Raw genomic sequence first — 124,330 nt, forward strand, 5'->3', positions numbered from 1 at the left:
AGGTCAAACAAGGGTGAGCAAATTTTCGTCAAGTGTCAAGCTCTCTTTCTTCACAGTTACTAGTATCCCCTTTGCAAGTTGCCGCATCAGCATGGACAGAAAAGTCGAAGTCACTCAGTGACTGGCAAACAGTGTTCCCAACCAGAGTTGGTTGCTTTCAGTCATGCATGGTGTTCATGATCGTTGTAACTTTTGTTTGCGTAATTCGCTTAAAATCACTGTGATCAACGGTCTGGCGTTCAAGAAAAGGAGAACACAGCAGTATGCCCTCAAAAGACCCTGAAATCGCTTTTAAAGATAGAGTCTGTCGATATGAGCCTAGAAAAAGGTTGGCATTCATAAAGTAATTAAAACCAGATGCAGAATTAGTGCTCTCAATGAAAAGAAAGCAATACGGCTGTCAGCTGAAACATGCGTACCATGATACAGTGGCTGAGGCGTCCTCTGTATTGATAGCAATCAGTGTTCCATATTCACGGTTGGGATATGTTGCGATTTGAATAAATTTTGTAATCCTAAGATTTGATACACAAGAAGTAGAAAAAAAAAAACTGCTGATGTATAATTGAATAGCATCAGGGGAAAAGAAACATATATAAGGTACATACAGGCGGGAAACACACACAGGCACATTGTCATTCATACTGGCACAAATCAACATTAAACAACTCAAAAAACAAGCTGATGCACATAACAGAGTGTCGGTAGAAACCCAATGGTCTTCCTCAGAAGAATTGAAAATATTATTGCTTCTGTACTTCGCCTATTTCTCTACTGATTTCGCTGTAACAACAACTCTATTCCACCGAAGAGCTCAAGCGTTCCATAATGTGCTAATAGTTGAAGCTTTTAAGATCAGAATACATTATCATGTTTGAGAACACGTTAATGCGTTGTTTTCATTACCGCCTCCTGCTTTTGCCTCGATATCTGTCCTCCCCCCAACTTTCTTTGACATTCTCACCCTCTTTCAGCCTCATGTTTCTCTCTATCTTAATATCTTCTTTGATATGTAACCTCTAAGAAATATGCGACAGGAAATGATGATCTTCTGCCAAATACTTGCGCTCGAATTCCTCCATTAGTTGCCATCTGCTGGCATTGTACGCTACCATACTACCGTGTGTTCAACTGGCACCAAGAAAGACCATGAAAGCGTTTCCATTGAAAACATGTTGTCAGGATTCCGTGAACAAAATAATGGTGGACACCGCGGAATTTGTGTGACATTTAGCCAAATGCCACTTCAGAATGTCAAGAATCCCAGCTAAATAGCACCTGAGTGACCACTAATCAAGGCACATGTGGTGCAAATTGACTAAGACAGTGATAGAGAGCATCAGGAAACTTTTTTTTTTTTGCTTCTCTTCCACAAACACAAAACTGGTGAAAACGAACTATGTTCTAGTCTAGCTTCAATATTTTGAGCAACTGAACTCTCTATGAAAAGTCAATATTTATTCATACAAATCAAATCCCCTGGCCTGTTTTGCCTACATCTTAAGCGATACTGTAAATCCCTGAACAGATCTGCCTATACTCTAAAGCGATACTCCCAGAATTTGAATTGATCTAATCAATGTCCTTTCAAAGAGAAGTTTTAAAGATCAGGCAGTTAACTAACTTACCCTAATAATGCGCCTACTATTACCAATCTAAGCATTTGAGAAATATGTTCCGTCCTATACCGTCAAACCGTGAATTCGACAGACTCATAGGTTTATCTTCTATCAGCACGTGCATTCAACAGAATCATGACGTGTTTTCAATACGTAGTCAACTAACAAAATTTGAAATAGACTTGTTCTTAGTCATTAATAGCCAGCGTATTTCACAGAGCTGTATATTGATGTGTTGCCATCTTGAGCGTTTAACAGACTTGTAGTGACGTGTCATTACTACGCATGGCATTCAACAGTACTTTGACGATTTTTGCGTTCGATGAGCGACGAAATGTAACGTTAGTTTTTAATTTAAACACTGTCTTGTTGAACAAGTATAAAGAGTCGTCATAATAAACCTTTTACGAAAATGAGACTTGAACGTAGAGGGGCACATGTGTCCGATAAAGATGTATTGTAAGATTAAAAGATTGATGAAATTTATATATGCAATAAATGAATATATCACAATCAGCGTCATTATCATCATAAAAATCAACTTAATCTATATAATATATGTATTCTAATTTCAGTATTTGTTCACATATTCAGATTATAACCTTTGACCTGTTTCAGTGACCCTTAAAAGAAGATAAGAATTCCAACCACTGTCGCAAAAGATTCTTTTTAAGCTTATTCTTAAACTCAAAATAAGCTCATTATCATTTTCTTTCGTTATATTTGACAATAAGCGAGTCACAGAATGATAAAAAAGTTACTAAATTGTTCCTGACGTCACAGCAGCCCGATTCCGACTTTGTCAAGATAAACAAAATATTTGATTTTACTGAACAAACCTTAATGTACTATACCATAATGAAATAATCATGATACAAATTATTCTATGAATCAAAAGAAAATTGTTGAACAAAACCTTGAACCATTTCAAAGCCAATTAAATGCTATGAAATCTATATAGGAGCAAATTTTCACAACTTGAAAAAGAAATAGAATTGGCACCGTCATCCGCACGTGTGCTCACATGAAAGTCACGTGAATGTCAGTGTAATGTCACTTCATATGATTCTGAATTTAGGAGTGAAAGGCTAGTCATTGACCTGAAAGTCAAGAACCAATGCATTATTTCATTTAGGTACAGTAAATTGTGAACAAGTACACTGCAGGACATGTATACCCTGGTAGTGAAAACCAACATACCAACTGTCTACGAGTGAGGTCATGCGGCTGAACTTAAGCACTGAACTAGTACATCATTCAACAAACAGCATGAAACAGCGGTAAAATCCAATAACGCCATCATTTGCATGATGGTGATGGCATTCGCCTTTTCCTCTTGAATGAGAATTAAACCTTCACATTTACTCTCCCTTCCAAAAAGCACAAAGAAATTTGCCACGGTGACCTTTGAAAACTGTGAATGCCTCACTCGACAACTGCTGCATGAGACCTCCGTATAATTCAATGTGATTCGATGTTAGATCAGATCATATAAAATGACAAAAATCCATATGGACTTTCTTTCTTTCTTCTTTTTTTTTGTTAAATTGTGTGTGTGTTTGTTTTTTATTCTTTTGCTTTGCTTTGCTTTGTTTTGCAGTCATTAGTAACGCCATAGCATACGAGAAATTACGCCTACTTGACATTCGACAGCAAACAAATCAACACAAAAATGTTCGTATATGTATACATTCATTATACATCGAAACTTTAATTCAACAACATGAAAAGTCGTTTTGACTCTCCATTCATGTGCCAAAGTATAAACCTTACGATAAAAAAAACATTAAAAAAATTTCTAGTAGATTTTCTAGATTTTTGTATTTTCTTCAACCCTCGTGTTTGAATGGTCCACAATCTTTTACAAATCACGACTGCCGTCGTAAGAAATTGTACAAGTTCTGCCTTGTTCGTCAAACATTTCGCGAATGAAAAAAAAAATGATAGCGCACTTATGTAAACTATAGGTTCTGCAACAGCATTATACTGTAGAAGTCAAACATGCTCTCGCACAATGCTGAAAGAGATCTTGTTCGACAGCGAACATTGTGCAGCTTCAAGCATTCTTAGCCTTTTTTCTTCTCTCCTTTTCCCTCTCTGTCTTTAACACTTCTTCTGCTGTACCTCTCCTCTCTCTTTTCCTCCTTCCGAGGCGCTCTCTCCGTCTTTTCCTCTCTCTATTTCTTTCATTCTCCCATTTTTGTCATGCCCTTTTCTTTCTTTCCCTTTTCATCAGGTTCCTTTCTTCTGTACATGTGCCTCTGTGCATTCCTTTCTAAGACATGATCCAAGGAGAACGTCATTCCAAAGAGGACGTTCACTCTGTAAACTGCCGACGGTAGACATAAATAAACATTGCCTTTTTTGCTGGGGATGCGGATAGACTTATCAGTTCATGGTCGTGAACACCGCATTTGACAGGGAATAACGGGGATACCACTACGATGACATATATACCTAATCTGCTCTGGTCTATTTGCAGTGTTCACCACTGACCCAGTATGTAGGGTACCATCTGTGTGAAAACGATGCAAGTCATAGTATAACCAGACGTCTCCAATGCTTTGGTCTGCGGAACATAGCCATGACATTATTTGTCCTCTCAAAACAAAGTTGCTGCATCATAAAGTACATATTAAAACTGCGATCGCCATGGGTAACAGAGTCCTGCGTACAGGAAGTATGAACCAGTTCGGAGTTACAATCTACCTCATCCGCACATCGGTACAATTGACCTTTCTTTTTTCTTAGTTGGTTAGGCACTTCACACGTTTTCAAAGCGATTTTATGCGTAACCTTTATGGATTTATGGAATTAATGTTGAAACAAAGGATGAACTTTAATGGGCCAAGTAGACCAGATGAACAGAATGGTCAACAAGTAGAAAGCGGTTTGCGTAAAATGCATTAGAAGGCTCCTTTTATCATTATTCATAAATACCAGGCTCGCTGTCAGGTGGAAGAACCGGCAAGCACTATAATACAAAATTGTTATATCAAATCATCATATCACAGATGTTGACCTAAGTGAATTTGACAGTAAGACCAATTACGTTTGACAAGAAAACGCCCCCTCCCCTAAAAAAACAAACAAACAAAACAAAACAAAACAAAACAAAACAAAACAATCCTTTTGTCAATTGGCTTCGTTCATGTTAAGGGAGACAATCGTACTAGTTTGCCATACTCACAGTCTTGCTGGTTTAAGCGGAGCTCCTCAAGCCCCGAGATGCTTTACAGTACATAGGGATAAGCAGGTTCAGATTCCCCGCATCATTAGCGTCTCTCTCAGCCACTACGTCCTAGTTTTGTCTTTTTCCGAATTTGAAGTAAATATCAGTGATCACAGGTGAAGATTGATGAACACTGATAGAGAGTGATTGGCGTTGATTTTGGGCAAAACAGATATGTAAACCCGATTAAATTATCATGACTAATTTGTTGCTTTTTTGATGCTATTGTTTCGTTCTTATGGTTATGGCAGTCCTTAGCGACTTTTCGTAGAAGACAGGAAGGAGATTTTAACTAGATCATCACCACAAGCAAGTGACAAGGAAAGAGGAATGGTGATGGCTTAGGGTGCTGGACATATCAATTAGATTAATTGTGTTTGATTAAAATCGCTCACAAAGACGAAGAGAGAGAGAGAAAAAAAAAGAGAAGCTTGTCACCTGCAATACTTAACCTCATAGGAGCACTCGGTATTCTCCCACAATGAAAACCAAGGTGGTGCATTTGATCTTGTCCGATGAAGCTTTTTTTTCCCCCCTAGCAAAACAGACTGTTAGCAATGTTTAGCCTGTGTTTGAAGTAAGTTCTAATTGCACAGTCATAAGAGTCGTGATCTAGCCATACTTCTGGCAAGATTTGGTTTACATCAGTACACGGTAACAACATAATTATACTGTTTGATATTGTAGTGGCTTAACTTTAAAAAGTGACAATGTCAAATGCCAAACATGCAACAAACTTAAGTTTTGAGAATAAAGCTGTCGGTTTCAACAGATCAATGAACAGAGTCATGCTCGCAAGTCGTATATTGGATGAAATATTCTCTGCCTAAATGACTCTTGAAATGTAGGGTATTGCATATGTTGTCATACCCATGTACAGGTGTATGTTGTTGGTGGGTTTGTTTTTTTTTTTGACAGCTGTTTGAAGCATTCGATGTTTGCACTCAGGTCTACATTTCCATAGCTTCAAATCTACACAATATCGAGTTTCTGGAAACATGTACACTTGTATTACACGACAATGCAACGCAGATTTGTCAAACTGAAAACCATTGTTAAGCAGTTTCTTCCGGAGCATCGTCAATTCAATTCAATTCAATTCAATTCAATTCAATTCAATTCAATACAATTCAATCCAATTCAATTCAATTCAGTTTATACAGAATTGTCTGTATTGAACAGATATTGCAAACAAAGTACAGTCATTTTTCTAACACAATAAGGCATACAATCTATACATTTAAGCATAACTAACATTTACGTGTACAATGGACTGTTAACAGATTGAAGAAAAAAAAAAGCAAAACAAAACGTCGATTTAGACTATTCAGGATAGCAGAATGACTACAACTTAACAAGCCTTTATAGCATATCTTGCGTCTAATATATGATTCAAAACAAAAACAAAATATCTATACGAGAAAAGAAAAAAATATTATATATATATATATATATATATATATATATATATATATATATTATAATATATACAGTATATATTGGGGGTGGTTGGGTGTCCTTTTGAAATTGCTTGTGTGAATTCTGTCCTACTGTAGTGGACAACGATCCGCCTGGGATGTAATTGCCCTGGTGACTTTGGGTCTGTACTTGAACCCATCGTCCCTCGATCGATAAATCGTCACCACACCAATGTTGTTGCTTTCCGGAATGGGCACATGTGCGTTTAGGTTTTTAATTAGATCAATCCGTCTATCTTCTCCGGGTTCTCTGTCCCCATCCCATCTCTCCATCTCTTTCGCTCTGTCTGTCTGTCTGTCTGTCTATCTTCCTCTCTCTCTCCTTCTCTGCTTCTGTGTCTCTCCTTATTACTATTATTGTTTATTTCGCCTTGATTTTCCTCATCTTATCAGCAGTCTTAAATCTTCTCCCCGTCACTTTGCCCATTAAAGTGGAAGGACAAAAAAAAAAAAAAAAATTGGGTGAACGTGCTCAGAATGATACGGAGCAAAAATCGATATTCGCCGCTGTGCACATGGAAAATGATGAATTGAGTTAATTTCCCTTTCCACACCTTTGGCCCTCCTCGCATCACTTGACTTGTCAGCACGGCTGGGTGCGTATGTGACTCGATCGTATGTCCGCACGTGAGGGGATCATTAGTCAAAATCATTTCCCTCTTTTTCTCACTTTCTTTTTTTATTTCCAGGACCCAATCCTTTGGACACGTCCTTTGTTCCTCCTGCTATTCCACCGCTTTGCTGCCAATTCTCCTATAGCATGAACTGTGGACTCTAATAGCACGCAACTAATATAGGGCGACTGTCGAGCCATGCAAGCAATTGGATGAGACGACATGGTAATAGGAGAAAATAAAATCACTCAGAATGACGTGGCAGATCCACGTCTCTCTGTCATTACGGGTAGGAACCACTCATTTCAGTTCGACGTACAATATCTCGAAACCTTTAATCTTAAGTAGCACCAGAAACAACAGAAAACTATGCACCATTTAACCTTAATTTTAGTTTAGGAGGATCTACACATTATACGTTTGATTTGTGGTCTCCTTGCAAGGAGGAGCTAAGATGATCATAGGTCATGTCATTAAATGGCGTCAACCTCCTAGGGTGGTATTCTGAAATCCTTCCTAGGAAGCAATTTTTTTCCTAAGTCAGGATTTTTTCCTATGTGGTATTCTGAAAATCTTCCTACGTTTCTTCCTAAGTGACTTCCTAACTTTTTTCCTAAACTTAGGAAGAAACTTAGGAAGATATGGAAATGAGGATGAGATATGCAAATTTCTGACTTAGGAAGAAATTGGTATTCTAGAATGTACTTAGGAAAGAATTTTAAGGAGATATTTAGGAAAGCCCCATCCCTGACCTAAGTACACATTGGACGTTGTTAAGATATAGCAACCTGCAAACATCGTGATATAGGCGCATGTCATTCATTGCGCGCAACATAAACTCTGATGCGTGAAATGGGCATGACAAAGGGGACATGCCGCGCACACGTCTATTCAACCCTACGTCATAAGAAATATGTGATTTTCATTGGTTGGTTCCCTTATGATAAGGCATTCCGTATTGGCTCAAAGAGATTATACATTGACTTAAGAAAGGACGTGGGCGGGGATAAGGGTAGCCTAATTTGCATTTTTAGTTCCTAGGAAGAAATTTCAGAATACCAATTCTGTCTTTCCTAGGCACTTCCTAATTAACTTTCTGACATAGGAAGAAACTTAGGAAAATTTTCAGAATACCACCCTAGTCTCTTTCTCAGTCACCCTAGACTATACCTTCCTACAATGATGAACTTCTGTATATCTTCCTTTATATAAAGAAGTCAAATCTATTCTATACCTAACATTGATTTTGTCTGAATAGCTTTGCTTCGTTTGTTTTAAGGCTAATTTCAAATGGGCCAATTACACTCGGAAGTAAGAGTCAAGAATTTCAGAATAGCATCAAAGAAGGGAATCAAAACGGCCATCATGTACTAGTATCTAGCGTTGAACGTGAACACTTGTGCAGACTTAGCATTTGGAAATTGCCAAAATGCACTGCACGTTGCTCGAAGTTTCGTCTAAAGCAATACATATAGCCTACTTACCTAAATTCCTAAGTTCATGATTGGACACATGGATTGTAACCCCCTCTATTCAAATCTGACGACCCCTCGCCCCGCACCCCGATCACCCAGCCTTCCCTCGCCTTCCCGTAATGTAGTGCTTGCAAGAGTAGCAAGCAGAAAGTCAATATGACAGACTAGTCAAGCTACCAGCGATAGCCAAGACCCAGCAAAAGGGTCTTTGGAGATTCGTCTGTTTTTTGTTTGTTTCTTTGTTTGTTTTGTTTGTTTGTTAGTTTGTTTTACTAAAGAAAGTTGAACATACCAAATCTTGCCATCAGCGTTTGGTAGCAAAAATCACAGAGCGCCATCCGAAGCAGCGCATGCATATACGACCTACACCTTTTGCACTAAAGGCCGAAGGCCAATCGAACAATTTGCTTGGTCGCAGTGACTAACTAAATTACTCAGTATGAGTGGTGCGCGGGTGATAAGCTTTCTATTGGTCATTGAAATGTAATCACAAGCATAGATCTCTCAAGGCTTCACGTTCTTCGCTCAATGCTAACAACTGCATGAGCGCCTGTGGAAAAAAAGTCTAAACCTGCATGTCCTCGGTATAAGAGCGCATGTGACGCCACTAATCGTACTTCCCTGTTCTGCAGCGAACACAAAAGGTCTAGTTACATTCGAAATCCCCTCCCCTCCCCCCCCCCCACACACACACACACCTCGACATATTCACTGACCAACAAAGTGGCGCCACGACAGTTTAAGAGGTGGTGGGGGAAACGGAGAAATATGTCCAGCTTTATATGTCGTAAATGTAATGTCAGGTCATAAAATCACAAAATTTGCACATGAAGTTGGCCCAGAAAACAATGAGAAATCGTCGTGAGAAATCTATCAGCGACGATCTCTGTATCCTACAATAAAAGAAGTGAGATATTAGAACTACTGCCGTAGTGCAATACCCTTGTCATAAAATGAGCTATAATGTTCTAGAAAGATAAACTGAACCTCATTTCCAGATGCGCCATTAAAAAAAAAAAAAAAGAAAGAAACTGACGGGCACTCGTTGTGTGCGTGTCATAGAGCCTGTTGTGGATATGGGCTATCAAGGTACGTCCTAAATAATCTAATGGCATATGGCTCATAATAATATTCAGTTTTGGGTCACAATTGACGTGGAGTACGACTGGAACAGTGAAGGGATAATGCTACTACTGTGGGAGTATGTGAAGTGTATTCTTTCCAAATAATTGAAACAAAATTATCGATACTGTCAAATACTTTCAAGTAGGAATATTACACTACAATGTATACATGCCCCTTGTGGTTTATCAACGGCAAAACGTTTCAAATTTGGCAATAAATGCTAATAATAATCGATGTACAGTACGTGCATGCATAAAGGTGTGCATGGTATTTATAGTCATATGTATGTGAGAGGTTGTGTTGAGTATTCATGTTTGTTTAGACGTCATTACGAGATGGCAAGTTGTCCACTCAAAAACGGACTAACGGATACATAGACAGATTGCTAGAAGAGAGTGACAGACAAAGAGAGACAGACAGACAGACAGACAGACAGACAGACAGACGGACAGATATATAGAGAGATCGAGATAGAGGGAGAGGGAGAGAAAGAAAGGGGAAAAAAGAATGCTCTTCGCAAGTGTCTCCAGAGTGAAGCCCTAATACCATCAATTCATGCCCATTCTCCCCTGTAGATGTTGGGCGTGACTCTTTAAATGAAAGCTGTCGCAAGTTGAGAGTGTTCGTGCTCAGGAAGAGCTCTGGGCACGCGGGCTTACCAGAATCAAGGTCCCTGCTCTTTAAATTCTCGTCGTGTACTTTCTTTTGTTTACTTTCAGTCTATTATTTTCTACTGCATCACTTCCACTTTATTTCTTCTTCTCATCTCCCTTTCCTGCTTTATCTGATTGTCGCTTATTCTTAATTCCCGGATGACGAAGGCACTAAGCAATGTGAATTTTTAAACTAAAATACAGAAGCACACTTCATATATAGAGAAAAAGACAGGAACAAATAGATACCTTTAAAGTAAGCACGTAGAATAGTCACAGAAGTGGAGGTAATTTCCACTGACATCATAGGTTTGTTTTATAATTGAATGAAATACTTCACTTTAATCAGTTTGGAGAAATTTAAGCGTTGCAAGGAAACCAAATAGACACTATCACGTCATGACGGAAATTACTTTTCCTTTCACAAATGTCAGACACAAAGATGCTTTCAACAGACGTATCATCATTACTTACCAAGGTTGCCATTTTGATAGAATGATCTGTATAGATTATAATGAAAGCCATTGTTGGTGATTCTCCTAAAACACTTTAATAGCACATCATAGTCCTTGAAGTACTTGAGAACAAACTAATGACTACACATGCCCTTCCTTATTGTCAAATCCTAAATTCACAGCGATATGTGGGATATGAAAGAGATATTCTACTTCCCAAGAGTCTTTCATGTGACTGAACATTTTCTTTCCTTCTCTATTTCCCAGGAATTACGAAAAGAAAAGTCACCTGACAGTTTAAAGGTGGAATTCCTTTAAGAATCCTCCTCTATGGAGTTTTTTTTTTCCGATTTCTTCTCTGGAGTTTTGAATGCAAATCGTAAGTCAATTATCAGTGAGGTTTTGAGCAAAGCTGCAATTCCATTTTGAAAGCAAAGTTATATAAACTGTTTTTTTGGCACGTTTTTTTAATCATATTCGTAAGAGTGTTTATTTTGAAAAAAGGGTCGTTTCTGCCTTTAAGAATCGCAATAGACATCGTAACATCTTCCAGGGCAGACTCCATACGGAATCGGTGAGTGAGGGAAAGAAATTAGTGAGGGAAAATGTTTGCCAAATATGATTGATGTGTTTTCAGGGATATGGTGGAATCGGTTCTCAAGAAGGATCACGCTCCCTTTGGAGAAATATGTACACACTTCATCGCCAAGATTCTTTAGTACGCTCGATGAAATATAGGTTCTCCTAGTCGACGGAGGCATTTTAAGTACGGAAAGTATCCAAAGGTGCTAAATTACGTAGATAAGGTAGATTGCATTCAAGCCACTCCGTAACAAAAATGAGATAGAGGAAAAAGAAATAAAAATCATCAAACAATCTTGAAACAGATGTTTCATTCTCAGAAGATAACAGTTCGGAATGCAGTCAGCTCGTTATTAACCAATGATCACCAATGCTGGAATGCCATATTCCATCAACGCCTAAACAAAGGAAAGGAGAGAATATTTGTATAATGATATAAATCAATGACATTTCCAAACTCATCATCTAAGATATTCGTGTTCAGACTAATTCTTTTACCTGAAGGAGAAAAACAAACAACAACAAAATAATGTGTCGACGAAATATTACCAAATGGGTTGATATACACAACCTTCAACTCCGTCAGCTATCCAATAAATCAAAATTTAGTTAGGAGGAGCTTCACAGTTACTCTATCAAAGCTGTGGAATGATATTCCCTTGAATGTTGTTCAGATAGTCTGCATACCCACAAACTCCTTTCAAAAAAACCCCCAAAAACATAGTTTATTTGAAATCCAATCTCAATGTCTGTACAAACATGTGTGTGTCAATGCGTCTTCGAGCATATGTATTTATGCGTTTGCGAATGTCTGATGTGTGTATGTATATCATTGCCTGGGTGGACCTGTATTGTGTGATGTCCACATGCTTCCATTTATCATTCTGAATTGTGTCTATAAATGTTCCATTTCTGTAATTCTGTAAGCGCTCTGAGCCCGATGGGAATCTTGAGCCCACTGGTATTGAACATTAGCTATTGTATTGTATTGTATTGTATTGTATTGTATTGTATTGTATTGTATTGTATTGTATTGTATTGCATCATATTGTTTTGTCGTATAATGTATTATCATTGTATTCTATTTTTCTGTATTTTATTATGATTTATTGTATTGTATTGTATTGCATACTTTTGGCAATATGGGCACCCCCTTGCTAAAAAGAAAAATATAAAAAAAGATGAAAACACATTAAGGAAATAATGAATAAGAATAAGAATAGAATACTGCACATTCTTCTTTGTTTTGTGTACATGCCGTTGCTGGTTCAGTACATAGCAACACAACCATTTTACTTTTGGCAAGACAGCGAGCCTATTGACAATTGCTAATTGTTTTTTTTTATCTTTTCCCTAATGTGTTATCATTGTCGCAAGTTAGATCTTATTCATAAGGGTCATAAAGCCTGAAAACATTCGTATAGCAAAGAGTGGTAAAGAGGACAAAAAACAACAATCAAATCACGAATTTAGTAGGACTTAAGCAGCAATGTAATAATAAAAATTAATTCAGCAGTAAAAGTTATCTCAATAATAATGATTTGAAAAGCTGCTAAAATTAGTGAAATCTGATATACAGCTATCCGAAAGATAATGGGAGGGAATAATCTTACTGTCAGCTCTCATTGTTATTTTGATATCGATTCATTTTCTTCAAGGTTCTAAAATCCCCATACACTTTGCACACTACTGTATCCTTTAATGCTCTGGAGAGCAAAAAAAAAAAAAAAAAAATTACTTGTCAAGGAGCAGCAAATTTGTGTGTAGCTAATTTCATCAATGCATTTTTTCTTCTTAATCATCTTCTTATCGGTATTTCTTCTTTAAAATCAAATGTCTTCAGAGGAATCAGGGTCTATTTTTTTTTTTTCTCAGTTGTTGTATGAATGTAAATATAAAGTTTCAAAGTTCTAATTAGAACATGCATCGTATATGTACAAGCCTTTTTATATAGGATACTTAAATTTTTTATGTGTTTTTTTTTCTCGAGATTTCTTAGATTTTTTTTTTCACCGGCAAGTATTATTTTGACGCTGTAAACACATTATAATGCACTTACCTCGTCTTTGTATCTTTATTCCATTCTTGACTCAATTAGACAACAGCAAACAAACAAACAAACCGCGCAAAGTTCATTTTGAAACTGAGTGCTCTGATAAAGACCCATGGCGTTATCTTTAAGAACATCGCGTAATTGGAACAACAATGCCGTCTAAATGTAACCTTGTTTTGTTGTTATTGTTGTTGTTGTTTCATTTTCCCGCGGAATGGCCTTTTCAGTTGCATATTATAACAAAGCCTGCCTGCGTGTTTGCATATTGATGACGTAGACATCGAAAGTCACTAATTAGACGTGTAGATATTGCTTTCTGCCATGCGAGCATTATAACAAACAGGGCGACGTGTGCTTAGGCAGTCTGTATCAGAGGGTGATATTTGTTGCGTTACATATTTTATATTCCGAAGTTTCGTTGATTAAATAAGGCTCATTATTTCGAATCACAAAAATCTCCTATACCTAGGTGTTCATTGATCCGAAAATAAAAAAAGGGGTTCGTTCATCCTGACATTAATTGTAGTGTTATTCCTAAGGTGCGTTTTTCCGAAGGTTCAACAATCCGAAAATAATAAGAATGTAGGAACTAAACTATCCTTCGGAATTACGAACCTCTTTTCGTGTTCGGAATAACGAACCTTCGGAACAACGAAGTGTAACCTTATCAGCTTGTGAAACACGATGTAACTTATATTCGCGTCTAAAAGTGATGGCTATACGTTATCATCAGCTATTGTTTTCATAATCATTATCATTATTAATCTAATCATCATTTTCAAGATAATCATCATTATCATTATCATCATCATTATCATCATCATCATTAATATTATCATCATGAGCATTATCATCGTCATTATCATTATCATTATCATTGTTAGCAATGGATGGGTATCAGTAGTATCGTTTCCCGTACCATTTCTTTGCCGTTAGATATGAGGTGGTAGAAATATGATCAATGCTCTACACTATTTTTTTAATGCATTTCTTAATTCGATGATTTATGGCATCGCAAATTGCCGAATTTGTGATCTTCTTATTCACAACATCCGAGTATCGATATCGTAAAAACAGACTCAGACGTGTCAAGATTTGGGGAAAGAAAATATCCTTGTCATTAAACGGCCAATCATTCATTCAGACTGACCCACTGACGACTCGGTAATATCTAGGAGTAGAAACTTTGCGACTTTTATTATCTTCGCACATGATGGCTACACAACTAACAATCTGTATCGTGATATACCGAACCTGCTTATTGAATCACTTATACCACACTTGCAAGATTCCTTATACTTTATGACCCGTTCAACAGCCAGTGGAGAGTAACAACAAAAGCTTTGATTGTATTTTCAACCTATTTCAACTCACTTATACAACTGATTTTTTTTTCTTTTTAAGGCGAGACTATTTTTCAAGCAAACATAAAAGAAAACAAAATAAACAAAAACTTTTGTGGCTGTAACTAATGATTAACTAGCATTTCATCCTATTATTTACTAATGTAATCATTGGTTTTTTTTTTTGTTACATGACGTCATTGAGTAGCAATGTAGTGCAGAGTGTGGTCGACATGGGTGTATGTCAGTATAAATAATTATGTCTCTACTTGCAGGAACCTCAATTCTTAAACCACGTGACCGGAAGCCAAACACATAATATTGATCTTTGCTCGACTTCCGCTGTATGTCTCGTAAATCGGCTTCCCGCCAATATTGGCACTGATGGTTAGTCGATCATGCTCTGGCTCGTTCGAAAATGATAATAATGAAGCGACCATGAAACGACCGCGAAGGCCTGATTTTCTACATGTATCGTCTGGAGTTGGATTAAGAAAATCATATCGCAACAGCCGGATCCATCAAAAATGACCAGAAGAAAAAGATAGAGTGAGAGAGAAACAATATAAACGAAAGAAAATCACACTCGAATCATGAGAATCATAGACAAATCATCAGAATGGTGACAAAGAAGGTATTGTCTGTGATATTAATTAAAATGAAAGGTAACCACAGTGGTTCATTACCATTTTCTGCGCCGAAACCAAAACATAAAATCACAGGCGTGATTGCTGTTTTGGTCTCTTTGCGAAATAAAGATGAGTAGGGCCTACATGGAAACTTAGGATTGTTTTTTTTTGGGTGTGTTTTTTTTGTGTGTTTTGATAAGGCTGTACATTTTTTAAATTCAATTCAGTTTATTACAACATAGGTTCATATTACATTAAGAAGTTACAAAGTTATGTTTGATTATATGCAGGGTTTCCGGTCACCTGATTAGAAATTAACGTTCTGCAATAGAGGCAGATGCGTAGTTATGCTTTCGCGTTGTTTTTTGTTTGTTTGTTTGTTTGTTTGTTTTTACGATGGTTGAATTGACAAATAGTAATGAAGTATAGGCCTATAGCTTATTGTACCTTGGGTCTATCTTTTGTGAAATTCCTTCTTGTTTTGAAAATGAGTTGAGCGACATTTCGTAAGACATTTAAGTAAGTCCATCATCAGAGAGACAAGAAAAAATAATACAAACCATTTCAAGTGTTAAACCTCGATCACTTGTTCCATAACACGGAATCGGTTGAGAATTAGAGAAAGGCGTTAAGTTGTCCAGACCACTATGGCTTTAGTGATAACTTGACGCCCTTCTAACTATACTTATTAGAATATTCTTTTAGCAGCTTTAATCGCAAATATCTCAAATTACCAAGAAAATGGAGTCACACAGTTTGGGGGGATGAATATTATCTGGCTGTCAGTTACTCTACTCTTTCGCATACTTTCTTTTCAACAAAATGGAACAATTTAAACCTTGTGAAGCTTGTAGATTCAGGAGTATTAAGGAGATTTTTCGTGGTAATAATACCGATTGTCATAGTTCTATGTAGATGATGTACATACGCATGCATACATTCCTACTTAGTCATACAATAAACTTAGGTCTGCATCATATTATCATGACATTGCATACAATGATTTTATTTTGCAATTATGATTTTTCCTTTGTGAATTTGTATTTATTTAGGTCTCTGCAAGAGCCCGAAACAGAGATATCAATGGGATAAACCGGTGAAGGAGCGGGAAGGAAAAAAGAAGAAGAATGTAGCCTATAATTCAATCCAATTAAAAGCTAACATCCCCGACCTCCATCAATCAATCGCGACGGGACGCAAATTGCGAATTCAGGAGCAGAAGGAGGGGTGGCAAAATATGAGATGCGGTGGCATAGGGCAGACTCCCTACCAGGGAGAACGGGTCAGTTGAATGTCTCTGGGTTTACATCAGCTGCTTCTCCAACCTCCTCCTCTGACAGTCTGCCTGTCTCTCTCCCTCTCTCCCTCTCTCACACATACTCTCCCTCTCTATCTTTCCTTCTCTCCTTTCCTGGGCCAGGGGGTTTTGTTGATACCAGTAAAAATAGTAACGCCAGAAAGCGGCTACGTACGTTTATGATGTCATTCTCCTTGGAAGCCAGATTTTTTATTTTTGTTTTTAAATAGATGTGTAAGATTGAGTGACAATAAACAGTTATCGAGAAATCGGGCAAACAATTAGCAAGTGATAAATAAAGAAAGAGAAATGGTGATAAACATGATAGAGAGGGTATTAGATAAAGATGAATGGAAGAATGCAAATGCGTGGTTGTTACTCACCAGCAAGACTCGGCCTACAAATCGCTGCCCTCGGAAAAAGAAGGGAAACTATGGATCCTAGGGAGGAAAAGAATGATCCCAATTATCCGGTGCTGCCGGCAACTCGCCGCTAGAGGATGACGAAAACACGCCTACACCTTCCGAGCTCCATCGCACTTACTGGAAGAAGACCGCGTCTATTCTATGAGCGATCGTTTGCGGCGACGTTTGACAATGCGCCAGTTTTCCCTCGCAGCCCGGGAGCATCCAATAGTTTTCTCCCCTCCCCCCCCCCCCCCTTCTTTTCTCCGGCTCTCCCTCTCTCACTCCCAATATCTCTCCCCCTCTGTCTACATTTTGTTGTCTTCTGCTTTGCCGAGACAAATCTGGAATCTCTTGCGCGTCTCCAAAGCTTTACACATTATTCCATTACAGCTTAACTCTCTCCCTCTCTTCCCCTCTATCGCTTTTCTTCCTTTCTCTCTCCTTCTCTCTGCTTTATTCTCTCTGCCAGTTTACCAGTTTGTCTTTCTGTCCCTCTCTCCTTAAACTTCGTCGTTTTAAGTTGTTTAGTAATTAGCTCCATCCCACTCTTACATTTTCTTCAGTGACAGTTCATATGTGACTCACATTGTAAATGAAGAGTTGCATTTCTTATTTAATGTTCTGCGGCTAGTCATTTTTACTTATACCCGATTACAAGTATTCGAATAGGCAGTGATATTTATGTGCGAATTTTTGGACATAGGTTCAAGTCAGAGTTCGATGCATCGAATATTGTAAAACCTATATAAAAGCAAGCGTTATTTGCAAGGGCAAACAATTTATCAAATTATCCCCCAAAAAGGGCAAAAGATATAGTTGATTGTTTCTTCCTCTCTCTCTCTCTCTCTCTCACTCTCTTTCTTTCTTGTTTCATCTGCATGTTCATCAAGCCGCATAATCCATCCACCTTACGTGAGTTCTATGCGTTTGTTGCAAACTCACCTTTCACACGAAAGCAATTCATTGATAAAATAAAGTATACCTTCAAACACTACGCAGGTCATGGCGCATGTGCACTTTTTTTGCCAGACTTGGCAACTACAGACTGTACAATGCATGTTTTGTGTATTTGGTGGTCCGCGACGGGAGAAATCAAATGAAGCAAGATTCACGGATGCATCCTTACACAATCAAAAACAACAAACAGACATACAAACAAACAAACAAAGGATGATGCTGACATAAAGCGCTCCTCTCTGGGTCATCTCCAGTGGCAGTTGGCACTATAGTCTTCGTTGCCATGGTAACGAAATGCTGTAAGATATGCTTGTAATTTTGCTTTTGTACGAAATCCTAAGGTCTCCAGGAAATTAGATTCTCGATGGATTTGATGGAGTGGAATATCTCTGAGCTAATGATGATTATGTTTGTTACGTCCTTTGCTTTTTCCCACTTTCTTGCCATCTGGACATGATTGTAAATCAACTTTCAGAGTATTTGTCTTGGAATGCTCACATCAAATAATGTACCGAAAGCAATGAATAGAGTGCAACACTTGTTCAGTCATAAAATTACCAAAGCAAATGTAAAAATTCAAGAAACCTATTTTGGGGAAATTTTTTGATCAAGATTCTCAGTTGACTCCCCTCGTTTCAAACCAAGCTTATATAACAAATGAATGAAGGAATTATCAGGAATTACCAGAGATGTCGAAAGGGGGGTCATTCTACCGTTATTTTAATTCCCAGAATGTGAGAGATTTTACAAACACTTAAGTATCATTATGACAGGCTTAAAAAAATCGAAGTTCTTAGATTCTTATCATAAATATCTTATTATGTAAAATGATATCTTGAGATGATTAAAGAATAATGAAGAAATATTCTCTTCAAAACAAAAGGTTATTGTTAAAGGTAGGGAATCCCATTTGCATGCCTCAAATGAAGAGTTGTATAAATACAGTGGTATGTTGAAGAGAGTATCATTTTAGAAACTCCCATAAAGTATTGAAAGCGGAAGGTAATATTAAGTAAATTTTTATTGACCGTTAGATTTTGAATTGAATATTTTTCGGGGCTCACCGTAAATTCCAGTACATTACTAGGCTACCTTTGCAGACCCATGCACTGCATGTGTGTCCATCATGTATATTATGTGAAGAAAGTTCATCAAAACTTACAAACATTTCTATATACATTCTTGCCACACACTCTATATGTTATTACATCAGCTCTTATACTTTTAGATTTGTGTTTATAGATAAAAAATACAGAAGACTGCAACAAAAAGGCTTAAGTGTGGCTGACACACAGAACTACTGAGTAGTTGAGTTTTGTGCATTATTCAAATTGTAGATAACTGTTGACTTCCAAATTTCTAAGCAGTGGCTTAAACAAGTCCCTGAGGTTCATATCTAATGTTTTGCTGCATTTTGGGAGTTCTGTAAAAGGTATCCTCTACCTTTAAGAAATAAGGTAAAACATAATCAGCAGAAGAATGAACAAAAAGCACAAAGCGTATTAACAAAGGTTTATATTTGATATGACTGATTATTTACTATTTATTTTCATTACTAATAATATGATTTACACAAAAGAATCACAATCATGAAATTATGACTTGCGAAACAAGTTCATAAGGATGGTTGTAGATGAATACGTAGTTCTCTTATGAGACACATACAAAAATTGTATTTACCTGATTGCAATTTCGACGACGGGCTGTCATCTTTCTCAAACGATGGCTAATTGGCAACTGATGATTTGGCGCCAATCAGCAGTCACCCAGGTGTGACATCCGAATGATAGTGCCATCGTGAATGTCAGACAGTTGGTATGCCCCCCCCCCCCCCCATCCCGGTTGTTTGGGTTCTCTTAATCCAGATAGCCTCCCTGATACGTCTGTTCAGGTCCTGGCTCTCTGTCGCTATCATGGAGCCGTAGCTCTATGGTACTCCATGGTATTAAAGGGATGGTACAGTATCGGTGGAGATGAGAATTGGGCTTGTAACTTTTTGCAAGATACCGAGAAAACACTTATGATACAAGGACAGAGCATAGCATACCATTTTAAGAGGAATTCAAAGTTTATTTGATGAAAATTGGGTTTGGAATGACTGAAACATCCAAAATCGAAGTAAGACAAAGCGATTGTAATAAAGTGTGGGTCCCACACTTTATTACGATCGATCTTTTTTTTTTTTTTTTTTTTTTGGTTATCTCAGCCATTTTCAAAACCAATTTTTATCAAATAAACGGTGAATTCCTCATAGAATTACATGCTCTTTCATATTTCATAAGAGGTTTCTCATTATCACACCAAAAAATGTTAGAAACCTGAAATTAGGTCTCAACCAAAACTATATGATCCCTTTAACCGCAACCCCTCCAAGTTGATGACGTGATTTTCCCTCCCAGCATGGTCTCTTATGTCAGTCTTGTTGTATGTTTGGCTCGTGGATGCCCTCTGTGATCGTGTGTATGATTGTCCATCCAATTTTTGGCAATCCTTTTTGTGTTCGTCATTTCGGGTACTCAATTTGCGACTGGTTTTTCCAATATATTTGGCTTGGTAAGAACGCCATAGAACTATGTACACTCCCTGTGCTTTGTCTATTTCTTTGATTTTGTCCTTTGGGTGGACGTATGTCGGATCTCTAACCTTGTTGCATGGTCTCATTGCTGTAGAGATACCACGTTTCTTGAAAATCCTGCTAATTGCGTCTGATTAGCCTTTGATGTAGGGGATGACTACAGGATACTTCTTGCGAGTGGTTCCGTCTTTCTTTTGTTGTTTGGAAGTTGTACTATTGTTCTTGCCTTTCCGTTTAAACGTCCATCGGAGATAGCCACATTGCGACAGAGCAGTAGAAATGGTCGTAGCCTCTTCCTCATCGTCTTTGGGGTCAGATATTACTGTTTCACAGCGGTGGAAGAGAGTGTGAACCACATCTAACTTTTGATGAAGGGGTGGGGAAACTTGAAATTGAGATATTGGTTGGTGTGCGTTGGCTTCGACCTGTGTAGGACCTAATGTGAACTTTATGTGTCCATCTGGCTTTCTGATGAATTGTGCATCAAGAAAGGGGATTGATCCTTCAGTGTCAAGTTCAAGAGTGAACTTTATACTGTCTGTAGAGTCCACTTGATCCAGGTGATCTGTGAGGAGAGACACCGAGTCTTTGTTTACAATCTTTAGGGTGTCATAACAGACCATGATGGGAGGAAAAAAAATCACGTCAACTGGGAGGGGTCGCGATTAGTAGCGAGAGAGAGACAGGACCTGAACAGACGTATCAGGGTGACCATCTGGATTATTAAGAGAAACCCTCACAACATGAACCGGATGAGGGGGATGGGAGGCATACCAACTTTTTGGCATATAAAATGGCGCTATCACTCGGATGTCTCACCTGGGTGATTGCTGATTGGTACCAAATCATCAGTTGCTGATTAGCCATCGTTTGAGAAAGATGACAGCCCGTGGTCGAAACTGTCACAGGTAAATACAACTTTTGGATGTGTCTCATAGTATAGAGAACTCTTCATTTATAGGAAATTATGACACTCAAATTCGTCTAATCAAATTGACGAAGTACAATGAAGTTCTAGTGGAGAAATGCTGTCCATCATAAACAGCATCGCAGGTTTAAACATTTAAAAAAAAACACCTTGCCAACAGAACTGCACTGCCAGGAAACTGTTTGTACACTCTAGCAAGTTCCACCAGCAAGTTTGAAGGTGGGGAATCCCATTTGCATGCCTTAAATGAAGAGCTGTATAAATACAGTGGTATGTTGAAGAGAGTATCATTTTAGAAACTCCCATTAAGTACTGAAAGTGGAAGGTAACATTTAGTACATTTTTTTTGACCGTTAGATTTTGAATTGAATTTTTTTCGGGGCTCACCGTAAATTCCAGTACATTACTGGAATCGTTTCTGTATACTGGTATAGTAGACGTGCTAAAACCGGAAACGGTGAAAAGATGAAGATGATAGTTCATTGAATTGCAACGATGTCTGTCTGTGTGTTTGCAGGTGTGATAAGTGATTCTGCATTTAGTATGTAAGTCGACGAGCAGCCGGAGAAGAATAATAAAAAGTAGTAGAGGTCTAAATATTCTTAAATATATAAGAATAGCAATCGCAAGAATGATAGTAAGGGTGGTAAAATAGAAAGGTCATGGGTTTAAAATAATTCAGATAACTCCAAGAAACAACGCCGTTTAAATTCATGCTTATCGTTGTGTTTGATTGACGCGAAGACTCGCACAAAATTGATTCCTACTCTACATGGCCTCGTTAGATTACATATCCAGCTGGGAACTCTATGTCGCAGCGCGTGTTCGTTAACGAAAACCATGATTACAGAATGTACAGCACGGCATATGTCACATAATTCCTGGCCAATGCATGTTGTCATAATATGTATGATGATCCTTTCGTCAGGTATACCGTTGATGGTTCAGCGCAGGATGATGGGCGTGTATGGCGTGAGTTCGCTGTGCTCGATCCGCAATATCTACACCTGCAATACAGCGCTTAAAGAGCTAGCTGGTCTCGACTGTGAGGCGAACCCATCTCGTCATATGCATGTAAATATTGGCTGTCATTTCTTCTCATCTTTTCTGTCCCCCCCCCCCCTTTTTTTTTCTCTTCCTCCTCCTCCTCGTCCTCCTCTTTCTCTAGTCTCCTCCCCTCGTCCTTTCTCTCCCTTCTCCATCTTCTTCTTCTTCTCCTCCATCCTCCTGCTTTTATTCCTGTTCTTCCTCCTGTTTTCCTCCTCCTCCTCCTCCTCCTCCATCCTCTTCCATTCTCTTCCTCCTCCTCCTCTTCCTCCTCCTCCTCCTCCTCTTCCTCCTCCTCCTCCTCCTCTTCCTCCTCCTCCTCTTCCTCCTCCTCCTCCTCTTCCTCCTCCTCCTCCTCCTCCTCCTCTTCCTCCACCTCCTCTTCCTCCTCCTCTTCCTCCTCCTCCTCCTCCTCCTCTTCCTCCTCCTCCTCCTCTTCCTCCCGCCATCCTCCTCCTCCATCCTCTTCCTTCCCTCCTCCTCCTTGCGACAGCCATCCTTCTCTCCCCTCTGTTCATATTCTTCTTTCGAGGCAATAATGTTCTTCTCAAAATGAGGCGGAGGAAGAGTGTGCATGGAGACAATGAATGCTTCTGGTAGAGCCAGGCCGACCGCTGTTCATTGATCTTTACATCGGAGAAACAAAACCGTGTGTGTATTCTACCCTGAATACGGATATGGGGAAGGGAAAGCCTGCTGTGGTGGAAAAAAGAGGAAGATAGAGAAAATGTGCAGACTGTTCAAAAGTGGGGTTCGTTGGGAAGTGGAGAAGTAAGAGTGAGGGTACACAGCAACAGATATAACTGATAAAGTTTGATATCATTCTTAGCGGGAGAAGTACAGCAAAAGGTAAATGATGAGGATGATATGATTGAATGAATGAATAGATAAATAAATAAATGAATGAATGAAATAATTAATTAATTAATTAATTAATTAATCAATTAATCAATTAATAATGAATTGTAGATGTTCTGATTGGTAGAGAAATCAATAAATGTAAAACGTGGCTAAGTACGCGTGCCTTTGACTAATGCTGCCAATGCATTGTTTGTGATTTTCCCGTTTATTTAATTGAAATGAAAATAAAGTTGAATTGAATCGAATTAATTGAACGATGCAATGACTGAATGAGTGAATGAATGAATGAATGAATGAATGAATGAACAAGAGAATGAATATACGACTGAATGAACTGACAGACTGAGGCATTCTGAGTTAGTGGAATAAGTGACGCAGAAGGTGAAAAACAGCAAGGTATGAATACACTGATTTGCGATCGAGTATATTGTATCATATAAATGTATTGCTCCATTTCAATGTCAACTCAAGAAACTAGGATTCGCGATCCTATCCAGGTAAATTTGACTTACAAGTAGGAAACGAATGATCTGACTATTCAAGAAAAAAAAAATAAGATTCCTCTTTTATTTTTCAAGTAGATTGATTATGACTGAATCACGATGTTTGGAAGTAATAAAAATATAGCATGTCTAATGTAATGTTGAGTGGTTCACAATTTACAAGCTTGCTTTTTAGTGGACCTCTCAATTCTTTTTTTTTTCTCAACTGAAACATAACTTTGTATTTTTTGCAAGTATGCATCCATATACATCTTTATTTGTATCATTTGATATCCTTTGCAAAGTTGAATGTATACGTTTGTGATATAATTCCTGATTTATTCTGTGTTGTGTTCTGTTAGGGAAAAAGAAGACTGAAAATAAATGAATTGAATTGAATCTGCGTGATCTCATAAAATGTGAAGGTGGAGCATTGCATTGTATTGTATTTACACATTTCTGCACGGGGATACAAAAGGAAAAACATCTTTCAGCTAAAAACTGTTGTTAGCAAGTCCTCACAAGTTCCGAATAGATTGTTAAAACGTACCTGAAGAAACAGATAGTATACGAAGAGAAAAATAATTCAGTTCATACAACAAAGTAAAACTAAATAACGGTTGAATATAGAGAAAAAGCAAAGAGGATTAGGTAATGACATTACGTGGGAAAAAAAACATCAATATTACATCATAACGACAATGAGGCCGAAAAAGCAAGAGTAAATCTGTGGTAATTATGATACACGTAGCTTAATCATGATCCATTATTCTTTTTTAATTGTTTTTTTTTCCACTCCCCTAAAATGTCATACACATCATCACATCATCATCATTAGCAAGAATTATACAGCAATAAACAATCATTCCCGAACCTGTTTCTTTCCATGTTTCCCTTCTATAGCTCGATTTTTTTTTTTTACGACTTTCATGTCTACGGTAGACGATCAGACAGGAACATACAGCCTTAAGAAAGAATTCACGCATTATTATAGTTCTCTGTGAAATTGACAATCTAGAGCACTTCAAAGCTTCACACAAGACTCGCGTTCTTATTTTCTCACAGACATTCAATAATTTACTCTCTTGAGGAAGTCTACACGTTATATATTTTTTTAAGGGGGTGGCTTTTGTAACAGATTATGGTGTCATACAAAAATGCTATGAATCACTATCATTAATTTCGGAAATGATCTTAATCAGTATATTATTTCACTACCAACAGCCAAACACGCTAAATTCCGTTATATTTTTCTTATTATGATAGAAGTTGCCAAACTTGTGCATAAAGCACACCTCAACTATGTCAACAACATCATCGGAGGAAGTCTCTCAACAAACCCCAAATCGTTCTGGTCATACATCAGATGCTGCCGCTCAGAGTATGCGGGAATTCCATCAATACGCACAGCAACTAAGCTTTGTGCTACAGCTGAAGACAAGGCTGAGAGCTTGAAGGACTTCTTCCAATCTACGTTCACTCATGAAAACCTGCACCAAGTTCCACAGAAAGGTCCATCACCATACCCATCAATAGGACACCTACATATCCACAGGACTGGAGTAGCAAAGCAACTACTCCAACTTGACCCTTCCAAGGCAAGTGGTCCAGACCAGATTCCTCCCCAGCTCCTAAAGATCATTGCTCATGAGATCGCCCCTGCTCTCTCCTTTGTCTTCCAGCAGAGCTACAACTGTGGCATAGTCCCACCCAAGTGGAAAGAGGCATTAGTTACCCCAGTCTACAAATCAGGTAACCGGAGCAATCCTGTAAAGTCATGGAGCACATTATACTCAGTCATGTGTCGAAGCATCTAGCAAGAAATGACATCCTCACTGATGCTCAACATGGCTTTCGCCAAGGGCTTTCTACAACCACCCAACTCTCGTCAGCAGGACATGATTGGTCGTCTACCTTACAAAAACGCAGCCAGATTGATGTAGTCTTCTTGGACTTCCAGAAGGCATTCGATCGTGTGCCACACCAACGCCTGCGTACGAAACTCCAGTACTATGGAATTTCAGGAGACTCTCTTAACTGGATCATGTCCTTTCTCAGTGAAAGGAAGCAAGCCGTAGTAATTGATGGTACACAATCCACATGGAGAGCTGGACCATCAGGAGTACCCCAGGGATCTGTAATTGGCTCGACTCTCTTTTTATTGTACATAAACGACATACAAGATGATATTCAATCCTCCATCCGGTTGTTTGCGGATGACTGTGTTGTCTATCGTGAGATTGTGACTGATGATGACTTTTACTTACTACAGCAAGACCTTCAACTACTATCGGCCTGGTCCCAAAACTGGCCCATGAACTTCAACGTGAAGAAATGCGGCATCCTCTCAATAACTCGCAAACGCACTCCCAGTATTTACCAGTACATCCTTTCCAATCAAGTAATTCCCAGAGTCAACGAGTACAAGTACCTAGGTGTGACGGTTACGGCGGCCTTCGGTGGAACAAGCACTGCCAGACCAACAGGCACTAGGCAAGCCAAACCCTGGGACTCATCCGCAGAACCTTGTCTCCATGTACTAAAGATGTAAAGGCCAGAGCCTACACTGCATTAGTCCGTCCACAACTAGAATACGCCTCTGCAGTGTGGAGTCCTTATACTTTTATTAATATCAACTTACTCGAGCAAGTACAAAAGTCTGCAGCCCGCTTTGTCCTATGTGATTACAGCCCAACATCATCTTCCACAGCCCTAGTAACAGCACTCGGATGGGATAGCCTTCACTCTCGCCGCCTTCTTGCACAATGCACACTTTTTCACAAAATCCAACATCACCTGGTTGCCATGCCCTTCCCACCTGATATCACCCCAGCTAACTACATTGGAAGACAAGATCACCAACTCAAATACACAATCCCTAGATCCACCATTGACTCCCACAAGTATTCATTCTACCAAAGAGCCATAAGACTATGGAACCGCCTGCCGGGACCCGTAATAAGCACCGCCAACCCAACATTATTCCAAGGAGCTGCTTTGCCCATCCTCGGGGCAATGCAGCTTCCTGCTGGATCTGCCACTGTGTAAGAGGATCGACGCTGTTTTTACTCGCACTGAGCACCTATACTCACATTTTATTGTATGATAGTGAGACATCTGTACATACACTGAATGACACCCCCTCATGACACACAGCTCGAGTTCATCCCAGTATAGCTTCATTAACAAGCTGCTTCAAGGGATTACTACATCAAGGTATCAAGGTAACATGCACACAGTCACACACACACACGCGCGCGCGCGCACACACACACATATTCTCTGAGTATGAAGCGTAAAGTTAAAAATGTGGACGCGCTGTGGCAAAATGGATACGACTCCCGACTCCCAATCGGAGGACCCGAGTTCGATTCCCTCCCAGTGCTTACGTCCTTGGACAAGTTGTTTTTACCCACCATGTCCCTCTCGATCTAGGTGTACAAATGGGGTAACACTGGGGTAAAAATAATGACAGCTAGGGCCCTCTGATAGAGCAGTGGCAACGCTGAAGAGGCTACTCTGGATTAATGATATAAGACGTAATATCAATTATAAAAGTTTTTTGACGTATAAAAATAAACAACCCGATGTGCGACCCAAAAAGGTAACGTTACGTTTTTATGTGGTTTTAATGATATTTTAATAATATACTGAAGTAGTCAGTTTGCATATCATTCGTATCCTTTGTAGATATAAGTGGTTAGGTGTACAAAACAAATACAAAAGATATATGAAAAGATGAATCACATGATAAAAATAAAATGTTAAGTTTATAATTCTTTTTATGGTATATCCGTTCGAGCCGGATAAATAAGAGCCTTCTGTTTTCATTTGCACTACATCAATATTGTTCCGCAACAACCGCCATATACAGCAGGATTGATTTGCGCGCGAAGGGGAGGGATAGGGAAAACCAGCGCTACTTATTTCAGGCTCTTTCCATTCCAATTTCTCTATCGGCACTTCCAATCTCCCTGTACCTGTACATCCTCCTTAAAAGCACTCGAACGACTCATCAAGTACGCTTTGTAGGCCTACTACCCATTCACCCTCCCCCCCCCCATATACCCCCCCCCCCCCGTAAGCCTTCATTCACCAGACTCCCTCGAAAAGGAAAATGATAAGAGAATCGTCATTTTCTTCTCCCTTCTCCTTGTATTCTATCCAAATCGTGCTGCCTCAGTTCGGAATTACAGAACATGATTATTAACACTGGCACGTCCGTTGATAACCTGTTCGTATACATTAACCATGATGGTCAGAGGATGGCGGTTAGGAATGGGTTAATTACGAAGATTTCTCGTACAAAATCGGGGAGCTTCGATCGTCATCAGAGTATCAAAGCCCGTTTCTGGAAGAGGGAGAGAGAGTGTGTGTGTATGTCTGTGAGAGTAGAGGGGGGGGGGTCGAGACTTACGGGGTAGAGGGAGAAGGAAGAGCGAAGGAGTTAGGAGAGGGAGAGGGGGGAGTTACGTATAGAAAGACAGACGGAGACAACGAGAGACAGATATATAAATTTATATATATATATATATATAATATATGTATATATATAATATATATATATATATATATATATATATATATATATATATATATATATATTGTATATATGAAGAGTTTGTTTGCAAAAACCGATAAGTCCATATTCGTCAAATGGAGGTATTTGCGATTAAAGGTCAAGAAAAATAAAGAGAATAATAAGAAAATTTTTGCTTCTTTTGACCATAACTTCAAAAATATACCTTTCTACGTAGTGACCAATATATCACTTAAAAGGTATTATTGTGTACTTTACGACAGGGACCGTACTTCAAAATCTTCAAAAATGGACTTATCGGTTTTTGCAAACAAACTCTTCATATATATATATATATATATATATATATATATAAATTTATATATATATACGTGAGAGACAAGAGAGAGGGAGAGGGGGAGAGGTATATAGAAGGAACAGAAAGAAGAGAAGAAGAGAAATACTTCAGGTGGATATTCAAAGGGATTGTACACTTTTTATTGAGACCTAACTTCAGGTTTCTAACACTTTATTTTTAGTGAGATAATGAGAAACTTCAAATGAAATATGACAGAGTATGCAATTATGTAATTTCAAAAGGGATCCAACGTTTATTTGATGGAAACTGGTTTTGAAGTGGCTGAGAGATGATATCCAAAAACAGAACAATCTTAATATAAGGTACGACAAAGTTTTTAACTAGGATTTCTTTGTTTTACTTTGTTTGTGGATGTCTCAGGCATTCCAAAACTTTTTTTTTTCATCTCATAAACTTTGAATTCCTCGTAGAATGGTATGCTCTCTATTATTTCATGAGTGGTTTCTTGGTATCTCGCGAAAAGTTAAAAGTCAAAATCTCATCTCCACTTTATACAATCCCTTTATGATTGTGCCTGTCTAGGTCTGTGACCATTTACGATATTTCTTGCAATCTATTTGACAAAGACAGATAGAGGGAGAGAGAGAGTATGTCTATGTGTGCTGAAGAGACATATAAAATGTTAGCAGTCATAAAGTAATGTCTGTGTATGAGAAAGAATGAAGTGATGACGTTTTGAACAAAGTATGTTGTACCAGAATTTTTTCGGTAATTATCACTTGGATACATCGTCTTTCAAGATACTTCACAAATTAAAAAAAAGAAAATAGAAAGGTTAACGTGGAAGATGAGGAAAGCAAAACACGTACGAGTAGATTCATTAGATTCTATTTCATCTCCCTTTCATTCTCTAGTGGTTTGCTTGAAGTTCGGTTTAAGATGAACCTGTTAGATGCTGGCGGAGTTTTTTTTTTTTTTTTTTTTTTTTTTTTTCCCAGTTCAAGTGGTTGCTACATAACTACTGTGATATTAGACGACCTTTCTGATCAAAGGAACAATAGAAGGTAAAAGTGGAGAAAGAGAGGATAGTGGCGTTCAAGGCACTCAAGACCTGATGTCCTCTCTTCTTTAGAATTTTCAGGATGGGAGGAAAAGGATAAAGGGTTTTTGAGCCTCGTCTTCCACCGGGCAATATCGGGCATCCGCTTGTACGATCAAAGGCAAAATCTCCGTATCAACGGCAGCACGTGCACCGCTCTTACCGGTTTCGCTGTCTGTACAAGGAGAACAGACTGTCACAGGAACAATGCAGCAAGAACAACAGGAATCCAGGCAAGAGACGGGTAATATCTTTTTTGCTTTCTACAGGAAGCGATGCTGTTATCACTGCATTTGACATGCAGTCTTATAGGGAAAGTCAAGAATCTCTTGCTATGATAGAACGCGAATGTCTGAAGATATTCCTGGATATGCACGGGGTTTCAGAGATCAGAAGTGATCGCCGAGAAAGTGACCCTAATAATCTGTGAAGCCGTTTCGTTAAAAAAAAAAAAGAAGTTGTCATGAATTCCAAGAAACAATGACATTTCTTCAAAAAGAGTGATGTCTGTTCATGCTGCAAACATCACTGTCTGTGACTTTCGAGTTGAAAATGAAAATAAATGCTATTGCATAAATTCATGGTCAAGAAATCTTTATTTCGGGTCTTGGTAAGAGATGGTATCATTTCGTTGGTTGATTCGTTCTACTCTTGTGTTGACTGTGAGAGCTTGGCATAAATTAACATGAGTACAATAATGCGTATGCTTATGCAATTTCATTTATCTTTGTTATTATCATTGTTTCATTATCATTATTATTATCACTATCATTATAATAATCATACTCGATACTGTCGTCGTTATTAAACTCAAAGATATACAGAATGCATGTTTTTGCGATCAAAATCTTAATCATTTTAGAAACATACTGTATCCTAGTCCCTCAATCATCTACATAGTTTCTACTTAGGCTGTCCTCTCACTTTATGGTAACGAATCATATTATACAAAGAAAGGGAGAGACAGAGAGAAAAAAAAAGAGGCAGAGAGTCGATGATTAAAGGATAGTTGTAAACTGTGATGTTAGCAGAACAGAAGGTAGAAGTTGGTCCTAAAAAGTATAGAATGCTTTTTGAAAATATCCAATCAATAACAACACGAACAAGGGCAGGTAAAGGCCACAAGACGCCAAGCAAACGTGTGGCCTTTTATGATTGCAATGTGTTTTATGCTAGACCACTCATCACTCTGTGTCAGTCATCTGCTATCACGGCGCTGGTAGTAGTGTTGATGAGTACGGAACCAGCAGAGGGAAGAATCTCCACTCCTGATGATGTGCTGTTTGTTTGTTTGTTTGCTTACTTTTTAATGAACAATTATCTGAGCGTTCCACTGGCAGCTGCACTTATATTGGATTATTCGTCATGCGGAACTAAAAACAAAACAAAACAAAACAAAATCAAAAACAAAAACAGACAGCAACACAACGCTACAGCCAGCAGGACAGTAATACGCTGGTATGATGCGCGCAATGCACACACACACACACACACACACACACACACACACACACACACACACACACAATATTAATATATATTATATATATATATATATATATATATATATATATATATATATATATATATATATATATATATATATAATGTACATTCGGTGCCTTTACCTCTAGTGGACTGATGCCTTTTTGGTTACGGTTTGTTATTCCGAAGATTGTCAGTCCAATTATAAATTGAGGTTTATTATAATTCTGAAGGCTCGTTAGTAAACATGGTAAACACCGTCTTTTCATTTTCGAATAAATGAGCCTTATTTCAATTTCGGACTATCGAACCTTCAGAAGAACGTCACAAAATTTGGATTAACGAGCAATCAATTTGTGTGTTCTCCGGAAATTTGTGAGTTTCTGGAAAAACAAAACCTTCGGAACAACAAACCATATTTTATTTTCGGATCAACGAACCATCGGAATAGCAAACATCACCCCAGCGTTGGTGATGCTTGTTATGCTCTGAAGGATTTGATGCATATAGAATGGTCATTGCCAAAAATATGTACCAAAACAACAACAACAACAACAACATCAAAAACAGAACTCTCTCTCTCTCACACACACACACACACACACACACACACACACAGGAAGGGAAGAAAAATAAAAACAATCAGGATAAAGGCACACCATAAACACCAGAATCGAGTTTAATGTCACATCAATTGTCACGCTTTTGTTCAATGTCCTTGAGTTTTTTTAATACAGCTCAGAAATACTTGATAGGTCTAATTCTGTGCGACAAATTGGGAGCCTTCGAGCCGATAGTCCTCGTGGACCGAGTAATTTAAAACCGAAGTATATCTTTGCAAAGCGAATCGGCAATTCATCACTTAAAACACCATCTCCTTAGCGAGTGATAAAGAACGTGTCTAGATTTGTTTATGGACTGAAAGGCTACCTCGTGATCATACTATACCAATGCATCTACCAAACTGCAAAGCCAAGGCCTATGAAAACTAGCTGGATCCAGGTATGTCATGTAATAAATTTTTTTCGGAATTACCAGTCCTCATAAAAAGCCAACCGATAAATCCATGGCGTCATTGAAGCACGTGTGCCTCAGGTGTGCCGTCACCGTTTTGGCCTAGTGCTATACATTTTTATGAAAGGAAAAAAACATCTTTGTGTATCCACTGAGAGGGCTTTGGAATGACTCCTGTGGTGAAAGGTCAAAGGTTAATGGGTATGGATGAGAAACTCATCATGCAAAACTGTACAGTATGTCCCCCCCCCCCAAAAAAAAAAAAAAAAAAAATACGATCGGATTTTTGCAATGATAACACCCAATAGAACCGTCTAAATGCTACTTCAGAGTCTTAAAATATAACATCTTAGCTCTATTTTGCAGAAAACCCGATTCAATTTGGTTAAGCGGTCACAGAAAAATGTGGATTGTTGTAAAGCAAGTCATGAGTCTGATTCTTCCAAGTTTAGCACTTGGATGCTCTTGGATCTGCATATCATAAATGTGTAAACACAATAGACAGAACTTGGAGGGAAGGGATTCCTCACATGCACTACAAAAATCCTCGTTTCTCTTTGACCACTGAAGCAAATTGAATGGGGTTTTCTGTAAGACGTGGGCAATGAGTTATAGTTTCATACCCTGAAATTGTGTTTGGATTGAATAGTTATACTTTTACAGTTATCGTTGCAAAGGGTACCGTTGTAATTTTTGGGGGGACATACGATAGTGATAAAAAAGGAACATACTCAGTTAAAAGTTGAGGGGGAAAACTAAACAAATGCTTATGATAGACTGTGAAAAAAAAAGCAAAAATGTTACGATCTACTGCGGCATGTGGCAAGTCACCTTCCCCCATTAGGCGCACCAATATGACCAGTGAGTCACTTATAATTCTATTTTACACAACTGCGATGCTATTTGGGTCAAAGTTTAGTCATGACATCGTTGGTCACATAATGTTAGATGTATTACGTCCAAAGCCTTAAAAAAGCTACATAAAAAAGTATGTTATAGGCACGATACGGAAGATTGCCATCTATGTCATACTAAGGGGAGGGGGGGGGGATTTCCAGCATTTCAATGTAATTCAAACCAAATAATTGTAGGTTACCCTCCTGAATTATCCACGGGAAATGCATATCTTTTAATGAAATACGTTATTTCAATTACATTCAATATCAGCTTCATTTTCACAATGACACGAGTATATAAGCCTGTATGTATTAGACAAAAACTAAGCAGCTATATTGTTTTCACTTGTGCTGCTATAAAATAATTATTGTTAATATATCTATGTATTGTTTATATATACATGTATATTGTTTTTGGAATAACATAGTTTTATGCAAATCATACAATGTATACAAAAGTGATACACACACACACACACACACACATACCACCCATGTCTTGTAATTCTATGTCGAAATTATTCGAATAAAAAATATATAATCACTGTTTTATGTGAACAATAGAACCTGTATCCAACAATGTATTTTTCCTTTTAATAATACAAAATAAACTCAATATGATTAAGAAAAAAAAAAAACCCGAAAATATTTCATATGACTTTCATACTAGGTTACCGTGATCGGATGATATTGTATAATCGAAAAAAAAGAACACATGACTTTTCAGAATCCATTATGTAAAAAGGCACACACACACACACACACACACACACACACACACACATGCGCACGTTGACACAATATTTACCTTTGTAATAGACACTCGAATCCTTTACGGACTTATTACAAACTGTTACTCTCTTCTGTTCTTTTAAAATTAAACATTTTCTTGGCAAATTTTCATCTTTATCGAGATCACCTTTCCTAGTCAAGAGGTGCTTAAGATGGCGATATCTTCCATTTCCTTTTTTTTTCCTCTTGGGTTTTTTTTTTCTCCACTGACAAGTGCAATTATTTTATTCTATTATTTTGCATAAAGTATTTTAAAATTGAAAACTGCCTACCTATTACAGAAAAGTATTGTATCGTAATTGGATTCACAGTTCCATTGCTTTGTATTTTCTCCACTGACAAGATGCAACTATTTTGATGTCATTTTTTTTTTAAATAAAGTACATGCATGTTAGAAATAGAAATTGCGTATCTATTTCAGAAAAATATTGCTTCCTGATTGTATTTATAGTTTCATTGCCATACTTATTGGTACTCATGATATTCGAAAAGTAAAGCTAAGGAATAAATAAGCAATAATAATTCATAATAAATTTATTCGTCTTGTTTTGTTTTTTTTTTACAAAAGTGTGCTTTACAAAATACGCTTTTCGCTTTGTTCATATTACTAAGGTTGAATGAGTGTGTTGCGATGCTGGGCATTTTAGGAGGGCGGAGCCAATCTTATGCAGGATAGTGTATCATTGCTATTTCATTGCTATTGTAATTCTGATCATTTCCATTAATGTGGCCATTGCGATTTTCATTGCCATAATCATTATCATCATGATTATGATGATGATGATGATCATTATCATCATTATTACAATCATCATAATCATCATCATCATCATCACAAGTATTGAAATGAATGAATAGAATGGCGGAAAGTCGAAGTAGGTTGTTTGGTGACCTGGGTTTTTCTGGCGACGGAGTATGCAACTCTTTGCCCTCAGTTTGCCAGGAGAATCACATATTTGAGGAATTGCTTTTGTTTCTTTTGTTTCTAAAAGGTGCTAAATCCACATTTTGTCAAATTTGACTATTTTCATATCAGAAATGCGTTTTCAGTAGTCCCATAAACGGTAGACTTCTCAAAGTATTCAAAAATGAAGAAAGCAGGCGATGAAAAAGGTACTATACCCATTCTTTTTGTTCCAAAAGGTACTAAATCCAGCAGGATCTTATCCGAAACCGATGTGCATGCTTGACCACAAAGGAATGATAATCATAGTTTTGGTTGAGACCTGGGTTGAAGTTTCTGAGTTTTTGGGTGATGTAATGAGAAAACTCTTAAGAAATGTGAAAGAGCAAGTAATTCTAAGAGGATTTCAAAATCTATTTGAGTAAAATTGGTTTTGAAGTGGCAGAGATAGACCAAAAACAAGAGATACTAATAAAAGGTGGGACCCAGCTTTTATTAAAATCGATTTGGTTTTACTTCGGGTTTTTTGGGGGATATCTCAGCCATTTCAAAAACAATTTTCATCAAATAAACTTTGAATTCCTCTTACAATGGTATGCTCTGTTACATTTCATAAGTGGTTTCTCAAAGTTGGTGCACAGAGTGGTTGCACAAAGTTCAAACCCAATCCTCCTCCCCACCAATACTATACCAACCCTTTAACCCCAGCGTAAGGTCAGGCTAGTTGGTGTTCCTAGCTGTAAGTGTCGCTTGCACATGACCTACATTTTACCTTACTGTAAGCTGTGAAACGCTTCATTTTTATGCATAGTACTGTTTGGAGAGATGGAGAAAACGGGAAGAGAATGTACACAGAGACAACAAATCATCCAAGAAAAAAAAATACACAGAGTCGCAGAAACTAGGCTTTACAAGAACGTTCACGTGTTGTGGATCATGCACATTTTTTTTCTATTCCAAAAGGTGTTAAATACACAAAATCAACAAATCTATTACACTGAAGATAAGTGTAGTCATATAAAACTTTTCCGAGCATATTTGAAGAGTTTGTTTGCAAAAACCGATAAGTCCATATTTGTCAAATGGAGATATTTGCCATTAAAGGTCAAGAAAGATAAAGAGAATAATAAGAATTTTTTCCTTCTTTTGACCATAACTTCAAAAATGTACCTTAATATGTAGTGACCAATATATCATTTAGAAGGTATTATTTTGTACTTTATGACAGATACCGTACTTAAAAATCTTCAAAAATGGACTTATCGGTTTTTGCAAACAAACTCTTCATTTGTCTATTTCATTATGAGGTATTCTTATTATATGGGACATGTCATCGTATGGAAACAGTTAGAAGCATGTGTAATGAAAATCCGGGCTTTTCTTCTTACCATCAAAACTGGACTTAGCACCTTTTGGAAATGAACTCTTCCTAGATAGGTCATTAAATTGAATAGGAGCCCGTGGCCGCCCCCTAGAGGGCGCCCTTACGCGAGAAGACCTTGATAAGAATCCTTCGGGATAGCTCCAAAATAACATTGGGTAGCTCCAAAACTAGGTTTCTTCAATATACAAGGTGTCAGATTTTACTCTCCTCGGAACCGGCTGTAATGTTATACTATCAGAATTATAATACGCACTGCTCTTTTCTTCGATTAGAGGTATATTTTCAAGCAAGGTAATGTTCTCCTATTGTAGACAGGTTACCGCGTAGAAAGAGACAGTAAGTCAACTAATGCCTTTTTTCTTTTCTTTTTTCTTTTCTTAGCTGCCCGCTTGGGCCACCACAAGAAATCTTTGGTGGCCCGACATTAAGTTGTAGTGGCCAAGACCGTCGGGTCATCACTAATGCCCAGCATACATGCATACAAATGTTACAGTCATAATATTATTATACACTGTAACTATGCAAAATATAAAAAATTGCAACATCCAAGAGGGGGTCATCCCACAAGACCGACACCCACGAGTCATACAGCTCACGCGTTCGACATTGAAAAGAGGTCCATGAGTCTTACAGCTCACGAGTCATACAGGCATGAGTTCGACACTAGACAAATAAAGCCCGTGAGTTCGACACTTACGTCTAGGTAAAAACAGCCCACGAGTTCGACAGATACAACACGGGGCTTAATGTGTCGGTCTTGTAGGCCTTGTGAGCTGTACAACTCACTCATGGGCTGTATGACTCGTGAGCTCTATGACTCGTGGGCTGTACGACTCGTGGGTGTCGGTCTCGTGACGTGCACCCCCAAGAGTTGCATGCAACAAATACATCATTTATTTTGTTCTTTATCCTTCCTATAAGCCAAGTAAATATGTGCAGGTACTCAGATAAAAACTGGTAGACTGATAGACAGATAAAAGAGAGAGATGAATAAAGGTAGAGGAAAAGAGAGCGGAGGGGATGAGATGCAAAAGTGATGTGTGCAGCACTGATCTTTATAGTAGTATTAGCGGAGACATATTATTAACACTCATACTATCCGTTATTAATTTTTCAGATTTGCTTACGTCATGTTTCTATCTTCAAAGTGTTACCTTTGTTTCCGACGTAGACGGTAAACTGCAGACATACACGGCGACTGTTTCAATTCTCTGGCGGACTGGAGAAGTGATCGCAAACCATTTATCCGCGAGACTGATTTAGGAGAACTATGCGGAGATAGATGAGCATGGGGTGAAAAGGGGAGGGGTTGGATCTCGTGGGGATACAGGCATAATAAATGGACCAATGAGATACTGTGCTCTAACCCGGGTCAACAACGTCTCAGCAAAAAATCGATCAGAATCATATTACAGCCTCTCGCCAGCCTGTGCGGACTTTCCCAACTCTGTCCCATGATTCGTTTGGCGGGTCTTTCCTCCTGCATTCACGCAAATTTCACCGTCACTTACCTTGAAATTGCATTGACATGATGACAAAATTGTTCTGCCCATGCACAGTGCACTTCAGACATAATTATTTTCGACATTTGTTGTTGTTGTTGCTGCTACTGCTAAGGTACCATGTTATCATACTTTCGCCATAAAAGCATTGGTTTTCTTCATGCCTCTGTGGGTCATAATCCATCGATCATTACTTGCTTTAAATCCAGAGAACAAACTGGTATCATTGGCAAATTCAACGAGAGTAAATAAAGTGACATTCGATGCAAACAAGAAGCTGGATGAGAGAGAGAAGAAGAGGAAGAAGAGGAAGAAGTAAAAGAAAAGATAGAAGTAGAACAGCAAACAATTTTGTAGCGATGGACGAACGCGATAGCAGAAGATGAGTATTATACGGCTCGACGAGGAAAACAAGAGGTTTCTTTTATAAAAGTACTTTTTCCAAATGATTAATTTTTGTAGACGATTTTTTTTTTCCCCACTGATACAAACGGTGGAGCTAAGACACAACCAACGACAACCCGCCATCGATTCTGGTTAAGAAGAAGAAGAAGAAAAAAAAAAAAGAGCTGGAGAACTCGGCCCAATATAGGACATACTTGTGATTGAGAGTCAAGGTGGGTTCCAAGTCGTGATAGCAATGACAAAGAGGGATATGATTATTGATTGCTGAACAGATCGATAGAAACACAGACGAGTTGGGAGGAGGGATTTTAGTGGGAGAGGAGATTTGAAGAATATGACTGGTTTCATTAATGGATTGTTACCCCCCCCCCCCAAAAAAAAAATGGACTCTGATAACATGGCAACACAATAGGCACATAGGAAAGCCTTTTACGCATGAAAAGAAACGTTTAATACACACATTATTAATCTAACAATAATATTATTTAGAGCACTGAACTCTAAGTCGTGAGTACTTGGTCCGTTTGAAATTTCTTATTCTGCAACAGTTGCAATTACCGGTACTGACGTAGTAGCGTAATAATCATATTTGTACAACATTGGGTTTTCCCTGCATGCCTATTGCATTCTTCACAACCTGCTATGTTTGCCATTCACAATGACACCAGGCTTCTTTATGAAAAGAGGCCCACACGTCAAGACGAGACCTGTATTTCGTATATAAAATATGTAATCTTATATTATCATAACACTGGACTATCACCTTGTGAAAAACTTACCTTTTTGTTTTTAAGTATGAAGAGTATTTCCCTTGTAAACGATATAAGTATATTTGGGGTTAATTGTTAATGACTGTTTCGTGCGATTGTGTATTGTGTATCAGGCAGAATTCTAACATAATACTATAAGAACTGATTTATGTGCGATAAAGATAGTGATAGTATTATAATACTATAAGAATATAGGATGTACGAACGTTTGAATTTAATAGTGAAGTTGATACTCATAACATGCTTAGTGCTTATTATACTCTCAGTGAATTTTGCAAACTTCATAAATCAGATAAGAACGCAGATTTATCATCTTTGTTCTTTTCATAGTGTGGTAGCTTAAAGCTCAGCTATGATCCTTTTTTTGTGTGTGTGAATTTGTAGAGAATAGATAAGTCCATACAATTATGAAAGTGAAACTTTGTTGAAGGATGGTGAAAAAGGACCTGTTTTTATTCTACGGTGTACTTTTGTTGGCAATGCTCGACAGGGCAAAAGTGACGGAGTCATATATTCAAACTTCAAATTCAGATGAACAACAGATGTAGACATTTTAGCGATGCCATCGAATTTGTCGAAAGCATTTTTGTTGAAGTAGCAGCAATATGAAAAGTTAGGCAGATGGAGTAATGCACAGTTTTCGTAAACATTATCATTAATAATACATACTGAATTGAAAAGAATGAAAAGTATCATATTTCTCCTAATTATTTATGAATCTTTAAGCTGGAAAGATCAAATCAATCATATGTCTTATAGAATATCAAGAACAACTGGACTATTGAATAATCTGATATATATATATATATATATATATCATGGAAAATTTTCAGTAGATCTGTATAATAGTATGATTTTATGACACTTATCATAAAACCATCATAAAATTGTAGTACACGTATTTTACGGGTATTATTGTGCAATATATTTATTGCAAGAACTTTCAATACTCCAAAATGGTCCAATACGTACGATAACATTTGACACTTACGGGAAAAATTTTTTACAGCTAAATACATTTCTTAACAAATTATATATATTACATTTATGAATTTTTCTATGAAATTAGACATTCTCATAGAATGAATGTCCCTTTTTTATGAATGTAATCAAAGTAATTTCTTACAAACGTCTTGTAATTTTGAAAAACCTACAAGATAAGTTCAGCGTCCTACTCTAAGCGATTTTAAAAGCATGAATAAATCTTAACTATTACAGCAATGATAATATGCAACATACAGTAATACTTATAAGTTTAAATAAATGCCTGCTGTTCGTTCATGTATCGTTTTTGCAGTAGCTCGATCTTTAGTTTGCTTGGTTCTGTTTGTGTTTGTACCAGAAACTATTGCAACTATAATTCAATTCAATTCAATTTATTTTTCATACTTCTCAATGAAGGAATGTACAGCAAATATAAAAAGGTAATAAAGAAAAAAAAAGAGTTACATTGCATGATATTTTAAAAGGCTTTTGAATAATAAATGGAACAAAAATAGTTTTACCACTTTTACTTGACCCCCCCCCCCCTTTCTCTTAGCTCAAGTTGTGTAGTCAGTGTTACAGTATATTTTTCTTGCATGACGAAAGTGCTTGTGGCTTATCTCTTTCAGAGGGCATGGGCAATGATACAGTGGAAACGCCATATAACGAGATCCTTGGGACCAAGACAATTTGTTCTTTAGGCCTATATCAGATATTTTGGTATATCAGTTAGGTACTCAATAAACAAAACAAAACAAAGGAAAGAAATTAATTGGCACCCGAGAAAGTAGTTTCTTATACTTACAGTATTTTGTTATATCAGATCTTTTTATCTCGAGCTTCCTGTACTACCGATATGTACATTGTACCAACTTGTTATATCAGTAACAATCGTGGAAGGAATGTGTATTGGATGTTATCATGAAACATGCAAGTCTGTGGAATTCTCTTTGTATTTTCTTTATTAGTATACACGTTGTATTGTTGTCCTATTGTGACATCACAAATACTTTGTTGTACAACTGTACATAGTCTTACATTCAGAGATGGTATTACAGAAAATTGGTAACGTTTGAACGGAATGTTGGATTTCCCTAAAGCTTCCCTAATGTTGTGGAGTCAAACGGAGTTTGACTCAAATGGAGTTTGACTCCATTGGCTCGCCATTATTGGATAACAGTTTTCAGCAGCTCTTTTTGCTACACTTAAATATGTTATGATAATATTTTTGCATTCACTCAATCTGCATAAAATTTTGTTGCATTCTCTTGTCTTCGTGTGTCAAATAATGTTTTTATCTCTTGCTTCATCCCCATCTCTCTCTCTCTCTCTCTCTCTCTAGCTGTCTCATTCACGAAACTAGGCTACGCACACACACCCACACACACACACATACATAATACCTCATTCTTGTCCCCCTCCCAGTCCACATAAAAGTGACACGAGACTACATACCTATACAAAAACAACACTTCCGAGTGTACATTCTTGCGAAACATTATACAGATGTGCGTATATTAACATGTTTATTTCGAAGAAATAACACCGCCAGATGTGAATAGATACGCTGAAGAAACTTACACTGTATTGCGGTTTGTGGTAGGTCTGGTTAAGGAAGAGCTCAACTGCTTTAACACCTTTTGAAAATTCCATCAGCCAATGAGAGGAGCCGTACCTTAACTGTTTTAGAAGTCAAGCCTATCATTATGACTTGTCCCAAACTACAACGTTTAATAAACAACAATTGCAGGTTACATTCACGTAATGTAAACTGTATAATTTTATAGGCTGAACTCTGTATTGTCATTTTAACAATCAGGATCGAGGTTTTATACTAATGTCTTCCACATACTGAGTTGACCTCCACCCACATGACGGTTATTCAATAATACCCCTCACCGCAATTAAGAAAATGATGAAATAAAAGAACAAACAAGATGTTAACAGCTGACTGGCCAAAGAATTACTCACATGTCATCGACGCGTGTGATGACATAACCTGCGTAGCATTTAATATCTAAACACCGCAATCACTATGTTGGTTCCATTCCGCTAAAAAAATCCGCTAAAAAAATTGTACAAATAAAATATTCTCTGATGAGGGTTACACGAATACTAAACCAATACCATCAGACTTTGCAAGTATTCCATCGCTCCAACATTCTCCTTTGCTGTTCTGATTCTCACAGCGTTTTTGTGTACAATATGATAATGATAATGATTTCATACAAAACATTGAAAGTGTAAGCTGACGTAGAGGGCAGTCTTCTACATACCATGCTTTGCTTGTTCAATATTCTTTTTTTTTTTATTTCGCAATTACTTTTATTGAAAGTTTGAACCTTGCTACGCCTGCATTTATCTCCCTCGAACTTGATATACACGAGTACAGAGTTAAATATTTCACATCCAATCTTGTGCAGTATTACTTTAACAAATAAACAAAGAATTATTGATTAATAATGTGTGAACTTAGGAGAAAACATACAACGGTATGACACACCCACATTGCAGCAGTGCTGTGTCGAAAGGAACAATCAGCAGTAGGCCGTCATTTTCTTTTCTCCTTTTTTTTTTGGGGGGGGGGGGGGTGGGGATGGCCGTTGTCCTTATTCGTTGCCCAATAAGTAACGAAAAGGACGAAATTTCAAAGTTCACAGTACAGGGTCCCGTTTTAGCAAATACATATTATACATTTCCTTACCACGCAGGCGGCCATAGACTTATGATAAAAATCAACTATACAATCAATTCTAACTCTTCATAAAATAGGGCCCAGTTTTGTCTTGCATCTTGTTCGACAAATCTTTATGTATACCGAAATGTGAGGAATGTCATCTTCTACAACTCTTTTTTTCTTATTGTCACAATTAGTTTTTTTACGATGTTCTCTCTTTTATTTTAACATTAGATCTATCAACATCAATTAATTTCTTGCGGGAATTGATGTAGTTCAAGGTGCTGAAGCAGTTGATTAGAGTTTAGTAAAGAGCCGTCTCTGAGATCCAGAAAGGCAATCAAACACTATTGAAGCAGTTGATTAGAGTTAAGCAAAAAACACTCGAATAATAACTGTAATAATAACAATAACAATAAATTGAATAACATGCCTCCACATTTTTTTTTTTTCAGTTTCATTTTGGTACGGAGTTTGAACATGTTTATGATAGCTTGTATTAAACTCCAAAAATTCCATTCAACGTCATCCTACATCATAACCAATCACAGAGCAGCGATGCGCGTTACGTAATAGCTGTCGATCACATTCGCTGAGCTTGAAACAAGCGGATGTTCCTTCACAAGGTATATTGATCAACTCAGAGATATGGGTAACTTAAAAGCACTTGAATTGACAAATCGGTGATTTACAAGGCCAATTCATTAAATATCCCCCTGACACGACCTGACCCCTTACAAAAAACACACAAACAAACAAACAAACAACAATGTCCTTTCTATTTTCACTATTGCCCAAGACTACACGCTAGTCACTATATCATATTAAAAGGAACGATTCTCACAAATCTCAAGTCAAGTTTTCTCTTTCTCTTGACTTTTTTTTTCAATTTCTTATCTTTCGCATGGACTTTAGTCCAGTACTGACCCTTAAAAGAAAAATTCTTTTTCATCTTTAGTAATAAGTACGCAGGTCAGCTGAAAAAAAAAAATCGACTAGAAAATCCCAACAAACTCAAACATAACCCTCAGGAATCCATTTACAGTGTATGTATTCAATATTTTGACAGGTTTTTGATTTTTTTTTTGTAAGTCGATAAGTAAAAGCACATACACGTGATATGACAAAACCAAACTTTTGTTAGACATTTCAGACTCTGTATACAAAGGAATATTCAATGTTTGTGTATCTATATTCTCTACATAGCTAACTACAATAAAATTATTAATTGTACAAAAGCGAATCAGACAAAAACTGTCCAGTTGATAGCAAAATTAGTGACCGAACATAATACCAAAGGTCATTTCAGGCAAGTCATACATATTTACAGCGATTAGTCATGAAAGTACTCTATACAAAGCTGCTGAGGTTACAAATGAAGAACATTGAAATGAGTATAACATATTTCCTGATAATCCCACATCAGAGTCACCTACGAGAAATGAGTATTAAACACGTGTTTATCAAGTACCGAGTCTGAATGACAATTTGAGAAATTGCTGGAGTTCTACAGTAACTATTATATTACTTTCACATTCCTGTGTACACCTTGTTTATAAAAGCCAATCACAAATACTTCGCCCACTAGTAAGTTTTAAGAAATTTTAAACCAAGAGTCATCAGAGACTTTAATAATCATTACTGACATCGCGAGTCAGGGACTTACATGTACACGTACTATGAGTGTGACCGAAAAATAATCGCTGGACAATAATATCAACCCTTAGGAAAGTCACCCCTTTGATCCTGTGCTGGCGAGATTGTGGCCCAAGCTACAGGTCTCAGGTCAACTGTCTGGAGAGAAAAAAATGTCCGCGGATTGATGTCCACGGATTGATGTCCACGGATCGATGTTCTGTGTTGATGTCATTTTACCATTAACGATATCAGAGTAAATATCGGACCATTATATGAACAATATTTCGCATTAGTTAGCATGAGGAAACGGCAGCAAAACTTCAGAAATATAGCAAAAGCAATGAATGCTAGTATCAAAGCAAGCATCCACGGGGCCGCCCTCTTTGAAAGTCTAGGCCATGAGGGTTGAGTGCCTTGCTCAAAGACAAAACCACCACATACCACAGCACTCGAACCAGGAACCTCGCGGTCGCTAGTCCGCGGTCTTATCTACTTTAATCTAATATACTGAGGCACGACAGCTCCGAAATGTTGACTGTTTTACACTGTCTTGTTTATACACCCAGAGAGATGCAATGGACATTATGTACACAGCAAACACACTCAACACAAAGAGATAACACAACACTGACACCACTTCTCGGTGTAGCGACAGTTCTCATAGGACTACAAAGTAAAATTTCTGTCACTATCTTACAACACAGGTAAGGTCAACACGGTTGTAATACGACTTTGTGCAACTCAAAGCGAGTCTGAGCACATAATACCCAGTAAATGCATCGTCTGCATTACCGTTTAGCTGTTTACTTAACTTGTATGATATCATGTACATGCACGTGCAATTACACAGATCTTTCTATAATGCTTGCAGTAAATTGATTCCTACATAACATGCTACAACATCCATACAATACATTAATGACTGAGCTTTGCTATAGATGCATGCAATATACATGCAGTATTATTAGTGCAACTACATTCAGTGTCGTTGTGCTACAGAGTCGTCACCATAATAAGACATTACTCTCTATCATTACTACTATAACCATCAATGCTATGCACAATTATAAAAAACAACAACAAAATAAACATATATACATATGTGTTTAATTATTGTATACACAAACTTTGAGATGCATTCTAGGTTTCCATGACAGCCACAGGTTGCCTGCTGCAAAAAAAAAAAAAAAACAAAAAACAACCAAACAAAAAAAGGTACTCCATCACATCCAGATATACAGCATGTTGACGGATGAGCCAACCACCTATTATTGAATGTAATACTTGTACATTAAAGGTTTCTTGAGAACTTCTCATTTTATACTGTAGAAGCACCAAATATTGATTGCACAACATTTAAACTATTACTCTTGAATAATCAATTCATTAAACTTTACTGACTGCTGAAAAAAGACCAAAATCTTAAGACAAAGGCAAGCATAATTACAGAATTAAAAAACAAACAAACAAACACATTATGGAATAACAGTTGAATTGATATACTCTATGCAAACATATACAGAATAAAAAGAGCAAGAAAAATCTCACAAAAATTTAACAACCAAAATGATCATCAAAACTCATTACTTGTTTTCTCACCCCCATAGTGGTGGCAGTCGTGTTTAAACATAGATGTCAGTGTCCATATCAGTTGATATACAACGTGTACACTTGATAATTTAGAAAGTCCCTGGTACATTCAAAATTTCACTGCAACCAGAAACACACGCACACCTCTTCCACCAACAAACACACACACACACAAAGAATAAAAGATTCACCTACTCAACAACAACAAAAAAGTTCTCTAAAATTTTCCTGTATTTTTCTTCCAGTTTGAAATTTCAACACAGCAAATAAAAATCATCTACATCTGATTCACTAAAAAACGCTTGAAAGATGATACTTAAAAAAAAAAATAAAAAAAATTATAGGGTCTAACTGATATTCTCGTTTATTTCTTGGAGTTGTCCTTTGTGGCTTCTTAAAAGTTTTGCAGCAGGCAACCCCAAACTGATCAACGATCTTTCTTTTCTACTTATTACTTCTACAACCATTACATTTTTTTTTTTTTTGTACTACAAACGATTACTTGAAATCAAAAACACTCATGAACAATGACACTACAACAAAAACCAGAATAATGAGTGCTTGACTAATGTTATCGAGACAGTTTTATTTTGTTATACTGAAATTTTGCTATAAACGACCAAATAAATAATTAAAAAAGAAGTAGAGCATATAAGGTTGGAGCCTGAACTTTTACTTCATTGTAGCCAGAATTTTGTTAGAAAGGAGGTCGTAATAAACGGGAGTGCACTGTATCAAGTATGGCTCAACAGATCCTAGCAACGTCAGAACCAAAAGGCTGGCTTACTCACTACAGATCAGTCTATCGCAACCTTCTGATATCAATCTTCCTACAAACTGCACATACAGTGCACTCCCATTATAATTGAAACAATTATAATGAAAACCCGGTTACAACGAAATAAGCATTCAGGCCGCAACACTGTACCCCTATGTTTTTCACTGTTTAGTTGTTCGTTCGAAAATTCGAAAATTTCTATCAAACAAAAGAAAACTGCCGGTCCCGACGACTACGTCATAACAGGAGTCCACTGTACATTCATAACTCCCTCAGACCAAGACACCATGGTCAAAATTCATAAAGTTAATTTAAATCAAATACATGGCCTGTAAATCGAGTCCATGGACAAGAGCAGCCACAAAACAGGCGTTCCCCCCACATACGTGTGTGTATCATTGGACGTCTGTACAGAGTGTATGTGTAAACATTGTATGGTGTCACACATATTTACACAATCAACATTTACATAATCTGTACACCGGATTTAAACAATCTTTGAGTATTCTGGCCCATGTTTGCACACCGCACTAGAGTGCAACTTCCTTGTAACAATGCCAGGTAACAAAAACAGCAACAACAAACCAAAGACACACACAAAAAAGTCTTCTACATAAAAGAAAACAAATCTTATTTAAACTGTGAAATTTTAACAAAAACACAAAAGCTACCGTCAAACTCTGTTGACTGCAGGACTTTCTGAGCACCATATTCTTCCAAGACTGAACTGATCTCTCAGCATCTCACTGAGAAGCAGCCTCTTAAATGTTGAGGGAGGGAAGATGAGGTACCTAAAGACTCAACCCAGTGTGATTGGAGACAGACTCTGACTCCACACCCAATATCAACAGCTTCACAAATCAACTTCATAATTTCAAATCACATCAAAGAATCTATGGCAAGTTCCTCTATTCATTAAGCCATACATGATCTGACAAATTGTCATTTTATACGTATCAAATGAAATGTCGATATTGCACATATCTCATGTCGTGCAGTCATTTTTTTTCATTTCTTTTATTTGGGGGAAGGAGGAGAGGGAAGGGTAGGCCCATAACTAGAATTTTTATGGGAGGGTTTAGAATTGGAAAAAGTGAACCTTTTTGGTTCAAGTTTATGTTCAGTGTCTTCCCACTTCCGGGTTTAATCAGCTGACAAGCAAAGAAAAAAAGAAGGCTACCCCATGAAATTTTGTTGTTTCTCTTGCCATTTCCAGGTTTCATCGGCTGACAAGCAAAATAAAAAAGGCTCTCCCGTGCAATTTTTTCTGTTTATTGTGCCACAAAAAAACTAACCCCCCCCCCCAAAAAAAAAAGGTTTCAGCAAAATCTTCTGGTGTACCAATACAATCAGCTCACAAAGATGGTATATTTACCCTTTCATTTTTTTCTTTTTATTTCTCCATTTCATTTATTTTTTTTTCTGCTGGGGGGGGGGGGGGGGGGAGGGGGGGCTGCTGGCAAACAGGAGGGTCCCTGATCCCCAAACTTATGGGCCTGATGGGGCGGGGGTTGAGAAAGAGGGGTGAAAATCAAACTTGCTGTTGGAGAGGCAAAGCACAATATGATAATAACAATATGAACACCTGTTACCCACTGGTATCCATCACACATAGATAATCATGGGGCAGAGAACCCTTAGGACAGAAAGAAAATACCTACTATGAACAAAGATTTGAGAAGAAGGGAAAAAAAACAAAACATCAGCTTCCATAATGACAACATTAATGACTATGTTGAGAATGGGGGCACGTTCGATATATTCAGAAAGTCATATCCTGTTTTGTATGAATACATACAAACAGGAAAAAAAACAACTGTGTTCTGCAGTGTTTCGTCAAACACCAGCCCACAATATCATTCAGAAGGTAACAAGCGCCCTCATTAGGCACCAGTCTGTTCAGGTGAGATCTGAGTGCGGAGGATCGTGTATGGCATTAGGGGTGTGGTATTGTTCAGGGATTCCGGCAGTCCCTTCCCGATGTGATGTACAGTCGTCCTGAAGTTCACCTCGGTAACTGGTGGACTTCGTGTGCCATCCAAAGTGTTACTCCTGGAAGTTTAATAGAGAAACACCAAAATAAACAAAGGACTAGGGCTGATCAACTTCAGCAGGCAGCTATCTGGAATGCATCCATCTTTTCATACTACATGAATATGTATATCCTGCCACAGGTATGATCTTCAATTTCCATAGAGACAAAATTCCTGAATTTTATTTTAACGTTCAGTCCTCTTTTTACAAGTTGAATATTTGTTGAAGTATTGAACAACATCAAACAAAATTGTATTCTACTTCAAAAATTTCTGGCACTTTACAGCTGGATTAAAAAAAAATAAAAAATAACGGATAAGCAACAGATGTACATGTATACATGTAAAAACACACTAGCTCAGTTTGGTGGTTTTTCTACATGTACTACAAATACCTTTTACTTGAAAATTTCTCAGGATAGGATTAAAGGGATGGTACAGTATTAGTGAAGATGAGAATTGGGCTTTTAACTTTTTGCAAGATACCAAGAAAACACTTAATGACATAACTACAAGGAATTCAAAGTTTATTTGATAAAAATCGGGTTTGGTGTGACTGAAACATCCAAAATTACAGTAAAACAAAGCGATCATAAAAAAATGTATGGGTCCCACACTTTATTAGAATCGCTCTGTTTGGGATATCCCAGCCATTTCAAAACCGATTTTCATCAAATAAATGTTGAATTCCTCATGGAATTACATGTTCTTTCATATTTCATGAGGTTTCTCATTATCTCTTAAAAAAAAAATGTTAGAAACCTGAAATTAGGTCTGAACCAAAACTATACGATCCCTTTAAATACATTTCTCATTTTGCATTATAAATTATTTATATTTATACATAGAATCTCTGCAACTTGATAGGTCAATTGCCATGCATTGATTTTTACTGATCCACACTGAGCCATGCGTCCAGTAAAATCCAAATGCATGGTTCAAGTCCAGTACCTATACTTGTAGATGTACTGGAAGCATGATGGGGAAAATGGTTGTATATTTCATGAATTTACAGGCTCATTTTATAACACAAATAATGCACGAGACAATTCTGTGGATCAGTGGGAATTGGACGCTCTTGTTTAACTTTGGAACAGTTTAAAACCCACTCGCTGCGCACGTGGGTTGAAACATTTCCAAAGTTAAACTCGCGCATCCAATTCTAACTGATCCACTTTGTCCTGCGCATCATTTCTATACTATTAAACAAATATAATTCCATATCATTTGTGTGTCTCACTTTAATAAATTGTCACTATTTTGTATGTGCTTTACAATATCAATTGACACTTCAATACACATTTTAGATTCTGCATTGCATTAAGAAGTAATTTCTTTGCCTTTTCAAAGACAATAAAACATGAACTATGGAATGACTTACAGAAAGTATTCAACTGCTGTGCCTGAGTAGAAGGGTTGATACCTAGGCTGGCTGAAGTGCCGATCCATCTGTATGCAGCAAAACAAAGGCGTGAATCAAAATAAAAATTTGTTAAAGGAAACCCAAATCCAAAGTGCAATGTTTATCGAGTGAAAGCAGCTCAACATTAGTAGAACACACTGATCAGTGAAAGTTAAGGAAAATTGGACAATCGACGCAGAAGTTATTAATTTGTATAGAATTTGGTGTTGTAATCACTGGATGAGGAGACTACTAGAATTCATGGCGTCATGTGTGGACAACAATTACAGCACTTTATAAGGGAAACACAAAGAGTATTCTACAAAAATTCTTTTATAATTAAAATTTCACATTGCATCAACTTGATACAGTGCACTCCCGTTATAACGAACACGGTTATAACGAAATTTCGTTATAACGAAGTAAAACTTCTGGTCCCAAAATTATTGCCACATAAGTCTATGGTAAAAAAGTCGCTTATAACGAACACGGTTATAGCGAAATTTTCAACATAACGAAGTCTTTTTCGAGCACCACCGACAAAGAAAAACAAAAGAAATGTGCTCCGTTATAACGAAGTGCGGATCGCTTTCGTAAATGCAGAGCGGAACAAGCATTTCCAGCATCTATGGGCGAACGATTCAATTATATCTGTACTGTGTGTTAGCACCGTAACTTGCGTTATTGTAATATAATAATCTGAAATTGAATAAGGTTGGTTTTATTGTTCCGAAGGCTCTTACTAAAAAAAAGAAAAAGAAAAAAAAAAGGGTCTGATACACCTCGATGTCCGTTTAGTTCGGAAATGTACAATTGTAGGCCTAATAGAGTTTGTTATTACGAACATGTTGGCGTTATACCACAGGTTCGTTGTTCATAAGGTTTGTTAATCCGACAATGAAATAGGGTTCTTATAACGACAGTTCGTTAATCCGAGTGATATAGGAATTCCAAACGTTCGTTAATCGGAACATTAAAAAAAAAACGTTTTGTTAATCCAAAAGTGAAAAAGGTGACTCCACTATAACAAAACTTAGGAAATGCAAACCTTATAATCGTCTTTAAAAGATAACCGAAACTTCAAAATAACTAACCTTTCCCATTTTTGTGATTAACAAACCTTCTTCGGAATAACGAACCTTTTATTTTCATGTTTGGATTGAAAAACCTTCCAAACAACGAACCTTCAGGAAAGTGAACTTTTCTTATTTTATGATGTAAAAACCTTCAAATGACGAACATCATTTCATTTTCCGATCAAAGAACCTTCGGAAAAAAGAACAATATATTTATAATATCTAAATTATGAACTTTCGGAATAACGAATCTTCAGAAGAGCGAAGATTCAAATGAACAAACCTTCGGAAACCCGGGAATGGCAAAACTTCAGAATACAGAGCCTTTGAAGTAACAAACTTTTGTAAACAAGAGACCCGCGGGTCTAGCGCTCACCTGAGTATCGCAAGTTCACCTTTCACGCAGTCACTAATCTAAATTATTCACAGCTCTACTAAAATTTGACCAGGCATTCTCAATCAGAAGATGAAAATGTACAATCAGGGCCCAAACTTTTTTAAGATTCCTTAACTTAGGGGGACTGGGGCCCCCTGGGGCCCTCTGGGTGGGGCATGGTGCCCATTTTGATAAATTTAGATCCTGACCCCCTAGGGATGCTACCTGCCAAGTTTGACGAAAATCCATCATGAGGTTTTCAGGAAGAAGATGAAAATGTACAATTCAGGCCCCCATTTGGACCTTCCCAACCCCCCTCCCCCCCCCCCCCTGCCCCCAAGAGGGGCACCCCTGGATTTGCTATGAACAAACTTGAAACTACAGTCATTAATGTACTCACTCATAGTATTATCTTTAATAGCTCTATAACTTCTGATTCTAGAGTTCGATTTTAGAGATTCCTTCATTTTGGGGGGTTTGGGCCCCCCTGGGGCCACTGGGTGGGGCATGGTGCCCATTTTAACAAATTGAGATCCTAACCCCCTAGGGATGCTACCTGCCAAGTTTGGTGAAAATTGGTCATGGGGTTCTCAAGAAGAAGATGAAAATGTATAATTTAGGCCCCATTAGGACCCCTCCCCACCCCCCTCCCCTGGGTCCCAAGGGGGGCACCCCTGATTCTGCCATGAACAAACTTGAAACTACAGTCATCAACGTACTAACTCATAGTATTAACTTGTGGTTCTAGAGAAGATTTTTACACATTCCTTAATTTTGGGGGGTTTGGGCCGCCCCGTGGGTGGGGCATGGTGCCCATTTTAACAAATTGAGTTCCTAACGCCCTAGGGATGCTACTTGCCAAGTTTAATGAAAATCGGTCTTGGAGTTTTCAAGAAGAAGATGAAAATGTAAAAAGTTTACGCACGACGGACGACACACGACGCACGACGGACGCCGGACGAAGGGCGATCGCAATAGCTCACTTGAGCCTTTGGCTCAGGTGAGCTAAAAAACGAATGGTTGGGATAGCGCATTGTCACTTTCAATGTGACAATACAAAAAAAAAATTATATGTTCTCTTTTAAGTGTAATATTCAATAAAATTAAAAAGGTAGCATCCCACCTCACTGTAGCTTTCCAGTGTATGATGAGTATTTAACAAACATTATATGATATATGCGTGGTTTGTTTGTTTTCGTTATATATGACCGTGCACCTCAAAACGAACATAAAGTCGCACACACTGATTTTGCGTGAGGACTAAAGTGAAAAGAGTCAACCTAGCCGAACTTGACTTTTTCATATTTTCTGAAAGAGCGGGTCTTCTTTTACATTATGCTAAAATTTGGTATCATAAAACGGGCAGGAAAGTGTGTGTTTTTAGCAGTTTATCTGGAACATTTTTGGTAGAATGATGTGATTAGGTGTGTCTTTAGAATCCCTTTTTCATTTCTGAAAAACCTTGTCCACACTCTTCACTTTCAACTCTAATAACTTTTGAAAGGATAGTGCTACTGCTTTGAAAGTTGGCATTAATTATGGACAGAATGTGTTAATGAGGCATGCTTAATTTCAGTTTAATCTGATAATCCCTTCGTTGTTGTTACTCTGGTGGTTTACTTCCTGTTTTTTGTCCCATTCATCGCACAGCCAGCATGGTTTGGTAAAGATTAAGCGCTTGAATAGACACTGTACTTCAGAGCCTCTTTTCTCAGTTCACACTTTTCCTGAGTTTGTGCTTTCTTTCCAATATTTAGATAGGTTAGGAGAGTCCATTTGATTTGAGTTATACATCATTTTAAAGCTTAAAGTCTGCTCTTTCAGAATATGGTCTGAACTAAAAATTCATGTCTGGCGACTTTTTGTTTGTTTTGAGGTGCAGGGTCACATATTGTATTTGTTCGGTTGTAACGAAATTTCGTTAAAACGAAAGAAAACTGCCGGTCCCGAGCATTTCGTTATATTGGGAGTGCACTGTACTGACAAAGTTCAAGGGTAGTGATTATTCCTGCTGCTTTCTGAAAGCGGTTTAGTCATTTGTACTCGTATTATGCTAGCAAATTGAATGCCTGTTGAATTCTCTTTACTATTTTTTTTTTTTATATTGATGTCCACACACAACGTCATAACCTCTAGTAGTCTCCTCATCCAGCGGTTTCAACACCAAAACTTCAAAAATTCATAACTTTTGCATTGATTGTCTGATTTTCCTCAAACTTTCAATGAAATTCTCTGCTAATGTTGCTGCTTTCACTCAACACACATTTCTTTTGGGTTTTGGTTCCCTTTAACTGTTGAGCTTGAATGGTATACTATTTTTTCAGACAAAAATAAAATGTTTTAACAAGTCTTGTATTCCCTTTTAAAGGACAAGTTCACCTTTATATACATGTGGATTGAGTGAAGGCAACAATGCAAGTAGAACACATCAGTGAAAGTTTGGGGAAAATCCGACAATCGGTTCAAAAGTTATGAATTTTTAAAATATCTGTGCAATCACTGCTGGAGGAGAAGACTACTACAGTGTATGATGTCACATGCGTACAACGATATAAGGAAAATAAAAAGAGAATTTCACAAAACTTGACTTTTTGAATAAAGTGCACATTTCCTTGACTTGTTACTGACTTATGTTAGGGGTAATATTATTCCCCCTGACTTCTGAAAGAGAGAAGTCGAGTGTTCTTTTATTATGTGAGAAAAGTGAGAATATCTTGAATTTTCTTTATACTTTCTTTATAAAGTTGTACTCCTATGACATTACAAGCTATAGTAGTCTTCTCAACCAGCCGTAACTGAGCAGAAACTTCAAAAAATCATAACTTTTGAACGGATTGTCCTATTTTCCTCAAACTCTCATTGATGTGTTCTACTAATATGGCTGCATTCACTCAACTCACATGTCTATGAAGGTGAACTTGTCCTTTAAAGTGAATCTATCATTCATTACAAAAAAGGGAGAAGAGGATATTTGGGAATTCCTGTAACTATTATCCAAACTTGTAGGTATTGGGAACAGAGAGAGAGAGAGAGAAAAGAAAAAATAGCACAGTGGAGGGCACAACTTACCGCCGCAATGAATCCATTCATGAGGTCCGTATATTCTGGGGATAGATTATCATCATAGGCATTCTGGTACGTCTGATCCAGCACAATTCTACCCGTGAAGTGCCCAGGGGGTCCGAGGGTTGTAGTCATGGGTGTGGGTGTGGTGGTCTGGTATCAGAGAGGACACACCCAAGGGAGGAAAAATGATGAATGAGGTGCATGAGGTATTAGACCATGACACATAATTAAAACAAAGTACAGTCAAACCTGTCTATAGCGGCCACCCGAGGGAGACGAAAAATGTCATGTGGCTGCTATAGACAGATGGCTACTACAGACAGGGGATAAACATGGCTTTTCTCTCGGTGGGGGTCGGGGGGTGTCCCCTCCCCCGCAGTAATAACTTTTTGCATTTTGATGTTGTAGATGGTGCAATTTGATGCATGTTTTAGCATATTTTATCATCTGGAAACAGTCCCACTGGTTTAAGTAACAAAACAGTATTTTGATGTAGATTATTATACAACAATTTACAAAAAAAAAAAAGAAGGATATCATTTAACTGAATTTCTTGCATTTATTCTTACAATGAATATCACGAACACTGTCTGTTTAAAGCAGTCAAATAGAAAAAGGAAGGGGTAGGAGGGGGGTATTCCTCTTCCCACATGAGGGTGTGTTCACATTTTTAGACCCGATATTCAGCAATCTACAGAATGTAGTGCAAACTGTGGAAGAAAGAATTTTTTTTTTCCACCAAAAAATAGTAAGGAACATAAATTGGACGTATTCAGATGATAGCTAAATCATGGAATCTCAGGGCTTATTCCACTTATGTGCATCATCACTGTACAAAAGGTCTTATGAGGTAGAGGGGGAGGGTGATACTCCCCCCCCCCCCCCCCCCCACACACACACACACACTTGACAGAGCTTTTGCAATTTTAGAATCAAAATAAAGCAATATGATGCACACTTTTATAAATTGAAAATTTAATAGGAAATTGTCATTCCCTAAAGTGTAATATTAGGTCTATAGAGGGGACCAAGCAATGGAAGGGTGGGAGATAACCCCCCCATACAATGTATTTGCAGGAGATTTTTCACTTTTAAAACTGAAATTGAATGATCTGGCACACATTTTTGTTGGAATATCTGGAAATTGTCAATCAGAGAAGTGTAGCAAGTCTATGGATGGAGACAAAGTACATGGATGTTGGAGAGGGTAAGTCCTATTCCCTCTCCCACACGTGGGAGATTTTGAAGTGATTGCAGTTATAAAAACGATCTGGTGCACACATTTTGTGGCATACATTGTATTTGGAAAATTCTCAATCTTCAAAGTGTAGCCATAGTCTATGCTTGGGGGGGGGGGGGGGGGCAAGGAGGTGGAAGGCTTGGGAGAGGGCTATTCCCACCCTTCCCATATGAGGGAGCTTCTGTATTTTTGAAATTGAAATTGAAATAGTACGCCTTGAGCACATTAGTTACATAGAATTGGCACATTATAAGTACCCTGTATTATCATTATTATCATTATTATTACAATGTATGGGGTATACGCATATTTGATGAAATATTAGGGAAAATGTCTAAAAATTGTACTAAATCTGATATGAAAGTGAACTGAGCAGGGAGGTGGGAAGAGAGAACTGAGCAAGAAAAGGGTATATTCCCCAATTGCACATGAGGGAACTTCGAATTATTCAGAATTCTATATGTCAATCGGAAAAGTGTACTAAAGGTAGGGAAAGGGGCAAAGAGGGGGAGGGTGTGGAAGGGGGTATCCCCCTCCCAAGCAAGAGAGATTTTGGATTTTGCAAATTGAAATTCAATGATCTGGTGCATACTTTGGGTGAAATATTTGGACAATTACTTTAGAATAGGTTGAAGGGAGCTGCTTCACATGCATATTACCAACAACTTTACTTTCCTAAAGTATAAACTATATTTATAGTAAATCTAGACAACTGGACTAACTTGTAATTTAGAGTAGCGACACTTCACATCCTCTCCGGCACGTTTCATCAGGATGACTGATCTTTGGCAGCAATTGGTTGTTGACCCGTAACAGGGTCAGGAACTTTCGGAACGTCGCTACTCCAAGCTACAGGTAAGTCCAGTTGACTAAATTTACTGATATAGTTCATGAGATTATTTACCTGGATGACTGAGAACATTCACAAACTTGACTTTTCTTATCTTTTTTATTCATTTATTTTCTTATGTCGCCTTCTAAATCTTGGGGGGGGGGGGGGGAGTGACCGCCCCCTTGGCTATGCAGGTGTGTACATACACACGATAAAAATATAGATATGCAATGTAATTGTGAGTTTTTAAAATTCATATTGGTATCTTTTGACCTTCACTAGCGATTACTGTATACGGTGAATATTTCGTGAGGTTTTTATTTCCGCGAATTTTGTGAGTCAGCTGATATTCGCAAAATTAAAAACATGGGAAAATATTGAATCTGATCCTGACATGAATGCAATGTATTGTATACATACATTTCTCCGTTCAGTATACATGTAGGACTCCACAATTGCGACTTTAACCTCTCGCAAACTTGTCAGGAAGTCTCAATTTGAGAAAATTTAGACTCGCCATACAGTACAGTTGTAGGCCTATATACTGTATGGCGTATACAGTACAAATACCTGTAGCTTCTTACAACACTTTGCACTGAACATTCCTAGCTACAGTTGTGAGAATGTGCTTGAGAATGACCTTTTCAAGAAGAGTTCTATTAATTTTGACCTTGACTCTTCATCCCTACCATGTTCGTGCAGGCAATCTTTGATTCATTTCTACCCTGCACATAAGTTTATATGTCCTAGATCAACATTGATCTTTCTTTCTTGAATTACAGACTGGAATATTTATTCTTTAATGGGATCTTCCACCACTACCATTTCATTTGAAATAGTTTATATCAATTACCTCTACAATTCACAACATTCCTATAAAACAAAGTATAAAGTAAAAAAAAAAAAAATCACAAAGAGTTCAATGAACTTTCGCCTCGATGGACTTTATACAAAATGTGATTACCACACACAGACACTTGTTACATACAGTTTTGCAATACCTGGGCATGGTACCAAAACAGTGCATTGGACACCATTTTTCTTTTCCTGATAACGTGATTATGAGATGTGGGATGAATAGATTGACAGACAACCCCTCCTACAATAATAATGCCTCCACTACCTCCAAGGGTGACAGATGCATGACAGAAATGAACACCCTCAACGTACAGTTTGTTATTGATTGCGCTTTATCAATATCGGTTTGTAGAGAAGAAGTGGCAGTTGAGGTGTTTTATGTCATGTGGATTGAGTGAATGTCACAGGGTGGAACACATCAGAGAAATTTAGGGAAAATCGGACAATCCATTCAAAAGTTATGAATTTTAAAGTATATGCCCAGTCACTGCTGGATGAGAAGACTACAGCAGTGTTTGATGTCACATGGGTAGAATGATACAAGAAAAGTAAAGAGAATTTCACAAAATTTAATGTGTTTTCTCTGAAAGTACACATTTCCTCAATATGTCACCAACATAATAAGTGTAATATTATTCTCCCTGCAGTCTGACGGAGGCAAATCAAGTGTTCTTTTATCATACAGTAGGAGAAAACGAAAATATCTTGAATCTTATTATATTTTCTTTATATCGTTTTGTACACATGTGACATCACATGCTGTAGTAGTCTTCTTATCCAGCAATAACTGAGCAAAAACTTCATAAATTCATGACGTTAGAATGGATTGCCCGATTTTCCTCGAATCCTCACTGATGCGTTCTATTATAAATGTCGCTGCATTCACTCAATCCACAAATATGTCTATGAAGGCGGACTTGTCCTGTAAGTCCTGTCTGTCATAATTCTTCTTTTTTATTCAACTTACCATTTTTGTTGTCATACGTGTAGTTCCTTTCATGGACGTAGGTGTAGCCATAGTGGTGTTTAGCGTAACTGCAGGGGCTAAGAAAAAGAAAGAAGCTCCAAACTTTACCATAAACAAACAAACAAACAAACAAGAAAAATCTAAAGCAATTTGACTACATTGTGTGGTCAACAATACATGTACTCTTGTACCCAAACAATTGTGATGCAATGCCAAAATAACCAGGTACAGATCATCTAGCTTCCCTTGTGACCTTTGACCCTTTCAGTAGTCCAAATTACATCAAATCAACCTATTGCATCAAGTTCCAACTGGACTTTTCTGCTGGAAAATGCATACAAGTCTGGTAATAAAATGGCCGTGTAATTTTGAGTTCAATATATTGAGACCATTATTCCCATGATGTCATTTTATCAAGTTCACTGATAGGATAATTGTACATGCTGTACAATGTATGTGTCCCTCGGATGGGACCTAACAAGTGGCGTATCTAGGGAAAATGCCGCCCGGGCAAGCCCAAAAATTGCGCCCCTTATTTCTGAAAAAGTGTTCAACCCCAATCCCATCCTGGTAGGGACTTTAAAAAAAAAAAAAAAGTCCACATGATATGCTTTTCAAGCACTTAAAAGGGGTCTTTTGAGGGTGATTTATTAAAATGCAATTGATTTTGATAAAAATTTTTGCGAGCGAGTGTAGCGAGCAAGCTGAAAATTTTTGTATTTTAGCTTTCAAAACATGGAATGCTTGTCATCTTTTAGTTATTTAATCTTACAATTCTAATCAAGATATAGTGACGGCCTTATAGATAACGATTTACATATATACTAACAAACTGAGGACTTGACAAAATACTCTAAATTAGTACGAGTGAGTGAGCCGAAATTCGTACATTTCCGCGTTATCATCACGTTTTGTAGGGTACCATATGTTGACTGGTCAAAGAAATCCATAATTGGGTACTGTATACGCCATTAGCAAGTGTACATTTTCGCAAATTGGTACTTTCCGACGATTTTGCGAGTGGTTAAATTTACGATTGTGGAGTACTGTACTAAACGGAGAAATGTAGTTTATGTGTGCATCACATAAAAATTTGAATCAGAGTCATTATTATCATGTGTCTTTTATCACTAATAGCACCTGACGCACGAAATACAGAAAAGAAAAACCTCGCAAAATATTTGGCGTATACAGTACTTATAGAATGTAGTAACATAGGGAATACTGAAAACACAATCTTACATGATGATTCTGCTGAGCGCTTTGTGACGGCGACCGCGACAGCAATGATGATGATGGTGAGGATGACAAGAACTACTATGGCAACCACGATGAGCGTTCTGCGATTGGCTGCTCCTGCACCCCCTTTATGACGAACTCCATCCTGAGCTACTCCATTCTCCCCGTCAGCTGTTATCGTCGTGGTGACAGGACTGTAGGCTGCCATTTGAGATCCCTCCATAATGCCTCTGCAGGATTCGGGTAAAAAAAAAAAAATACAAAATACAACGGGACTCACTGCAACGATAACTTTGAAAATCTTGAATCAATCCAAAATACAATTTTAGGGTATGAAACTATAACTTATTACCCACATCTTACAGAAAAACCCATCTGATTTGCTTTGACCAGTGGTCAAAGAGAAATCAGAAGTTTTGAAGAGCATGTCAGGAATCCCTTCCCTCCAAGTTCTGTCCATTGTGTTCATAATTTTGTGGACATAATTTTTACAGAACAAAGTCAAATCTTATGATAATCTATTGATGATGAAATCAGTCTGCATGTACAATGCACCCCATTCTGTCTTTCTTTCTCTCTCACCCAGGAACTGAGAACTTAAAAAACGTCCCTTACTGGAAACTGACCAGTACACCAGGTTGGTGTGGTCTCGTCATGGACACTGATTGGGTGTTATGTACTATTGACATTAACATATCTGCAATATCATATCAACACCATGTACATTGAATTGACACCGGCACAGAGTCAAAAATATCACCAGCTACAATGTCAAATTAACACTGCACCTCTCAACACCATCACAACATACAATGTACATATATACGTACAATGTACTAGTACTTTCTACACGTGTCTGTGTGGTCCTCTATTGACACAGATTCTACACCCATGGTGTTAAACCTAACACCAATCTTTCTGCACTAGTTGTAGTATTGACTTTGAATGTGTTTCCCAACATTTGTCCCAATAAAGTGGTTCTCGGGTCTGATTACGGTATGAAAATAACACACAAATAGTTTGTTACATTGAATTGTATTGTGCTGTGGTATTTCCACATTGGTACTACATACAGTGTGTATCATTTCTTCATTATGCAATGAATACTCCATCTATGTGCACTCACTCCTGAATAAAAACTACCATTACCACATATACATGTAAGGAAGGATATCAGATGATCTGCCTGACAGATACACTATTACAGTGTGCATGTTTCTCTTTAAAGGACAAGAAGTCCTGAAAAAAAAAAATAGGAAAGGGAAAAGGAAAGGCTCTTGTTTTGAGCACTTCCAAAGCAGGGGGATTGTCACAAACCACAGAACTAGAATCAAAGTGAAATATTACACTGTACAAGTAGCTCTTCTGAGAAATAGAAATAGATTTTATCCCTGCTGTGACTCATAACTGTCAGAGTACAGTGTACACATACAGTTGTATGTATGTGTACATCTACATGTATGTATTGCAATCATATTTTGTGTATTTTTACAGTAAAATGACTGCATAGAGTTTAGTTCAGCTTTGTTCACTACATTAGGATGCTTTAAAGGCATGGCACATTGGTCCGAATTCACGAAGGTGGCACAATTAAAACCATGGCTTAAACCATGGACAAAGACCATAGTTTTGTACAGGGTGCCAGGTGTCGCATGGCCTATTTCGTTACGAAACCTGTCATTTTGTCCACAAAATCAACCATTTCGTTGACGAAATGAAAAATAACTGATTTCGTAATGAAATACATGTAGGCCATGCAACACTTGGTGCCCCATACAAAACTACGGTCTTTGTCCATGGCTTAAACCATGGTTTCAATTGTATGGGTACCACCTTTGTGAATTCAGTCCAATGTGTCTGCTCAACAGCCAATCTACTGACTGTTGTGAGTCACAAAATGGGCTAGCATCACTCGCTAATTTGCTAGTTGTGGGTCCGTGTGGGGTGGACAACTGTTATAGACAGGTGGCCGCAAGTGAAATGAAAACATCCTCAACTAGTTTATGCCTAACACTACAGGGAAACCCCAGTCTAATGAGGTGGCTATGTCCACTAAACAGTACCTCTTGTACGTGTACACAAGCAACAATGCACTTTATCTTAAGAGTCCAGCAACAATGTAAATACAGTATTGAAGATCAATAGAAAATCTGGACTGCCAAATTCACTGTTTTGTAGACAGATCCCTTCTCACACAGTTTTGTTACAACTGGCCTTCTCTGTATTCTACGCTAGTCATCCAGGATCTAGTGAAACCCTTTCCTTCAAAAAGAAGTCATCTTAGCCCCATTTGATTTTGCTATGCAACAAAAAATAAAAGGATGGAAAGGACAAAAGACATTCTTTTTGATTTATTGTCTGAGAATTCGTGGGGTTTTTTTGAAAAAAAAAAAATGTGTGTAAATGGTATAAACGGTGTCAAAGGTACAGGGTAGACTCGAAAAGCAAGAAATCCTCAACTCATTTAATTGCAAATACAATGTAGTGTGGAATAATAGCTTCAGTCAAATTCAATAATGAAACCATTGATTTTTTCCTTTCATTTGTTATTTCCATCAAAGCCAATTTCAATATTGTTTGGAATTCATGATTTTTACACATTTTCATTTTAAAACACTATCAATCTGGCTTTGCATTTCCTAGTTACCTTCCAGAGTCACATTGATATTGCAAATTTACAGATTATGAAGCTAAGGATACACTGGGACTGAAAGAAATGCTACATTATTCTTTAAAAAGGGGAAATGTTCCATTCTGGATTTTATACCATTCAAGCATACAGTGTACAACGGTACATTGTATTCGATAATGTTGAAATAAATCATGCAGTGTAACGTATGCACACGTACAAGTACATTGTATAGCATGCATAGAGATACTTCCAAGTCTATCAACACAAAAGTCTCTCAAATGCTACAATGACAATGTACAAATGTACATGTGATGTGCTTGAGAGTCTTTTTGTTTGTTTGTTTTTTTATTAAATACATGTAAATTCGAACCTTACATGCACAGTGTATTATTCAGCCTAGTCAGTACACACGACACAATGAATATCTCAATAAATGTATGTACATTGTACTATGCGTACATTGTACGTAGGTATGTCTGTTTGGTCAGATTTGTAAACTTACAAATCTGTAACACTTTTGTTACTCTGCACAAGTTTACATTACAAGTGCATTTACAAGAGTACAAAAATGTACCAGGGTACTGTATACTTGTACATGTTAAATATAAACAAAACCCACCATGTACAATTGTAGATTGAATAGACAGTGTACAGCACAAATGTAAACTAGAAATGTCGCTATGGCGACTGATGCCTCCGCCATAATGCATGATTCTCCCAATAGGCGTATAGTACAATGTCTTCACAATGTGTGATCCATGACAGTTTCAAATAACTGCCAAATATTGAAATGACATGTTTGTCAGAAATGTCTTGAACTGGGTTTGCTATAATTTTCTAAGAGTGCAGGTACACATATTTGGGGAATTTTGGGGAAGTTTATGCATTGAGTAATTTCCAAGGTATGAAGAAAGAGTGTGATGATGGTACAAAATCGATTTTTTTTTTTTTTTTTTTTGGGGGGGGGGGGGGGCATTGAAACCTGGCCTTTGACCTTTAACCTTTGACCTTCTGGCTGGAAATTTCCCGGAGAATCTCCATTAGGTAATGCATGTATTAAGTTTTGAAACTAATAATACAAGCATTGCATGTACTACATGTGTAGTATATGAGGGAAATAGTAAAATTTTGAGGAGTTGACCTTGACCTTTGACCCCTGACTATTGACCCATGACCCCTAGGGTAAATTCCCTAGATAATCCCTGCCAGACAGTACATGCATATGTACCAAATTCCACGAAGATACATTGAACCATTTGCAAGAAAAGTGATGATTGCAACATTTTCACCTAACCTTTGACCGTTTGACCTTTGACCTTATGACATGAAACTCTCTCTCATGGAGAATCTTTACGCAGTAGTACAAATACTGTGTACATGTCCACACCAAGTTTCAAGAAAATACCTTCGGGCATTGCATAGATATGGGGGGAAATTGCAACATTTGTAGCATTTGACCTTGACCTTTTGACCTTTGACCTCTTGCCAATGTCACTAAAATCTACTCAACTACAATGTAATTGTCAGATCATACATCATCCTTGGACCAAGTTTGGTGAAAGCTGCTTCATCCAGTTTTGAGTTATCACGTAAACAGATAAATTTTAGGATTTGACCTTGATCTTTGACCTTTGACCTCTGTCCGATTTCACTGAAAAACTAATCAAGTAATTGTCCCATCATACATCATCCTCCAACAAAGTTTGGTGAAATTTGCTCCATCCAGTCTTGTAAATCGCGTAAACGGATACAATTTCATGATTTGACCTTGACCTTTGACCTTTGACCTTTAGCCGATTTCACCCAAAATCTAATCAAATAATTGCCCCATCATACTTCATACTTGGACCAAGTTTGGTAAAATTCCAGTAAATATTACTCAAGTTATCGCGTAAACGAAAGCGGACGGACGTACAGACAACCCGAAAACATAATGCCTCCGGCACCACTTCGTGGCGGAGGCATAAAAACTGCTCCATTTCATCATTATGTCTCGACTACATAAAACCACACCCCGAGGGGAAAGTGAGAATGGATAAGAGATAATTGAAAATAAAAACTTGGCTCAGATGTCTGCAATTCTATGTTTGTACGTTGTACACTGAGTTAATGTCACAGTGTTGGTACATTGTAATATCAGTTTACTGCACCAACTCACCATGTGCCTGGATGGTCAATGAACAATACCTGGGTACACATGTGTAGTTTGAGTGAGCGTAGCAATATCAGAGTACAACTGTAGAACATACACACATTGTACGTTGTATCCATACATTGTGATGTATTAAAGTGAATTTTGAGGAAAAATAGAAAATCTGTGAGATTCTAATGGTATGAATTTTAAAGTTCCAGCACTGGCATCATTGCAGAACAATTGATGCAAAGAAAATATTACAGAGAATTCTAAATGAAGAAATAAAAAAAAAAAAAAAATGAAAATTACACATTTCCTCTTAGTCGTTCATTGACATAGTTTCAACAAAGCCAAATGCTGGAAAGTACAATGTACATGTACATGTATTACATTGTATTACATTGTATACCCATAATGCTGAATTTTTTTTATATAATTTCTTTTCTTTTTCTTTCCTTTTTTAACATTGACAAATTATTCAGCAGTGATAAATGTTATAGTCTGTCCATCCAGCTACAGCTCCACCAGATCTATAAAAATGTATACAGATATTCCGATTTGCCTAAAAAATAAAAATCCCTGTGTTCTACTTGATAGTACAATGTAAGCCACTATATTATGTGTGTTCACTCTCCTAAAACCCACCACAATCGTTTGATAATTATGACTTCATTGAATCTAAAAAACAATGTGTGTGGAGCATTAAAAAAAAAAAAATAATAATCAGGTCAGTTCATGCAAAACAACTGAGAGGTCAAAGCACTTTTACAGGCTCTGTACTGTACACAGTGTACATTAAACTGAACATTGAAAATTACAAGAAAGCACAAAATATAAGTACCTCATTTCATACAATTTACAATCTAAAATGTAAATATGATAATTTACCAAAATCGCTTGATATTCCCCTTTCAAAACGATTACAATAACTATTAATTTGTACAAAGGGCATTGTCCTCAATCTTTACTGAGTTGTTGTTCTTGTTCCTGCATCCATACCAGGCCTCAACATGACCAGCGTCCTCGTGACCCAGGGCCACTGGAAATTGGTTTTGGGCCACCAAATTTACCCTTTGGTGGCCTTGAAGGTAACGTTGACGCAAAATGTATTGTTTTTCTGAAATGCTTTCATTCATTTTGGGTCAAGTTACAAATGTAAATCAATCTGTTTTTTTTTTTTGGGGTGTGTTTTGTTTTTGTTTGTTTGTGTTTTGTTTTTGTTTGTGTGTGTTTTTTGGGGGGTTGTTTGGTTTTCTTTGTTTGTTTGTTTTGTTTTGTTTTGCTTTGTTTTGTTTTGTTTTGTATTTGTTTGTTTGTTGTTGTTGTTGTTGTTGTTGTTTTGTTTTTTTTTATTGGGGGGGGGGGTCATGAATATGTCACATAATATGTATTTATTTGAAGGTTTCAGTGGCCAGAAAGGGCCACTACACATTCAAGTTTGTGTCGAATCCTGCATACATGTACAAGTACATTGTAATAGTACACGTACATTGTACAGTTGTACATGCTTCTGAGTAAAAATGTACTTGAGATTTATGTAAAGCAACAGTCTGCAGGAAACCAGCTTTTTTTTTTTTGTTTCACTTCCTCTAATCTTGTGGATTAGTTGCTACAAAGACAACATTGATGTACATTTGAAGTCTTAATTGTGGGTCTTTAAAGCTATATTTATGCACGTCTCATGTTCAGAACAGTGTGCTTCTCTTCCTACCGCACCTAGAGCACTCTGCAGAGTGGATTTGGCGCTATATAAATCATATCAATTATCATCATTGGGGCAATTCCATGAGATTGGTGTCATGGGGTGAAAAAATAAATTATGTTGAAACTTGCCACCCACAAAGGTACAGTATTTCATTTTGTTCAGTATACTTTTGGGCATGTGGAACAGCCATTTTTTTACACAGATACACTGTATGTACCTCCAGAATGGCACTGCAGATATTACAATTTAAAGTTAACTTATATTCTTATTGAGAATTACACTAGAAATGCACATGAATGTTTGAGTTGAGTCCATAGAATATAAAAGAACGGTACAAGTAATTGATTTGTTGATTTGTATGATTATTGGGTATCAGTTAGTTGTCAGCATGGAAAAAAATGATCCATATTCCCATGAATTGGTAGAAAGCATACTGCTCAAACTAATGTAACGTGAGTAACGAAAATACTGAAATAGTTTCATATCTTAATATTCCCTTGGATTTAAAATGTGCCAATGGAAATTCTCTTCATACTGCCTCTACCTAATATGAAAAATGGTGAAAGAGTTGTGTACATGCAATTGTATCATAATGACAGCAGTTCAAAATTGTAACGTGAGTAACAATGTAATGTGAGTAACAAGGATGTAACATGAGTAACAATGAAAAAATCATGAAATACAGATATATTTCTACACTAATGACAGCAAATATTTTTGTGTGTGACTTGAGTAAACTGGGGGAGCATAAAGACAGTGTGGTCTCCTAAATAACCTTACATGACCTTGCTTAAAATTGGTTACATGTACAGTTGAACCTCTATTATCCGGCCTCCCTTTATCCGGATCTCTCTATTATCCGGACGCAATCTCGCCGTGATTTTTCTATCTTTTTTTTAAGAATTACGGGAGGAAAGGGGGATTCCCAACTCTTTGAGAACTCCTACACAAACACACATGAATTACATATACTTGATACATTTCTTAACAATTATTTAGGTAAATCATTCCAAGAATTTATAAAAGAAAATGATTTCATTCTTGCAAACACGAACCTTTATTTTGGGGTCTGTTACTGAGTGTAAACAATGAAAAGGTTGCGGTATACACATTACTAAATGTGGTACATTGTACTACAATGGGCTACATCAGTACATGTGTATGTATATGTACATGTACAATGTATAAAGCATTGAGTCTCCCGTATCCGGCCAAATCCCTTATCCGGATGAGCCCCGGTCCCGACTTGTCCGGATACGAGAGGTTCAACTGTATTATGTAATAGACTAAACACTTGCTATCCATTTGAAGAAAGCTTCATTGGCAAACTAGACAAACCAGATGTGGCAAATAATCGTGGACAGTAGTTTTTGTTAAGTTCTAAGCCTTACATTAGATCTTTTCAGATACCAGCTACATGTACGGATAACTTTAAATCCATTTTTACAGCCAGCTTGATCTTTTTATTTTTATGCATTTAAGGTTATAACTTGTACAATTTTGGTAATTGGTTAGTGGAGCAATCATAGACAGATGGAAATGTAATGTTGCATATCAATACAATTTACAAATGAATTGTAAGCATAATACTAAAATCTGTATTCTATGATGTAACTTTGAACAAGAGTTGGCATTGTCTCTTTTTTTTTTTCTTTTTTTTTTGTTGTACATTGTAGGTGTACAAAGTGTATCTTTTAGTGTATAACGATAGAGTTTCTGGGCACATCAGTGCACGCTCTATTCATACCCTGCGCCTGATCAATAATTCTATTGTTCGACGGTACAGTTGTACATATCGTCGCTGTCACCACGAACTGGCATTTTAGTGAAAAATGGTTGGATTTCACGTTTTCGAGATTTTCACATTTTTCGATACTCCTCGAGACCCTTTACATTCCTGCTAAATTTGGAGACTCATATTTCAATGGTTACGTAATTATGACGTACACATGAAACGACATTTAGCTAAATCCGCGGATTCAGATATCACAAAAGAGACACTTTGCAACGCGCGCTGAAATGTCTCTTTGTGAAAATTAACTTCGTAACTAAATCCACTGATCAAGATATCACAAAAGAGACACTTTGCAACGCGCACTAAAATGCCTCTTTAGTCCAGGTTAGACGGCACCTAAAATTGTTTCTTTTTTATGTATACAATGTTTTTTAATGTTTTTTTTTGTCAATTCGGGTGCTGATTCCAAATCTGATTGATGCCACTCGCGAAACCTTGAGCATTTTCGGCAAAATGCAAAATGCAAAATGGCCGCCAAATATGCTAATTTGGCCGTGATAAATCACAATAGTATGCATTCTATGACCAATTATTCCACTAAACTTTGTACAGTTACACTCTATGTCCCTAGAGTTACTCCATCTGCATTTGCAAGAGAATTTCCATTGCATAGGGTTCATTTAGTATCTAAAGCTCATTTTCAATTCAAAATGGCCGCCATTCCTATGCTCATGTACAATATGAATGGCAAAAAATATGCATGGAAGTATAAAACAAATTTATTGTATTTCCAGTCCCGTACCTACGCTGTTATAATGTGTTGCGTGTGCAATAGAAATATATTGGGTGCCACTTACAATATAAGACGGCCTACATGTATTTTCATTCTTTTAAATTCTAAAATTCAAAATGGTCACCACTCTTATTCTCCTGTATAAGATGTATAGCAAAAATATATGTGGAAATAGAAAACCAGTTTGCTGTTTGTTTGTTTGTTGTTTTTTTTTTCTGACATGCAGCTACATCGTTTATTAACATTTAGTGCTGATCATATATCTGAAGAATGTTCTGAACAAAAAAATTATTCTTTTGTAATGCAAAAGTCATAATTTAGCAAATAGATTAGGATTCTTGCTAGGAATTGAAGATCTGAATATAAGAACGACCCAAGTCCAATTTTTGGCCAAATTCAGTTTGACATAGCAAATTGTAGCTTATGCATGGACTAATCTTGTGTATATTTGATAAATCCTAATTACCCCCGGAAGTACCTGAAATGAATGAGTATGAATGTAAGAATGAAAGACTTGGGTCATTCTTACATTCATATCATAGCACCCTCTCTCATCCTTCTCTCATCTCTATAGCAGAATATCATGTATAGGGCTCACACCCGTAAATACAATGGAATATCCCATACCCCTTCACAAATTCGTACCAAAGATACCAAAATAAATGAAGAAAAAATTAATTAAAAATCAATTATGTAGTTTGGCAAATAAAACTGAATAGCTGTAGATATTGAGTATGAATTCCTCTACAAACTGCATTTTGGTCGGAAGAGGAAAGCTTTTCTGATGGAATTTGAGGGGACTATATTTCATTGGGTACGTGTACGGAAAATAGGTGATTTTTTGAGTGACAAGAACTCGTATAGTCTGGCTTTGCGGACCCCTGGACAGAATTTGCGCTGGAGAATCCACCCTGAAAATTTGATGGATGAAAGGGTATATCTCACTTATCCAGGTTAGTGAAGCTGAAACATCTCATTTCTCCCAGCTATTTTACAGAATTTTTTGAAATTTGATTTTAACACACATCCCTACGGGGAAATATTTATGGGTGTGAGCCCTATATGATTCAAATAACGACCCAAGTGAATCACACAAAATGGCCTCTCCACAATAATGTAAATGTTAATTGTCATAATAGTATAATATGTTCTAATTTGTATATACAATGTTACCTTCCCATCACAGTTGAATAGAATATTATTGGACAAATAAAAAAGATATGAAGTTTTTTGAAGTTTACTCGAAATGTGACCGGCGACAACGGTTTCAGGCAAAAGTCGGAAATTTTGAAAATTCCTTTTTTAATTGAATCAAATTGCCCATTTCCTAAGCTTTACATTGATATAAAACACTTGTCTTCTCCGGTACTGTGAGTGGACATATGAAGCGAAATATAATGCACTTTTTAATTTGTTAGCCTGACAAAATTGCGAGAAAACGGGCTTTGAAGATTCCCCTCATGCTCGAAGACAATGCCAGGCGGCGATGCGAGGTGAGAATCACCCATCTGTACAATGATGCCAATCGAGATTAAGCTCCGCCTCTAGCAACCACAGCGGCTTCTGATTGGCTCACTGAGAGAGTCAAATTTCCCGGGCACCTTCCTCGGAACTCGGCGTATGGAGCCGAATGCACAATGCGTTTCGCTCGGGTTTGTTTACCAGTACGTCTTTCAAGATGGCGGATACGATAACTACAAGCTGCTGGTTAGGTGTGCATGGTGCACGTATTACTCAATGGCATCCACACGCTATGCCCTCGTGTATACGTTACGGGAGCGGGTAGCACATTCGTTTCCACATCTTTACAAATCACGTTTTTATAGTGCCTGATTTGTCTTGTAAATTTCATCATGGGGACCCTTTCGAAGGCAGAAGGATGAAAAGGGTCATGCCTTCTGTAGTCTCTCTTTTTCTTTTTTTTTTAAAGCTGTACATGTGTTGCGTTGTGCAGTAAACAAGCAAGCAAGCAAACAAACAAACACGACTTTACTTAGTTTGGTGCAATTTTGACGTTTACGACAGTGTATTATTTGAATACTGGTCATTTATGACCACTCCTTTTCTCTCTTCTGCTGTCTTTTTGAGTCAACCTGCTGTCATTTTTACTACACGTACACGCACAGTATCAACAAGTCAGTTTCCGATCGTACGTTGCACGATTTGTGTGGCAATTTGCCACTCTGATACTCTTAAATCATGTTCCCTATCGTATCTATTTTCACATTAAGTTAGTGCTGCCTATATAGTGTTGCTGTTCACTTTTGTTTCACTAATTCCGTTGTCAAACATTGCGGTAAAAAAGCTCGGATAGAAAGCCAAACGAAGAGCTTACACTACAGACCGAGCGTACTGGTATCTATTGTAGCAACAACAATGGAGCATGCGTGCGTAATTAGCGTGGACAAAACATTTCCGACACGCTGCGAGGCGTATCTCTGAAAGCCGAACTATGTAAATGTGTGCGACGCACTATCCAATCGCACGCGAGATGCCGCGCCGTAGCAACACTGGGCATAGTGGCGCGGCGTTCGAAAGAAGATCGAAACTGACGAGTGCGCTCCAACATAGGGTGTTTAAAATTCCATTTTCGGTAGGAAAAAGTGAGTGTTATGCTGTGAAATTTAGTGTATATGTAGAAAACATATCAAAGATTCAAATTCTGCAAAAACCCAAAATCGACAAAAATAATGGTCAGAATGTTTGTACCCCGCCTAGGAGGGAATTTGCTTTTGCGACTTTTGCCTGAAACCGTTGTCGCGGGTCACAAATGGTCTCCCATGGACTTGGGTCTTTCTTATATTCAGATACTCAATTATGAATGGAGTTTTGAGCATTTAATATTCATAAGCCTTACGATGTTTAACACAATTTCATATCTTTTATTTTGTTTCAACAAAGACATTGAAAGAATAAAAGTGCACTTATCACGCAAAAAATCAATACCATCATGTTCTACATGCAGGTTGAATATAAAAATGTCATACTTACACAATATATTAAGATGCTGAGATGCATGGTATTTATCAAATAATGTTAAAAATGGAGGGGAAGCTAGAAAGCAAAGCTTCTAATATGCATTCCCCTAAAACCATTATTAATAAGGTACAGAAAATCCTATACAATAATCCAGAGATACATGGCTGCTGACAAAAACACATCGGACATTAAATGACAAAACTAAAAACCCTTTACGATGTAGCTTTTTTCAGCAAGGAGTAGGGGGGGGGGGGTCCTGAGGCGAGTTTGAAATGGATCATAACCTCCATCACTGCGGTATGATATAATTTAGGAGTACCGCCTTGATATTATCGAACAAACTTGATTTTCTTCTTGAATTAAAACAACAACAAAAACTGGTGAAGGCATAAACGAAACTGTCCTAACGCAATACCGTACAAACTATTCATTAATATTCATTATTCATTATTCATTATAGTATACTGGTCTGGAGGAATTGTTTCAAAATACGCCTAGAGTCTATCTTCAGAATACAAAAACGAGCTATAAGGATTATCAATTGTACCAATTATTTAGAACCGACAAGCCCACTGTTCAAAAGTAATAACCTCTTAAAGATTTTTTTTTTTATATATATATTCTTACTCCCTTGGGATATTTATGTACCAGTTAACTAAATTATCTTATGCTTTCACTCCCATGTTCGTAAGAAATAAAGTTATACATTCCTACCCTACAATACAGGAAAATTCATTTCACTTTTCTCCCGTGAGAACTGCAAACAATAGTAGATACAGGTCCGACATTCTGGAATAGCCTTGACTCCGACATTACTGAATCGTTGTCACTGAATTGTTTTAAACGTAAACTAAAAAAATCCCTTGTGTAGGCTTATATCTAATAATAAAACATGCAATTTTATTTGAACTCCCTCTTCTTTATCAGATTCGTTATTTATTATGTATTCCAGGTTTGCTTTTCGTTCTTTTTACTGAGTCATTTATGTCAAGGCTATTCCTGAATTAATGAATCATTATGTATCATGTGCATTTTTGCGCATTCTTACATTTACGTAACTGTGTTGCTCGGGTGACAAGGAGTCTTGTAAACGCAACACAGGTGGCAAGATATTTCGCTATGCTTTCGTATATTTTATTCCTTTCTCTTGCTCTTTTTGCTCTCTTATCTTTTACGTCCCTTTCCTTCCTTTCATAGTTTTCGTTACTAAGACCAACACTTTCATCTATACAGGGACCTATACATTACAAGCTTTGCTTTTTAGTAGGTCCCCACATTTCATGTTTGTTAAATTGTCTTCTCTTGTATTCTTTGTAATCACGAAGCTATGTTCAATCTTATGTTCAATCGATCGCATCATGTTTGATGTTTTGAGATGTGGAACAATCAAATCAAATCAAATCAAATCAAATCAGTTAAACATCAACCACCGAGCAATGTGAGGTACCTTTTTCAATTCTCTCTCAGTTCTCAGGTGTTGATTTATATACTTTGACATCATGAGGTCATTCATTCTTGTCTTAAAACTAAAACTGTCCTTTTTATTGTCTTCAAAGATCTCTTTAAGTTTGGCAGCAGGCGACATCAGCCCCAAATTTGCAGGATTCTCAGGCAAAAGATGCATGAATATCAGTCCTGCAATTGCCTTAATTGCAACCACATCTGATGATGTTCAGCACTTCCACAGGGGTCAGAGGGTAATCATTTGCCATAGAAACAGGATGAAGACATGAAAATTTGCTTTACCACCCGTTGAAGCCCTTTGGCTTTGTTGCCAGGCCAGAGACAGTATTGTAGGTAACTTGGGTAGTATCAGAGATGGCATCAGATCAGCATCTGCACCACCAGTTTGGGAGGGAAATCTAGGTTGGCTTGTGGGATTTCAGAGGCATTGATGAGAATGAGGCAGCACCTAACAGATCTCAAAGGCTCCCGTGACATCATATGCAGATACATTCACTCCGAGAAAACTGGCGGTAAAATCCATATACCTCGAGAACAGTGAAGCCTTTCACCTATGTTAGTTGTTACCAGAATTGTAAATCTTGTATACCTTTAACCACCATGATGTAGAGTATCCCTCTCCTTCTTTCTTCCTCACCTTTTTTTTTCTTTTTTCTCTCTCCTCTCATTTCCCTATCTATGAATCAATTGAATGCATAATACATTTTTATTGTATGATGTTTATGTACATTATGTGCACCTTATCCATACTGGACGTCCCAGTCAAGCTTTTCATATAGCTTATGACGATCCACACAAAATGTATAATAACATGTTTCATGTACAAACTATGTACATATTTGTGAATAATGTATGTATATGCATTTTGTGAATAAATCAAATCAAATCAAATCAAATTATGGCTGCATTTAGGCAACAATGTCAGCATGCCTATTGTCAGATAGCTCTGTGGATGGTTGCTGGTAAGGTTGGGCTTTGGATCTTCTGTATTAGGAGTGCTCAAGCAAGTCCCCATGTCTTCACCCTGTCTCTATGGCAAGATCACCCAGTGACCCCTAAGTACCTTGTAAGGCAATTGCATGATTGCAGGGGTTGCGGAACCAAGGGATGAGCAGCAGCAGACCACCCTATAGAGGTGGAGGCAAACAAGAGTAAAACAAGCCCCTTGACTAAAATGGACCTATCCCATTGCATAGCCATCATGAATCACCTGCATTGTATTAACATTGGTTCTATTCCATAATTTCAGAAGTAGCAATGCTCCTGACAACGACTCTCTCTTCCATTCAAAAAGCTGAACAATTATGTATTAATATATCCATTTTATTTCATAATAATCGTGATGTGAGCTCAGCATGAAACATTTCCCAATTCTATGTGCCGGAGTCTAGGGAGTGTGTAACAGGTGATATGCTGTTTATAGTCGTAAGAACATTGTTTACTATATTTTTGTAGTCTCTCCAATTTGTTAGATGTGTAGCTCTAGTATGCTTTCACTGTCCCTGGTGCTGTGTAAATATGGAGCCTCGAAACTTTCACTTCAAAAAGTTTTTTTTTTCTTTTTATGTTTTATTGATTTCAACTATTGGCATACAAACATAAATCATTTCCAATTATGGTTTGTTAGGTGCTTCAAGAAGTGAAAGCAACGAATTTCATCATACTTCTGCGGGATATGGTTGTTGGAGTTTGATGAAACCTCATGGGGATGGTTTGTAGATATGGAGATAGTTATTCGTAAATTCCATTTGATATAGTGATAGCATCCGTTTAATACTTCGGTTTCAGAAACTGATCTTTTTTTCCTTTTTAACAACTTGGTACAGCTAACCAATCACATTCATCTCTTTAATCAAATCTTAGAAATATTCAACAATAAAGCGAACATATGCTGTTGAATTCTTTTAATGAAATACAAGAGCCAGTGTTATGAAATAAAACCAATTTGGATGTTGATGAAAATTTCATAAATTTCTTTCAATAACTTGCATACTTGTTTACCTTTGGAATGATGATCAGCATTCTCATATGGTTGTATTGTACCAGAAGAGTGTTTCGCTCACATGTAAATGTGAAGAGTTTGTTTGCAAAAACCGATAAGTCCATTTTTGAAGATTTTCAAGTATAGTCTCTGTCATAAAGTACAAAATAATACCTTTTAAATGATATATTGGTCATAACATATGAAAGTATATTTTGGAAGTTATGGTCAAAAGAAGCAAAAATTTTCTTATTATTCTCTTTATTTTTCTTGACCTTTAATCGCAAATATCTCCATTTGACAAATACGGACTTATCGGTTTTTGCAAACAAACTCTTCATGTATTTCTTTATTGTGTCCAGGCCCGACCCAAATTTGTTTTTATTTTTCAGACCATTTTTGACCATTTTTGGTGCCTCGACTCCTCCCCCAAACCTTTTTGGTTTGTTTGTTTTTGTTTTGTTTTGCTTTTTTTCATAGTATGACGCGTGGGGGGGGGGGGAGATGGTGAGCGCCCGAAGATCACCGCAAAATCACGTTTTGTTTTTTTTTTGTTTTAGTCGAGATGGCTGAATATGTCATTCTGTATATTAGCTGTGTGAGCTTCTGTGGGTGTGTATGTGTGTTGTGTGTGTGTGTGTGTGTGGGGGGGGGGGGGTTGTGAGTGTGTGTGTTTGTCTGTGTGTACCCATAATGTTTGTGTACACCCTGTGTTATAATGTGAGAATGCGCATTGTATATGTCTCTTTGTCAAAACTTCGGACTGTGTAGTGAAGTTTTCACAAAATGACATTTTTGTTTGGGAGCCCATATTGGCGTACTGAGAAGTCATATTTCAGCACGATTCACATCTATAGAAAGTTTGTGTGCTGTTTATTCTCATTCATTAATAGTGAAATATTTTCAATAAGTTCAAGTATAGAAATATGAACAAACAAACGATTGCCCGATTTCTTATGAGTTGTGCTGGATACTCCATTGACAATGCGTATACAACACTGAATATGTCACTTCGTGGTGACTGCGCACAGCGGGAAAACGATTTCTTTCGTCACCACGAACTGACATTTTTGTATGGAAGCTAATTCTGACGAAATTCTTGATGATTGATCATAAAAGAATACTCCAATAGAAAGCCTAAGTCATGTAGATTGACTACATATCAAATTCAGTGTAATCTTATTCCATTAACGCATTCAAACATAAAGTTTAAAAACATGAAAACTTTAAACGCGATTTACTCGAAATCAACTTTCGTGCGCTAGAGCGCTAAAATGCCAGTTCGTGGTGACAGCGACGATATAGTTGACCATGGAAAGGGGTACAATTTGTACACGTACCACTTGACTACTTTCGCACAAATGGATTACCAACCTGTCCATTCTCTGTTGACTTGCAAAAACAAAGAATCTCGTTTTGGGGCATTGAAGGCACTCAGATTATGAGTCGGTGAAATGCAGGGGGAACGGGTTGACACACTGTCATTCATTGCTCTATTGATGCTCGTATGATAAGCACTGTTATTAACCCGTTTGAGGACGGTTTGATTTTGCTAGTACAGCACGCATTTCCCAAAGACTGTTTAGAAACTTGCCCGAGTATACTCGGGACTGGTCTTCAACGGGTTAAAGAAAGTCACAGAATCAGGTCTACAGTTGGACCGATAAATCTGCCTCTTTGGTGGCCTCTTGTTAACTGTACGGGTGGTATACATGTAGGTCAACCGCTTCTAACATGTTGTGAAGGGTCGACCATATTACTGACCATACAGTTAACCTGTTGCGAACGGGGTGATTTTGCTACAACATGCATTCCCCATATAGACCCCTGCCCGAGTATACTCAGGACTCATCCTCAACGGGTTAACAAGAGGCTACGAAACAAGAGGCAGATTTTATTATCATTCTAGTCTACTGTAAGTATACCGTTAACTAAAAAAGTGGCAGCTACAAATTGTACAGTCTGCCTATTTTGAGGAGATCAGAAACAATATCATGGTGTAAAACACCATTAGGCCTATACATCACAGGGCTTATTCATATCTTTATTTTTTTTTTTTTTTTGGGGGGGGGGAGGGTTTGCCTTTTTGTTGTTGTTATTGTTGGTGTTGTGTCTGTCCACGATTAGGGCTGGTACGCAGTGGCTCTCCATAACTCTACATGATACATCATACACTGAGAACTAAATGATTTGAATTTGATTCAGCAAGCAATGATTAATGAATTTTCATTTTTAATTTAGAATCAAGAATCTGGAACTTTTCTGTGGTGGTGCATTTGGTTACGGCTCGTTATTCCAAAGCTGAAGGTTCGTTATTCCATAACTAACAAAGTTACATTGGATGTACGTTTGTATATGGGTAATTCCATGGGGTTGGGACTGAAATTGTGACATACAAGTTGAAAATTCAAGTTGGGTAAATTGAAATTTCCTTTTTCCCCCTTATTTGTTACTCCCATTCTTCAACTTATTCCACTAGAAATCTGTTTATTACTTCGCACACTTTCAGTCAGCATGGGTAAACAGGTATGGCAAAATACCTATGTTACACGGACTTCATCTGTTGACATCCTTCATAATTTTGTGTTCTGAAATGATAACAATGAACACATCCACGTTTTTTTCGTCCATAACACATCAACATGTTATTTAACAGGCGCATGAGATCATTATTAGTAAGATTGTATGTTCTGATGTCAACTGCAAGCCACTTTTATTAACATGTTTTTTTCTACAAACCATTAACAATTTCAATCAAAGGTTTAACTTTTTCATCAAGAGTGACACAATGACAATATTCTTAAAAGCACCACAATTGAAGCAAGTGATTTGTATGGGTATTCAAGTGAAAACATGATTTTATTGTTATAATCAGGGGTTTTCAGTCAACAACCTCGCCCACAGTGTACTACCTATGTTACACGGACAGTATGTCTTTGTAACATAGGTACACTACGACATATCAACTGATTTCCTTTATTGTGGTGTGAGATGTTAAAACCTACACATATAGACTTTATGTATGTTCCCACAAATAACACTATTGTAACAGTTCTTTGGAATTATATCTACTGCACACCTGTGGAACAATACCTATGTTACACAGACTTCAATTCTTTGTAACTCTGGTATGAAAGAAGGCAGACTTAATCAGAAGAAGAAGAAGAAAGTGAAGCTTTACACAATTTGACCTTATATACACTAACATCATCAACTAGTTGTCAACTAACTAAGAAAACTAATAAAGAGAAATCAGACAAGTCTTCTTGTCTTCTCCATGTTCTTTGTTTGAAATTAATTTCTGCTCTTTTGTCCAATGTCCATATAGCCCTCGATTTTTGTTTTTCTTCTGTCCATTTTCCCTCTGTGCAGTTTTCTTCTTGTCTAGTTTGTTACATTCGCTTTTCTTGGGTGTTGCTTTGTCGGCTTCCTCTCTGTTTGTGGAGTGCTGTGGATGTGTCCTTGTCACTCTTTCACGTAGTTTAAAATGTAGCGGTGGCAGAGGAGGAGCCATGGCAGATTCATCGACAAACTGAACATAAGGTGTAAAGAGAATTAGAATAAAAAAATTAAAAGAAAATTTTTGTCGGGGTCGACTATATATTCCTGTTGATGTATGTGTGTGTTTATGAATGGAATTAAATAATTTCAACAATTTTGCTTACATTTCTACCTCTTGGCATACCCATTAGCTAGAGTTCCATGTGTACCTCCCACCAAAATTGGAAAAAAAAATGGGTTATGCTTAAAATGATGTAAATATTAATAATAATAATAATATAGCATGTAAAACATAGGAAAATATCATTTTCATACTCTATGCTAAAAACTTGTTTTGATGTAAGCTAGGAAGGGCAGGTCGCTGCCCCCAGTGTCCTAGCTAAGGTTAGGCTAGGGTCAGGGTTACGGTTACGGTTATGGTCCTTAATAGACTCCCAAAATAATACTAGGCCCTAACTTATATTCATCCCCCATCAAAATTGTCGCCCTCTTTTTGAATGATAGTGTAGAGCAATAATAGTCCAATTTTGATTGGGGTTCATAATTTCATTGAAGCCTTTCCTACCCACTACCCACCCAAACTGAATAGGACACTGGCATTTTAGCTTTGAGACTTCACAGTGGGTGAGCATGGAATAGAAATGGTGAATCCTTGTGAAATGTTAACAACTTCATCAGAGCATCTAACAGGTCAGTGAAATCGTGGAAGGAAAACATTGACATTTTCGAAGTAAATCTGTTAAAGAGAAAGAATATCACAGCTCCTAGTTCTCTCAATATCACCAGCAAAATAAGGCAAACTCTATTTCTCTAGTTCAGATGCAGTCTGGACATCTACGTTTTCCAACTAGTATATAGTGATGAATACTAACTTTAGCACGTCTACCTTGGTAGATACCTTATGACAAAAGGGTCCAAAAATTCACAATAATCGGGAGGTAAAACAAATTTATATTGCAGTGAAGATACACTGATATACTTTTGTATGGTTTTCTAAGAGAGGAATTATATGCTCCTTTTGCAGAGACCGGCATGGACGGAAAATTTGGCGATCAAAATTATGAACATGAACCTGTAACAAATATCTCAGTATGTGGGACTACAGTATCATCGTCCACAGTATTTTTGGCCAGTTCAGAGGTTTAGATGTCGTTTTTTTTCCTCTAATAGAATTACAGAATATGACAAATGTTATTATTTTCGTAAAATAGCGTAAAAGCTTACCAATTGACTTCAGAAACATTAAAACTCCTGTACCTACGTTACATGGACAACGGCAGTAAAACAGATCTTGCGCTGTCCAGGTAGGTGTATATTGGCTGTGAGTAGTTTTTCTGCCATTGGGGGAGGACTGCCAGTGACATGAATACGATTGCTGAAGTTAGTAGCTCTTCTTTTTATCGCGAGACGCGTCTTTCCTTACCTACGTTACACGAAGAGGCCGGACATCGCACTGAAGTACAGTGATATGTTCTGTATTTTCTCGTTTATTTGGAGGATTTTGATGCTAATTTTTGGATAAGAATACTTCTGAAATATAAATCTCATTATAGAAATAAAGTTTCTGATCATATTATGATTGGAAGTGTATGTAAAACCATGCTATACCTACATGTATGTTACAACAAAAATTGCCATGGACATCGTTTGTAACATAGGTATGAGGTTGCTTGAAGATGCTCTGGTGTTGTTATTTTGGTACAAATGTTTATGTGCCTTATAGTCTTTGTAGAAGTCACCTTGCCTCTCTTAATTATGATAGGCATAATGCTGAAAGGTTGTATATTCCTGTTTTACATTGCCATGAAAATGGCATATATTTATGTCACAACATAAACCACAAAAAAACCATGGGACATCATTAGTGAAACAGTCATAGACAAAATACATTTGTACATAGGCTTGTTTTTTTTTTTCATCAAATAATTCTTCACACATTTCTCTTCAAGAATAACTGCAAACCACAGACAATTATTTGATAAATTTGTCAGAATATGACTTTTATTCCCTACACAACATGAAAATCTAGAGAAGACCCAACCCCATGGAATGACCCATATACAGCCCAGTCGCTGTAAGTAGCATGACAGGCAGTATTCACACAGGGTAGTAAACAGCATCTGGTCGGGCTAGTTATTCCGAAGGCTCTTTAGTCCAAAGATTTGTCATTCGAAAGGCTCTTTAGTCCGAAGATTCGTTATTCGAAAGGTTCATTGTTCCGAATTTCATTTTCAGATTAATTAACGAATCTTTGGAATAACAACCCTTCTGAATAACGCCACAAATGTTCAGATTAACCCTTTTTCATTTTTCGGATTAACGAACCTCCAGGTACTATAGGGCATTTTTGTGTGTTTCGGATTAATGACCCTCCAGAATAACGAACCTTCCACTGCGAAATAACGAACAGCACACCCGTGCATTTGCTACAACAACACGCATTCCCCATAGACACCTGCCTTGGCCTTGTCGCCTGAATGTCGGTCAAGACTTTTCTCATCAATACAGCAATAATAGTGTACCTTGTACATAATAAATGTCAGACCTATAATCTTGCATCTCGTTTATACCAAAAAATGTACGGTAAAAACAAACAAACACACACAACAAAACAAAATCAGCCGATGTACAGTATGAATGTCGGACATAGTTCACTGCCACTGGTTATTGATTGTCTGAACTGGCAACATGTTCATCTGACTTCCAATGCCAATGGCATGCCACATTATCGCACTACAAAAGTACATTGTAGCAACCTGTTCCTTTACCGCAGCAGCGACCCCATACGGACAAATACGTACCGTTGTACTGTGTTACAGCGCCCCGCGACGGGGTTACCTGTTCCTATATTTCGTAACTGACAAAACGAGTCTGGAAAAACAAGATCATTTCAGATAGGTCTAGTATCTTCACGTGTTTGCTACACTTTTCCCCCTAATTTTCATGAATCTGTATATCCGTCAGAACACAGTCAAAGATAACATACCTTGGAATTTTCGTCTCACAAACTGCAGAAAAACACTAGTCGTCTCTTCGATGTGCAAATTTCTCTTTCAGTTCGTCCTCATTCAGTGAATTCTGTGTAGTGTAAACAACTGACTACAACGCGTATTGTGTGCTGGCCTAGCCTACACATTTGCACATAGCTCATGCAGTGCGTGCGCAAGGGCAGACGGGAATGGTGGAATCCCCACACCCTCCTTGTCGCGGTTTTTAGTAGCCTTTGTTCAAAGGCCTTCATCAAACACTGTTCATGCTATTGTCAGGACGGTGTTTGTAATCTTGCCAGTAGTGAGGGTCTTATATGCGGTGCTATGCAAGCTGGCTTGTGTTGATTCATGATACTCAGCACTTCTGTGGCAAAACCTATACAAAAATAAAAAATTTTTTCATTGGTAGCTCATGATTTCTGAAGAACTTTTTTTATTATAGTCAAAGGAAAGTTTTCAACCAATTCAATTCAATTCAATTTATTTCCACAAATCTGATAAAAGGGGTAATTACATCGTACATGACAGCATACAAAGGACATCATAAAGGCAAAATAAAAAATATACAAAACATAGGCGTTATATCAAGAGAAGTGGAGGAATCAACATAGGCTTAAACCAGCCTTTCAAGGTCAATCCCCAAGAAATATACATTACATCAACAAGACAAAACACACATCATAAAAACTTAAACAGAAGACATTACAAAGTACAAAACCGACAAGAGACAAAACAACAAGGCAAGTGAGCATAATGTTAATCCTTATACACACTAATTTGATTAAGAATCATACAAAAGCAGAAAAATTATTGACTTAATAAATATATTTTATATCTTTTCTTAAATAAATTCAAACTGTTGATACACTTTAAGTAATTTGGCACGGCATTCCATAAAGAAGGACCAGCATAACAAACTGTTCGTCTGGAGTGATTATATCTATAATTTGGGATATACAAATCATAAAATTGCCGAGTATTATATGTATTTCTAACCTGAGTAAAAGTAAAATAATTTCCGAGAAACTTGGGCAAGATATTATCAAGATAAGAATACATAAAAATACAAACAGCAAATGTATTAATATCATACACTGTTAATAACCTAAGCTCTTTAAAAATGGGCTGTGTATGAGTTAAGGGTTGAGATTTTGTAATAATTCTGATGCACGTTTTTGAAGAACATGAATACGTCTAAGTAGATAATTGGCACAATTTCCCCAAATAATGTTACAATACAAAATATGAGGTAAAATCATGGTATAATACAAATTTAAAAGAACGTTTGAAGGTACTATTCCACTTATTCTGTTAATTGCACCAACAGCTCTAGATATCTTGCAGCAGACGTCATCTACGTGATTCTTCCAAGTCAAATGATCATCTAGTATTACTCCTAAGAATCTAGCTGAATGTACAATGGGAATAGTAGTGCCTGCGATACATATATTTACATATTCCGTATCAATTATCCTATTTTTGGTTCTAAAAATCATACATACAGTCTTATCAACAGTCAATTTCAGCTTGTTGGCTAAAAACCATTGGTTTACTTTATTCAATTCAGTGTTTAATATTGCACATGTGTCCCTGAAACCTTTCCCAGAAATAAATAAGTTGCTATCATCAGCATATAAGATGGCTTCTAAAATGTTACTAGCATATTGCAAATCATTAATGTACAATATAAAAAGCAAAGGGCCTAAAACAGATCCCTGAGGTACACCAACATTGATAGACTGTATGGGAGAGGAATGTACATTTACACAAACATACTGCATATACGATTCTGAAGATAGCTCTTAAACCAGTCTAAAGTTATCCCTCTGATGCCGTAGTACTGTAATTTATCTAAAAGAATGTTGTGACTGATACAATCAAAAGCCTTTGAGAGGTCTAAAAACATACCTATTACATAATTATTCCTTTCTCTCAAATGCATGAGCAACTTTGTCACAAAAGTCAAGTAATGCCATATATGTTGAATACCCTGGTCTGAATCCAAATTGTTCTGCATATAATATATTTTTATAACATAGGTGTGACATCAATCGCTTATGAACAAGCTTTTCAAATAACTTAGAAAATACAGATAAGATAGAAATGGGCCTATAGTTTGATGGGATAGAAGTGTCACCTCTTTTATAGACAGGAACAACTTTGGCAATCTTTAACGAACGTGGGAAGACACCTTGTTCGAGTGAAAGATTATACTATAAACACAGAGGAGTGGCAAGATAATGGATAGATTTCTTTATAACTTCAGAATCAATATCATCATAACCAGGACTTTTGTTTGGTTTGAACTCAATAGCTGTCTTAAGAATTTCACTTGGTTGTATGGGTCTTGGGAAAAAAGAATCTAAGCAAGTTCTCTTGGGTAAGAAATCATGAAAAGAATTTGCAGCAGGAGGCAAGTTATCTACAATGTCAGAGCCAATTGACCTGAAATAATCATTACAAAAATTAACAACTTCCTGTGGGTCTGTTATATCAACATTATTGTGTTTGAGATCAAAATATTGCACTTTATCATTGGTTTTATTCAGAATATCAATTATAACATGCCATGTTCCTTTGATGTTGTTTCGTACTTTCAGAAAACGACTATGGTAATAATGTTGCTTTTCACGACGTATTGCACTAGATACTATATTTCTATATTGCGTATAAACACATTTTCTATAATCAGTAGGGTTCTTTATATACTTTCGATACAAAATATATTTCTTCTTACACATCTTTCTTAATTCCTTCGTAAACCATGGATTAATATCAGCTTTTTTACATCGTACTTCTTTCAGAGGAAAACATTGATTATATGCGGTTGTCACCTTGTCAATAAAAATCTGAAATCTATCATCAACATCAATGCTCCTATAAACATCATTCCAGTCGAAGGACCCAAGTAGTCTTTGAAATTCACGAATACTCTTATAAATTTTATTAAAAATTTTATTTATAAATCTCGTATAACATTTGGATTGAGTTTTTGTAGCTCTTTTTGTTATTTTTTTTTCGTTTTGTTATTATTTTTCTTTTCTGTGTGTGTGTGTGTGTGTGTGTGTGTGTGTGTGTGTGTGTTGTGTGTGTGTGTAGTGTGCATGGGGGTGGGGAGTAGTTCTCGTGGTAAGTTTTGTCAAAGATTTGTCAAAGTCTCCCCCCCCCCCACACACACACCCTATTTACCTCCATCCCAGACACAAACTCACTTACTCACCGTTCCGCGGCGACTCCTGTAAACCAATACTAGTACCCAGATTTGAAGAATCAAGAGGACATTACAATCTTCTACTCGTAATGGTCTAGAGAAGAGCTGCGCGATTCACTTTTAGTCGCTATCATAACACCTCGAGTGTCACCAAAAAAACCTGATACAAGAACTTAATTGGACCACTCTGGAACAGCGCAGAGAAAATGACAGGCTAATTATGATGTACAAAATACACAATAATCTCACTCCTCTTTCAGCACAGGACTATATTATCAAACAGACTACTCAGTTGACGAGAGCCTCGCAGCCACATTCCTAGCAGGTACCATATTCGAGAACTGAATCGCATCGCCATTCGTTCTTCCCAAGAACTGTAAGGAACTGGAATTCCCTGTCGTCAGAAATTGTTTCAGCGCCATCTGTGGGATCATTTCGAAACCGCCTAACGGTTGATCACAGTGGCTACTTGTTTTCGTCATATTTTCTATGTGCTTGTAAATATCTGTAAATGAATTGTATTATAATGTAAATAGCACCAGTCTGCAAGAATCTTCAGTCTATTGAAGGAGGCAGACTTATCAGAAGAAGAAGAAGAATCACCATAAAGGACACGGGCAAAAGTCTTTTTCCAAGACTAGCTACTGATGATATCATCAGGGGAATCCCCTCAAATATTGCAGGTTCGCAGCTGCTGCAGCTCCGAAACAGGGGATACACATAACTTCATTTGCGATTTGAACAAGGCGAGTATTACACAGCAGTACCACAGATACGGATATTCGTCCAATTTCACAAAGGGTGTGTAATATATTAACCATTGCTGGTATACCATCTTTCCGTAGCTATGATTTCCAGGAAGCAGAAGTCTGGTCATTACAATTGCACAATGAGGATATCAACACCTTTTTTTTGTACTTATTAGTCCCATGGACCTACAACACATGGACATTCATCGCTCGTTAATTAATTCGTGCACCTGTTTCTGTCAAAAGCGTCGCAAAAGCATTTTGAACATGCTTTCCTGCTTTGATCCAGTGTTGTCCACCGACAGCCAGCCTGAATAAAAACAAGACGGCGCTTTTAGAAATCTAAAAACTACATGCGCAGAAGCTAATAACTCTCTTAACCCTAACTAGGCCGGGGGGGGGGGGGGGCCTCCGAGGCCCCCCCCCCCCCCCCCCGACGTTCCGCGCGATGTATCGCTAACGCGAAAAGCTATCACCGCGACGTTTCATGACTTTTTTCTTTCGAGTCTCCCGCATCTTTTGACACCAAATTTGCGATGCCCGGGCGTGCAGTTCCGAAGTTACGCATAAATATGTATGTGCATGTCAGACCAAAATTGCGCAAAAACGTGAATTCGTGTACAATTTCAATGCAAACTGTGCTTACAGGCAAATTTCATAAAAGTATGATTATTTTGGGATTTTATTGATTAAAATCAGTTAATAACATAATTTTCTTGATCGGAACAATGTCGCGGACAAGTTTCATCAAAAAAACAATGGAAAACATAAAGTCGAAAAAACAAAGAAATACATAAGAAATTCAAAAAAACAATGAAATACTTAAGAAATTTTTTTCTGATGGCACAACTTTTTTCTCTTATATTTGCTCAGGACACTAAAAAGAACATTCACACAAAAAAATGTGCCCATTTTGAGCTTTATTTCGTGATTTATACCAAATTGTCTGATTTCATGAATCATTATGCATAAATTAGCATAATTTACCATAAATGATGATTTTTCTAAAATTTAACTTCGTGGTACTTTACATTACATCATAGGCAATGTGTGTGCCAATTTTCGTCGCAATCGCGCGGTCGACGGCCGAGATCTGGAGGGGGGGCCTGGGAGGCCCCCCCCCGGCTCTATGATCTACCTAAATAGCCCGGCCTAGTTAGGGTTAAATCAAGAAAAATGCATGTGTAGCTGTAGTGTATATTGCGAAATCATCGCTAAAGCAATTTCATTTGCGAAATGCAAGTACTTTACAAGAAAAAGCAACTAATTAAGCAGATTGACTGTGATTTGTAATCTATTTTTCCCCATTTGTCGCACATTGTTTCAGAGTAAACATGGGCAGTGACAGTAGACGACGTGCTTGTCTTGCCATTCAGGGATGTTACATGCATGGCCGCTTCAGTAATTACCAATTTTGTGACGTAAAATTTGTCCTTGTTTCAGGTTTGGTGCTCCCCATCATTGGTGTTTATTCAAAGGCAGTTGAGTCTGAAAAGACACCTCAGCCAAATAGGACCGAAATGAGGGAAACCCGGTTTATTGTCAGTGATGATGCACGATTACACAATCGTCATTGTCCAAACGTCTGAATGTACTCATTAAGATGCACGTAATCAGGTGGCGGTGGTGAACATTGGATCAAAGAAAGACCTCCGTTCATGGTCCATATGTGTACTAGTAGGTCCATGTTAGTCCCAACCGGTGAAAGAAAAAAGTATATATCTAATAACAATCGAGTAACCAAACTTCTAATATTAAACCATCTGCTCAACATATTTTACAACCTGCATGCAATGAATACTATTATGTCATATTAATTTCAACACGGGGATGTTTATAGTATATGCATCTAGCCATCATGCATTCACTTTTTAGTCCTTTGATGGTATTGAAGCTCTCCCCTAAAATCGTACTGGGTGACGGACACTGATGAAGGCAAGTCATTTTTGCTATAACAAGTATCAATGATCTTAGTGAAGAAATAAGGGAAGGGCAGGGAAAAAACGCCCTGACTCAATTCTTCGTGAATGCTTTCGCAGTCTTTTAAGACGCCGGTAGTATAGCCTTGGATATCACTTATTCACTTTGACTCATTGCAAAATTCCCCATAACCAAAACAAGTATACCATTGTCCATCAGCAAAATCCCATGAAGTAAGTAACGCAATATACATTCAGCCATGCTCATTTCATTTTCATTTCTCTTTCATTTCAAGCATTGCAAAATATTTACATTCACATAATAACACAATATCAACACAATGTATAGTAAACGAAGAAAAATACTGAAATATCAACGATACCATGCACGCATAACTTTCAGATTATTATTGAATGAGAAACATGGAGGAAACGTGCTGAAAAACCGAGCTCGTACTTTGCAGTCATTTTTTTTTTAATCTGATCGTGGACAAAAATTTATTACTGATCAAAACTGTTAACACTGGTTAACATCGATGAAGCAAGATGCTTCGATTAAAAAAAACACACACACACACACACACACACACACGTATATACGCACACATACATACCTATAAAAAAAACGAAAAAAAGAGAAGAAGCTCTCTTTTTAAGAGAAAGAGAGAGAGAAAAAAAAGCAGGGTGAAAGAATAGAAGGAATTAGCTCGGAAGAGGAAACAGAAAGAAAATTCGAGGGATATGTGCTTCCCCAGGCAAGTTAACTATAATGTTAATAAGGTAAAGATTATTGGAGACAAATTAACATCAAAAGAACACTCATCTTTCTTATGGGTAGACAATATTAAACTTTATTCATGCACATATATTTCCTTAAGTAACCTCAGGGAGCCAAGTGTTGCTAACTGTCGCAAGGTGGCGCAATGTAGGATTGCATATCAAACAGTCGACGCTCCAAACTTTTTCCTCCGAGTTAAAATGTGACTGTCGGGTCTGTTTGTTTCGTCTTCTTCTTCTTTTCTGCTTTAGATTCTCGAAATTCCCTAGGTAAGGAGTTTGAAAATATATAGCTCGAAAAAAAACCCTCTCATAATTATGTTTCATATTGACATAACAATTCATATATAGGGAGTTTTAGTAAAACAAAACTTAATAATCTTAATTTATTGAACATTTATCCATGAGGCAGAAGAGAGAAAAAGCGTTGAATAAGAACGAAAAGATGCAAGGGCAAACCATGAGGATGACGATGAAGGAGAAGAACCTCAAACGTCTAATAACAGATATTCAACGTTTATGAGATGCAAGTTACTATATCAGTCGCTAGCAGTGATTAGCTGCTTAAATAGCTTCGCGTTGCCACACAACCAGCTGCAAAAAAAAAAAAAAGAACAGGTCATACAGGAGCAGTCTTGCAGATAATGTTACCATGGAAGTACTATTATAGCTCAATAGTGTTATTATATGCTCGCGCAGTCTTTCGCTTCTGTATTAGACTTGTGTCGCAACTATACAGTGTCGTACACTGCAAAGACTAATCTCACTGGGCTTGAAACTGTACGCTTGTAGTTCGCGACTAGTTCGCAACTCCAGATTTTGCTAGATGCAGAGACGTCTCCTGAAAATTACAGAGTCTCCGATGAGTCGCAAGAAATTTAAACATGTTCGATTTTTTTTTTTTTTTTTTTTTGGGGGGGGGCGACTTTTTCCAATCTCCGCGAAGTCTCCGCGACGTCTATGAGACGTCTCCATTAGTCGCCGAGACTAATATCCGCGACTGCTGAGATGTCTCCGCGGTGTTTCTGAGACGTCTCAGAGAGGTTGCCGAGACCAGCTGGAGACCAGTAAGACTGGCGAGTCTCCGCGACTCTAGCATTTTGACGCTGTTTGACCTATACTTTAGAAACCATAATTATGACCCATCTGCGTGCTGACATCCTGCCTAGATCAAGTCAGGTGCTCCATCATATTTGAAACTTTTTTTTTGACACCTGGCTTTACTTTTACCAACATGCCACACAAGGCCGGTGGGGGCCACAAGAAGAAGGCTGATCAAGCTGTTGTAGAAACTGTGGCTGCTGAGGACGCATGCAATGCCAACATGATCTCTGGAAAGAGAGCATCAGCAAATGTTGGCGGACTTCTGGGAAGATCATGCTGAATTTTATGACAAATCCCACCAGAAATTCAAAGGAAACGTCTGCCAGAGAGTAGTTTTTGAATCCTTCCTTCTCGATAAGGAAAACATGTTTGAAGGGCAGCCTGACCTACATGTGACTTTATAGTTTGAAGTTACATGATGTACTACCTTGGAGTTACGTCATGGATGTAACGCCTTAAGCTTCTCTACAAAGAAAAATGTCGGCTCTTCATGGAAACTACTACCTTAATATGTGATAAGTAAATATTTTTCCTGGGAAGAACAAATGTGAACTCATGAAGAACTTAGTGTTGGAAATAACGTGAAGTTTGCGACCTTTTTGTGAAGGACGGCAACATGAATGAATGTGCCATCGTTTACCGAGGAGTCCTGCTAGTCCCACATGCACTACCAACGGCTCCAAGAAAGCAGTGACTATCATATACTACATGTGGGACTCTGACATTGTTGTTACGACTTCATTGCAACATCAGCCTTCTGCTCCTATTTCTGAGTCTGTCATAATTTGCAACCTCATACCGGATATATGCTATACGCACACAGGGGCGGATCCAGGGAGGACCGCAACCGGCGCACGCCCCCCCCCCCCTTTATTTTTTGTTGAAACAAAAGAAATAAAAAGAAAAAAATGAGGGGGGGGGAGGGATGCATGCGCCCCCCTTTAATTTTGTAAACACGCCCCCTCTTTACGGAATTCCTGGATCCGCCCCTGCGCACATACTTTATTTGCAACTTTGCTGTACCCCAAGTACCTGGTCACTTTGGAAACTGATGCTCCTTTTGGATAATGCCGACCCCGAAGACACGTTTCCTGAATAAAATTACACATTCAGCAGTTGTTCCACTATTTGGTGCGTGACCAATAGAAATTTTACAATTCAATTTCAATTAACACTGAAGTGTAACTGTATCCTGTACTGCTTATCAAAGTTCTGTGTTTGCATCAATTACATTCGGGAACTCCATTTCCAAAATGGCGACTGACGAATCAACACAAGAATCAACACAAAGGCTGATTGAGGAGATGTTCGCGCGAGAACAAGGATATGCTTCGTTCTATTCAAGCAACAATTGAGGATTCAGTCCAAAAGGAATTCTCCAAATTGCACGATCGCCTGGATGAGCAGCAAAGCAAGCTCATGGATTTGGAACGTGAGAACACAACTTTGGCGCAGGAGATCAAGAGTCTCAGGAGTATTGTTGACAGGCAGCAGAGCGAACTCGGCAATCTTCGTCACTCCTCGGATGAGCTAGAGCAATACTCGAGAAGAAACTGCCTTCAGTTCTTCGGGATCGCCGAAAGTACAAAGGAATCCACAGATGACATTGTCTGCGACATTGTCAATAAGCGGCTGGGGGTTACCATGACAGCAAGTGACATAGACAGTTCGCATCGAATTGGGAACCCGAACAAAGCGCCCGCATCCATCATTGGACCGCACGGAATGAAACGGCCACGTCCAATCGTAGTCAAGTTTGTGTCATACAGGACCAGGCAATTAGTCATCTCAAATCGCCGTCGATTGAAAGGCTCTGGTGTCGTCATACAGGAACATCTGACGAAAGTGAACCGCGAACTCCTCAACAATGTACAAAAACACCCGAAAGTGGAAACTGCTTGGACAAGCGATGGTCGAGTGATTGCGAAGGTCAAAGCGACAAACAACAGAACAATAAACAGAATGATTCGCAACGCATCTGACCTTTCTTCCCTCTAAAGCTTTCATGATTTGCATCCATGTGCTGACTTCATGTCGATTTTTACCTCCAAATAAGTCTGCTGTCTTTTTTGACTATCAATACTCGACGTCCTTTTGTAATAATTTTCTGCCTTTTCATATTTAAATGGTTATTTTGTAGTTATTGTATTTGTTTTGCATTCATACAAGGCATGCCCGTAAAATTTCCATGTGTTGTTTGTAGAAAATCGGTAAAAAATAATCAAAACGCTATGAGATGTGTGTACTGTGATAACTGGGGCCATCTGAAATGTTCTAACATGTCATTAGATTTTTTCGCATCAAATGCTGATTGGATATGTGACAACTGTTTGTGGGATCAATTACCACCTCTTGAATCTCCAGATGTACCCACCATAACACAAAACAGAAGGTGCACATCGTTCCATGACACATTCAGTTCACCCGTGCAAGCCAGTCAAAAAGGGGCAAATACAGATTCTTTCAAGTCTGAATCAAAAGGGATAGGAAATGCTGAATGTAAATTCAACAAGGTGAAGGGTTTTAAGATAGCCCATTGTGTGTCACTTCTAAAATATTTTGATGAAATTAGGAATTTTATACTGCGAACAAATATTGATATACTGACACTTAGTGAGACTCATCTGTCCGCGGACATAGATGATGGTGAACTTGTTGTCCCTGGTTACTGTTTACTGAGGCGTGATAGAAAATCGCCATGGCGGGGGTGTAGCTTCTTACGTAAAGAATGAGATCAATTTTGTCGCTAGGCAAGATCTCATTGAGCATAATTCAGAACTGGAAATGATTATTATCGAAATCAAACAAAGTAAGAGCAAAGCCTTTTTTGTTATTACTTGGTACCGCCCTCCTAATTCCAAAGCTGAGGTATTTAATGATTTTGAAATTGTTATCAATAACATAGATAATCTAAATGTGGATTATATTTTACTTGGAGATCTAAATTGTGATGCATTGAGTGACAGAAAGTCATGGCAAACTACCAGACTATTTGATATAATGGATTTGTTTAATTGTACTCAGTTAATTTCGCAATATACAAGGGTAACTGCGACCTCCACTACTGCAGTAGATTTGATATTTACTAATTGTCCGGATAAATGTTCTTCTAGCGGAGTCATTGAAATATCACTGTCAGATCATTACATGATATATTGTATTATTGGTAAAACAACCAGTGAACCTCAAGACAACCATCGATACAAGATAAATCGAGATTTCAGACGTTTTAGCCCTGAAGCATTCATCAGTGATGTAAGTGATATTTGTTGGAATTCTGTGTATGAATGCAATTGCCCTCAGGAAGCATATGACATTTTTATATCTTTGTTGATAGAAGTCATTGATAAGCATGCACCAGCACACAAGCGGAGGGTAAGAACAAAAGAATCACCGTGGATGACGAAAGATATTCTAACTTCGATTCGTTCCCGGGATCGCCTTAAAGCTAAAGCTAAAAAGAGTAATTCTACGCATGACTGGGATATTTACAAAAGGGCACGTATGATGTAACTGAGGCAGTTCGGAAAGCTAAAAGGGAATTTATAACCAAGAAGATTAACTCAGCTAAAAACAGTTCCAAAGAAATATGGAACTCGCTGAAGTATATAACGCCAAATAAGAAAAATAGTCAGCCTATAAATAGTATTATGATCGATAATGTGCCTACTCACGGCAAAGAGCTGGCGAATGCTTTCAATGAGTTCTTCATAAACATTGGTACTAGTGTTCAGAACGGAAGTCATGAATCAAAGGCAGCTGATCATTTTGAAAAAGTAACATCAAATTTTGTTTTTAATACCGTTTCAGTTATTGATGTCATGAAACTTTTGACCGCTCTGCCATGTGATAAGGCGACCGGACCCGATGGTGTACCAGCCAAAGTTATCCCTCCCATAGCACACATTATTGCGTCACCACTTACTCATGTTATAAATCGATCCTTTGATGAAGGCATTTTACCACATCAATGGAAAATAGCTCGAGTGACCCCCATATTCAAAGGTGGTGACAAAAGTATTTTGGGTAATTACCGGCCAATATCGGTTATCTCCGTAATTGGAAAAATAATGGAGAAAATTGTTTGTAACCAGGTACAACATTATTTATTACAGAATAATATACTTTCCAACTGCCAGTCCGGCTTTAGACGAAATTTTTCTACACAGACTGCTCTTCTTAATGTAACAGAAAATTGGTTCTCAGCGATAGATAAAGGGGAATTAGTTGGTGTTGTTATGATAGACCTGAAAAAGGCGTTTGACACTGTGGATCACGCAATATTATTGCATAAATTGAAATTGTATGGTTTTGATGATAAAGAAGTAAAGTGGTTCGAAAATTATTTGTGCTGTCAAAGAAAACAATTTACATGTATAAATGGCATTTCATCCTCTGTGAGAAATGTAACCTGTGGTGTACCCCAAGGCTCGCTCCTCGGGCCGCTGTTATTTCTATTATATTATACAAATGACCTCCCTATCAAAGTAAAAAAGTGTAAACTGTCTTTATATGCAGATGACACGTGTTTGTTTTATTCAAATAAGGACCCAAACGTAATATATGAAATGATGAATTATGATTTGAAGATTATTTCAAAGTGGTTGAACGTTAATAAGTTGGTTTTAAATGTTGCAAAGTGTGAAGATATGTTAATTGGTAGTAAACAAAGATTGAAGAAATGGAACAATATAAGTGGTGATTTTTGTGTGTATATAAATGACACACCTATTATGAAAGTGAATGTTTGTAAATATTTGGGAGTTTATATTGATGAGAATTTATCATGGAATAGATATATTGAATATCTGAGATCAAAAGTAGTGAAGAATCTGTATCTATTAAAAAGAATACGATATTTCATTACTCAGAAAACAGCTGAATTATTTTACAAATCTGTCATACAAGCTCATTTTGATTATTGTTCTGTGGTGTGGGGAAACACCAACAAAACAAATTTAGATAAGTTGCAATCTCTCCAAAACCGATCCTTGAGGGCAGTGTTGAAGGTGAACCAGTTATTCCCAAGTAGATTATTGTATTCTTCATTGGAATTAGATCGATTGCACATTCGCAGATCAAAGCATTTAGCTCAAGTTATGTATCGATGTGTTCATCATACTGCCCCACCGTATTTGAATCAACTTTTCAGAGTACGTCAATCACATTATGCCACAAGGTCGGGCGACATGCAATTGAATATTACACGCCCTAAAACAGATTATGGTAAAAGATGTTTTGTATATAAAGGTGCTTCTTTATGGAATGATTTAGTTCGACATGTTTCTTCTGATGTTTCTATAGATACATTCAAAAAACAATTACATAAATATATAAAATAAGTATAAATATAGGATGCTTAACCGGATGGAGTTTAAGCCATTCCCTTTTTTTACTCATCAATTCACAGTCAAAATATCTCAGCAATACCGATTCTCTTCTGTATTTGAAATTCAGTGTTACATGCCCTTATTTTTTCTTCTTTTTCTTTATGTTGTAATCTAAGGCCTTGTAGATAATGTTTTTCTTTCCTTTTCTACTTTTGTGTCTGAAACAAGCTATCATGGTGAATATACCTTGTTTCTTGCTCTTTGCATATTATGTGATGTATATCCTTGTCATACTGTACGTATAATGTTTGTATTTTTAATCAATGTGTGGACCCCTCTGAAATCCAGCCTTTGGCTGACGAGGGTGTTCCACCCCATGAGTGGAAAATAAAAATTGAATTGAATTGCATTGAGTTCAATTCCATATACGTTCATTTGCGTTACAATAAATGATTTGCGTGAAATATGATAATCAATTATTCTTTAAAGAAAGAAATAGTTATGATATGCATTCAATTTTATGTGTTACTGTATCACATTTCAATAAAATTTATATTCAACAAAATCCATTTACTTAAGTAATAAGGACAATACATGTGAGCGTGCATCTCAAAACCAACCAAAAAGCGCCAGACATGATTTTTTATTAGTTAATATCAAATTCGAAAAGGAGATTTTTAGCTTTAGAATGATTAGGTTCGGCGAAAAAGGGAGAGAACCCAAGCTTTCTATTCGTTCAAAGAACCTACTGTTTGAAGCATTGTGTTGTGAGCTGGTGTGCCAAAAATAGGACATAACTTCTATAGAAACCATTGTGAAGGGTTTATGAGATTAATCTGAATTTTAGTGCACTATTTAAAAACTCTCATAATGATTATCAAAAGCTTTTGGGGTCATGGTTTTCTCCTTCCAAAAGTTAGTAGGATTCATAACAGGACAGTTACTATAATTATCTCTGTTGGTTTGTTTCCCACTCATTTAGAAATCTCGAAAATCTGTTTAAAAGTTCCCTTCCCATTACCAAAAACTACAAATCAGACACGTTGATATAAACCGCTATTTCTATCTGTACTTTTTTTCTTCCTCTCTCTCTCTCTCTTTTTTTTTTTTTTTTTTTTTGGTGGTGGTTTTGGGATGTAAGGTCACAAATGCACCTATATATGAACCTTGTAAAATGGGAAGTTTGATCAATGTGTTGATAGAATAATTATTGTAATATCACTGTATCCAGATCAGCCATTTTTATGTTGGAGACGTCTCCGCGACCAGAGAAAACCAGATAAACACCGCATCGAGTTAGAAATGCGAATGATTATCTGGTTGTAGACATCGTCATGTATATAGACAGGAAAAAAATCTCGGAAATGTCTCAGCGACGTCTCAGTGACCTTGCGGAGACCAAGGCAACTACCAGCCAAGTCGCCGCGACTGCCTGGAAACATCTCAGAGACGTCGTCGCGACTGTCAGAAACGTCCCGGAGCCTCACTGCAACTAAAATAAAAAAGGTCTCGGAGACGTCGCATCGACTATACTTTGAGACTGTGGAGCAAGATCCCCGTGACTGTCGGGCAAAATACTCGTCAACTTATTTGGAGAAATCCGTTGGTGAGATACGGCCTTTATAGTCGTGAGTGGAGATGGGGAAGTCCCCCTTCAGATTTCATTGTCATGAACACCGGGTTCTTAACAACAGTTCTCTTTTGTTTTGGCTACTGATGTTAGCTACAAATGAGCGTTTCATTGGTAACGGACTCCATAAGGGTGCACAACGTTGCTGCGAGAGGTCTCCCACGGAAAGCGAGAATTTATTCAAACCACGATAAATCAGGTATGAATGCTAGGGTATACCGTGCGTATAAAGGAGGAGATTTGACTTCATGGTTTATAATGGAGGCCATGGCAGGAGGAGCGATGGAGCAAAAAGAAATGATTTATCTTTAGATTTATGTGTTTGTTTGTGTGTTTGTTTTTGTGTTAACGTCTTCTGTGTAGCTCAGAGTTCCAGGCTCCTCGGATACCAACGTTATTTGTGTGTGTGTGTGTGTGTGTGTGTGTGTGTATGTATGTGCGTTTTAAACCCTAACTAGGCCGGGCTATTTAGGTATAGATGATAGAGTGGGGAAGGGGGGGGGGGGGAAGGGAATGGGCTCTCCGGCCCTCTCCAGATCTTGGCCATTACAAAAACTGGCACGACGAAAATTGGCACACACATTGCCTGTGATGTAATGTAAAATGCTGTGAAGTTGATTTCTTTTTTCCAAAAAAATATTATTTATACTAAATTATGTTAATTTATGCATCATGATGAATGAAATCAGACTTACTATATAATAAAGCTAAATCACACACATTTTTAGTGTAAATATCCTTTTTGGTGTCAAATGTACGAGAAAATAAATTTTGCCATAAAAAAAAAAACTTCGGTATTTTGTTTTTTTCTCATGTATTCGTTTTTCGACTTTATTTTCCTCATTATTTTTCGATAAAATAAACAGTACAATAATGGTATTAATTGATTCTAATCAATGACCCCCCCCCCCCCCCAAAAAAAAAATGCTTCTATGAAATTTGCCTGTAAGCAAAGTTTGCATTGAATTGTACATAAATTCACGTTTTTGAGCAATTTTTGGTCTGACATGCATGTGCAATCAAATTATGATATTCAAGTATATCGGATACAGTAGGAGATCATCATCATTTTATTTTATCTATTTGGATAGTCATTATGTCAGGACTCGACAGTGGCGGTGGCCCGAGCCACATCGAATTGATGTTGGGCATGTTTGGCCACCAAATTTAAAGAAAAAAAAAAAAAAACCTTTATGTGGTACGTCTCACCGGACAACTATAATTCAAAAAGATTGTTACGTTTGCTTTTGTTTCAGAACACCTGGTTATCTTTCCAGGCCTCCAAAATTTCAGATTTAGAGATTTTAGTGGTTATGTCCTAACGGGCCACGAGAGAAAATTTTATTGTCGATCCCTAAATATGTGTATGCATTGTGCGTCTCTCTTTCTCTGTCTGTGTGTCTGTCTGTGAAAGTGGGGCTGACTTTTTAAGAATATTGAGGACGTGGGCACCTCCTTGTGGATTCGACATGTTCGAGGGACAACGCTCCTTTTTCATTTCGGACGCCATGGTTCCAGCGAAAGTCAGTGATTGCTGCCTCATGGTCGCGATTTTTGATAGGCAGGTAGTCGTTAATTATAGACAGGCACACAAAGTTCTATACAGTGCACTCCCATTATAACGGACACGGTTTTAACGAAATTCGAGATACAACGAAGTAAAAATTCGGGCGGCAACTTCATCCACTAAATTATTTTGTTAATTTGTTTGGTTCAACGAAATTTCGAAAGAAACCTGCCGGTCCCAAGGACTTAACGGGAGTCCACTGTACACGCTTTATAGCTTGAAACGTTAGATATTCAAGAAACCATTTTTATTTTGTCATATTAATAAATTGTCACGTTGTCACCTTTTGATTGTAACAGTACCTTCGACGTCAACGAGAGTGCAGAATAATCTCCATGTGGAGCGTCCGGCGACAGCAAGGGATACTGACAGTGGCCTTCGGCTGCTGGTGTTTCGCGTTGGTCAAAGCCCAGGGCAGTGTCCAGGAACGCATGCAGATGCGATGCGACGAACTCTGCGAATACAGCGCCTGGAGTCGACACGCTTACTGTGGTGAGAGAGGCCTTATAGATATCCCAGTGCAGTGCAACAGTGTGAAGACACTCGACATGCGATTAAACAGAATCAACACCCTGCACCAAGGTAGACTCTCAAGGTTCCGGTCCTTAAAGTATCTGTACATGGTCGATGTCGGTTTGGAAGCCGTTGAAGAGGGCGCTTTTGAAGGATGCAACGCTCTTCAGCTTCTCTCCTGGGGTGGGAATGCATTTTCCGTCCTCCGTTCTGCTTGGCTTGATGGACTGCACAACCTGAAGTTCATGCTCCTCGACCGTTCTCAACTACAGCGTATCGAAGCCGGCACCTTCCACAACGTACCATTACTGCAAACTTTGGATCTTTCAGGAAATAAATTTGTCTCACCGCCCTGTGACGCCTTCAGTCCTTATAATGTCCTGACTGAATTTTATTTGAATGGTAATCTCATATCAAATATTCCAGAAAATTGTTTCGAAATGCTGGCGAATGTTCAGAGGATTACCCTGAATGATAACCCATTAGAGGATATCATTGAATCTGCTTTTGCCGGACTTACTTCTTTAAAGACCATAGAGCTGGAAAACACGTCTTTGTCGGCTGTCCCAGTTGGAGCCTTGTCCTCCGTACGCAAGGTCACTCACCTTAAAATGGCGGGGAACCTAATCGCCGCCTTAAATGAAAGAGACTTCAGTGTTCTTCCGAAAATAGAATTTATTGATCTGAGCCACAATCGACTTCGTTTCATTCACGAGTATGCTTTCTCCAGGATGCACCATCTAAAGGTGTTGATCCTCTCCAACAACGAAATAGCTCACATTGGCTGGCGGGCCTTCATCCCTGTTGAGAATACCCTTCAGGAACTACATCTCCATGGCAACCAGTTAACATCCATCAGCAACATCAGTGCCAGCACCATACTGTCTCTCCAGACGTTCCTCGTGGCAGATAATCCCCTCCGTTGTCATTGCCATCTTTTCGAATATCGTTATTTCCTCCAGAACCGGCCAGACGTACAGCAAAAGTTGGGAGGACATGGCAAATGTATCGGTCCCGAGAGTGAAATTGAAGTAAGTGTTCTTGAATCATCTTTGACAGAGGTCGCCTGTCCGTCAGTGGGTACTTCCGCTCGGCCACACGACTCTGATCGACAGTATGCACAGGTACCCACGACCACTTCGGTTCCCTTTGCAACACTGACCTCTGAGGCAACAGAGGGCGTGAGCTCGTCCATGGACCAGACCTTCGTGGCACTGACAAGTCTTGTGTCCATCACTGGGTTCGTGCTTGTGATTTTGCTTACAATCCTCGGCTGCTGCAAAGTGTTGAAGAACAGGAGGAATCAGGCAAACCCTGACACACACTTGGAAAATAATGATTGTATTACTGTCAAAACACAGAAGATTTGAGGCCAGTATACGATAGTTTTCTTCAATACTATCGCGTGACGATGTCCAATGATGTTTGAAATCCAAAGCAAAATCCGTATCATGAGTTTACGTGTGGTGTGATTCTTTTTTTTTTTTTTTTTTTTTTTTTACTAACGTTTGAACTTTTACTTGATAACTTGTAAAGTGTTTTACCTTTTCGACTCCTGAAGTGTGTGTGTGTGTTATCGTTGCTGTTGTTTTTGTATTTTGTTTGTCGGTGTGGTTTTTGTGTGTCTGTTTCTTGTCTCATTGATCTATTTTTGTGCATTCGATCTTCGCTCTAGTATGTATACCTCACAAACGATAAAATACCGTCATCACAATAGTGTTCGTGCTTGCATGTTTACTGCTTGCCGCACATTGCTCTATTCACCTCTGTGATTGTCTGTACCTGTCTAGGCATAACAGCGCAAAACTCTCAAGTATTTCCGTAAAAGGACAGTATTTTGAAGAAATAGCATATTACCTATTGATATTAAATCTGTGAGCTTACGAGCATGTATAATGTACACGTAATGACATTCCTGAACGAATCTTGTTCCGCATTTTTACTTGTTTACGTATCGTTCCAAATTCAGAATTTTTATGTCTTTCCAAAGTTCAAAGTCTTTTCAAAGTTCAATGTCTTTTCAAAGTAATTCTTTAGTAATGCTGTAAACAAAATGAATGCTTATTTTTTCCCTTTCAAATCGTCCGGACGTCAAGTATAATTATAATTTCATAATTTTTGTTCCTGAATTCACAAAGGCTAAATGCACGAGTAAATTGCACTAAATACATAAACAAATCCGAGTATATTTGTGAAACGACATCCTCGAAGTTCTCACTGTCAAAACATTGAGTTGAAAAAAAAAAATACTGATGTTGTAAAGATCTTTCCCTGCTTCTTCTTTCGTTTTCTTCTTTCGCTTTCTTGTATTCTCCTGCGGACCAAAGGGAAATCCCAGCCGTCTTCCAAAACTCTTCCCTTTTGAACCCTTTACGAGAATATTCCTTCTCTCTTCCTCCTTCCCTTTATCCCCTTTAAGCTTAGAACGTATAATACTTAAACAATTTATAGAGCACTAAGGCTATCTTGATTCCATTACCTCCATTATATTATAGCACAAAATGGAACGCGCAATTAACCAACCTGTCTAATATGTTTCTACACCTCTCTTTCTCTCTTTCTTTTTTCTTTCTCCATATATTAAGATAATGGCTTTATACAAGTATCATGTATATAATATACATATATATTATCTCATATATATATATACACTCTTTCCCTTCTGAACCCTGATGATGTTTGGAGGTGTATAAACGTAATAAAGTAGACTCTTTTTTTTTTTATCCAAGTGCCATATAATACGTATGCATAATAATTTGCTATATATTTTCACCCGTTGTGATTTTTTTTTAATGTTTCCACTGTCAAAGATTTGCTGTGAGCAGTCTTCATTATGACCGTGTAAATAATAGAAGAATTTGTATATAATAACATGAGAGTGCATTTCGTGCAAAATGTGGAATATACTTTTTTAATGAATTACTTTCTTTAAAAAAAAAATTGAGTGAAAATATTCACTCTTGAAGGAGTGAATACAAAAAAAAGTTAATTTAGAGTGAAATTGGAGCGAATTTCGAGTGAAAATGTTCATTTTCACTCGTTTTAGAGTGACGTCAGGGATCACTCCAAAATCTTCGAGTGATCACTCTTTTTTGTATTCACTCCTTCAAGAGTGAATATTTTCACTCGTTTTTTTTTTTTAGAGAGAGCATAGTGCCTTACGACAATGATCAATGCTCATTGCCTGCAATATCACACCTTACTTACACGTCTTTCTATGCACTAAGCAGAGTTTATGTCTTTGATGTATCACACAGAGGTCTGTGAACCACCTTACATATTATTGTACTTTTGACATTCTATGTGAGAATAAAAAGATTATTTTATGCGATTCGGAATGAACTGTGTACACGTGTCTTGCAATTACTGTTTATAGGGGAGAATAGAAAGGCGAATGTTCTTGGGCTCCTTAGCTTATTAAAGAATGCATATGCACATGTCATCATGACAATATATATTAAATATACATAAAATACTGGGTTCGCTTTGTTGTACTGCGAGTCCCCGTTTATGTTCTTATGCACGGTCACATTATTACATTGTGGTTGTGGAGGATGTCGGTACGCATTTGGCATCTGCTGTCACCTTTTTAACATGGTGACGTTTGTTACAATCATGCGCTAAGAATAGTGAAGAAGAAGAAGAACCTTCGGGTGTGAGTTTCTTCAATTCGACTCCCTCTACAAATTAAATTTGCTGATCTGTAAATTTACAAACATGTCGGAAAAAAAGACTCAATGGGACTCGAACCTGTCATCTCCTGCTTTCCGTGCAGCGACACTACACCAGGCTGTCCCTGATTGCCGGCAGTGACATGACACGCGATGAACATGGAACAGATACTCAAGCTCCGAAATTCCGACATTGTTATGTTTTTGTTCATTTCAGAAGAACCTTCTTGACCATTTGCAATTTTTCTTGATGCTGTCAATGCAGATCTTCTTCTCTTTTTTTTTTTTTTTTTTGAGATTTTATTTCAGGCTCCATTGCGGATTGAAACCCGTAGCTCAACAAGTTGAAATCAGTGTTTGATATAAATATAGAAATACGTATACGTCTTGTCCGAAATAGCAGTTGGGCTGAACTATATAACTGTAAGATAATTTTAGATAGTCTGATCGGTGTATCTGAATGACTTTGCAGACCTGGTCCTCGGCTGGAATAAATTCCCTTTATTACCATTTCCAGTAATATTTTTCCATCCTCATTGCAATAAGTACTAATTTGTCTCAATAATTATTCCAAAGTATCAGTTCAAAGTAACCAAAAAAAAAAAACAAACAAACAAAATCAAAACAAACAAACACAAAAGATAAAACACGATTTCGGGTTTACTGTACGTCAGCTGGTACGTTATTCAAACAACAACAACAACAATAACAACAACAACAACAACAACAACAACAACAACAACAAAAATAGTTGCCGTGGTCGGGGAGGGCATTCACACTATGTAAATCTTTTGCACATGTCGAATAAAAAAAAAGTAACCACGTGCTTACTTGATTTCTTGAATTTCTTTCGAAATCATAAAAAGTAAAAGAGAAACTCTCCACAAAGAGAAAAGAAGCACTATAGAAGGTCTTCCTTATCCAGTGATATATTCAGTATTGAGTATTTCTGTGCTCTCTGTCACTCTAATTACTTGGGTTTTTTTTTCAGAAGAACGTGCGCATCTTGTCTTAAGTCTTCTTTGTACTATGCATTATCAGATCGTCCGTGATATCTCTCTCTCTCTCTCTCTCTCTCTCTCTGTCTTGGTTCCGGTAATGTCAGTTTTTCCATTTCATCCATTCAATTTTGAATTACCTATTTCTAAGGGGATTTTCTTCGCCTTCTTATTGGGAAAACCCCTACAGTGCCCAAAGGAGAAAAAAATATATATATATATTATTTGTTTGGTTTTGCTCAATATCCAGTGGATGGCTTGTCATACGCATAATCACCCCTATGACTTCAAATTTGTAGCTTTGTCTTGAATCACAGTGCTGTATAACTACAAAAATATTTATAGGTCCAATAACAAATGTCGTTGGGCAGCAGCCGGCATTTTCTTCAGGACACTCGTGGATACTCGTATGTCCTACCACCAGAGAGCTTTTGATCTGCTATACGTGAACGCTAAGACGACACTGAAAGAGAGAGAGAGAGAAAAAAAAAATAAAGACATGTCCATAAAATCTGCTCCTGTGACAATGCTCGCATGAAATATTTGCACGCTAAAAGTAATAATAATAATAATAGATATGATATATAAATTCTGCCGTCAAACATAACCCTAGCCCTATAATCCTAATCCTCACTTCGAACTAAACCTAAACCCCACCACAGCCCTTAAACCCTATCAACCCTATTAAGTCTACGGAAAAAATAAGAAGGCATAAATTGTCGCGGAGTGAAGTTGTGTCACCGTGCATGACAACCGTTTCCCTTGTCCTACCCGGGACCCGAAGCAAGCGTCGTCTAACACTGTTTGTGGGCGGGGGGTAAATTTGAACTAGGCAACAGGGTATAAACACGCCCTACTCACTTAGAGCGAATCAGCAACTGCTGAACAAAATCAGTTTGGGTGTGCATTATTCCAGACAATAGCCCAAACAGGCAGAACATTAAAAGCGGGAATATGACAATAATATTAAATTGTGATGTGGGTGATAACAAACTTGTGCAAGCAATCGGTGGATACGGCCTTTGTGATCATCGTATAGCTTCCGTGTTAGTATGTTACGCACATGTTTTGTTGAGTTTTTACCATATCGCTACTACTCAGAACACTGAATAATATGTATCTAATCTATTAAGTTATGTTGATAACCTATTATTGTTGCGTGATAAGAAGCAAACAGAGACTGTTCACGAACTCGACTTACCATGCAAATCAATCCTGGAAATAGCAGATAAGGTACACTTTTCGGATGAAATTGATCTCCGACATGGCCAGCCATAAGAACAAAATGTCTATGATAGTGAAAAATAAAGTGTATGGATAATGCGTACATCAGTGGAATCACCATGTACAAGGTCTGCTGGCACAAACGTTGTTTATCAAAGTAAACACATGGCTTACTTCACTTTCTAAATTCATCCTTTTACATCAACTCAAAGATTACTATCATGACATTCTTCCGTCGAGGTGTTACCTGCTCGAGTATGTACGCCCATGATTTTTTTTTTTTTAAGCTGCCACTAAAACACTGATCAATTCAGTGCTTATTTACGTCGATGTAGGACAATTTGTCACTCAGTTGCAAACTCACAGATTATTCGAAATGAAATAATATTTATGATGAAGCAATACTAAGAAAATTAAAAAATATAAGATATAAAATGAAATATCGACTGGCCCTCTTATCAAAATTTAAATTTGAAGAAAAATATATATATTCATTATTCACTTTTTGACATATTGATTTCGTTTCAAATTGCTTTGGCTGTAATGTTTCAGGAATTATATGTGAAATCTTATTGCACACTCATCTTCAAGATGTCTTTTGTATAATAGTGCTGATTGGTGGTCAGTTAGAAAACAAAAAATAATGAATATTACTCAGCTTGTTAATGTGATACCTCTATTTATGTTTGTAGTCTGCCTTTTATTCACAGCACGCAGTGAGGGGAAAAATAACAAAATGCAAGGCACACTCTTGTGTCTACTTCAGAGTAGTTTAAAATCATGGCAGCCATTTTCAGGTACAATATAGTCTTGCAATCGGCATTGTTAATAACGCTGTGTTGACATAAATGTGTTCCAGTATTTGCTTGGGTATTGATTATCTTACTCTGTAGAAGCTTTGGTACATACATACAGCTTGATAATACAGAGGGCCTTTACTTTATGACTTACATGTATAGTTTTCTGTAAAGCTATAGGAAAATTCCCGCGTCACCGAGGAGACTGAGGTCAAAGGGCGGAAGAAGAGGCACAAAAAGTTTCGTCACACACCAGAGCGCGACAACGCTCCAAACACATTGCAGCCAAAAGACATTTCTCCCTCTCCCTCCTTCTCTCTCTCTCTCTCTCTCTCTCTCTCTCTCTCTCTTGGCAAAACTGCATTGTTAGTGCAGCTAATACATATGATTTCATAATGCGCAAATATGTTATGAAAATAAAGAAAAAATATATTATGCTAACTTTGTTTTTCTTAATTAACTACATGACCCATGATTCTGCTAACTATAAATGTTAGAGATTTTATGACATCAAGTAAAGAATCTTTGTCAAGACCACGGTTAGTCGTGTGGTCGTATGAAGCAGAAATGCAGAGTAACTTTACCCCATTAGCTATGGGAAAACCTGGGGGTGTTTCCCAAAGAATTTTAGAATCAACTTAAAGTTATGATATGCAGTGTGTGTCTGCAATGATATACCAACTCTCTAATGAAAATGAAAATTTTGGAGACTTTACAAGTAGCCATTTGCGTAAAAATCAAAATTAGGAAAAAAGGAATCCGTCTATAAATTATTTTGAACAACAAATGAAGTGGATACTGAAACTAGTTGAAAGGACTAGAATTGAACAGGGAAAACAGTGGTATGCCATAATAAATTCATTAAACATTTGACATTTTATGTCATAATAAGCCATATTTATTTGGCTATCGACCTGATAGGTGAATACAAAAGGATTTTTAAGCATGAGTGAACACATTCGATTTGATCGTTCAAGGCACAAAAGTAAAAACTGCAGAATTTGACATTTAGTCATTCATTTGCAAATGCCCTTTAAGATAGCAATGATAGCAAAATACCAGTTAAACACATTGGCCCGAATTCACGAAGGTGGTACAAATGAAACCATGGTTTAAACCATGGACAAAAACCATGGAGCGCCAAGTGTCGCATGGAATATTTTGTTAAGAAATCAGTCACTTCGTCGATGAAATGATTATTTTGTAACGAAATGACAACATTTTGTTACTAAATGAACATTTCGTCCACGAAATGATAGTTTCATTAGCGAAACGGTCATTTTGTGGACGAAATGACCAATTTCGTGACGAAATATTCCATGCGACACTTGGCACTCCATGGTTTTTGTCCTTGGTTTAAACCATGGTTTCATTTGTACCACGTTCGTGAATTCGGGCCATTAAGAGACACGAATGAATAGCATAAAATGAACAAATAAGTTTTCAATTCTCTGTATCTCTTTATTCTCAAACAAGGAAAAAGTGAGAAACAAAAGGGAAAAATAGGAATTTTCTGTCAACTCAAATAAAAACACACACACACACACACACACACACACATAGGAGAGAGCCGTAAAGGTGGTAAAATGGACAAAACTTTTTTATATCTCATTTTTTTTTTTAATTTGGGAATTTAGGAATTCATGAGACAAATTCAAGAACCAGTTATCATTTTCGACGTGCTTAATTCGAAATAACGTTTCAAATGTCTACCATTGTTTGTTGATACTACCTTGTGTTCACTCATGCGTAAAGTTTCCCTTTTTAAACTTACCGGGTTGATAGCCAATTATCAATATGGAGTATAATATACTTTCAAAAATACGAGCTTGAAAAAAGGGGTATTTTTTTTCTTTTTTCGTCTTTTTCTTTTTTTGTTGATTGTATCCCATCCGAAGAGTTTGTTTTCAAGAATCGATAAGTCTATTTTTTCATGAAAATCAATCGACACAATAATACAGTGATTTAAGGGATTGTGGGACCAAGGAGATATAGTCAGTTTATAACAAAACGCAATATAACTCGGATTATTTCTCTCAAAAATCAGTAATTTGCGGCAAAAACAGATGCCCTCTTCTCGTCTTGTTGCATAAGTCAATGTCTACAATAAGCATGCAGGCTGCAGGGCAGCGCCAGCATCACAGTTACTGCATGCTGATCTAAATAATCGCGTATAGAATGGCTGCCCAGCTTTTGTTGAACTCGGGACGAAAATGGGAGCGCAAGAACTAAAATATACCGTTACTATGGCAACACAGTTTCCACACATTCGAAACATGTTTCCTGCATCCCTTGTTCCAAAGAACAGCATAAGCACTGATCCTTTGAAGAGAAATCGTGTTTAATCTGCTGGATGTGCCGTGGATATTGTATTTAACGATCATTCGTACATGAGCTCTTGGTATATTTCAACTTTCAATCGGTTAACCCCTCCCACCCCATCCCCCCCCCCCCCTATTCAAAATGACTTTAAAATGAGGGGTGGTGCCTTAACTCCAGATCAATCAGAACTTCATGTTTAACTATAATATGGTTTCTGTGAACAAGCAAGATTCGTGAAGAGTTATCATTCAAACGATATAGTTCGCCAATAGAAAGCTCGAGCCAAATTCAACTGCCACATTACTGTCGCTAGGTGCGCAATGTAGGATTGTAATGTTGGTAGTACAAACGCAAGACGGCGTGGGCATAAACTGCTTGTCTGTGAACTCGCATTCATTTTCCTGAGCTATAAGTCTCCGCTTCACATGAATTACAACATATATGCAATTACACACCAGGGGGGTGTTTCATAAAGCTGTTCGTAAAGTTACGAACAGCTTACGAGCGACTGGTGATCAGTTCTTGTGCTGAATTATGGAAATCCTGGTAAGTATAGCACATCAGAACTGATCACCAGTCGCTCGTAAGTTGTTCGTAACTTTACGAACAGCTTTATGAAACAGGGCCCAGACATGCTAAAGAGAAAGAAATACAACCAACATTACATCAAATCGAACAAGAAAACTTACTGCAGCCTTACAGAAATCAACAACAGTACCATAACTGAATTTTTGTAAGAAAGGTTTCATAGTTTACAAGTCTTATTTGCAACTCATTCAATGTTGTCTTGCATGTTTTACTGCCATTTGTTGTCATTATCTTTTCTTGTGATCCATCATATCAACAAGATTAGTGCGAATTTGCCGGCGGTGTTGTTATTTCTGTCTGTTTGTATTGAATCATAGATGAACACTATTCTGTTTGTTTTTCCTTGAACTCAATATTGCTGTATTTCATAGTTATGTTTCATCTACATTATGTATGTTAGCATATAGAGCACTCTTAAAAGTAGTGGTGTCATGTAAACAATAAACTAGTATTAGCATGGCTTTTCAACTGCTGTCTCTTTTCAATTTCTCATTGATTGATTCATTCATTTTAATATAGGTTTTCCCGGCCAATTTCGCACTTTTTTCAGTCCACTTCCTAATTGCTGCATTCAATTTAGCACAATTTAGCCTATAGACGGCATGTTCGGTATTTCAATTTTATAATCTTTTCATTCAAATTCATTTTGGAGCATTCAAATTACCTTTTACATCATTCGAATCAGCACTTTTTCAGTTCAAATTCGTAAGACAATCACCATTTCGCAAATCGTTCATTCAATTTAGCACGATGTAGTCACGTGATCACGTAAACGCTGCGCTCGTTCATTCGAAGTCATTCTTGGGCATCCAATTTCGCATTTACTTCAGTCAAATTAGCAGACACGTTTATGCTTTTATTCTGATATCACCTTTGCAACAGTACTTTAAAAACAAGTGTATGTGTTTATAATGTTCGATAGCATTATTTCATTCACAGATACATTGATCTTAAGTTTGTTGTGTCAATAATTGGGAGAAGGAGGTTTCAATTTACATGATTATTTCTTTCATCGGCATGTTTCATTATTTTCATTTGGTGGGTGCTAGATTGCGTTAATTATCATTAGGAATAAATAAAAGTTCTTGGATCAGCTCTAGCCATCAATTTGTCAAGGTTATTACCCTCAAATGCTTCTATGATTCTTTCCCTGTTTTCTTGAGAGATACGCCTGTATCTAACTCGTGCTGCCATGATTGGACATAAGAAAGTGAAGTGAATCTATGGTACTGGTGCAAGCATGGCATGTATAGTTCTGATAACATGTATGGAAGAAGAGGGGCGTTACAGAACAACAAACTTGAGTTATTTAGGGTCAAAGATACCTTTACTATACCTAACAGTATGTGGATGAAACAAAAATTCACATTTAAATACGTATAAATCACGGTTCTCACCTTTTCAAAATAGAAATAACATTACGCCAATTTGAATGAACATGTTTGGAATTTGACTGCCCATACGCGAAATTGAATGACTGAAATACCATTTTCCGCCAGTGCTGGCGAATTTGAACGACTGAAGAGCACGTGCCAATTTGAATGCCCGTTTTACGAATTCGAAAGGCACATGCGCGAATTTCATTGACCGAAATGCTAAATTGAACGAACAAGTTGCAATTTTGAATGACAGAATGTGCAGTGACGAGGATTTTCGCTAAATTGAATGAACCTTTTATATGGACTGACAAAAGTGCGAAATTGGCCGGGAAAACCTATATTCATTTCATTTCCACCAAGAAATTCAATTACACATTTTATTAAACATTTGGATTAGAAATGAAATAAATAATTAATGTCCAATTTGATGAATTGTTGGTGCTTTAGTCCAACTGGGATTATTTTGTATGAATGCATATGACTTTCTTTCAGCCACAAGCTGACAAGGGGGAATTGAGTGTTGTACACAAGTGAATATAATGTTATATTTCGGGGCGTGTGGGGGCGTGAGTGGGCGCTGTGGCATAGTGGATAAGACTCCCGACTCCCGATCGGAGGACCCGAAAATCCAGCCAAGTGCATGCTTACGTCCTTGGACAAGATGTTTTACCCACCACGTCCCTCTCGACCCAGGTGTATAAATGGGTACCTGGCAACGCTAGGGTAATAATAATGACAGGGCCCTCTAGTAGAGCAGTGGCAACCGGGCTACCCCGGGTAAATAAGACATTATCATATCATCAGTTCAAGATATTCTGACTCCTCCATTTTGTTTGATGTGCGTCTTTGCTTCTTGAACATGAAATGAAATCTCTATCATCATCGTCAACAACCAGTTTATATTCGATGTAGACATGGTCAGTCGTTGTTTTCAAAGGCATGTTATGATAATTAAGCGGTAGACCAGGGAGATAATAAGCCAGTTCGGAGTTCCACTTGAAGCATGAGCAGAAAAAGGTCAATCGTACCAGCAGAGCATGTTGACTTTTTAGATTCACTGCGATAAGCATCTGTGAGGTAAAGATCATTTAAGTGATCCTTATAAGTGGCGCTTACCATCACATCCACCTGACAGCAAAAGTAGTACTTGGCAATATCAATGGAAATTGATTGTTAATACATTCAATGGAAAATATCGAAATGGATGCTTTCCAAATTGGCAATGGATGGATCATTCTGGTCACCTGGTCTAAACAAGGTCATCCTTTGGTTAAACATGACTGATGAGTTTCATAAATTGTTACGTCGGGCAAGCTCATGCATTTTCTTGCTTGAAAACTAGTGAAGTGCCTAATCAACTGAGAAAGAAGAAAATGTCATTTGTACCCATGTGCACTATGAACTAATCCCGAACTGGCTTATTAAACTCGCTCTGAAACCGTTTTGTCGACGCACTGCCCAATAGGAGGGCATCGATACCCCCTCTACGGTAGGGAATCAGATCTGAGGCCTGTGCGATCAGTAACACTTGCATAATGATGTAGACCTCGTTTACGGGTTGTCCATCTAAGCATGTACCTACCTTTTTGTAGGTCCATGATCTAAGCAATGTCTCCGGTGGAAAAAAAGGAAAAATAATGTCACTTGACACCTTTTTTGTTCCTCTTCTTAGAGCGATCATATTCAAGCCACACACGGAGACTCATGTTGCCTCGTAAAATTTTACTTTCCACACTATTCTGAAAAAAGACCGGGCTATATTAATCCCCCCTTTTATTTGGATCACCCCTCAGAGACGTATAAGAAGCAGTGATAAACGGTAGCAAGAGGACACTTAGTTCTATACCAGAAAAAATATGAGAATGAAAATGGAGGAAGAAGAGAAGGAGAAAAAAGACCGCGCCGAAGAATAGAAGCAGAAGAAGAAGAAGAAGGAGAAGAAGAAGTAGTAGTAGTAGTAGTAGTAGTAGTAGTAGTAGTAGTAGTAGAAAATAACAGTAATAATAAGAAGAATGAGTCTTCTTTCCAAAGCAAACTAGCATGGGTAACCCATTTGATGGTTCCTGTCTTGCAATCAGGGAAATGATCGTCAGTATTTCCGGGTTCAGGCATGCCACATGTATGCATTGGAGTCGGCTGAAGCGGTGGTTTAAAACAAACAACTTTAGTTCTTTTGTTATGGATCTCATTGTCATAAATTTTGTGTCTCGCCATTCAACCTGTTTTAATTGAATGTAATACAAGATTGTACGCCCACACTATTACGACATAGCCATTGTGCATACTGGTGAGGCGGGACAAATCTGAAGCTAAGTTTGCAAATCATTGGAGGTATACTTCCTTGATAAAGCTGTTTAGCAATACACACCATATACTGGTGTGATATACAGTAGAATCCTGATGCCATCCTAGTATATTCTTGTAAGTTTTATACCTTATAGTTATTTCCCCTTTTCTGTTTTCATTCTCCATTCAAAGATCACCAAAATTAGTAACACGAACAGAGCCAATTTACCGAGAACTAAACGAGGTCAGTTTTGTCAGGTTTGCTTCCAAACTTGAGGTTCGGTTTGTTTTGCTTTCATTGCTGTATTTTTCCTCTTTTTTTTTCAGGGAGTCATGGTAACATTGGCTGCAAAGCATGCAGGGGAATAGAGATATACGAACATTTTAATAAAGCTGGTCTATTCCTACATGCAAATTTGTCAGTTGAAGGCGTGATCAACATAAATAACCGTGATGGTAATACTTTTTGTACAAATTTGGGTAAATCTTGCATGCAAAGTTCAAAGTTGACAACAACATCATGATCAGAACACAGTATAGAAAGAAATGTAACCTGGAATTCCCCTTTTTTTTCCTGAGTTTTTCCAAACACACTTAGACGTGTTTTGACCTTGATGAAAATCCGTCATGTACAATTCCCACTCCTTGGGTTTTCTGGTGGGAAGAAGGCAAACAGCAGTCATTCAGAATGTTCCTCCATCCATTCGCGTGTATACAAAAGCGTGAAAAGGAGTAACCTATGTATAAAGTTGACTGTGATAATACGTAGTCCTTTTTACCCGTTACACAAACAAAAAGATGTCGAACATTTTATACAGTATAACAATAATTGTCTGCAAGTGACTATGCAATCCCTGGGTGAATTATTGTGCTTCTTGTTGTTTTTGTTATTCTGTCGGTGTTTGGGTGTTTTGTTGTTGTTGTTGTTGTTGTTGTTGTTGGGATTTTTCTCATATTTTGGAGGGGGAGGGGTGGGGTATCACAGTTGATATCATGATGTTTGAGGATAGGTCTTGGTATCTCTAGATTTGGATATGACTGCGATGGTCAGCCGTTTAAAATCATAACTTCATGAACATAATCCCGGCGTAGGCCTATACATTTTCTTTTTTTAACGAGTCTTGATCTAATTTCAGACCAGAATAACCGAAATCCTTTGCGGAATGTGAATGTGTTTCTTGAAAGAATGGCTAACAAACACAAAGATGCACATCCACAGAGGTTGATTTCGGTAAGTATAGTCATCTAAATCAAAGCTATCTTGAGCTCAATAAACAGTTTCGGCTTTATCACTTCGTGAGAATTTCTTCTTGCATCTGCATATATAATATTACAGTTTTATCGATATGGTATGGAAATCTTAATGAAACTTAAGAGATAAGGGCCTTATAGTAAACAGAAAACAAAGCAAAGAAGACAAAGCATTATGTTTTGTTAATGATGTCCTGAGTGTTTATCTTTAACTTATTATGAAGGACTTGTTGAAAAAAAAAAGCTCCATAAGCTAAATGGAAGCTGTTGAAAATATATGAACAGAAAAAAGGCAAAACCAAACCAAGTTAAACGATTACTGTTTAGAATCTACGTATGTTCAGAACAGCTGACAATTAAAAAAGAAATCGCATTTTTGTCCTATATTTCGAAATCACTTTACACTCGACAAAAACAAATAAAAGAAGTCGTCAGTTTTTCCTTCTCTATGCTATACAAATGTCCTTAGCATTTTCTCATGCCTTAAATTGGATCGTTTCCTTTCTCATTCATTAAGCATGAGCAAGTGACACCTTGAACATGTTGTGGTGTGCCAATCCTTGCCTAAAAAGTATACTAGGGTTTTGTTTTTTGTTGATGTAGCCATGTGCTTAGAATTGAATTGAATTAAATTTACTGCTAGATTACTCTGTGCATCTCATTTTCAGTTCTTTATACATGCGTATAGCGCGATTTACCGCCAACTATCGAAAGGCGATAGCAGAAGGGAGTGCAATACGACACCTTCATGTATTACAGTATTATTCACATTGTTCAGATATCACGCGCGGGACATGAAAAAAGCACCAGAATGCTTACTGTCAAATTGGAACACTTCTTGTGTGCAATTCTGATGACATAAAGGGACATCGATCGTGCCTACGACATGACCCTGTGCCCCTACGATCAGGCCAAGCCAATAGGAGCGCGTTGCTACCGATATCACAAACAATAGGGTTATCCAGGGTCCACTGCTCTGAACCCTGCGAGCGGGATTTTGTCATAAAGGCTTAAACTCGACAAAACACGTCCCCAGACGACTGGGGAAGCCCGCCGAGGCATGTCAGCAAGTAGGACCTACCATCAGTCAAAACTGCGACAAGCCAGGTAGGCACACCACCAAAACTTACAACCAGCGTAAGCGGCATTCGATAAGACTGGATTCGAATTAATTGCTTACGAGGCTGATAAGGGGGTGGGTGGTGGGGGTGGGGTAAGCGAATAGTCTCAATTGAGAGAATGATATTGATCTCGTCAGTGTCTAGCTTTGTAAATTGTTCAAAGTTGCAGCAGGTTCCTGAACACGTCGCTCTTCATTCACAACTGGAAGATATGTTTAAGAACACATTGGGTATAATGTTTTCGATTGCTCTGAGGTGATGATTGTTGTATGATTAATAAACACAAAGAAGGATTATAGGAAAGAAACCGCACATGGACGAAAACTGAAAGTTTCTTCCGGAAGACTATATATAGTTATTATGATTATGATGAAATTCAGTGTGTTTTGCATAGGGTCAAAACCCTCTGAATCTATACGCGACTCGAAAATATGGACCTCGAAATTGAGTATTATTGTGTATGTGCGTGTGTGTATATAATATTATACATATGCGTGTGTGCTATCTGTAGAGCCAGAACAGGCCTCATCACAATTAAAATAAAAAATGGCGGTGATCTTTTTGAGGGTAGCATAAGGTATTGTTATCATAAGAGAACAATAAATGTTAACGGCGGGAGTGTAGGAGGGCACATACGTAAAAGATTATTATGTAGGCCTATCTGTATGTGTGTGTGTGGGGGGGGGGGGGACGCGTGGGTATACGTGGCGGAGTTGCATTCTTATGTTTGAGTGTACTCGTGAATTTGAGTGACTTTATTTGTTTTTTCACCACTTTGCATCCGAGGGGGCTCACAAACTAGAAGGTTGGTATGAAGTGCATATGTAACAGACGATCACTTCAGTAATCAAAGGACTATTGCAAAATACCAGATTATTGTATTATGATATAGTTTACAAGGTTTACTGCACAGACGACGTTTCCGCGCGATAATAAATATGTTTTTGGTGACGAGATAGTAGAACAGCTATTAATCACGTTGTCTCTGGACGACTTTTGCTTAGTGTAGGAAAGGTGAGTCAGTGAGTCTTTTTTTTTTGGGGGGGGGGGGAAAGACATAATATGTCAATTTTGTTTTATTTGGGGAGTTGTTGTTGGTATTTTGTGGGGTTTTTTGTTTTTGTTTTTTTACATGTACATGGTGAGAAAGAACGAGTCATGAGGAAGGCCACTGGCGAAAGAGGAAAGCCACTGGCGAAAAAGCCACTGGCGAGTGAGCACCAGAGAATAATGACGGTGTGGGAGAGTAGATTCTCCGTTTACAGAATGAAATTGGCAAAATCTGTGTATCGAAATCACTTATTAACCTACTTTTCAGAGAAATTGAATTGTCATTTGAAGATAATCCAAAAGCAGTAAACGATCCTTACATTCCGGTAAATTGTAATGGTAACATATGTTCATGTATTTCAATTCCAAGGGTGCCCTCAACGTCTACGAGAGTGTTAAGCAGCTCCAGTATCACTCGCAATGTGGAGCTTCCGACGTCATCAGGGGATGCTGACAGTAGCCTTCGGCTGCTGGTGTTTTGTGTTGATCAAGGCCCAGGGGAGTGTCGAAGAGGGCATGCAGCTGCGATGCGACGAACTCTGCGACTACAGCGCCTGGAGTCGCCACGCTTACTGTGGTGAGAAGGGCCTCACGGACATACCAGTGCAGTGCAACAATGTGAAGACACTCGACGTACGTTTAAACAGAATCGACACCCTGCAGGAAAGTAGACTCTCCATGTTCCGGTCCTTAAAGTATCTCTACATGGTAGATGTCGGTTTGCAAGGCGTCGAAGAGGGCGCTTTTCATAGATGCGATGCTCTTCAGCTTCTCTCCTGGGGTGGGAATGAGTTTTCCGTCCTCCGCTCTGCTTGGCTTGACGGACTACACAACCTGAAGTTCATGCTCCTCGACCGTTCTCAACTACAGCGTATCGAACCCGGCGCCTTCAACCAAACGCCTTCACTGCAAACTTTAGATCTCTCCGGAAATAAATTCGTTTCTCCTCCTTGTGACGCCTTTGGCCCTGATAATCTCGTGACTGAATTCTATTTGAATGATAATCTGATATCAAGTATTCCTGAAAATTGTTTTGCAAAGTTAACCAATCTCCAAAGGATTACCCTTAATGACAACCCAATAGGTAACATCCCTATGTCTGCTTTAGCGGGACTTACATCCTTGAAAACCATAGAACTTGCAAACGCATCTTTGTCCACTGTCCCTGTTGGAGCCTTATCACCTGTTCGTAAGGTCACGCACCTAAAAATGGCTAGGAATCTTATCACTGCTCTGGAGGAAAGAGATTTCAGTGTCCTTCCAGAAGCTGAATACGTTGATTTGAGCTATAATAGAATTCGTTTCGTTCATGAGCATGCCTTCGCAAATATGCTTCGGTTAAAGGTGTTGATCCTCTCCAGTAACAAAATAGCTGTCATCGGATGGCGGGCTTTCATCCCTGTAGAGAGTACCCTCGAAGAACTTCATCTTCACGAAAATCAGTTACAATCCATCGGCAACATCAGTGCCAGCACAATACTATCTTTGCATACCTTCCTCTTGGCAGATAATCCCCTCCAGTGTCACTGCCATCTTTCCGAATATCGCTATTTCCTCCAGACCCAACAGCACCTACTGCAAGTACAAGGAGGACATGGCAAATGTATTAACCCTGGGAGTGAAATTGAAGTAAGTGTCCTTGAATCATCGTTGACGGAGACAGCGTGTCCGTTAGTGAGTACTTCCGCTCGACCATCTGTCTCGGATCCACTGTATGCACAGGTGCCCGCAGTCCCGATTGTTCCAGCGGCGATAACGAAGCCCGCACAAGAGGGCACCCACTGGACCAAGGACCGTACATTCATCGCGCTGATCACTGTCGCGACCGTCACAGTGACCTTGCTGATCGTTTCCATTGCAGTCCTGGTCTTCTGCAGGGCAGTAGATAAAAGAACGAGTCCGACGAAGAAACATTGGGAAAATAATAATGATGGAATTTATGAGGTGTGTGTGCCGAAGCCAGATGCTTGAGCTAGAATTAAATTGTTTATAAAGAATTCACTGATCTTTTCTAAAAAAAGATAATCACTATGCAATTTCTTAATACGTTTTATGTTCTTTTATGTTTTATCTTTATTCATAAGTCCCTCCGCTCTATCACTTTTCTCACTTAACAAGATTTTTAAAACTAAACTCCCATGGAGGTAAAAAATAGAAACGTTAAATGTTGTTGACGGAGTATGTCATTCCACGTCAATGAACCTCTCCGGCTTGCTTTCCCATATTTATTGCTCTCTTTTTAAACTGATTTTGCTTTCGTGTATTCTCCTGCGGAATTGATAATATATGTACATATATATATATATATATATATATATATATAAAGACCTAATGTGTCAACTGAAAACCTCATCATTCTTCAAGGTAAGTTGCTCTTAGAAACCCTTAGTAAAGGTGCCCTCCCTCTATCTCTTTTAACTATTAAAAAAGATTAGCTCACAACTGGTTGTGTCAATGTGACAATGGGTTACCACGTAATAAAACAGCCACCCATGGCACGGTGGCAGTCCCCCTGCACCATAATTCCTAATGTAAGGATTTGCTAATTCTGTTTAATGCAGTAAATATTTTCAATATGATTGATGTATGCTCTCAATTTCTTTCTTTGATTCATGTACATTATAATACTTTATTGATTTTTTTGTTATGTTACAGGAATAAAAAGATTCATGTATGAAAGTATGTAGAAGAAAAGAAAAGTCAAACAATAAAATTCTCTACTTTGATTTATGTTTTTTATGTTTTTTTTTGTATTTTTGTGTACACGAATATTGATTGTTATATGTCATTTTACCTTGTGATGCATGGACATGAAAAAGAACAGCCTGGTTTGCTGGATCATGTGCCCTACTGAAATAAATGAATAGATAACCAACTAACTTTACTAACTAACGAGCTAACTAACAAAATTGATAACAATTAATGTACATGTGGCGTACACCACATATTGATTGTATATGTATATGTATATATATATATATATATATATATATATATATATATATATATATATATATTCAAGCGTTTTCATCTTACTATATAGGTAGTTGTTTTGTGTACATACCTGGTGTAAATGTTTTAAATTGTATATGCAACCTAAAGTATACCATAACACATAAGGGACTATGGTAGATAGAAGTAGAGGAGAAAAGGGTATGATATGTCATTTCTTTTATGTCTGAAATTTTTATATGTATATAAAAAAAAATAATTTTGAAACTCATCAGTGTATTTACAAAAAATATATATATTATAGGGCCTATATATAGGCTTACCTGTATGTATTGTGTGTTTGCGAAAGCAGATTATAAGGTCAAAACCAGCTTGATATTTTGAACTGTCCTTGTCTCCGAAAGACTTGACTTTTAGATAAGATTTAGTGATATAGAAGCTGGTCATGAAATAGTGTTCACGTGTTCGAGTTCATGGTACACGGCTAGTTTCTTAATGTAATCTTGACACTGCCATACTTTTCCCTGGGTACGTTGGGATAGTTTGTATACAGTCATGTAAGAATAATATAATTTCCATATTTGTATAATATTGTGTAAATATGTGTCGTGTCTCTCAGGCTTCAAATATTTGAATGCTGTTATCCAAATAAAACCAATACTTTTCAATAAAAAGTATTTCAAGGTTCTGTGTTTTTCATAATTTCATCCTCAGATTAACCTGTTTTAATGTAAGGCGAGTGTGCATGTATAGCTGTGTGTGTTATGGATAGTTATGTGAATAATGTGAGGTAAGAAAATATACGGGAATAAGTGGTGGTGGTTTGGGTTACAGTTTGTTATCCCGAAGGTTCTTTTTTCGAAGGCTCGTTTTTCCGAAGGCTCTTTAGTCCGAATGTTTGTTATTCCGAAGGTTCGTTTTTCCGAAATTCATTTTCAGAGATCAACGAACCTCTATAGTCTGGATGCCAAAGCCATTTTTGGGCATAACCTTGTTTTACCCTCCACCCAACGTTTTTTGATTGTTTTCCCTATTTCGGGGGTGCTGAATCCGAATCTGGATGATGCAACTCTTGCGTCCTTGAGGATTTTGAGATATTCAAGATGGCCGCCAATAATGGCCGCCCAAACCAGAAATTTCCATGTATTTCCTTCTAAATGGTGAGAAATTGAAAACAATTGATGGTTTTACCCTGTTTGGAGGGTGCTGAATCCAAATCTTGATGATGGAACTCCTTCATCCTTGAGGATTTTGAGATATTCAAGATGGCCGCCAAAATGGCCGCCAAAACAAGAAATTCTCACGTATTTCATTCTCAATGGTGAGAAATTGAAAACACTTGATGGTTTTACCCTATTTCGAGGGTGCTGAATCCAAATCTGGATGATGCAACTCTTGCATCCTTGAGGATTTTGAGATATTCAAGATGGCCGCCAAAATGGCCGCCAAAACCGGAAATTCTCACGTATTTCATTCTCAATGGTTCAAAATTGAGAACAATTGATGGTTCTGTCCTACTCCGATTTCAAAATGGTCGCCAAAACCGGAAATTTCCACGTATTTCAATTTGCTCGCCAGGATGGTGATAAATTGATAACAATAAATGGTTTTACCCTATTTTACTTTTTCGTCAATGGCAAAATCTAAACCAATCCATACTTTGCTGATAAACGAACGCATATTGTCTATCCCAGTCTGAGCTTGCTGTACAGGGAAACCAGCTTTACCGGATATCTTGGAGTTTGTAAGATACAGCTGTGCCAGGAATGAATCCTGCAAGACTACAGATGCGGTTGAATATATGAAAGATTACACTGTTTCATCTACATATCATTGATATGTTTTGAACACTAACAATCGGTGGACAAGACATACCCATCTCGATCATATTGTGATAGTTATGTAGAGAAGTTTACTGAGATTCCCAATATTTTGTTTGTTTGTTTGTTTGTTTGTTTGTTTGCTTTTATTTCTGCATTCAATCAGATGCAATTTGAATGCAAACTTCAAAAAGTACAAAGACAAAGAATAACAAGTGCAGTGAAATAAATCGATAACAGTACATAAATAGATTCACATAGGTGATTGCATTGAGCAATGTAGATACACAGAAACATGAAATAAAATATACAGAATTTTTCAGTAAACAACAGAGATAATTGAATGCAGGAGACCACCATCATAAGCGATTAAGCTTGAAATGGATGGAGGCCTCATAAAATGACTATCCAACGACATAACTCTCTTGGAGGTAGGTGATCAGGTGAGTGCAGTGCAGTTGCAGGTGAGAGTGCAAGATGCAGTTGAAGGAAGAATATTGAGATTGACAATAAGATGACAATCTATACTATAAATATTTGTTAGCTCAGTTGGTTTGGAGAATATAATTGTATCAAATATCGTTTAAGTGAAGCTTTCAAAGAATAAATACTTGAACAAAACGTTATATTATCCGGGAGATTATTCCAAATATCCGGACGCGAATGTCTTATAGATTTATGTGTCACTAATAATTTGGGATTCAAAAGGTGGAAATTTCTACATATACGAGTAGGGTACGAATGGACAGAAGTATTGAACCTAAACATGTTATCAAACGATGATGGAAGTTGATGATGTATATATTTGAACATAATTACTGCTACTTGAATAATATTCAAATCAAAAACCTTCAATGTTTTAAGCTCATGAAATAAAGAATCAGTATGAGCCAGAAAATGCGATCCTGTACAAATACGTATTACTTTCTTTTGTAATTTAAATATAGAATTTATTTTGGTAGAGCCGCAAGTACCCCATACAACATTGCAATAACTTATATATGGGAGAATTAAGGAATTATATAATAGAAATAAAGTTGAACAAGGAAGAAAGAACTTCAGCTTGGAAATTATCCCTATATTTCTAGAAATACACGTTATAACATGATGTAAATGCTCATTCCAAGTCAAACTTTCATCTATATATACTCCTAGAAATTTTGAATTCATTTTCTTTTCTAATGGGATATCATCAATGTTAATATGTATCAACGTATCTTCATTATGAGAATGAAGTTTGAAATGAATAAAATGAGTCTTTTTTATATTCAAAGAAAGTTTATTAGACTTAAACCAATTTGATACTTTACTAATTTCAATGTTTAAAGTGTCATTTAAAATCTTAAGATCTTTATGAGAATAAAATATATTCGTATCATCAGCAAATAGAACAAAAGAGAGAAGAGAGGATGTATTTATGATATCATTAACATAAAGAAGGAATAATAATGGGCCTAGAATTGAGCCTTGAGGAACACCACATTTAATTAAAAGGGGGTCAGATTCACAACCATTAAAAATAACATATTGTCTTCTATTAGTTAGATAATCATTAAGCCATAAAAGTGCTTGTCCTCAAATACCATAATGACTAAGTTTGGTGAGTAAAATAGAATGATCAAGAGTATCGAATGCTTTACTCAAATCGCAAAATATACCTGCAACATGTTCTTTGTTTGCAAAAGCACTCGTAATTTTGTCATAAATTTGTATTAGTGCTAAATCAGTTGAATAATTTTTTCTGAAACCATATTGATTGGGAATAAGTAAATCATACTTATTAATAGATTTAAGAAGTCTATTATAAACAATTTTTTCTAAGATTTTGGATATACTAGACAATAAAGAAATAGGACGATAATTGCTAATTTCATAAGGATCATCTTTTTTATGTACAGGATTAACTTTCGCTATTTTCAGCAGGTCAGGGAAAATACCTTGTGATAAAGAAAGATTAAATATATAACTTAACGGTTCTGCGAGTGGATAAACTATTTCTTTCAATAACATCATACTTATTTTATCAGAACCACAAGATTTAGAGCTATTTAAAGATTTAGTGATACTAATAATTTCACTGGGGCTTGTTGGATTAAAATAAATAGACTCTTGATTTTGGTCAAAAAGATAATATGTAAAATGAGCAGAAGTATTGCTAATTTTAGTAGCAAGTTCCGGACCGATATTAACGAAAAATGAGTTAAATGAATTAGCATACATATTGGGATCATTTATTTTAATACCGTTTAATGTGATATCATCCCTTGGCGGAGAATCAGGCTTTTTACCTAGGACCTCTTTAATAATTTTCCATGTTGCATTAATATTCGAAGAAACCTTTTTCATTCTATCAGAAAATATTACCAGTTTTAATCCATGAACAGTTTTAATCGTTTCATCCATGAACACTCATATTGGTTAATTGGTTTATATTAGTGGTCTTGATGACATTGTTGAAGACAAGAATTGGACATTTTTATAGTTCTGCTTCAAATTTTTCTTCAACATGATGTAATATCATATATATATATATATATATATATATATATATATATATGTGGCGACAAACCTCGTTTCTACAAAATGTCACATGTTCAGGAGAGAAAAACAAAAACAAAAACAGAAATCAAACAAACATGGCAGCCAAAGTACGATAACAAATGAGAGAACCTTTCCTTTGACATGCCATGGTAGGTTCATTTTTGGGGTAAGAGAGCTAAGGTTTGTACAGGACATCATTAACTGATTATCTGTTTATTCAAAAATGTCATTTTCACTAAAATTTTAGATACAGGGTCTTGTCGCCCAAGCGACGATATCATATATACACACGAGGTTACTGGAAAAATCACAGGTAACGTGCAGTAAAAAACAAACAAACAAACAAACAAACAACAACATCTAAGGTAATAGTTGATAGTCCAGTACTTACGAATATCATAAGCACGCAGAGTGCTTTTGAAATTACCCTTATATTGATAATTATCTACTATAGTGGTCATGGATGCAACCATTTCTAGTGACGTAATCAGAATATGCCACAAGTTTTATAAGAGCACGCGGCGAGACTCGTAAGAATACAAGACAAATTTCAACACCAAATACCAGCAGGCCATAATTTAATATTACTCTTACAGCCAAAGAGGATTAACCTCACATCAGTCTGTGGAGCCCTTATTGGCTACCACAGGCATTACTTTATAACAATTGTGCATAAAGAAATTTTCAGTCGTATCCTTGTGTTTGTACGTTTCAGTATGATGTCAATATCATTTTCTTTCCATTACGTGTTAAAGTTCCGTTTGAGACATATCGGAATATCTCAGTATATACCATTGTGACAGTCATTTTGGATGCCAGTAATTGTTGGCTGATTTGACAAATTTGCTCAACCGAGTTGAATTCAAGAATACGGATTATTGCATTTTAATCACTCGCTTCACGTTATACCACAATATTTCACAATTTATAAGATAATATCAAGGAATTTCCGTTTATACAATACATTTGTAAATATCTCAAAACCTTCAGCACCCTCGAAATGGGGTGAGACCAATTTATTTTCAAATTTTCACCATTTAGAAAAAAATGTTAACGTTGGAATTACAATTTCTGCCAATCATTTTGGCGGTCATCTTGGATATCTCAAAACCCTAAGGAACGCAAAAATGGCAACAACAAAATGTCGAGGGTGCTGAATGGGGTCTCAAAAATTTCAATATTGACAGTTATTTTGGCGGTCATCTTAGAATTCTCAACGCCCCCCCCCCCCCCAAAAAAAAAAAGAAAAAAAAAAGTTGCATCAACCAGGTTCGGATTCAGCACCCTCAAAATGGGTAAAACTACCAATTGTTTTCAATTTTACACCATCTAGAACGAATTAGGGGGCCTACATGGGAATTTCCGTTTTTGAGGGCCATTTGGGGGCCATTTTGGCGGCCATCTTTATCATCTCAAAACAATTAAGGATGCAAGAGCTGTATCCTGCAGCTTCAAATTCAGCAAACTCAAAATAGGGTAAAACCATCAATTTGTTAACAATTTTACACCATTTAGAAGGAAAATGGGGGTCTATTTATGTGAGTTTCAATTTTTGGCGGTCATTTTGGTCGCCATTTTTATCATCTCAAAAACCCTTAAGGATACAAGAGTTTTATCAAGATTCTGACTCAGCAACCTCGAACTAGGGTAAAACTATCAATAGTTTTTCAATTTCCCACCATTTAGAAGGAAATACAGGGGAATTTCCGGTTTTGGCGGCCATTTTGGCGGCCATCTTGAATATCTAAGAACCCTTAACGATGCAAGAGTTGCATCATTCTGATTCGGATTCAGCACCGTAGAAATAGCTTCGAACTATCAATTGTTTTCAATTACTCACCACTAAGAAGGAAATACATAAGAATTTCCGGTTTGGGCGCCCAATTTGGTGGCCATCTTGAATTTTCAAAATCCTCAATGATGCAAGAGTCGCATCAGCCAGATTCGGATTCAGCACCC

The 124,330-nt window shown here is 37.5% G+C and overlaps 4 protein-coding genes across 4 annotated transcripts; 3 read left to right on the top strand and 1 right to left on the bottom strand.

The window, feature by feature from the left end:
* The first annotated feature begins 25,071 nt into the window (after positions 1 to 25,071).
* Positions 25,072 to 26,363, top strand: LOC140240225 (uncharacterized). Its single transcript, XM_072320017.1, has 2 exons — positions 25,072 to 25,581; positions 26,085 to 26,363. Exons 1-2 carry the CDS (start codon positions 25,072 to 25,074, stop codon positions 26,361 to 26,363), a joined length of 789 nt encoding a protein of 262 aa, XP_072176118.1.
* Positions 26,364 to 48,451: 22,088 nt separating this feature from the next.
* On the bottom strand, positions 48,452 to 81,626 carry LOC140239461 (uncharacterized). The gene is made up of 6 exons (XM_072319299.1): positions 81,568 to 81,626; positions 59,661 to 59,887; positions 58,419 to 58,495; positions 54,525 to 54,671; positions 49,983 to 50,050; positions 48,452 to 48,620 (listed from the first exon to the last, which is right to left on the bottom strand). The coding sequence occupies exons 2-6, from the start codon at positions 59,878 to 59,880 to the stop codon at positions 48,452 to 48,454; spliced, it is 681 nt and encodes a 226-aa protein (XP_072175400.1). The 5' UTR covers positions 59,881 to 59,887; positions 81,568 to 81,626.
* Positions 81,627 to 98,616: 16,990 nt separating this feature from the next.
* LOC140240226 (uncharacterized) lies at positions 98,617 to 99,741 on the top strand. Its single transcript, XM_072320018.1, has one exon. The coding sequence runs from the start codon at positions 98,617 to 98,619 to the stop codon at positions 99,739 to 99,741; it is 1,125 nt and encodes a 374-aa protein (XP_072176119.1).
* Positions 99,742 to 113,926: 14,185 nt separating this feature from the next.
* Positions 113,927 to 117,350, top strand: LOC140240000 (uncharacterized). Its single transcript, XM_072319808.1, has 2 exons — positions 113,927 to 113,994; positions 115,429 to 117,350. Exon 2 carries the CDS (start codon positions 115,479 to 115,481, stop codon positions 117,027 to 117,029), a length of 1,551 nt encoding a protein of 516 aa, XP_072175909.1. The 5' UTR covers positions 113,927 to 113,994; positions 115,429 to 115,478; the 3' UTR covers positions 117,030 to 117,350.
* Positions 117,351 to 124,330: the final 6,980 nt, after the last annotated feature.

Source organism: Diadema setosum, chromosome 16 (assembly GCF_964275005.1).
Source record: "Diadema setosum chromosome 16, eeDiaSeto1, whole genome shotgun sequence".
NCBI lineage: Eukaryota > Metazoa > Echinodermata > Echinoidea > Diadematoida > Diadematidae > Diadema > Diadema setosum.

Coding starts and splice junctions, on each gene's coding strand:
- LOC140240000 (XM_072319808.1), top strand. CDS start 115,479: ATGTGGAGCTTCCGACGTCATCAGGGGATGCTGACAGTAGCCTTCGGC.
- LOC140240225 (XM_072320017.1), top strand. CDS start 25,072: ATGATAGAAGTTGCCAAACTTGTGCATAAAGCACACCTCAACTATGTC. Junction 25,582..26,084: donor CAGGTAACCGGAGCAATCCT/GTAAAGTCATGG, acceptor TACTTACTACAG/CAAGACCTTCAACTACTATC.
- LOC140240226 (XM_072320018.1), top strand. CDS start 98,617: ATGCTCCTCGACCGTTCTCAACTACAGCGTATCGAAGCCGGCACCTTC.
- LOC140239461 (XM_072319299.1), bottom strand. CDS start 59,880: ATGGAGGGATCTCAAATGGCAGCCTACAGTCCTGTCACCACGACGATA. Junction 58,496..59,660: donor GCGCTCAGCAGAATCATCAT/GTAAGATTGTGT, acceptor TCTTTTTCTTAG/CCCCTGCAGTTACGCTAAAC. Junction 54,672..58,418: donor CACGTATGACAACAAAAATG/GTAAGTTGAATA, acceptor CTCTGATACCAG/ACCACCACACCCACACCCAT.